Source organism: Pelobates fuscus, chromosome 6, assembly GCF_036172605.1.
Source record: "Pelobates fuscus isolate aPelFus1 chromosome 6, aPelFus1.pri, whole genome shotgun sequence".
Lineage (NCBI taxonomy): Eukaryota > Metazoa > Chordata > Amphibia > Anura > Pelobatidae > Pelobates > Pelobates fuscus.
The window spans coordinates 295,991,661-296,135,839 of NC_086322.1; the positions used below are offsets into that span (position 1 = coordinate 295,991,661).

Sequence of the window (144,179 nt, forward strand, 5' to 3'; positions counted from 1 at the left end):
GGCTTTTGTGCTTAGAATCTTCATTTAAAACCAAGCAGTTCTAGAGCCACCGTTTTGATCAAACTGCTCAGACCCTTTTTGTTTTGTTTTTACAGAAAATGGAGGGAACAGCACTAAAAGACTTCTTGCATCAAACCACAAAAATAACCAGTATGCTCCTATCCAGCTGTTTCAGAATGCTCACATTGAAGATTTTTTTTCTATTTTTTATGGTACCTGACCAAAATAGAATTACAGGTAGACAAAGTTGACAAAGCTCAAAAATCATCTCACTGGGTCATGTGACACATGACACACTGCTTTGCCTTTCCAGGAAACTAAGAAATGATGTCATATTGAAAGAACTTTCACAACCAGTAAATCTCTCTCGCTGGAATTTAACAGTTAATGTTCTAAAGAACAAACACAAATATACAAGAGTGTTGCATGTAAGATGTTGTAAGATCTTGTCAACAGATTGCCTACATACTCATTGAATCCGTGTACTCTGCTTAATTACTCTCTTGTTAACACACAGCGTCATCCCCTTCCCAAAAGGTGGTACTTCCTATGTTTCTTTTGAAACTGCAAGACATTTTTCTTCAAAATATAATAATTGGAGACTTCTTAAGAACAGAAAAAAAAAATGAGTTATGCATAAATATCATCCTCACTGTTTGAACGATGGTTTTCTTTTATGTGATCCAGCTTTTCACCTTGTATAATTGTAATATTTGTCTCACAATGTACTGGCAAATGAGGGGAAAATTGCCCATTTTAGGCCAAAATAGCCAAGTTTGGAATTTTGATTTCCCAGTTTGCCCATTTTGGCTTAGATTGGAAAATCTTTCTTCAAGTCTCCACCATTCCAGGTATAGAAATCGTTACTGGGCTGCAGAGATAAGATTTGAAAGACTAAATATTTAGCGGTGGCTAAAAACAGAGGGGGAAATGACCAAAAGGATTAGATGTGCAATGTGTCCATTTATGACTCAAACTGGGAAATTCTGCATGATTGTATTTGTAAAATGAAATGTTTCCCAGTGGGGCCCAAGGAGGCTCGCTGAAAATAAAGTTCATCATAATGAAGCAAATATAATGGTTCTGTACTCATGGGAACATAGTCACATGACAACGCCATTCACAAAAGAGGGATAAGCATGGTTATAATTTGGGCTTATACAGGTTTAGGGCCCCCCTTACCCAACAATTAGTATCCATTGCTTAGAGAAAATATCTACATTGGAAGGAGGTATACCTGCACTGATGATGTTAGATTACTATCCACATTACCAGAGTCCATGTTAGCTTATGGAACTCTGCTGGGGTTAAATATACACCAGGCCTGGGGATAAGGTAGTTCACCCGAAGTTGTAGTTTGCCAGGCTTTAGAATGTAGGAAGTTGCAGTTCTACAACATCTGAGAATCTAACTTTTGTCCACCCCTGGGATACACCTTTTTATCCAAAGAGATAGATGCATTGATGCTGAGCTCTAATGTATGTAGTTCTGTTGCAATGTATCTGGGTGGTATTTTAAAGTAACCAGATCCCTAGCCTGCTTGTGGGATAAAAGGCTACATGTCTTAAAATGCTCATGACATTTCCCAGAAAGCACATTTAAAAAATGTCACTTGCATATACGAAGCAGAATACGAAGAAACAAAAAAACAGAAAAAAAACCCCATGTAGAAAAATATGTGTACCCATCGAACATTTATTTAGAACATGAGTAGAAGTCACTTCAGTTAGGATAGCTGCCATAGCCTAAGGGCAGGCAATATGTCGGCCCCAGGGCCGGTTTATCAGGTCATATGCTTTATGTTGTTGCCATTTTTGTTGTTTTTTTTTTTTTAGGAGAGATCGTTATCATGCTAATCACTCTCTGAATGGAAGAGGATGGACCAACAAATGTAGGACAAACACACCATTTGATTACAGATAAGAAAATCTTACAGCACCGAGTGCGGACTTTCCAATTTATTGAAAACTTCAGGTCAAGTAACAAACCGAATATGATCACCTTGTGTTACCGCTGAATACTTTCTGGTTAAATATGATGCAATTGGGCATTTAACCCTAGTTAGAACATTAACTGTTAAATTCCAGTCCAATGCTACCACTTGATGGCTAGGTCTCCACATCGCTGAGTCATCGTTAAAGTGAGTGGAAACTTAAGCATAGAGAGCGGACTAACCATTTCAGAATTCAACACTCACACATAAACTCAATTTACTAAGCTGGGAATCAGAAACAAATAACATTGTGCAATATAATTATAATATATAGTAGCGTATATATTAATCCATGTGACAGTGCACAGTTTTTATTTCCAGATCCATATTTTGTAAAGGATATTGGGATTTTTGGTTAATTGCCCAATCCACCAGTGTGAGCAGCATTAAAAGACAGCAGTTGGGATACAAACATGTTTTCCTAACACTATAGTTTCCTGTGTCCTATCTCAATGTGTACATGTGTCCGTGTGAGGGTCTGAAAGGTGAAATTTATGTATCTTTCAGCCCTCGCCATGCCGGTCTCCCCAAAGCAGTTCTGTCACTCAGGTTGAAATCATCAAGATTGATCTCACCAATCCAATGCTTCCCAGTAGTGCATATACATAGGAAAACAACGCACTGCACCATCCAAATGTGTTTACGCTGTAATGTCCACATCGCTTTACTTTAAATCTAATGTGGTTTTGGTTAACCCCCCCCCCCAGCCCTCCAGTGTGAGCTGCTGTGAAAGAGCTTAGAAAATGGACACGTATGTACATATATAGTGTAGATTGGATTAGCCGTATTAGTCCAGTAGACAAGATGCCAAAATACCTCCACGTCTCCTTATGTACTGGCCTGTCTCCTGGTAGCGCCTCCATGCTCTGGACACTGCGCTGACAGACACAGCAAACCTTCTTGCCACAGCTCGCATTGATGTGCCATCCTGGATGAGCTGCACTAACTGAGCCACTTGTGTGGGTTGTAGACTTCGTCTCATGCTACCACTAGAGTGAAAGCACCGCCAGCATTCAAAAGTGACCAAAACATCAGCCAGGAAGCATAGGAACTGAGAAGTGGTCTGTCGTCACCACCTGCAGAACCACTCCTTTATTGGGGGTGTCTTGCTAATTGCCTATAATTTCCACCTGTTGTCTATCCCATTTGCACAACAGCATGTGAAATTGATTGTCACTCAGTGTTGCTTCCTAAGTGGACAGTTTGATTTCACAGAAGTGTGATTGACTTGGAGTTACATTGTGTTGTTTAAGTGTTCCCTTTATTTTTTTGAGCTGTGTATATCAGAGTATTGCAGTATGCAATAATACCTTTTTTATTGGACAAACATAATATTTCAAAGACAAGCTTTCGAAAGTTTTCCTCTCTTTCTCAGATCTGAAGCAATACTATATTAGTCCAATAAAAAAGGTATTATTGCATACTGCAAAACTCTGATATACACAGCTCAAAAAAATAAAGGGAACACTTAAACAACACAATGTAACTCCAAGTCAATCACACTTCTGTGAAATCAAACTGTCCACTTAGGAAGCAACACTGAGTGACAATCAATTTCACATGCTGTTGTGCAAATGGGATAGACAACAGGTGGAAATTATAGGCAATTAGCAAGACACCCCCAATAAAGGAGTGGTTCTGCAGGTGGTGACGACAGACCACTTCTCAGTTCCTATGCTTCCTGGCTGATGTTTTGGTCACTTTTGAATGCTGGCGGTGCTTTCACTCTAGTGGTAGCATGAGACGAAGTCTACAACCCACACAAGTGGCTCAGTTAGTGCAGCTCATCCAGGATGGCACATCAATGCGAGCTGTGGCAAGAAGGTTTGCTGTGTCTGTCAGCGCAGTGTCCAGAGCATGGAGGCGCTACCAGGAGACAGGCCAGTACATAAGGAGACGTGGAGGAGGCCGTAGGAGGGCAACAACCCAGCAGCAGGACTGCTACCTCCGCCTTTGTGCAAGGAGGAACTTGTGGAGCACTGCCAGAGCCCTGCAAAATGACCTCCAACAGGCCACAAATGTGCATGTGTCTGCTCAAACCGTCAGAAACAAACTCCATGAGGGTGGTATGAGGGCCCGACGTCCACAGGTGGGGGTTGTGCTTACAGCCCAACACCGTGCAGGACGTTTGGCATTTGCCAGAGAACACCAAGATTGGCAAATTCGCCACTGGCACCCTGTGCTCTTCACAGATGAAAGCAGGTTCACACTGAGCACATGTGACAGACGTGACAGAGTCTGGAGACGCCGTGGAGAACGTTCTGCTGCCTGCAACATCCTCCAGCATGACCGGTTTGGCAGTGGGTCAGTAATGGTGTGGGGTGGCATTTCTTTGGGGGCCGCACAGCCCTCCATGTGCTCGCCAGAGGTAGCCTGACTGCCATTAGATACCGAGATGAGGTCCTCAGACCCCTTGTGAGACCATATGCTGGTGCGGTTGGCCCGGGGTTCCTCCTAATGCAAGACCTCATGTGGCTGGAGTGTGTCAGCAGTTCCTGCAAGACGAAGGCATTGATGCTATGGACTGGCCCGCCCGTTCCCCAGACCTGAATCCAATTGAGCACATCTGGGACATCATGTCTCGCTCCATCCACCAACGTCACGTTGCACCACAGACTGTACAGGAGTTGGCAAATGATTTAGTCCAGGCCTGGGAGGAGATCGCTCAGGAGACCATCCACCACCTCATCAGGAACATGCACAGGTGTTGTAGGGAGGTCATACAGGCACGTGGAGGCCACACACACTACTGAGCCTCATTTTGACTTGTTTTAAGGACATTACATCAAAGTTGGATCAGCCTGTAGTGTGTTTTTCCACTTTAATTTTGAGTGTGACTCCAAATCCAGACCTCCATGGGTTGAAAAAATTGATTTCCATTTTTTTTTTAATTTTGTGTGATTTTGTTGTCAGCACATTCAACTATGTAAAGAACAAAGTATTTCAGAATTATTTTAATTCATTCAGATCTAGGATGTGTTATTTTTGTGTTCCCTTTATTTTTTTGAGCAGTGTACACATACACACACACATATTTCTACTACACTAAATGGCTAAGAACATTACACGTCTGCAAAGTCGTTTGTATGAACTGATGTTACTGAAACTATCTGCCGTGAGAGAATGCTTCCAATTTACAGCTCTACTGCCAACTCCATGTTTAGTGGATAACAAGCTCAGCCGTTTGGCATTTCGGCATTGTATTTAATCGTAGAGTCCCAAATATATGCTTTACAATTCCTCCTGGGTGTTCATTAGATATTCTGTTATTTAATTATTAATATTATGAGGCCCCTGGGAGCTAATATTTGTCTTCATACCATAGAATCTTTGGATAATTTCCATTCATCTGTCAAATAAATGTGTTTCAAAGATTTAATCCCCCAAATCTGTACATCCCATGCATCTGTGCTCCTCTGTTCTTGGTGTCTGTCTTTAATTTTAATTTCCTGAATTGTAATCAGTTCCATTTTATTCCAAGTTTCTGATCACAGACCTTGAAAGTGTCTTATTTTCTACGATATAAATTATGCATTCTGAAATAGTTTCACAGTCAACGTTCATGTTAGTATATTTACTGTAGATGAAAGTGGTTGCATACAGATATAAAGTAAAGGACTATTGCATATTTCTTTAATGCTCTTTATAGACTTGAGATAGGGAAATGCTCATCCCTTGTTCCAAGATTCTGTTAGTACAGAAACGAAAGGTGTTAGCAGCTACTGCAAAGCTCTGTTATTTAGCATATACTTTGACTAAAGTTGCATTTGTCAAGAAGTCCCCAGCTGAATTCTCGGTGTTCCACATCCAACAAGTGTAGGTTACAGACACAGGTTATTTCTCGGACCAGACAAAGATTCTTTTGAAACACAAATCTTTTTAAAGCAATGTATACATCCTCATCCCTACTAGGGGCTCTCTGTTATAGACCCAGGATATTACTCGGACCAGAGACAGATTCTTGCTGGAACACCAATCCTTGATGTGATCTCTACATACTGTTCCCTACCTGTACTTTATTATATCTTATTTTCCGGTACAATTTCAACGTGTTTTAATAGAAGGGGGGCTTATTGTTGATTTAAGTGGGTTGCCATCGAAGGCACATTAGGACTATTAATATACTGATATCTCTCTCTGTGCTTTCTGTAGTTTCTATCAGGGGCTAATTGTTACTATATTCACCTTAGTATATGTCTTTGCAGTCATTATAGCCGTTCCAGCTTTTTAGTAACTATTTTTACTGCTTTCCATTTTTAGAAACTACCCTTAGCCACAGAGAGTATTGACACTTTAGTAGATTACATCATCTTAGACGGGTTATCACGATTTGCTCTATATAGAATATCTTACTGATATATATTAGGTCCTAAAGATTGTTTCTATGTACTCAGCACACCAGCATTAAGTAGGGTGTACATCACACTGTCAACGTTCATGTTCGTATATTTACTGTAAATGAGAGTAGTTGCATACAGATATAAAGTAAAAGACTATAGCATTATTTTTAATGCTTATTTAAAAAGTTAAGTTTTAATTATTTGGAAATCATCCTTACATGAATATCTTGCACTCACAAAAGGAGTTATTTTCTGTCTTGGAAACCCACATTAAGTTTCTGAGGAAAATGTATTTAAATCATCATATAGCTGGAAAAAAAGAAAGGCAAAGTGAACAACAGCTCGGTTTGCCATCTTTAATATTAGATATTGTGTTTAAGGTTTCAATGGTCGAGCAAGTCAGAAAAGACCAATTTAGATAAATTGAATTTGATTTGAGACAAATGGGAGTATCACCCTGTAAAAATAATTTATAGACATCAGAGGAAGAAAAATGTGGATGAGCTAGAGATTAAAGTTTTTGATTTGTTGTTTGTTTTTGACGATCTCTTTTTTAATGATGTATCTAAAGTGATACGCAGGCTATGAATTATCTATGTGCATAAGAAAATCTTTGTTAGTGATACAGTAACACTAAGCACATCAGAGTGCATTAAAGGCACAGCAGTCTGGACACAATCACTATTCACTTCAGACATTCATTGACTGTTCTCTGGTTGGGTCATACGCTTTTTATGTGCCTTGTAACAATAAAACAGATCTCAATAGGTCTACACAGAATAAACAACCAGGGTTACTTCTAGTGATGTCTGTTCCTTGTAGAGAGAAAAACAAAAATGCTAATGACAGACAGTCCTTAATCTGTTTACTTTAAATTAAGCACTGGAGAATAGCCCACCCTTTCTATAGACTAACAAACATTTAGGAAAGCAACCTGATGGGATTTGATGTGAACTAAAGTTATTTCTCCCTTTATACTCCCTCCTCCTTTATTGTCTGCCCCTCCCACCGCATTCAGACTCCTGCTAGCTCTGTCTGCCTTCAGTAACCACCACTTTAGACTTTGCTAGTGAGAGAGAGAAGACAGAACAGATACTAAAGGAACAAAACCACAGGATTTAGACTCCTCTCCCCCCATCAGAGTCTACAGACCAACAATGACTGGGTTTAGCTGATACCCTGAAAGCCCTAGATCATCTCCAGTCGGGGCGAACTTCTACAGAGAGGTCCATGCACTGTTTTTTTTTCATGCTAACTTATTTAAGCTCTCCCACTTGGATAGACGTGCAGGTGTTATAGCTTTTTGCCATAGACATCTGGGGGAAATGAATGTTCCCTTGAAGAACAAGACGTGTTCCATACTCCTTTGGGGCTACTTGTTGCTGAGGTCCATACAGGCCGACTTTACCTTTGACAATGAGGTCCACTCCAGCTTCATCCAAAGGCGATTACGGAGCCAGGAGCGTAGGGAAATGCAGAGGGAAATCTTGTCTATTTTGGGACTTCCGAACCGACCGAGACCTCACTTGTATGGGAAACAAAACTCTGCTCCAATGTTCATGCTGGATTTGTACAATGCGATGACAGTGGAAGAAGAGGAGGCAGAAGGCTTTTCATATCCCTACAAAGCCATCTTCACCACACAGGGGCCACCCTTGGCTAGTCAACAGGACAGCAATTTCCTCAATGACGCCGACATGGTCATGAGTTTTGTCAACTTAGGTGAGTGCTAAGATTTGTACACACCATGTGTTGCTGCTTACCTGCCAGAGAGACAGCAGCCTAACTCCTAAAGATGAATATTAGGTTGTTCTGGCAGCACAGGGGTTACATCCATACATTAAGGCTACAAATCCTTGCTGTTATTTTTGTGATGTGGTTTAATAAAAAAAATTCTCATTACCTTTTTTAAACCCTTTGTTTAAGAGGGTTAAAATGGGTAGGTGCCGAAACAGCAATCTGCATAACATACCACCAATAACAACACTTTGTGTATCAGGTAAACATTTGATGGTCAGTTTTTGTTGACCAATATTTGAGTTCATCGCTAGCTTGGCTACACGTCAGATTCCGGTAATAAGATTGTTTTTTTTTTTTTTTTTTTAACTGTTCTTATCTAGAATTCCTATCCACAGGCTTTACAGATTAAACAAAAAGAAAAGACGGGATACACTACTAGACATACTGATACAAATGTAGAAGAGGGGCTTGTAAGAAAGCCCATGAGCTTACAGTCTAGAGGATTTCTCCAGTTGCAGTCTTCTGACTGTCTCAGTACACATTGCCAAGAAATGTCTGTTTCAGGTGGAAATGTCTTCAGCGAGCATCATCCCACTAATTTCTTGGGGTTGTACATGATCGAACAGGTCTCTGCGCTTCCTTTGAAGTAGCAATTACAGAGCAGGATGAGAGGGCAGCAGGAAAGTCTGATCCCAGCAAAGTTCAAAGCAGAAAGCTGCTCCGTGATTCACACTGAGGCACAAATGGACACAGTCCCATTAGGTTACATAATAAAACCCTGTACTCTGCTTGTTAGACCCCTTCCTTGCTGGAATCACAACTAAAGCTGGTTTTGCATAAAAATTGCCCTCTAGTCATTGTTCCTGGTACATACAGGAGACATTTGTTTACAGCAAAACAATGTTATAGAATAATAGGTCTCATTCTTGATTTTAGTTTGTCAGATTAGCCTTTGTATTTAATCCTACCACCTCTACTGAAAGGCTATTCTCTGTTAGCTCCTACCACCTCTGCTGGGAGTCAATACTGCATTAGCTCCTACCACCTCTGCTAGAAAATTAACCTGCATTGGCTACTTCCACCTCTTCTGGAAAGGTAACCTTTATTACTATCTACTACCTCTGCTAGGAGGCTATCCTCTATTAGCTACTACCAGCTCTACTGAAAGATTAACCTGCATTAGTGACTACTACAAATGTTGGAAGGCTCTCCTCTATTAGTAATTACCACCTCTGCTGGAAGGCTATTCTGTGTTAGCTCCTACTACCTCTGCTTAGAGGCTATTATTGATTAGTTACTTCCACTGCAGCTGGAAAGCTACTACAACCTCTGCTGGGAGACAATCCTTTATTAGCTCCTACCTCCTATGCTGGGAGGCTGTTCTGTTTATAAACCAGGAACTCACATTTTCCCATGATTCTACCGAGTACACTGACATGCGCATGGAAAGTGCCGTAAAAGAGCTCACACTCCTAGGCATTCCTTCCATAGTACATAAGCTTGCACACACTTTACAGTACTAGTGCACACAGTACCATTATTTTTTTTTATTTATTACTAGTATTTATAAAGCGCCAACATATTCCACAGCGCTGTACAATTGGGAAAAAGAAAATACAATAAGAATAGACTGATACAACAGGGAAAGCATGGAGGTTAAAAGGGACACTATAGGCACCAAGACCACTTCAGCTCATTGAAGTGGTCTGGGTGCAGTGTCCCTATTACACTTAGTGCTGCAATGTAAAACATTGCAGTTTAATAGAAACTACAATGTTTACATTGCAGCACTAAAACAGCCTTTAGTGGATGTCTAGCAGAAGTCAATGAAGGCATTGGCGCTGGGATCAGTTTTAAAAAAACAAAACTTGTTTTAACCCTATATTCACCGTAGCACGGGTGTGGGATGGAGGGGGGCGGCAGAAGGTAGCTATAGTGACAGGAATACAGCTATATATTCCTGGCACTACAGTGTCCCTTTAGGAAGAGTTCATACACAACAACCGATGGCAAGAGGAAGGCAGATAGAAGGCATTTAAATATCGTGTAGCATATAAATAATTGTAATCCCCTGTTATAAATGTAAAGCAAGAATGGAATAGGTGGCTTAGTTTAGAAAAGGTAGACTTGATGGCAGAGAGGAATGAAACTGCCAAATCTCTAAGTGTAACACTCAGCCAGACTTTGCAATGTAGATAACAGAAACTTTAGATACTGTGTATCTTGAAACAACTTCCTGATACACTTACTAACAAAGTTCAAATGACTTGGTTTTAGAAAGTGATAGTTTGGCATGTCATTTTTTATCTTAAGGTGAATAGAGAAATTCCACATATACATATTGTTCATCACAGAAGGCAGTTGTGATGCCAGAGTCATGTTTTTTTTTAACTAAACTATACATTAACTATAGCACACATTAAAAAAAATTCACTATCCCGATTAATAGTTCAATAATTTGAATTACTAATACTCTGATATTAACCAGACTATTTCTCTAAAGAATTGATTCATAAAACATAAAATGTGATTGTTTTGACTGTGAAAGGAAAAAGGTGGTTATTTACTAAAAAATAAAGTTGAAATGTTATCAATAATATACCTTTCAAAAACAACCTCATAGATTGTAAACTTGTCTGAAATATTGGCAGCGCTTTTATTTCAGAGGGTGGTATCAATGGGGATAGTAATTCCTAACAACTATCTGTATACGTGGGCATCAGACATTTGCCAAAATAAAGGTCAAAAAGGGACAGGGTTGAAGACTAGAAGGGCTTTGGACACACAGGAGATATTTCCAGGCTGCAATAGCAACCCTCACTATTGTTTGCCTGGTTTTAAACAGACAACTGTATTTACTGTATGAGGTATGGTAGTTAGCTACAGAGGATTTTTACTGAACTATTTAAAACTCGAATATGTCTAAAAAGTTTTTTTTTTGTTTTTCAGCAATTATTTCATGTGCTGACATTGAATCTTATGTTTAAAATATATTTTACTCCTTGATTTTTTTCATATAACAATAAGACATACATTCTATTTTTGGGTGGGTGCTGTGCTTGGCAATGTAGGGGTTAACACCAAATAACATTTTATGAATCCATTTCATGGCAGTGCTGCTTGAACACTACACGTTTAGGAAATCACTTTGATGCTAAAAAATAACCATATTCTAAAATAAATTCCGCAATTCGCACAAACCCAAGATTTGGAAAGCAGTGAAAGGTAACCTCTGTCCTTCAGGTTTAATCAACGGGACATAGAAGAATAGAACTGTCTAGCTCGCCCGTAGGTTGAGAAGTTACATGTGATTTTTTTTTGTAAATCATTATGGTTTTAAATGTTACATGACACGTAGAAGTTTAAGCGTGCCACTATGACAGAATACGGCAGCCGTTTAAACTAATCTCAACCTATGGGTCTCATTGATTGTCTGGCGATCTTGCTGTTGCCAGACTTCTTGCCTGTGAAAGTATCAGAAACAGTCCCTGTGAATCGCACAAGGAATACGAATGTCATGGCAGCATGTCATAGCGATATAATGCCTGTTCCTAGTTGGTGGCTTGATTAATTCCCCGTACATGCCGATCATGGCAGGTTATCACACTAATGCTGGATGTTTTAAAGGGACACCGTAGGCACCCAGACCACTTCAGCTCATTTAAGTAGTCTGGGTGCTGTCACCCTTTTGCACTTAGTGCTGCAATGTTAAACATTGCAGTCCCAGAGAACTGCAATATTTACATTGCAGCACTAAGTCTACCTCCAGTGGCTGTCTACCAGGCACTTCCAGAATCCTAACGGAATTTAGGTCCGTTACCTGACGCTAGACGTCCTCACGGACCTCCAGCGTCAGATTTTCCCCGTAGGAAAGCATTGAATGATGCTTTCCTTTGAGGAGGTCTAATTAGGTCTCCCCCACCGGTTGACATCGGCAGGGGAGGAGCGTGGGCGGAGTCTGACCCAGCACCAAGGGACATCGGCGCTGGATTCAGGTAAGTGGCTGAAGGGGTTTTAACCCCTTCAGCCCCTCAGGAGGGAGGGGGAACCAATTAACCCTATAATGACAGAAAAATGGCTTTGTTTTATTGGCACTATAGGATCCCTTTAAGCATGAGACATCATGTAATAGGTTTGCAACAGGCTACCTTGGTATTAGGTTGCAGTGACAGGCTATTCCAGTGCTCTGTGACTGTCAAGACATGCCGCAGGGCTCAATATAGCCTTGGTACCCAGTACCCACTATGATTGACATGGCTGTTGCTGGCGACTTCACAAGTGAAGGCAGCCCAGCAATAGTGCTTGATTAGCCTCTAGGCTGTCTGATAACCAATGATACCAATACTAATGATGACATACCTTAACTGACAGCTTAGGCAATGTAATCATTGTCCCTCAGTGACATTACTATATAATAAATCACTACGGACAGTTAGAGTTAGCCAGCATTAGCTACGTTTAAAGTCAGATTGAGCTAGGGCTAGCTAGGACTAAGATTAGCAAGTGATAAAATTAGCATAAAGTTTACTGCTGGTCACAACGTACGTTGACACAGATAGTAAAACTTGATCAAATACGGTCTAAAAAACAAGTAAACAGGAATGTCAAAAATAGGGCAAATGTATACATGTGGGTTATTGCTGTACTTGGAAGATGCAGAAGAATGCAAAATGAGGATGTTGTCAGTATTAGGACACACAGGGCCTGTGAAATGCACTATTAAATTGTAATTTGCATTTCTATAATTTGACTTTGTAACTTCTCAAACATACAGCAAAGGTCTGCATAGGGGAGTATTGCTGTACTCTAAACAGTAGCAGAATATAAACCTGGGCTCTTTACAATAGCAAGCAGCACACAGTGAGTAAAAAAAAAAATCCCATTAAAATAAACATGTGAGAACACTGAATATTAAATACAAACAGCAGTTTCGGCTAAACTAAGGGCCAGACGGCCAGGCAAAATTCAGAAACTGGATGTCGCCACAAGAGGAGTGGACATCGCCGCTGGATGCAATTTAGGGGTTAAACTGTTCAAGAACGGTTTAACCCCTTTAGATATGAGTGCCTCCAGAGGCCTCCTGGCATCATACAAATTCAATTTAGATGAGGTTGTTTTGGTGCCTGGAGTGTCCCTTTATTGCAAGGGTTCTGGTGTGTGGGGTCTGTCCTTGGAACCTGAGCACTGTAAATGCTATCAGAGAAAATGCAGTGTTTACATTGCAGTCTGAGTCCACCTCTAGTGACTCTCACTCTGGACGAGGTCCTGCAATCTTTGCAGAACTTATGTTCAGTGTCTCCACGAATTGTGTGGAGATGCTGAATGCTCCCCATAGAAATGCATTAGATTATGAGGAGATGCTGACTAGCAGAGCGCAGCGATTTACCACGCATGTACACTAGCCTCCCAGTGTCTCATACAGGGAAGCATTAGATTGGCTGAGATCATCATGATTGATGATCTAAGCCAGGGAGGCAGGGCAGCAGCACAGACATCAGTAAGTAAAACTCCTTTTTTTTTTACTGTCCACAAGAAGGAGGGGGCCTTAATCAGCATAGCAGAATATTATAGCATTAGGAATAGACGTTTGTATTCCTAACACTATAGTGCTCCTTAAAATAAAACAACTCTAAACACTACTTTTACAGCAAACATTTATGTATGAACCATTTATCATTGTGATCTGTTCCTTAAAGGAAAACTCTAAACACTATAACTACGGCAGCAAGCTGTAGTTGATATGATGCCAGGAGTGACCGGCTGCCATCGCACCATGTCCTGTCAATCTGGATAAAAATAGTTTTTCAAATCTAGCAATTTTTGCTAAAATTTGCAATTCCTTTTTTAGTTGTAAAGAATGACTTGTTTAAGTAAACAACCCTCACTATTTCTGAATTGTGCAAGTCCAATCCAATTAAACATTTCTACAACACATCACATGACAAACATTACTTACTATAGATTCTGCAGAGACACTACGGACTGCTGAACTTAATGGGATTTGCAGTTCCCAGGAATTGTCATTAGAAATTAAGCCTCTCATGGTTCAATCACCAAAGCTATAAAAAAATGTTTTTGTTTTTTTAAAAAGGACACTGAGCAACAACACAATGCTTATGAATTTTATTGCTTTTGACCTTTAATAAATCCCCATGTGTTTGAAACTTTTAAATTTGAATTAAAAAAAAAATGCTTTGCAGCATTCTGTATTTTTATCCCACCAATCTGAAATACTCTGCTTAAAAACAACTGTAACAGGAACCAGCAGGCATTTTTTGCATTAACGCTTTTCAAACTGGAGTCTTCCAATAACGTATACTGTTGGATGAAACCTACATCTCCCACAGGGCGTTTGCTATCTTCTTCCTGACCACCAACTCACTGACTGTTGATACCGCCAGGTAGAGATTTCACCTTCTATTCCAAAACATATTCTTGTATGCGGTGGAAAGCCTTTTAAAGGGACACTGTAGGAACTGCAATTGCTTCATCTCATTGAAGGGGTTATGGTGTCCAGAGTCCCCTGGCGCCATCCTTCCATTTGGCATTATACCATTTTGAATGTTTTAATGTTAAACGAGAGTCCCCAGCAGGCCATTCCCTCTGTGCTGCTTGGACTAATGCAACAGGCTAGAGTGATTGGCTGAGAGTGTCAGATGACCAATTTCAACCTATCATAGTGCTCAGTTCAGGCAGACCTCCAAACAGTACCGTTTTCCTGAAGCCTGGACGCTAGCCAGACAGCCCGTCATTGGGCAGGTCAGCTAATTTTCCAGGTGAGCCTGCCCATTATGGGCAGCACCAGTGAGGCAGGTCGCCTTACGTGTGAAGCCCACTCCATCCCTTTTCCTTACCTCCCAGTAATGAGAGTCATGAAAAAGGGAATCGGGTGGGCGGGGCCCTGAGTGGGCATCACATGCGATGCATCCTGCATCACTGGTGATGCCCATATTGGACAGGCTCACCTGGAAAATTAGCTGATCCCACCCAATGACTGGCTGTCTGAATTGGTATGGTTAGAAGGAACTGTGTAATCTCTGTTTAAGCTTACCTCCAGTGGGGGCAGAGCTATGGGAAGCCAGGGACCCTCATTCATTGTCAAACTGCAGACTAACACAACATATTATGAAACTGGAATTTATGTATGGCCTTTATTTAGCAATACTGATGAAAACAGCCACCCTCCAAGTGATCTATGGGATTTTCTTCACTAATCAAAATCCTTCATTCTAGCATTTAGCTTATTAAAGCAGTAAAGATAGGAATTACAACATTCTAACTGTATGAGACATAGAAACACAAAATAAGGAGGGCCCCCAAAACCAATTAATACCCACACTGTGCCAGTGGTCCCCACTGTTTCATAAGGACTAAGAAAATAAGAAACCCTATGCCAACTAAGCATGATGGGAATTACATTCCAGACCATACATATCACTTACATAACTAGCCCTGAAGGACGTTGGTCATCAGAGATGAATGGGGATCCCCTCCAGTGTTATTTTTGAGAAATCCACTGGAAATAATTCTGTGTTTACTAGTGTTTTTGAGACATACAAAATAACAGCTCTTCCACATAAAAATGACTCCCATCACACTCTGCCTGCCATTGGCCTATACAGTCTATGGCTAGCAAAGGGTTAATACGCAAGCAGAGATACAGCTTCTGTGGCTTGCACTAGTGAAACACGCTACATGAGATGCACACTTTCCCTCTCTTGTATGTCCTGCCAATAAAATGCTATTCAACACATTCTGACAGTGCCGGCCCTTTGCAGCTGCGCTATTTTACGGTACTCCACCCTGTACTTATATTATTAAAATTATCTCAGTCCCTGACTTCAATGCATTCAACACGAGGAAAATGTCGCTGCTTTACAACTAAAACAAAAATAACAGGATGGATTCAAATGTTGTTTTTCTTTCCGGGGTGTAATGTAATAAAATGGAACGTGTAAGGATTGAAAAGGAAATTGCAATTTTTCGGAGGTGGAAAAATTGTCAATTTTTTTTTCTAATTCTGTGATTTTTTTTGGAATAAAAGTTGCGATTCTCTCCTCAATTCCACCCAATCCTCCTAATAATGAATCAGCCCAAATGTGTTGCTCGGAGGTTTCATAATGAAATTCCACAACACATTTCTAACTGACCTAGATGTTCAGTGCTCTGCTGGGTTTACATGCTCTTAGCTGCCTTATCTTAAATCAGTAGTCATCAGTCAGGTTTTAAAACCTAAAATGCCACTTTGATAAAAAAATGACACCTAAAAATTGAACATTTCCAACCTCTGAACAGTGTGGACAGATGGATATAATACTAAGGAGGCAGAAAAATATGCACAGAAAACGAAAAAGAAAAGTTAAAACAACTACTCTTATAGTAACAATGTTAAAGTGACCCTTCCGATACCATAACAACTCCACTAAATATAAGTTGTTATGGTGTCAGGAGGTTCTTAGCACTGGCTTACCTTTACCTTTCATGAATGCTTTAACCCCAAAGACTTATCTACAGCGCTGAATCGCTCTGCCCCCTCCAAGAACCACTTCAAAATTGAGCCTAGGACTGGAGCACACAGGAGCGCCTCTGATTTAGAGTGGTTAGCTGATGTTCTTGGCCAATCAGTGGTTTTCCATTTACAAAAAGACTATGAGAAACATGCATAAAGAACACTAAGCATTATAACCACTACAGCACACTGCAGTGATTATGGTGCCAGTAGTACCCACCATTGTAAGTAGTCAAACTGTTTTAGAACAGTTTTACTTATTATCCATGGTCCGCTGTGCATTTCTCCCTGCTTCCGATACTTCCAACATAGAGCTGGACATTCTCTGCTCTGAGTTATGCCTGACAGGGCAGGGTTTAGCACGCTGACTTTCTCTTTGCCAATGAGCTAAGGGCTTTGCTTAGGAGAGCTAATGGAAACTCCTAAGCAGGGCTTACAGTTCTCTAGTGGAAGTAGCGAGGTGGGGGTGCCTGGAGGAATCTGGGGAATAAGTCAAACTGTTCTAAAGTGATCTGACAACCTAAAGTGGTTGGGGTGTGTCAGCGCACTGCTGCTACTAAGCGCTTTAGTGGTTATCGAGTTTTAACATTGCCTAAAACACACTTACCTATGTAGAGCATTCTGGCTTAGGATGGGAGAGCACCCAGACCACTTCAATGAGATAAAGTGGTCTGGGTGCTTATAGGGTCCCTTTAATACTTTGTATTCATAGCGGACTTAGAAATTACTTTCTAGCAGTCTCTTGATTAACACAGATTTCTTTTGGTAACATTGTTGCTGTGACCCATCACTGATGACGTAAATTTTGCAGGATCGATTGACTTAAATGAGTGTGGCTGGGATGCACTGAGAATTCTTTGTTGCTTCTAACAGTCACATGATCAGTTCACTCTATCCATGTAACAGGGAGCCAGCTATTTTCATACATAATTATATGTCCAATCCAATTCAGGCCATTTTAAGGGCTGGTGACACAGGCCATTACAACCGCCAGATATCTGACGCTGAAAACAAATGTTTCCGTCTCACAGTTGGGCTGCTGCATACGAAACTAAATACATGGGAGTCTGCTGTAAATGTATGGAACAATTTAACAAAACAATTTAGCTTTTTTTTTTTTAAGAAGAAAAAAAACGGATAAAACGGCTTATTGTTTTGATGGAATGATCATTGACTCTGTGTGCACACGTTTAGAGATGGAGTGCATAGAGTATTAAAAATATCTTTCTTTAAAATTGACTAATGAGGTGACCTCAGGAAAAAGCTCTAAGCTGGCATGAAAGAAACCTGATAAATCCATTTCGCTCACAGTAAATGAATATAGAGGAGACAAATTCGAAATAAGCGTCAACATGATTGAGATAGAGACTGTGTTTGTACATCAAGCAAGTGGTAAAAATAGGCAGCAATGGTAGGGCAGAGGCAGAAAGCGGGGATCAACAAGTTAGTTAAAAGTCACTCCAAAACAACTAGTGGATGAAAATAACGGACAAATAGATTTATTATTGTTCCTTGACGACCCAGCAGAGTTTACCTACTTCCAGCAACACACTTGTAACTGGGATTGCAGTGGGCTAGAGATGATTCCATGCTTGTCCCATTATTGAACACAATCCCAAGTAATAAAGTCAGAATGGCGAATCAACCCTGGGGAAACGTCTAATGATATGAATTGGCCATGATCCAACTAGCTGATGCTGGTGTGAATTCGTTGTAACTGATAGTGAAAGAGGATGTTTCTGATGTTTTGCTAACTGTATAAATCCATGCATGTTGTGTTCAGTACAGAAAAGATATGAGAATGTGAATACCAACATTTAGAAGGGAAATCTTAAAATGTGAATAAATGTTGCATTCAGTAGAGGAAGATATGAGAATGTTACATGCTGCATTCAGTAGAAGATGATCACTAGTATAGATATGGCAATATCACTAATATAGGCACTGCACTGTCATTAGGCACTATTACTAGTATTGACATGGCAATATCACGGAACCATTGCTAGCTTAGACATGGCATTATCACTTGTATAGACACGACAATATACAGGTGATACTCGAAAAATTAGAATATCGTGCAAAAGTTCTTTTATTTCAGTAATGCAATGTAAAAGAGGACACTAATATATGACATAGACGCATTACATGCAAAGCAAGATAGTTCAAGCCGTGATTTGTCATTAGTGCGATGATTATGGCATTTGCACAATATTCTAATTTTTTGAGTATCACCTGTAACTAGGCACTTTTACTTAGTGCACTTTGTAGCAATGACTTCCAGTCTGCAGATAAGTACTAATAATAGTGGGAGTTGTTTGATGGGAGATCCTATACCACTACCGCAAAATAATAAAGTTTCTGAGCCTATGCATTCTAAGACTGATCTGTAATCTAGACAATGCATAGTTTATTTAGCTGCATGTGGGAAGGTCTGCAGGCTGGAAAGTTAAACAAAAGCCATCAGTGCATTTAATCTGTAGATTACATCAGGATCTCGTTTGAGGACGGGAAACTGAGCGAGTGCTCTGATCAGTCTTAACATGTCTCCTACAAACAGGAGCCGAACAAATAGGAGACAAGCTGACAGTGTCTGTGTTTAAAGGATGAGCAGCTGCAATGAAAGTCCCCTGGCATTAAGAGGGTTATTATTATTATTATTATTATTATTATTGCCATTTATATAGCGCCAACAGATTCCGTAGCGCTTTACAATATTATGAGAGGGGATTTAACTATAAATAGGACAATTACAAATAAACTTACAGGAACAATAGGTTGAAGAAGACCCTGCTCAATCGAGCTTACATTCTAAAACGTCTCTATTACTTCTGAGAATTTCATAAAGATATTTTCTCGATAAAATATTTATTCTGATTGCGGTGAAATTTCATTGAAATTCCACGGCAATACAAAAATATAATAAGACAAAGTTGGCACTACTTTGTCTTATCGGAAAGTCTAAATTTAACAAAAGTTGACAAAAAGTACTGTTTCGCATTTAACTTTTGTCAAATACCAGCAGTCTTATGGAATCCTCCATAGATTTCGCAAACATGCGCAAGAATACAGCACTCACGTGGCTCCTGGCAGATGAAGTTCCACTAGCTAAATACAGAGCCCAAGCAAAAGATGGCAGCGGCGGCAAGGGTAAAATTCAGGTAAGTATATCTACCTTCCACTGCACCCTAAGTGGATATGTCACTTTTAGGGGTCTTCTTAAAGTAACTAAAGTAATAAATCCACTTAAACACGTAACAGCCATGAATGTCGCTGTATATCTGGTACCATGTGAGAGAAACTACATACAATTTGTATCAGCTGTCACAAAAGATCCTTAGATAGAAATGATAATAATAGAAAGAAAAAAAAGAAAAAGAAAAAAACTATTGGTTCGTTGAGTCTGTCCCTTATGAAACCAAAGACTGATTTTACAGAGTTGTTTTATAGGACAGCCTTATATATATCCTGAGCATTCTTCAATTCCTCTACTGTGGTACCCTTATACACATCGCGAGTGTTCAGCAACTGCTTAACTGCTTTAGCTTTATACACATCCCAAGCTTCAATTCAATTCCTTTACTGCGTTAGCCTTGTACACACCCCAAGGTTCAATTCAATTCCTTTACTGCATTAGCCTTATACACAACCTGAGCATTATTTATTTATTACTGGTATTTATAAAGTGCCAACATATTCCGCATGGCTGTACAATTAGGGGAGAACGTACACTATACAAAGACAAATAAAAAACGTAGAGAGGGCCCTGCCTGTAATATTCTTCAATTCCTTTACTCCTTTAGCCTTATGCATATCCCAAGCATTCAATTCCTTTACTGCGTTAGCCTTATACACATCTTGAGCATTCTTCAATTCCTGTACTGCGTTAGCCTTATACACATCCCGAGCATTCTTCAATTCCTTTACTGTGTTAGCCTTATACACATCCCTAGCATTCTTCAATTCCTTTACTGTGTTAGCCTTATACACATCCTGAGCATTCTTCAATTCCTTTACTGCATTAGCCTTATACAAATCCTGAGCATTCTTCGATTCCTTTACTGTGTTAGCCGTACACACATCCTGAGCATTCTTCAATTCCTGTACTGCGTTAGCCTTATACACATCCTGAGCATTTTTCAATTCCTTTACTGTGTTAGCCTTATACACATCCCTAGCATTCTTCAATTCCTTTACTGTGTTAGCCTTATACACATCCTGAGCATTCTTCGATTCCTTTACTGCATTAGCCTTATACACATCCTGAACATTCTTCGATTCCTTTACTGCGTTAGCCGTATACACATCCTGAGCATTCTTCGATTCCTTTACTGCGTTAGCCTTATACACATCCTGAGCATTCTTCAATTCCTTTTCTGCATTAGCCTTATACACATCCCAAGCATTCTTAAATTCCTTTACTGCATTAGGCTGTACTACTTCCACTAGTATGCAATTCTGGTGTTCTAGTAACGATTTAGCAATGTAGAATTTTCTCTCAACATTCCTCCCTCTTTAAACTTTAAACTTTCAACTTTAAATCATGCCTTACATTTCCTACTTCATCTTTAACTACCTATCAGGCAATACCAAAAGACAATTTTTGTCTAGGCCAATAACAAGTCTTTGTGTACACCTTGGGAAGATGCCCAAACATCCTCATTAAACTGTAAATATTTAGGCAATCAGTCCCACGCAGAGAAGCAAGAGGAAGTGGTACACTCAATAAAAAATTTATCAGACCCAAATGACACAAGCTATGGCCTAAACAAATCACTTTTATCCTGTGCTGCAGGAGCCAAAATTAGACCAGTGGGAGACGATATGCTGACATTTAACAAGCAAACACAGCATCTAGTCAGGGTGCAAAGGAACTGCTTTACTGCAACAGTCAAACGGCATCCTAGCTGTGTGCGAATGATGGGACGTGGATTCTAGTATCTATCTGGAATTAATAGAGAATTTACACAGTTATAGGAGGGTTACAATTAACCAAATTTTTATCACCATACATTTTCATGGATGTTGAGATGTACATCTCTGGCAAGTTAACTATTTGAGCCATTTTTAAGTCTGCTTTTAAAAAGCCATAATTGGTCTTAGAGCATCAAAATTATTCCCTAGTGCCCCTCTATTAAAAAAGGGCAGTCCGTTTGCATTCTAAACCCTTTTTAATCTCTTTCTATTTTTCTATTCTTTTCCAGGAACTCTCGAGTTTTGTAGAAGATTTCTTAAAGTATTTTAAAACATCGAGTAGCTTAGAAATATTAAATTGCATGCTCCTAAGAACAGGGCTCTCTGACATTATATACCAGTGTGTAGTTTTGCGTATGTGAAACTATGCATTATTGCTTTTAAAGGAACACTATAGTCACCTACTTTAGCTAAATAAAGCAGTTTTAGTGTATAGATCATTTCCCTGCAATTTCACTGCTCATTTCACTGTCATTTAGGAGTTAAATCACTTTGTTTCTGTTTATGCAGCCCTAGCCACACCTCCCCTGGCTATGATTGACAGAGCCAGCATGAAAAAAATAACTGGTTTCACTTTCAAACAGATGTAAATTACCTTAAATAATTATATCTCAATCTCTAAATTGAACTTTAATCACATACAGGAGGCTCTTGCAGGGTCTAGCAAGCTATTAACATAGCAGTGGATAAGAAAATCTTAATTAAACAGAACTTGCAATAAAGAAAGCCTAAATAGGGCTCTCTTTACAGGAAGTGTTTATGGAAGGCTGTGAAAGTCACATGCAGAGAGGTGTGACTAGAATTCATAAACAAAGGGATTTAACTCCTAAATGGCAGAGGATTGAGCAGTGAGGCTGCAGGGGCATGTTCTATACACCAAAACTGCTTCATTAAGCTAAAGTTGTTCAGGTGACAATAGTGTCCCTTTAAACATCAACTTGTCTGTAATATGCAAAAGCTGTTGGTACTATATAAAACATAAATAATAGTATTGATAACACATTGAATGTAGAAGAGAAAAAAATATGCCCCCACCTGCCAAGCCTAAAAACTCTACAACGTACAAAATCTCCTGTTCATTCCTGGCCCACTAGATTTCCCAACCATGCTCTCCTCTTATAAACTGGTGATTGAATTTATCATTTCAAAGATAGTGTTTTCTTTCCCAAAAGCCCTGGGGCTTTGCAGGCCTGCTAAACATACCCTGGTGTTGATTAAAGTAATCAGCCTTGCTTACAAATTCCATGAAAACGAAGGGGGGGGGAAAAGAGGAGATTGTTTTTGAAGTAAGGTCTGAATTCTGAATCCTAATGTCTTTTTGCTGAGCTATAGAACAAGTGGAGTGAAGATTGCTAGGGGTTTTTCAGATACATATTGTACACCTGGAAACCTAACTTCCCGTCTGAATTAATTGCACTTTAACTCATATGTATTTACATCCCCCCAATTCCTCTTTTACTGTAAGGTCATTTGAGCATAACCACCTTTTTGTTCACTTTTCACTATATCAGCTCCGTTTATTTGCATGTTCTGTTTAAAAACTGAAAACAATAAGACACTAATTCCCATCAGGCTCAGATGCCGTAGAACGATGCCAACAAGATTATCCAGTACAATGCAGGACTTCTCTGCATGTTTCACAATGTCTTTCTCCTGAAATTAGAGAGAACCTATATAGATGCGGATACCATGAGAGGCATTAAAGGGATCCTACAGTGCCAGGAAAACAAAGCAGTTTTACTGGCACTTTAAGGTTAACAGGTCCGTCCGTCCCCACCCTCCAGCGGGGCTGAAGGGGTTAAAACCCCTTCAGCCACTTACATGAATCCAGCGCCGATGTCCCTCGTGCTGGGTCAGGCTCAGCCCCCGCTCCTCCATCGCCGATGTCAACTGGTCGGGGAGACCTAATTAGACCTCCTCAAAGGAAAGCATTATTAAATGCTTTCCTATGGAGAAAATCTTTTGCTGGAGGTCCGTGAGGACATCTAGCGTCAGATAACGGACCAAAATGCCGTTAGGGTTCCAGAAGTGCCCCCGGTGGCTGTGTGGCAGACAGCCACTTGAGGCAGACTTAGTGCTGCAATGTAAATATTATAGTGTTAAAACCCTTTCAGCCACTTACCTGAATCCAGCGCTGATGTCCCGGCCCTGGGTCAAGCTCCGCCCATGCTCCTCCTCCACCGACAGCCCGCGGGGGGAGACCTAATGCGCATAAGCGACAATGGCCGCGCGTGCATTAGACCTCCCCATAGGAAAGCATTATTCAATTCTTTCCTATGGGGAAAATTTGACTCTGGAGGTCCGTGAGGACGTCTTGCATCAGATAACGGACCAAAAGTCCATTAGGATTCCGGAAGCGGCAGACTTAGAGCTGCAATGTAAACATTGTAGTTTCATGGAACATGCGTTATATTGCAGCACTAAGTGCAAAAGGGTCACAGCACCCAGACTACTTCAATTAGCTGAAGTGGTCTGGGTGCCTACAGTGTCCCTTTAAGGAATGAGCACCGAGCAGCCCCCCCAAACCCCACCCATTCATACAAACACAAGAACACTCCAAAGTTATATTGTAAGAAATTTCCACCCATGCACAAACAAGTGGCTGGCAGAGAAACTGTCTGGGGATGGTTTTGTGCTGGTGTGGCGGGAGCATGGCCACGTAGCCTGGCATGTTGCAGCATATCTATCGTTCCTTTAAAACACGAGCACCCCTAGGCAGCTGCTTTCACAGCCTTTGAGGAATCTGACAAAAAAAAACAAGCGATCTACATAAGGCACACATTTTTGGGAGGCATCTTTTTTTGCCAAATTTTTGACACCAAGAGGATTATTTACTAGATTGAGAATTGCCAGGGATTTAAAACAAATTCGATATAGCTAAGCTGAAAACAGAATTGACTTGGAAAATTTTTCAAAATTAAAAATGTTGGCCTAAAGTTTGAAATTCACTTTTCAATTTTGGTCAATTATCACTTTAATAAATAACCATGCAACAGAACCAAATAAAAAGATATAACCCTCTCGATGTTTCTCTGTGTCTACGTGTGCACTAATCATCAATATGTATTAAATGTAATAACATTACTAGACATATAATACTCTCAGTACTTTTACTGAAGTGGGTAACTGTGCCTTACTGTACTCATGCAGATGTGGGCAACAATTGCAACAGTGTTTCTCTCCATCAGGGCCACTATCAGAGGTACACAGCCTATACAATTGTTTGAGGCCTGGCCCCCCTAGGGAGGGCGGGCAGGGTTGCAGAGGGCTACCACCAGAAATTTCTGATGGCAGGCCAGCGGTCCATAAACACAGAAACATAGAATGTGACGGCACATAAGAACCATTCGGCCTATCTAGTCTGCCCAATTTTTCTAAAAACTTTCATTAGTCCTTGGCCTTATCTTATAGCTTGGATAGCCATATACCTATTCCACGCATGCTTAAACTCCTTCACTGTGTTAAACACTACCACTTCAGCTGGAAGGCTATTCCATGCATGCACTACCCTCTCAGTAAAGTAATACTTTCTGGTATTATTTTTAAACCTTTGCCCCTCTAATTTAAGGTCCTCTTGTTGTGGTAGGTTTTCTTCTTTTAAAGGACCACTATAGGCACCCAGACCACTTCAGCTCAATGAAGTGGTATGGATGCCAGGTCTATCTAGTGTTAACCCTGCAGCTGTAAACAAAGCAGTTTTAGAGAAACTGCTATGTTTACACTAGGGTTAATCCAGCCTCTAGTGGCTGTCTCAGTGACAGCCGCTAGAGGCTCTTTTGCGCTTCTCACTGTGAAAATCACAGTGAGAAGACGCTGGACGTCCATAGGAAAGCATGGAGAAATGCTTTGCTATGAACTGCCTGAATGCACGTGCGGCTCTTGCTGCGCATGCGCATTCAGCGCTGACGTCGGGAGGAGGAGGAGAGTTCCCCAGCGCCAAGGGAGCCCAGCGCTGGAGAAAGGTGTTTAACTCCTTAAGCCCCCTTGAGCCCAGCGGGAGTGGGACCCTGAGGGTGGGGGGATCTAAAGACCCTATAGTGCCAGGAAAACAAATGTTTTCCTGGCACTATAGTGGTCCTTTAAATATAATCTCCTCCTTTACTGTGTGGACTCTCTTTATGTATTTAAAAGTTTCTATCGGGGGGGCGGGGCCTGACTGCCAAGATGGCCGGACGTGCTCCATGAGGGCTCCCATGCCAACGAGCACAAATCGGGACACCCAGAGAGATCCGACCATGTTAACGGCTCAAAATGCCCAGAACCAGGTGCAGGACCTCACAGGGCACACAGCGATACCTGTCCCACGTCGACAAGCCACGGGAGCACCTTTACCGGCCATGCGGCCTACACTGGAGTGGAGCCTGGGGCGAAGGGGAGGCGGCCGATCCCTCAGCACAGGCCCTGCTCACACGTCCCACTCGGAGGTTGCCCCGCTGCCCCCCCCTCTGGACCGGCGGGGGATATCCCGGTCCTCGCTGGGGACGGCAACCCCCTCAACGCGAATCCACAAAGCGACAAAACTCCCGCAAGCACGGGAACACAGAGGCGCAGACAAGATGGCGGCGAGAAGAAACGCTCTCTCCACACCGCCCAAATGCACCCTAACATTCTTCTACCGACTCCGCAACAACCTTTGGCTCCACACAGAAGGTCGGCACCTTAAACGAGCACTGCAGAGTGTAGCGGCGTGGATCCGCCCGGCTACCCGGCGCCTCCTGAGTAGTGGCCCGTTCAGAGCCCCCAGACAACGCCTTCCCCAGAGCTCCTCACAGCGGGAAAAGCTGACAGGCCTCCCAAGCACCGGCCATCGCCCTCCTGAGCACCAGGATGGGACCAAGCCTGCACACCTAACCTGCCACTCGGCAACGCCGGATTCCTCCGGCCAAAGAGACAAAACCCAGCGCTCAAGTCTTCGAGAGAAAGACCGTGAGGCTTACCAGAAGGCAACACAGCTTCCAACTGGCGACGGACCCGGGCGGGATACCCCTCCAAGCCATGCTGGTGGCGACCTCCTGCTACAGTACCAACTCCGCAAATACCTAGGGCCTACCTGTCAAGCCTCCAGGGTAGGCGTCGGCTGACTGGGATATTAAGCACCAGGAGTGGACTGCACTCTTGAAGGGACAATACGGGGCCCCACAGTACTCCCAGGATCCCTAAGTGTAACGACCTGTTCACACTGATAAACTCACTGACGAACAACCTAGCCAAATTGATTCTGAACTGCACATCTGACTCTCTTTTCTCATTGCTTGGTACTCTTGTAAGCCTGTTTCACGAGATTGTTAAACACGCACGTACTACCATATGTCCAGGCTTTTTAGTGCACTAGGACGGAGGTGAGATTAATACCGCGCGTAGCATGAATACCTACCAGCCGCTTTTAGAACTAGATATTTGCTAATACAAGAAACATGGCACAGGGCTACATAGTTGATTAACTTTTACTGCTTTTAAGGCTCAGCGTTTTGATTTAACTTACTCGCTAAACTTACCTTTATACCTATCTTAACTCAGCCTGCGACCCTACGACCTTACGGTCTCCAGCGACAGCTAATACAATGTTCAATGTATTAATTCAATGTTCAAAAGTCCAACTCCCAGTTTTAGCGTTAGCGACCAGCTGAGTCCTCAACTAAGAGGTACACTGAATAACCTGCCTGCTTAATTTAAAATTAGAACACCTCTACAAGTTTCTACCTAGCGTCTGACACAGCATATTACCCTACTACGTAGAAAACAAAAGCATTGTTTTTTATATGTTATGTTTTTCAAACTCTCTAAGCGATGTACATCATTATTGTTCATGTTTTTACTTCAAAATTGTGTGCAAGATCTCATGTTTAACCCTATGTTCAAACTATGTCTAACGTGCTAGAGGACTGCCTTTGGGGTACCTCCTAAGCAACTGTTATTACTATGCGCACTTCAAAAATAAAGAATTAAAAAAAAAAAAAAAGTTTCTATCATATCCCCCCTGTCTCATCTTTACTCAAGCTATACATGTTAAGATCCTTTAACCTTTCCTGGTAAGTTTTATCCTGCAATCCATGGAGCAGTTTAGTAGCCCTTCTCTAAACTCTCTCTAAAGTATCAATATCCTTCTGGAGATACGGTCTCCAGTACTGCGTACAATACTCCAAGTGAGGTCTCACCAGTGTTCTGTACAATGGCATGAGCACTTCCCTCTTTCTACTGCTAATACCTCTCCCTATACAACCAAGCATTCTGCTAGCATTAATTTAAATTTTATCAAGAACAAAAATGAGATGAGAACCTAAATGGGTATTTCTCAAACTGGCATAGTCCTATTCCCTTTAAGATGAATGTACTATGATAGGGGTCTGTTCACTAAACTGGGAACTGGAAAACTGGCAAAATAACTGCAAACGTTAGGCCAAAACAAGCAATTTAGAAGTTAGAGATTTTGTATTTCCAATTCTGCTGTTTTGACCTGAACTTTGCGCTTCCCATTTCAGTACTTTACAATAACTATTATAATGAATAAACTCCAAAAGGTACATTTTGTGCATTACTGCTCTACCTGTACACCATGCTTGAAGAAGATAGATAAATGATTTTGAACGATCGAATGTGATTTATTTTAGCCTCCTACTTCGTGCTCTCTATAGAAAGATCTATATGCACACATGCAGTATACATATGAGGCCAGAGTGGTCCTTTGAAGTTAACGTTGGTGGCATGCTGTTTGAAAACTGCGGGACACCAGGAATAAAATTTCTGCAAGAGTTGAAACATTTCCTCCGGGAGAATGTTTTATAAAGCGAGAGCTAGTTGCAGGCATTCGCAGCTGTAACCTGGCTTGGGTTAAGACATTTTCCCTGGAAGGGGGTGCGCTACATTCCATCTCGCAACAGGCCCCCTGCTGGTGAGGAGCCAAAGGTTAACACAGATGTCACGTCTCTTTTTTATTTTTTTTTGCGGGGAAAGAGTTGTTAGATATAAAAAGAACGAGGCCAGCTGTGTTAACTGTAGCTCTTCCTTCTTTGATGCCTTCAAACAGTCTGTCTCCTCGGACTGCAGAAATCAAATATTTTTCTGGTTATTTGACCTGTATTTGAACCAATGTGGAAGCAGGCTTCACTACCTGGGATACGGCCGATTAACCCCTTTGTTGGAAAAGATGCAGTGGACGTTGAAGGCCAAAGCTTGTGGCTGGGGGTGGATCCACTCGGTGATGCTAGGACTTCATACTGCGTTAATCCCCAGTTTGAGGGGATTCTCAAAATGCAATCCGGCAGGTTTCCCCAACAAAAAGTTTTTTTTTTAAATTCTTATTTTCTTCTATGCACAACTGTGGCTTCCTTTTTGTTGCAAGGCAACATTTGTTACGGGATTTTTGATTTATAAAAATGTCAACATATGGACCAGGCTTAAATACTTTTCTTAAATAGTTTTCTGGGGGTAAAGCAAGCAACGGGGGCCCACACTCCATCCCTGTTACAGTTCAAACCTGGACAACTGTATCTGATCTGTTTTATTGTATACCATATAGAATGGCTGAACTTGATGGACGCAAGTTTTTATTCAGCCTTTACTAAGGAAAGCTCTGCTTTTCTTTTAGGCTGTGTATATAGTTGATGTTATTATTTCTGCCAAAGATTCTTTATCTCTTTAATTCACTGCCAATTCCTTTAGTAAACATGATCAATTTACAGAATAACATCTTCGCTTTTATTTGGGACAACAATAGATTGAGACATTCCCAAAACAACATGTACAGATTGAAGGAGACTGAAGGAGTGGTTGTGCCAAACCTATTATTACATCACTAAGCTCATAACTGACCCAAATGCTCCAAAAGAAAAAAGCCTCAGCATTGCAAGTTAAATTAGGCAACTTCGAAGCCTAGTTCTGCAACAGTATAACCTTATCAACCCTTCTATGTATCTCTGGACACAACACTGCTCCTACATAAACTCTGTAGAATTAGTTAATTAAAAGACTATCTTACTACAAGATCATCACTGTTGATACCAATAATTGGTAACTCCTATCTGGTAGGAGATTAGACTGTAAAAGATTTCCAAGGTCGGGAAGAAATAAGCTGACCACACTTATGGGAGAGTATGGTCTATTGTGAGTGTCAATATTACATCATTTAATTACTAAAAAGAACATTACTACGACTCAGGATTTGAGTTAGAAAATGCTACAGTCTTCACAGGGTTCCTAAAGAACATCATATAGTCTGTGATGCAAACTCCACTGGGTTATTTTATTTGAACAATCACACAAAGGGCCTAAGCTTCAGAATTTACTTGCTCCTCATAGAGGTAACTATACACAAATAGGCTCTGGCATTTTCACATTCCATGTAAAAAGGACATGGGATGTGAAAATGCCAGAGCATGGAGGGATAGTTTTGAATCACCATGGAAATTAATGACATGTACCACCATTAAATAAAATGTAAAACCATCATGCAATGGTAATTGAAAAATCTGTCGTCTTGTGTGGGGTCTGGATATTCACCAGGATCTATGTTTGGCCTAGCTGAAAAGGGAAGACAAGATCACTCAAACATAGTAGAACTTGTTTTAACCGCGTCTCCAGAATGTGTGCAGTATCTAGCCATTGGAAACATCTCGTCTGACCTTGTTTGCCTTTTCCTTTTAAAGCTATATGTAAAGCAATGTAACTTCCTATTTTATTCTAATTTCCAAAGGATACAATGGATAAACAGGTGAATTTTTAATAAATAATTTGTCTTTAAAACCCAAACATAGACATATTGCAGTTAGAGCGAGGACAGTAAAACTCTGCTATGTACACAATTGACTCCAGCAAAAAGGGAATATACTCTAAACAATAACAACTGTGGGAAAAAGTGACATTCACATACTGAAAAATAGAAAATATATAAGAAAAAGTGAAATTAAATTCACAAATGCCTCAGTCCATGTAAAACTACACCAAAAGAGTAATAGCCTACTGCAGAGGAAAGAGCTCAGTTTAATATTAGTTGTAGGTCACGAAAGTCTCCATTTGCCTACATTATTATTAATTTAGTAGCAGTTATGGGTGAAACATGGCGCAAAGTTTAGTGGTACTTCAAAAATATCATCACAAATACTTCACTATGATTTTCTCCCCAAAATTTTTTTTAATTAAAACATATATATATATCAGTATATATCAAGAACAATTTAACTTTCAGATAAGGATAGGTCCCTGCTATACTTCCAGAATATAAACCCCCCTTGTTTAAATGTGGGAGTTTCCCCCGAGATTGAATAATAACAAGAAAGCTAATTCTCAGAGTGAAAATTTGTGATTTTTCACAATGCAGCTAATAACACTGCCTTTAACTTTGTGCTTATTTGCGAAGAAAGCCTTGATAATCCATAAATGAACAAACAGAATAGTAAATTCCCCGTGCCCATGAAGTCCATGCTTATTGCATTTTGAGAAACTTTGGGAGGAAATGAAAAAGTTTTTTTATGTTGTTCGGGGTGTAGCGCTAGAAGGTGAGAGGCATCTTTGGCGTTAAGAAGAATGGGCGGGTCGAAGTGTTGCAACGAGCCATGATAGATGCTGCCAAGCATCTCTGACCTTTTAATATATTTCCTTTTATTTATGTATCTGACAAACTGCATTTATTTCTGGGTGGAATTTGGACTGAACATGTTTGCTACCAGTGCGGTATCCCTGTAATTGCTCCACGCTCTTACGTCTGGTGTTTGTCATGGCAGAACTCTGCAGGGCTGTCAAATAAAACATTCCCCCCTCCCATTCTGTCTGAAGAAACATCACATTAACAAAGCGTGCACATGAAATATTCAATATAACTAACAGCTTATTACATATAAACGCAGGTCCATTTCCAGATGATAACACAGTGGTTATCCCTTTGGGATCCAAGTGTTCATACAATAAGAGAACACATTTAACTTAATCCCTACATTCCTTTTGACAATAATATGACACAATGCACACATCCCTCCATTAACCACAAACCCCTGCCAAAATCTATTACCCTGAATGAAAACAGGTGGTCCTTAAATGAAGGCTGTCAGCGATTTCTGCTAAGGTAATAACTGGGAACCCTGGAGACAGTAATGGCAACCTAGAAAACAGAATAGAGAATATGGTTTAAAAAGTGGAAGAAAATAGATGAAATAGTGGAGATCATTCCCAAAAACAGGCAGTAATTAAACAGTAGAGTAACAGAGTAAAGAATAATAATTAAACGACCACTAAAGGCAACCAGACCACTCCATCTCAATGAAGTGATCTATGTGCAGTGGTCCTTTCGTTCAAACTCTGTAATGTAAAATATTGCTGTTCAGTAGATATGCAGTGGCTGTCTCTCTCAGGTAAACCCTTTAAAAAACAAATATATATATATGTCAAGGCAGGCTCTTTAATATTCCCAATTCAAAATATGGTAAACGTTAGTATAAATCAGCTTTGTTTGGAATCACATCATGAATTAATAGCCAACATTACAATATGCAGTCACACCTCAAGCATGCCATGTTAATCTTTATCCATGTGAAGCGATGTTGGGAGGTTTCACAGTTTATGCAGTCTTCACAAACACATTTAATAAGCGTGCAGGCTGTTTAGGGTACAATGCCACTCTAAACACAAACTCCAATAACTTTCAAACACTTGGTTCGTCTAATTTCTCACTCTCTTTGAAGGTTAATGGTACATTATCAGTGGTTAGGGATCCAGCTGCAGCATCTCTGTGCCAAAGGGTTGAATCCTATCAACTTCAAATATTTTCACCTTTCTAAGGTTAATAACATTTAGAAGGGTAATACCATCTAAAACCTCCAGGACATTACTTTGAACACTAAAACACTTAAATATTTTGAAATATGATTATTATACCATTATTAAAATAATAATTATTATTGTTACTACAGATAACAAAAAGCTATTAGTTGTGTTATAATTATAGAAACTTTTTTTTTTTTTAAATTTGGCTTTGTATTGCATTTACTGCTCAACTGGTTCAACCTTATAAATCTGTTAGTTTTAAAAGGTCCTATGTTTCCCTGGGTCCAGGGAATGATGTTAAGAAGCTTGCACCACAGTGCACACGTGTGCGGAGAGCATCTCGGGTAAATTGCTGAGCAAATCAACCTGGAGATGCAGAGAAGTTACGCCCATCTGCTGCATATCTCACCCAGTAGATTCTTATTCAATATTATTGTCTGGGAGAGTAATAGAACTGCCACCAACAAAACACTGACAGTTCAGTCCGTCTTTAAGTAGGTACGGGGGCACCAATTGACCAACGCAGAGTCCGCTTCCTGTTGTGTTCAACACCAGTCTCCAGCTCCTAACAACAACAAGTGCGAAGACAAATTGCTACCCCAGCTGAACAAACAGCAATGACATTTCAAATCTCTTAACTGCTGTCAAAGTATGGAAACTATTACATGCATTAGTTAATACTACAAAATGTGTGCTCGTCATGAGTGCAATTTGTGTTTTAAGCATAGTTTACCTTTAAAAAAAAAAAAAGACAGGACAATTTGAATTAAGGGAAACATGTTTATTAATGTTCTGATATTAATATTTCCTGTTCTCCAACAGCCAAGAGAGTATCCTTCTCTAGGGCAGGGTTGCAATCTCTGAGATCTGTATTTCTCTTGCCCCCTGCCCAGTGTCCCACAGTGAAAATCCTCCAGTCTCCCAAGCGTGGTGGATTGAATTAACAGCGAGCTGGAGACTACAAGATTTAGCGTAATTGCTTTATTGTTTTGGAACCCAAAATACTTCTAATCTACTGCTTGTGCAAACATGTTTAGCGTGTGTTAATGTGTTTTCCAAGCAGACCTTCTCAGCAAAATCCCAGTCTCATTAACTGACATCAGTAGCACTGTACAAGATTTCAAAGGTTTGGCCAAACCCAGTTGTGTTTCTAATTTCCCGAGTATCCTGTGTTTTGGAATGCCAATTTTAAGTTCTTCCCATGGAGGGACGAAGCCTGCCAAACAGGGATTTTTATATATAAATGGTTCCTCTCACTTGCCAGCATTAAATGATTCAGAGGAATGCTGTCTTGCTGTTTCATGACATACAGAATAGCCATTTCTGCTTGTTATTACAGAGGATGCGTCTCTTGGCTGACAGATAAATCTCTTGCGTAGTTTAAGTTCTCTTGAAGTTAAAGCAGTTATAATACAAAATGTGAAATCCGAGGTTATTATATAATTTGGAGATCTCAGAGCAGGGTTATTTTAAGCCCACTTGTTGAAACACTTAACAAATATAGTTGCTGATATTTCCACAAGCCAAATAGAAACATTTCATAAAGTGTTCATAATAAAAAGTGACTACCGGTAGATCAATCATTTTTATTTACAGTGAGTAAGAAATAAAAAAAAGATAAAATAGCCTGCTCCATGTTTATGTATTAAAGGGACAGTCAAAGTAACATAACCACAACTAGAGCTGAAATAAGCAGTCTCAGTACCATAAGCACTACCACACTGTAGTGGTTATGGTGTCAGGAGTGATTTGACAACTTAAAGGGACACTACAGGGTCAGGAACACAAATGTGTATTCCTGACCCTTTAGTGTGAACAAACCATGTAGGGCCCATGCCCCTCCCTTGCCCCCCTTAAATATAGTAAAAACTCCCCTTTTTTTTTCCAGAGATGCGCGGGTCTGCCAGCGCTGGCCCCGTCCCCTATCCGCCTGCATGGCTGACATAAATCAAAACTGACGATTTCACCCAATCACATAGCATAGCATCCAAAGAATTTGTCAATTCTGATGATCTCAGCCAAGGAGGCCGGCTGGGGGTGGGGCCCAATGCCACCCTGGCCAATCAGCATCTCCTCATAGAGGTGCATTGAATCAATGCATCTCTATGGGTATCATTCAGCATCTAGATGCAGTGAGGAGACACAGAACAGCAGTGCTGCACACTGTTCAGCACTGCCCCAGGAAGTACCTCTAGTGGCTGTCTGAGTGACTGTCACAAGAGGTGTTCCTAGGCTGCAATGTAAACACTGCCTTCTTCTTGAAAAGGCCTACAGGGGCTTTTTCTGGTGACTATAGTGTCCCTTTAACTGGGTATTACAGGGAAAATCCAGTTAGCTCCACTGATCTAAGCATGGCCTGTGTTAATTTGCTTAGAGCAGCAGCTGAGTCTCAGTGAAAGCAATCAAGGCACTGGCCTACTTGATTGTAGAGGTCCATCCAGCTTCTCCTGCAGGAGCACTGGTAAGGTCTCAAACTGTTCTAAAACATGGAACATTGAAACCAGCTCTTAAAATTAAAGGAACACTCCAGCTTTATAAATAAAAACATCAATCAAGCTGATGTCCTTCAGGGCTTTGGAGCTTTCCTATATCAATAAAATAAATATATAGAAAAAAAAACATGGTTTGTAAAGACCCGGGAACCTGAGCACCTTTGCATGCTGGCCAAATTGGCAAGACAGGTAAGGGAAATATAGTTACCTCAAGCTCTTCTTCCTCACGATACCATGTTCGGATACTCAGCCCCTGGCTCCATGAGCCTTGGATTGCATGCGTAAGATGTAGGTAACATTAGTAAAAACCATTTAGTGATGATCCCTCAAGAACCTTCATATACCATCTTGCACAATTTACTGACATACAATAAGCAAGAAACAGATAATGGGCGAATTAGAAATAATAAAATGGAGTAGAATTTTCTCAAAAATTGTCTCTTAAATAAGACATACTTCTTTCTTTGTGTCATAAAATCATTTGCTTGCATTGAAAAATCACAAAGATTTTATCCTTAAGTTTAAAACAAATAAACAAAGAAATTACAATGCCCATTTGGGGACTATAAACAAAGCACAGTATAGGGTTGGTGGTATACAAGAAGGATAGTATGGAAGATGTTGGTGTAAAAGGAGCACAGAATGAGGGATGGTGGTATAGAAGGAGCACAGTATGGGGATGGTGGTATAAAAGGAGCACAGTATGGGGATGGTGGTGTAAAAGGAGCACAGTATGGGGATGGTGGTATAGAAGGAGCACAGTATGGGGACGGTGGTATAGAAGGAGCACAGTATGGGGATGGTGGTGTAAAAGGAGCACAGTATGGGGATGATGGTATAGAAGGAGCACAGTATGGGGACGGTGGTATAGAAGGAGCACAGTATGGGGATGGTGGTATAAAAGGAGCACAGTATGGGGATGGTGGTGTAAAAGGAGCACAGTATGGGGATGGTGGTATAGAAGGAGCACAGTATGGGGATGGTGGTATAGAAGGAGCACAGTATGGGGATGGTGGTATAGAAGGAGCACAGTATGGGGATGGTGGTATAGAAGGAACACAGTATGTGGATGGTGGTATAGAAGGAGCACAGTATGGGGATGGTGGTATAGAAGGAGCACAGTATGGGGATAGTGGTATAGAAGGAGCACAGTATGGGGATGGTGGTGTAAAAGGAGCACAGTATGGGGATGGTGGTATAGAAGGAGCACAGTATGGGGACGGTGGTATAGAAGGAGCACAGTATGGGGATGGTGGTATAAAAGGAGCACAGTATGGGGATGGTGGTGTAAAAGGAGCACAGTATGGGGATGGTGGTATAGAAGGAGCACAGTATGGGGATGGTGGTATAGAAGGAGCACAGTATGGGGATGGTGGTATAGAAGGAGCACAGTATGGGGATGGTGGTATAGAAGGAGCACAGTATGTGGATGGTGGTATAGAAGGAGCACAGTATGGGGATGGTGGTATAGAAGGAGCACAGTATGGGGGCGGTGGTATAGAAGGAGCACAGTATGGGGACGGTGGTATAGAAGGAGCACAGTATGTGGATGGTGGTATAGAAGGAGCACAGTATGGGGATGGTGGAATAGAAGGAGCACAGTATGGGGATGGTGGAATAGAAGGAGCACAGTATGGGGATGGTGGTATAGAAGGAGCACAGTATGGAGCATGGTGGTATAGAAGGAGCACAGTATGGGGATGGTAGTATAGAAGGAGCACAGTATGGAGCATGGTGGTATAGAAGGAGCACAGTATGGGGATGGTGGTATAGAAGGAGCACAGTATGGAGCATGGTGGTATAGAAGGAGCACAGTATGGGGATGGTGGTATAGAAGGAGCACACTATGGGGATGGTGGTATAGAAGGAGCACACTATGGGGATGGTGGTATAGAAGGAGCACAGTATGGGGATGGTGGTATAGAAGGAGCACAGCATGGAGCATGGTGGTATAGAAGGAGCACAGTATGGGGATGGGGGTATAGAAGGAGCACATTATGGGGATGGTGGTATAGGAGGGGCACAGTATGGGGATGGTGGTATAGAAGGAGCACATTATGGGGATGGTGGTATAGAAGGAGCACAGTATGGGGATGGTGGTATAGGAGGGGCTCAGTGTGGGGGATGGTGTATATGGGGGTCTCAGTGTGGAGCCCCTCATATACACCATCCCCCACACTGAGCCCCCCATATACACCACCCCCCACACTGAGCCCCTCATATACACCCCCCCACACACACCTTCCCCCACACTGAGCCCCTCATATACACCATCCCCCACACTGAGCCCCTCATATACACCATCCCCCACACTGAGCCCCTCATATACACCATCCCCCACACTGAGCCCCTCATATACCACCATCCCCCACACTGAGCCCCTCATATACACCATCCCCCACACTGAGCGAACCATATACCACCATCCCCCACACTGAGCCCCCCATATACCACCACCCCCCACACTGAGCCCCCCATATACCACCATCCCCCCACACTGAGCCCCCCCATATATCACCATCCCCCACACTGAGCCCCCCATATACCACCATCCCCCACACTGAGCCCCCCATATACCACCATCCCCCACACTGAGCCCCTCATATGCCACCATCCCCCACACTGAGCCCCACATATACCACCATCCCCCATACTGGGACCCTCATATACACCATCCCCCACAGTGAGCCCCCCATATACCACCATCCCTCACACTGAACCCCTCATATACACCATCCCCCACACTGAGCCCCCATATACACCATCCCCCACACTGAGCCCCCATATACACCATATGGGGGCTCAGTGTGGGGGATGGTGTATATGGGGGCTCAGTGTGGGGGATGGTGTATATGAGGGGTTCAGTGTGAGGGATGGTGGTATATGGGGGGGCTCAGTGTGGGGGATGGTGGTATATGGGGGGCTCACTGTGGGGGATGGTGTATATGAGGGTCCCAGTATGGGGGATGGTGGTATATGTGGGGCTCAGTGTGGGGGATGGTGGCATATGAGGGGCTCAGTGTGGGGGATGGTGGTATATGAGGGGCTCAGTGTGGGGGATGGTGGTATATGGGGGGCTCAGTGTGGGGGATGGTGGTATATGGGGGCTCAGTGTGGGGGGTGGTGATATATGGGGGGGCTCAGTGTGGGGGGGATGGTGGTATATGGGGGGCTCAGTGTGGGGGGTGGTGGTATATGGGGGGCTCAGTGTGGGGGATGGTGGTATATGGTTCGCTCAGTGTGGGGGATGGTGTATATGAGGGGCTCAGTGTGGGGGATGGTGGTATATGAGGGGCTCAGTGTGGGGGATGGTGTATATGAGGGGCTCAGTGTGGGGGATGGTGTATATGAGGGGCTCAGTGTGGGGGATAGTGTATATGAGGGGCTCAGTGTGGGGGGTGGTGTATATGAGGGGCTCAGTGTGGGGGGTGGTGTATATGGGGGGCTCAGTGTGGGGGATGGTGTATATGAGGGGCTCAGTGTGGGGGATGGTGTATGAGGGGCTCAGTGTGGTGGGTGGTGTATATGAGGGGCTCAGTGTGGGGGATGGTGGTATATGGGGAGCGCAGTGTGGGGGATGGTGGTATATGGTTCGCTCAGTGTGGGGGATGGTGTATATGAGGGGCTCAGTGTGGGGGATGGTGTATATGAGGGGCTCAGTGTGGGGGATGGTGTATATGAGGGGCTCAGTGTGGGGGGTGGTGTATATGAGGGGCTCAGTGTGGGGGGTGGTGTATATGGGGGGCTCAGTGTGGGGGATGGTGTTTATGAGGGGCTCAGTGTGGGGGATGGTGTATGAGGGGCTCAGTGTGGGGGATGGTGTATATGAGGGGCTCAGTGTGGGGGATGGTGGTATATGGGGAGCGCAGTGTGGGGGATGGTGGTCTATGGGGGGCTCAGTGTGGGGGATGGTGGTATATGGGGGGCTCAGTGTGGGGGGTGGTGGTATATGGTTCACTCAGTGTGGGGGATGGTGTATATGAGGGGCTCAGTGTGGGGGATGGTGGTATATGAGGGGCTCAGTGTGGTGGATGGTGTATATGAGGGGCTCAGTGTGGGGGATGGTGTATATGAAGGGCTCAGTGTGGGGGGTGGTGTATATGAGGGGCTCAGTGTGGGGGGTGGTGTATATGGGGGGCTCAGTGTGGGGGATGGTAGTATATGGGGGGGCTCAGTGTGGGAGATGGTGGTATATGGGGGGCTCAGTGTGGGAGATGGTGGTATATGGGGGGCTTAGTGTGGGAGATGGTGGTATATGGGGGGCTCAGTGTGGGGGATGGTGGTATATGGGGGGCTTAGTGTGGGAGATGGTGTATATGGGGGGCTCAGTGTTGGGGATGGTGTATATGAGGGGCTCAGTGTGGGGTTTGGTGTATATGAGGGGCTCAGTTTGGTGGATGGTGTATATGAGGGGCTCAGTGTGGGGGATGGTGTATATGGGGGGATGGTGTATATGAGGGGCTCAGTGTGGGGGGATGGTGTATATGAGGGGCTCAGTGTGGGGGATGGTGGTATATGGGGGGCTCAGTGTGGGGGGGGTGGTATATGGGGGGCTCAGTGTGGGGGATGGTGGTATATGAGGGGCTCAGTGTGGGGGATGGTGGTATATGAGGGGCTCAGTGTGGGGGATGGTGGTATATGAGGGGCTCAGTGTGGGGGATGGTGGTATATGGGGGGCTCAGTGTGGGGGATGGTGGTATATGGGGGGGCTCAGTGTGGGAGATGGTGGTATATGGGGGGCTTAGTGTGGGGGATGGTGTATATGGGGGGCTCAGTGTGGGGGATGGTGGTATATGGGGGGCTCAGTGTGGGTGATGGTGGTATATGGGGGTTTCAGTGTGGGTGATGGGGTATATGAGGGGCTCAGTGTGGGTGATGGGGTATATGGGGGCTCAGTGTGGGGGATGGTGGTATATGGGGGGCTCAGTGTGGGGGATGGTGGTATATGGGGGGCTCAGTGTGGGGGATGGTAGTATATGGGGGGGCTCAGTGTGGGAGATGGTGGTACATGGGGGGCTTAGTGTGGGAGATGGTGTATATGGGGGGCTCAGTGTGGGGGATGGTGGTATATGGGGGGCTCAGTGTGGGGGATGGTGGTATATGGGGGTTTTAGTGTGGGGGATGGTGGTATATGGGGGGCTCATTGTGGGGATGGTGGTATATGGGGGGCTCAGTGTGGGGAATAGTGTATATGGGGGGCTCAGTGTGGGGGATGGTGGTATATGGGGGGCTCAGTGTGGGGGATGGTGGTATATGGGGGGCTCATTGTGGGGATGGTGGTATATGGGGGGCTCAGTGTGGGGAATAGTGTATATGGGGGGCTCAGTGTGGGGAATAGTGTATATGGGGGGCTCAGTGTGGGTGATGGGATATATGGGGGGCTCAGTGTGGGTGACGGGGTATATGAGGGGCTCAGTGTGGGGGATGGGGTATATGGGGGGCTCAGTGTGGGTGACGGGGTATATGAGGGGCTCAGTGTGGGGGATGGTGGTATAGGAGGGGCTCAGTGTGGGGGATGGTGTATATGAGGGGCCCAGTGTGGGAGGACTAGGTGTGTTTCCATTTCTGTTGTATTTAGTACAATGTGTGAAATCAGACCGACATTCTGCACAATCACCTCACTCTGCTTCTCTCTGCACTTCCGGTTCCCGCGGTTTCTCCTCACCAGGCACTTCCGGCTCGAGCTCCGCACATCCAGTGAGCGCTCTGAAGGGGCGGGAACCTGCACTGACAGAGAGCGGGCGGGGCACAGCTGGATCCTGTCATGTGATACTGTAGTCATGGTGATATTGCTGTAGTCATGGTGATATTGTTGTAGTCATGATGATATTGTTGTAGTCATGATGATATTCTTGTAGTCATGGTGATATTGTTGTAGCCATGGTGATATTCTTGTAGTCATGGTGATTTTGTGTTTTTGAATGTGGCTCCCTGACACCCTCAAATCATACACAATATCCTGGAAATCACACAAACAAGCTGATGTGTGTGTGCGATTTTTTTGTAAAAAAAAAAAACATTTAAAAAAAAAATTTAAATTCCAAAAATCCGCATCTTCTGAAGTGATGTTTGTAGAGGTCTGGAAATTGTGGTAGTTTTGGTTCTCCCGTTGTTTTTGTTAAGGGTGCTGTATTGTTCAACAGAGTAGAGATGGACAAAAATGTCTAATTCCATTAAATGTTTCCAATTCAACTATATTGGTACTATATAGAATTCAAATTTGAGGCCCGAGTAGCCAGACTGATAGCACAGCTGACTTAGCTGATACCGGAGAAACTGACGGAAGCCAAGCACAGAGAGATGGACACAGGTTTCTTCAGGAAGGAAGAGATTCTTTATTGGATCACCGATCGGGACTCAGAGGGACTAGCGTCACCAAAATACAGCAAAGTCTGAGTACTGAATACATAGAGTACATTCCTTATATAGCACTGTAGCTCCTCCCACAATTAACTACACCCACACATACCCTTAACCTATTTAATGAATAGAGTCTAAACTCATCCATCCGGTCTAACCACGTGGCTCATCTGATACAAAGGAGAGGGACGCGTAATTCCAGTTCTTACATTCCTGCACCTGGTCAGTACAGTGATGACAGTATCTTAGCTACGTGTAATTAACCAACTGATACTACAAACACATATACATACATATGCCTTGTGGCAATCTTAGCCTGCTAAACTTGTATTTTACTGGAATTACATCACATTCCCCCCTTTGATGCCTCTGATATTTCACAATTACTTGAGGCATCACTTAACCTTGGTTTGCATATACCTCAGGTTACCATGAACCAGACCAGACTTATCTTATGATGTGAATCTTCAACATTCATCTTCTTGCATTGGTTCTCCCTGATCTAGAGCCTTATACTTATATATCGCCATTATCTGTGCAGCAGCCTTCCTCTCTGCTATACTTCCTATCAGGCTTTGCACAGACCTAACTACTAAGGGTATAAGACACGGTAGGAGTAGACACAACAGTAAAATCAGTAGGACTCCACCTACCACTGCCTTAAGCCCTCCAAACCACTCATACCAGCTACCAAACCAACTACTTGGATTGTACCCTTTCCATACCTGAGTAGGCACATGCGCTAGTTTAACCATATGGCTAGTAAGCTCAGCTATTGCTTGCCCTTCGTCATCTATTTGAAGACAGCAATTACTTAGGTTAAACTTCCCACATACACCTCCCTCTACTGCCAAAAGGTAATCCAAGGCTAATCTATTTTGGTAGACTGCTGTCCTCATCCTGGTGTTATGCTTCGCTAGAAGATTGAGCGCTTGTGATGTCTCATTTGTGATAATCTCAACCACCGCCTGTAATCTTATAATACGGTTGAGCATATAAATAGGGGTTCTATAACCAAAGGTACCATCCTCAGCCCACGTGGCTGGCCCATAGTAATCTATAATACGCTGGGGAGGCCATTCATCATCTTCCCAGGCGCCTATCTCTATGGGTCCCCTTTTCTTCCTATGATTCACATCATACACTTTAACACCTAAAGTCTCACCTGTTTCAATCGGTAACAAGAAGAAGGATGGTTTGAGCATACCCAACACACATGCCCCTTCCCAGTCCTGTGGCAGCTCCGAATAGGCTTTCTTACCACAGATCCAGTACAAATTTGCTGGGGCTCTCCAAGTAGATGTGATGGATAGATCAAACCACACATCCTTTAAATTGGCATATCTAGCAAACGGGTTAGATGGTTCTGAGACATTTGAAGCCGACCACCAAGTTGTATTCTTTGTATCATCATCATAAGCTTTTTGCCCTAGACAAGTTAATTCTCCTACAGAAGTATTATACATTATTCCTTTCCTTGCTATGCAAACATAACCTATGATGGAGGTCTTTAATCTCCACTCAGATTTACCTCTAACACTCATATGATAATCGGCTTGTGTAGATATTAATTGGTCAACTGCCTCAGAACCGGACATTACCTCCTTTGCTTCCCAAGGCCATTGGTCTCCCATGTTAGTACCTCCACACACATAGCAGTTGGTAACATTAAGACTACCGGCAATACTTTCAGCTAAATCGATGAACAGGTTTTTAGCATTATGGGGGATCTTATTATCTATACTCATCTCTTCGTAAAAGGAATGGTATACTTGATGAGTCTGGGAGGATACCGTATCAGTCTCTATTCCTATAAACAATAATGTCCCAGGATCTAAACCCGTCCCGTATATTTGAAACCCAAATAAATTTCCATACTTATCTAAGAACTTGTCGGGGTTATTAATGAGTATATGGACTGGGTTGCATTCCATAGACTTACAATAAGGGCTAGTCGGCAACTTAGTCACTATCATGTCTTTGTCTACTGTCTGTCCCCAAGTTGCCCACCCCACACAAGACCAATATGGGCAAAAGTTATAATCTCTATTTGGGCATCTAGGACTTACATATTTATTTTTGCTACTGGGACAAATATATTTATCGTTAGACCCATACGTCCTCTCCCATCTAAGATCCCCACATACATTCCACGGCTTTCTACCACTCGATATCGCTTTACACGCATCAAATAGCAGAACACCCGAAGAATGTACGGATTCTAACACCGTTTTATTAATTAGGGTCCCCTGAGGATCTCCATTCCTGAGAGTCAACCAAATTGTACGAGGCTGATACTCCGGACTGAAGCACTTAGGTTCTCCTACTCCTAAATGGCACACACTATAATCTATATTTAAGTATCTACATCTCGATACATCTCCTTTACATTCGTATTGTGAATGCCAAATTAGGGTTTGGGAAATATGGTTACCTGTTCTCGTAGTCTTAATGCATACCTCACAGCTAGGAGTGTCGGTACCTCTACCTTCCTGAATATAAAAACACATATAAATAAACACTATCAAAAGCACATCTTTCGCCGTCATCCTCAGTCTTCGTCCGTGCGATGGCGCCTCAGCTTCCAGGATGTGAGGGGCTGCAGGGAATGGAGTTCTGCTCATCTTCACAGGTGTCCCTTCGAGACTTTCCTGGCTTATACACTATGTGATGGTAAGCGGACAGGCTTTATTATGGCCTTCTCACTCACACCTGTAACAATAAAATTTGTAATCCACAATAATTCCTCGTTACTCCGACTGAGTAGTGCGTTTTAACCGGATCTTGCAGGGATTCTCTGGATCTGCTGTAACTTGCCAAGAATCGACTGCTGCTGGTTTAACCCTGGAGTGATGTATCCACGGAGTCACTTCTGCTACTTTTATTGCTGTAGGGGTAGACAAAAGAACAACATAAGGACCTCTCCACTTGGGCCCTAACGGTACATTATTCCACTCTTTAATCCACACTTGATCTCCTGGATGATAACTATGAACAGGGGGATAAATATTCACAGGTAATCTATCTTGTACCCATTTCTGTACCTCCTCCATAGTCTTACCCAACTCTACAACCTGCTGCCGGGTAATTCCTTCTCCCAACTGACTCAAGTCCCCCCTTAAGTTACCAAGTACGGGAGGTGGTCGCCCATACATGATTTCAAAAGGAGAGAGGCCCATCCTTCTGGTAGGGGTACTGCGGATTCGCAATAAAGCTATGGGTAAGAGAACGTTCCACTTAAGTTGGGTTTCCTGACACATTTTAGCCAACTGGTTCTTTATAGTTCTATTCATTCTCTCTACCTTACCAGAACTCTGGGGTCTATATGCAGTATGAAGCCTCCACTTTATACCAAGCATATGAGTCAGTTGTTGTAGGCACTGGTGAACAAAAGCTGGACCATTGTCCGATCCTATAGAACAGGGTAGTCCATATCGGGGTATTATTTCTCGTAGCAGGAATCTCACAACTTCTCCTGCTTTCTCTGTACGAGTAGGACATGCTTCTACCCAGCCTGAATAGGTGCACACAATTACCAGCAGGTAACGATGTCCACCCGATTTAGGCATCACTGTAAAGTCTATTTGTAGATCGGACATGGGGAGTCCCCCCATAAACTGAACTCCTGGTGGCTTTACTGGTCCTTGTCTTGCATTATTCTTAGCACACGTTACACATCTGCGTACAATGGCCTGAGTCAAGTTGGACAATCTTGGTATGTAGAAATGTTTTCTAAGAGATTCTTCAGTACTGTCTCTCCCAGAATGTGTCCCGTTGTGATAATTTTGGACAATTTCTACCGCTAGCGATGCTGGTATAACTATTCTTCCATCTTCTAGCTGATACCACTTGTTCTCCAGATACTTTCCCGGTTCAGTCTTTAACCACTCCTCTTCTTGAGCTGTATAAACTGGAGTCCATTGGGACAGTGGAGTTGGTATAAGAGCAGCTATATGCCCTACATACTCCTGTCTTCCTGATTCAGCAGCACGCTTAGCTGCACATCTGCCATCCGATTTCCCTTGGTTACATCACCATCTCCTCTCAGATGCGCTCGACAATGTATGATACCGACTTCTTTCGGCTCCCACACTGCTTCCAATAGTTGTAGGATTTCAGCTGCGTACTTGATTTCTTTGCCTTCTGAATTCAGTAGTCCTCTTTCTTTATACAAAGCTCCGTGGGCATGAGTGGTTAAAAACGCATACTTAGAGTCCGTATAGATATTTACTCTTAAACCTTCAGCCAATTGTAACGCTCGTGTTAGTGCTATTAATTCTGCCTTTTGTGCTGATGTTCCTTTCGCCAGTGGCCGAGCTTCTATCACCTTGTCTATTGTTGTCACTGCATATCCTGCATAGCGGATCCCTTCTTTCACATAACTACTGCCGTCGGTGTAATATTGAACATCGGGGTTCTGGATGGGAAAATCACGAAGATCTGGTCTACTTGAGAATACTTCATCCGATACTTCCAAACAATCATGTTGACTTTCAGTAGGTTGTGGCAAAAGGGTAGCTGGATTTAAGGTGTTTACAGTCTCTAAATGCACTCTTGGGTTTTCACACAACATTGCTTGATACTTGGTCATACGGCTATTACTAAACCAATGATTTCCTTTGTAATCCAACAACGTCTGTACTGCATGTGGGACTCGTACATAAAGTTCTTGACCCAGAGTGAGTTTATCGGCTTCAGCTACTAGCAGGGCGGCTGCAGCTACGGCTCTTAGACAAGGTGGAAGTCCGCTGGCCACTGCATCCAGTTGCTTAGACATGTAGGCAACAGGTCTTTGCCATGATCCCAAGTACTGTGTCAATACTCCCACAGCCATTCTTCTTTGCTCGTGTACATATAAGTAGAATGGTCGTGTGTGATCAGGTAGACCTAATGCTGGGGCACTCATCAAAGCCTTCTTCACATCTTCAAATGCCGTTTGCTGTTCTTGGGTCCATAAGAAGGGGTCGTGCTCTGTACCTTTGATAGCTGCGTACAGAGGTTTTGCTAGTATCGCATAACTGGGAATCCATATCCTACAGAAGCCTGCTGCCCCCAAGAATTCTCGCACTTGTCTTCTATTCTTGGGTATTGGTATTTGGCAGACAGCTTCTTTTCTCTCTGGCCCCATAATTCTTTGACCTTCAGAGATATGGAATCCTAGATACTTGACAGTTGGCAAACACAACTGAGCCTTCTTTCTAGACACCTTGTATCCTGCCTTCCAGAGAATGTGTAGTAGATCGTGCGTTGCTTGCTGACAGATTTCTTTTGTAACTGCTGCTATCAACAAGTCATCTACATATTGTAACAATACACACTCTCCTGGGATGGACTCGAAATCCAATAGATCTTGACTTAGGGCTGAACCAAATAGGGTAGGTGAATTTTTAAACCCTTGGGGCAGTCTTGTCCAAGTCATTTGGCGTTTTGAGCCCGTTACAGCGTTCTCCCATTGGAAAGCGAAAATACATTGACTTTCTGCGGCAATTCGGAGGCAAAAGAAGGCATCTTTGAGATCTAAGACTGTGAAGTAAGTAGCCCCGCCCGGAATTAAAGCAAGCAGGTTATATGGATTGGGTACAACTGGATGTATGCTAACAACCGCATCATTGACTGCTCTTAAGTCCTGCACAGGTCGATACTCATCTGTGCCGGGCTTTTGAACAGGCAGCAATGGGGTGTTCCAGGGGGAAGTACAGAATTTTAGGATACCATACCGTATGAACTTATCCAGATAGGATTGGATGTTCTTCTTAGCCTTCTGCGGAATGTGATATTGTCTTAGGCTCACTGGATAAACCCCATGTTTCAGTTCAATTTTTATTGGTGGAATATTGCGGGCCAGTCCTGGTGGGTTGTTCTCTGCCCAAACTCCTGGTATGTTAAACAATGTCTCATCACTCCTAGGGTTTTGGCTAGTCAACACTGTATAAAGTCGCCACTCTTCTTCCTTTGGTACGGATAAAGTCATAATACCTGAAGGTCCATTAAACTTTAAAGATGTTGTTCCATCTGGTAGGAACGTAATCTGCGCTTGTAATTTGGATAGCATATCACGTCCCAGCAATTGGACTGGACATTCAGGCATATAAAGGAATTGGTGTTTTACTACGTGGCCTCCCAATGTACAGAGTCGACTTTTAAGAACCGGTCTTTCAGCACTTCTTCCAGTTGCTCCTATCACAGTAATAGTCCTTCCAGATGGAGGAGCAACTAGATTAGTCACCACTGAATGTTCAGCACCAGTGTCGATCATGAACGCACTCCTTTTCCCCCCTATTGATACATCGACCATAGGCTCCGCTCGACCAAGGGGGATGGAGCCCGGTCGGTATCAATAGTCCTCCATGACCGTGTCAGCCAATCCTACAAAGTCCCTACCTTCTCTATCGCGAGACCTTTGCGCTGCTGGAATATACCTGTCTTCCCTAACACTTCCTCTGTTCCCATTACTCCCTCTATAACCATTACTCCCTCCGGGACCTCCTCTACCTCTCGCTCTGCCTCTAAAGTTTCCGTAGCCTGCCCTGGGTTGGTCTCTCTCGTACTGCTCTCTTTGCGGACATTCGTTCCTCCAATGCCCTTCTTCCTTGCAATACGCACACTGATCCCTACTCAAAGGCTCCCTACTCCATCTATTATTGCCTCTATCTGGGCCCCGTTTATCTACGCCTGCGATCGCTACCGCTAGCATATCAGCCTTTTTACGCATCTTGCGCTCCTCCTCTTTCTTGCTTTCTGTTTCCCTATTCATATAGACCTTATTAGCTACCTCCATTAGTTGGGAGATTGACATACCTGCAAACCCTTCTAACTTTTGTAGCTTGCGCTTAATATCTCCGTAAGCTTGGCTGACAAAGGCGGAGTTAACCATTCGGGAATTGTCTGCGTCTTCCGGATTAAAGGGGGTGTACAAGCGGTACGCCTCCAATAATCGGTCATAAAAGACACTGGGCGCTTCATCGCTTTTCTGGATCACCTCAACTGTCTTCGACATGTTAATGGCTTTCTTTCCTCCGGCTTTCATGCCAGCAATTATAGCGTCTCTATAGGCTCTGAGTTGAACCATATCAGCACCATTTACGTTCCAATCGGGATCAGTGTTGGGATAATGTGTTGCGGCCCATGCTGCTGGATTAGCTTGGTTCAAAGCACGGGCTCTATCCTCTAATGCTTTAATGGCTGCTTGATTTATTCTTGTCCTTTCCTCATTGTTAAATAAAGTCATTAATAACTGCTGGCAATCAGCCCATGTCGGATTATGTGTCTGTACTATTGAGGTGAACAGATCAGTCATGGCTTGTGGTTTCTCAGTATACGAGGAATTATGGGTCTTCCAGTTTAAAAGGTCGGTAGTGGTGAAAGGGACATATACGAAGACAGGGTCAGCGTGTGCCATTTGACCTGCGGCATCGATATAAGCTGACCCGGGATTTAAGCGAAGAGGCATCTGATAGTGCTTTAATTGTTGGGCACCAGTCAACTGTCGGGTTTGGATGGGGCTACGTAGGGAAGCGTCAGTCATGGGTTCCGGTCGGGGAGATATAGGGTATGGGGATGTGGGAGGTTGGTTTTGGGAAAAGGTAGTGAATAGAACACTTCGGGCCGAGCTAGATGAAGCTTGACCGGAAGTCTGAAGTGGCGCCAAATCAGGATATTCGTTTCTAATGGGGGTGGGTTCTGGTTCCGGAAGGGGAGATTTAGTACGAGGGGGGGTGGATCCTGTACTGGAGGAGGAAGCGGAAGTGGATGAGGGTAATGAGGGAAGGGTTACAGGACTTCCTGTATTTGCGTCACTTCCTCTTACCGGAAAGTAAGGGGGCGGCAAAGGGATCTCGGACTCAGGGGGCGTGTCCAAAATGGGCCTAACACCAGCCCTAGTGGACGAACAAGTCCTAGCTACCATGAGGCGACACTGTTCCTCGTGGCATGTCCGGAGCCATTTTGGCGAGTCATTTACGGCCTGTCTCCAACAATCAATATAAGGAAACTGGCCGTAAAGTTCAGGCCTACCTGATACAGCCACGTGTAAGCGCTGTACCAGAGTTGGATCCAAACTGCCACGTGGCGGCCATGCCGCAACCAAAGTAGGCCACTCCCTAGTGCACAAAGTGACCAAACGTACAGGGGACATCTTAACCCCAAAATCACAAACTTTGAATCCCTTTTTAAAATTCTTAACCATACATCCTAAGGGATCCGGAATCGTTGACTGCGACGCACCCATATTTAACAGTGGAACGTCGTCGACAACGATTACTATACACGCGTACTATTCAACAGTCACACCCGTTTCCTCTGGCAACAGCACCACGTGGTACGGTTACCAAGTGAAACGTACACAATAACAATAAACACTCAGGGAATTCCCGTACACACACAGCTGCTACACCAGTCACTATATAATCAATATTATGCCCTTTGGCGTAACTACACAGTCACCCACGCTATAATTCTCTATATACGAATTACCCGTCTATAACACACCCCAGTAACATCGTCTTTTACAAATAGCGGTTACAGTACGGTTAGCATAGGTCAAAGCACAAGTTAAGGTCACAATACAATTATTAGTGGTTATGGTGTTAAACATGCAATGGACGACAATGATTAGTACTTATTATATAATGTCAGTAAATATACAGGGTTATGGTACCGTGCACTATAATACAGCAACACACTATTAACACTCTCGCTAGATGGCTGAGCTCGCGCTATCTAACAAGATATACACTTTACTAAAACAATCGTTAACACATTTACAATTCCCAACTAAACTATTGGCCAGTACCTTGAATGGACTACCTAAAACTATATACACCCGTTTTGGTTAGCCACACTGCCCAATCACCACATATATAGCGAGCTAGAGAACCGAATTTACACAGACGCCTCTTAGTCGCACTATACAACGAGCTAGAGAACCGAATTTACACAGGCGCCTCTTAGTCGTACTATCAAAAGTCTAGTGGGTTCCAAATTTACACGCCTTCCCACTTAGCCCAGATAGGATGAGAACTAGCGAACCGAATTTACACAGGCGCCGCTTAGTCTCCCGGTCCCTCCGACCTAGCGAACGTAATATACACCCTAGAACGCTAGTCTAGACAAGACACCGGTGTCCGGCTAGGGCTATTTACACCAGGACCCCGCCTGACTAACCAAATCAAACGGTCTGACTAAAGAGCGTTCGATCGAGCGGTGCGCCTTCGCTCCTTCCCTCCGACAGAGGGGGCAGATACAGATTCAAAAACCCCTTTGGGCCTACCGCACAATCGGTATACCCCTAGCGGGTCCTGCCGTCTAAAACAGCAGTTATCTTACCTCCTCGTTCCTGAACCTGAGTTCACACTCATCGACGGGGACACCCCAGCACTTCTCACGTAGAGGCCGATGATCTCCTGGACAACAGACCAGTGGCGCCGAGACGAAGGGAGGTCCACGCAGAAGTTCAGGGGTGCAGCCGTAGAGAACGTGGGCAAAGATAGACCGTCTCACGCCTCTGCCTCTCAGCTACCGTTGAACGATGAGTTTCCCGGCCAATGCACCAAATGATACCGGAGAAACTGACGGAAGCCAAGCACAGAGAGATGGACACAGGTTTCTTCAGGAAGGAAGAGATTCTTTATTGGATCACCGATCGGGACTCAGAGGGACTAGCGTCACCAAAATACAGCAAAGTCTGAGTACTGAATACATAGAGTACATTCCTTATATAGCACTGTAGCTCCTCCCACAATTAACTACACCCACACATACCCTTAACCTATTTAATGAATAGAGTCTAAACTCATCCATCCGGTCTAACCACGTGGCTCATCTGATACAAAGGAGAGGGACGCGTAATTCCAGTTCTTACATTCCTGCACCTGGTCAGTACAGTGATGACAGTATCTTAGCTACGTGTAATTAACCAACTGATACTACAAACACATATACATACATATGCCTTGTGGCAATCTTAGCCTGCTAAACTTGTATTTTACTGGAATTACATCACATAGCGAATTGTTCCATTTCGGTTATTTTGGCTATTTTGACCTTAAATATAAAATTTACTTTGAATTTACCTTGAATTCACTCTTTAGTAAATAGTTAATCGTGAATTAAAAAAAACGAATTAATCTCTCCAATGTTCCATTTCTTTTATCTCACCACCATCTGCTGACCTTTGATATCGGCATACACCGTACCGTCCAAAACAGAACTTCTGGTGTTTCCTCCCTCAAGTGTTGTTACTCCCGTGTCTGTCTCCCTCCAAGTCAATGGCGCCACCATCACTTCTACCTCGCAGGCTCGCTGCCTAGGTGTTCTCTTTGACTCCGACCTTTGCTTCACCCTTCATGTCCAGTCGATCACTAAATCCTGCCGCTTCCATCCCCAAAACATAGCTCGCATCCGCCCCTATTTAACACCAGACGCAGCTAAGGTGCTGGTCCGTCCCGTTGTTCTTTCTTGTCTTGACTACTGCAATCCCCTTCTCAGTGGTTTTATGTATTCCCAGATTGCACCGCTGCAATCTATAATGAATGCGGCGGCTGGGCTCATTTTCCTGTCCGCCCGCACCTACCATGCCTCACCCCTCTGTCAGTCCCTACATTGGCTTCCAGTTAGAGATAGGGCTCAATTTAAGATTCTGGTGCTTGTTTACAAGTCCCTACGTAATGCTCCTCCAATACACAAATATGTCCTATCGAGGCCCCTGCGCTCTGCCGAAGACCTACGTCTATCCTCTGTCCGTACTCCCACATCTGATGCTCGGCCTCCAAGACCTCCCCAGGGCTGCACCGTTCCTTCTCCGTTAGACTTTCACCCAGTCTCCACTCCTTCAAAAAATCTTTGAAAACACACTTCTTCAGGAAGGCATATCATTTAAACTGTTAGCGGGTTCTCATTCCCCCCTCCCCCCATGACTCCTCTCCTGCAACTGTCAAAAACCTATTAAGCTCTCAGTGAATACTTTTCTAGGGTCCTATTTTATTTCCCCTACTTAAACCCTTTGTGTCACTATACCCCACTTCCTCTAGCATGTAAGCTCATTGAGCAGTGCCCTCAACCCCTCTGTTCCTGTGCGTGTCTGTTACTCCACCCATTGTAACGCGCTACGGAATCTGCTGGCGCTATATAAATAATAATAATAGGCCAGAAACTGTCTCTAATTCAGCTGTTTCTTATTGTGACCTTTGCGTTTCTGACAAAAATACATTGTTTAGCGGAAAATCCGTTAGAAGTCTCTGTGCCAACGTAGAAAAAAAAAGTAGGACGGGGGGGATAAGTGGACAGGGTGGGGGGGATAAATGGACAGGGAGGGTGGGGGAATAAATGGACAGGCAGGGTGGGGGGAATAAATTGAAAGGGGGGGAAATAAATTGACAAGGTGGGGGGGGAAGTAATTGACAGGGAGTGGAATTGACGGGGTTAGGAGGGGGAATGAGAGTGGGGAGGGGAGAAGAGAGTGACAAGGGGGGGGGAGAAGAGAGGGACACGCAGGGGAGAAGAGAGGGAGGGGGAGAAGAGAGGGACAAGAGGGGGGAGAAGAGAGGGACAAGGGGGGAGAAGAGAGTGACAAGGGAGGAGGGAGAGATTGACATCCATCACACACACACAATGCACCCCTTGCACACAGAAAAACACACAATGCATTACACACACAGACACACAAACACAAGCAATTCAACCCTTACATACAATGCATCCCTTACACACACAGAAACACACAATGCACCCCTTACACACACTCAATGCACCCCTTACACACACTCAATGCACCCCTTACAGACGCACACACTGCATCCCGTACATACACAGAAACACACATTGCAGCCCTTACACATACAAACACAGATTCACACAATGCATTCCTTACACACATATCAGGACATCCCCTACTCCTGTGAACAAACTATTTGGTGGAACATGAAGGTGGACCCTGGGGCCCAGACCATGAGCTGTGTAAAGGGCCTTTAAAAAAAATGGAGCTGCTTTCCGTTATCTCCCAGAACACAAACAGCCTCCAGAGAGCCTGTTCTACACCAGACGAGTGGAGCCAGACTGCAGCTAGAGCCCATCACCATCCTCATCTGATTGTAAGTAGGCAATCTAGTTAACTAATCTCTAATTAACCTCACATTAAAGGGACACTTTAGTCCCCAGAACCACTGCAGCTTAATGTAGTGGTTCTGGTGTCTATAGCCTGTCCCTGCAGGCCTTTTAATGTAAACACGGCGGCACTGCAGCACTTGCGTTAGTTAACATGGGGCATTGTGATGTCATAGGGGGGGGGGGGGCGGCAAACTTTACTTTTGCCTAGGGCGGCAAAAATCCTTGCACCGGCCCTGGGTGTGTGTCTGTGACTTCAAAGGTCATTGCTGATGCATGGGGTAAAATGTGACCAAAAGGGGGAATATCACCTGCATGTGCTTTTTTTTTTATTTATTTTTCTTTTTTCTTTAGCATTTTCATCATTACATTATGCAGTTCAAACTTTTTTTTGTGTGAATTGTTGCAGTTCTGTCATTTTCCAGAGAATTCTAAAAAATGTAAAAAACATTTTCGAGCTTTTCTGCAAGAATGTGGCACGTTTCCCAGTACCTATAAGGTGAGCCACTGACAGTTGCATCAGGCGTTTGGTATGCAGCCTCAGAGAAACATGCGCTCTACCTTTTTGTATAATATATGACTAAAAACATGCTTCAGATTAAGGTCAATAGTGGACGGAAAGCATTTCTTCATTCCTCCACCTTTCATAAATTTGTTCTTTTTTTTTTTTTTTCTTCAATAAACTGAAATATTCCCATTGTGCTTTCCCTGTAACTTGTGTAACTATTGTTAGATTAAAGTGAATCCATATATGTGTCAGATCTCCTTTAAGTCAGTATAATCTTTAAAGGAACACTAAAGCATTTTGAAAAAAAAAACACAAATTGTTACGCTTTCGTTTCTCTGTCCCTTGCTAAATATACTCTCCCCCATCCCCCTTTTTGTGCCCTAAATAAAAAAAGCCTTTTGCTTACCTTTTTCAAGGGTCAAGGCTGCCCCAGCGCTGCTTACCTATCCTCCACCCCTGATGTCACAGAAGAGGCATGGCTTTCTCTGTGTTCTTCAACTCTAATTCTCCTCAAATTCTCCTCAAAACTGATTTGCACGCGCAGTGAGTGCCATGTGTACATCCAAGCTTGCCTATAGCAAAGTATTGAATCAATGCTTTCCTTCAGGGTATTCCGCATCAAGAGACCAAGTTTTGCTCGGTCAATGCAGCGCAAGCACAGCGCCTGTAGTGGATGTCAGGAAGACAGCTACTAGAGGTGGATTAACTCTGCAATTTATATATTTAAGTTTAAAAAAAAAAAAAAAAATACACTGTTTTGCATTGCAGGGTTAAAAGCACAGGACCACCTCATTGAGATGAAGTGGTCTGGGTGACTTTAACAGTCCTTTAAGACAGGGCTCAACAATGTACAGGTCGCTATGGCAATTAGGAATTTTGCCCTGGACCCTGGGTGTTTGTCGGCCCATTCAGCAACGGCAAGGGAGTTGTGCCCTGCTGTAATAGCGGGAGTATGATGTTACTCTGGCCCCGACATCACTAAATGGGGTGGATTTAGGAAGTGGCTTCTGTTTTTACATGTTACAAGTAAGGAGCCACAAGCCAGTAGCTCCCTCCATGTAATCAACTAAACCAGGGGTGGGGAACCTTCGGCCCTCCAGATGTTTTGGACTACATTTCCCATAATGCTCTTACAGCCATAATGCTTGCAAAGCATCAAGGGAGATGTAGTCCAAAACATCTGGAGGGCCGAAGGTTCCCCACCCCTGAACTAAACGAACGAAAACCGAATTGCAGTTTAGCCTTCTTTAGTTCTTTGTAATTTCTGTTTATTCATTCGTTCTTTTTCATTTCTGTTTGTTCATTCGTTTTCTGATTAATGAATAAATAGCCGAAATTCCTGTCCAAATTTTGGACAAAAGCAAATGCCCAAATCTGCAACTGGGCATGTGTGGGAATTTCATAGCGCAATCTAGTGTGGGCTGATGAACACCATGTGAGACACATCATCCGGGAACACTAAGATTGTGGCGCCTACAACAGAGATCTGGAGAAGAAATACAGAGGTTTAAAAAAAGGTGAAATGGGTGAACTAAAGGCATTTGAGGGTGACTGTGGGGACAATAAAATGTAGTGGAGTCGAGGGGAGGTAAAGAAAAAACAGGTGCGGCCATGACAGTACTGCTTTAAGACCACAGTAAGCAATATAATCATTAATGCTCAGTTTACTGAGTTTGTTATCAAGAGGCCTATATGTGCTATCCTGGGGACTTTTTGTGAGGCTCTCTGGGACACCTATAAACCACCCCTCTGCAGCCAACTTGGCACCTCTACATTTTCAATATCAACTCCATCAATTCCTGAATTACAGAGATAAGCTAAAGCACAAGTGCGTGGTTGCTTAGAGTGCCTCTTTAATTAGGGCTGAATTGACATTTCAAATCCCTGAACGTATAGAGTACTCAGGCACCCCTCAACTAGGTTCCCCCTCCTCCACAAAGAATAATCCTTTAAAACCATTGCCATGTATAAATATAAATATAAAATGTAGATTGCAGCCATAGAGAGAGCAATTTCTCTGTGCACTTAGACACTTGACATAGCTATCAAATATGAAACCAGCCTTATGTCTACATAGAACATCCATTAGCATACACTATGAGGGGACCATAAGCACAACCCCTTTTGCATACAATTATCAAAGTAAAATGGGTGTTATTCTAGGTCGAACAGCTGAATAAGTAGCAATCACCATGGAAACCAGTAGACTATACTGAAAATAAAATATATATGTTGAAAAGATGTATTGAGACAGGCATCCAACTTGGAATATGAACCAGAAAATATATATTTATTATAAATTTAAAATATAAAATAGAATAGCTCTGCAGTTTTATACATTCCAGCTTTTTGAAGTGTAAGAAAGCAGGGCTCCATGCCCTCTGCAGTAATGTCAAAACCCGTCTTCAAGAGCCATACGGAATATGGGCCTTTTTAGGAATTTTATAATTAATGTGTAATTTAACTTTGTGTATTTCTAAGCAATGTGCTAAGTACTACCTTGAAAAGCTGGCTTGTGTTTTGAGGACTGGTATTGGACATCGTCGCTGTAAAGACAGACACAAGTTTAAAACCAGTGACAATTACTGGGACTGGGAGCCATAATGACTGACTGTCTCTGCGCCTTGGGCAAGATCTGGCTTGGAATGTTATCTACACAGATGGGCTTATTCACTAAACCTTGCATTCACCCAGCCCAAAATCTGCAGCCAATAATTATCAGAAGGTGGTATACTAGCCATCAGCTCGGCATGTGACACCCCTATGCCCTGACAGAATGCATGGTGGGATTCAAAGTGATGCATCATGGAAGCAGCCACAAACCACTCATTTGCTCAAGAAAATTCCTCAAGAATAGATTTATTTTAACTGTAAATTTAAAAGAGGAGAGTTTAGAGCTCTCTCCTTGTAATTAAAATATCAAAAGAAAAGTGTAAAACATGAATTTTGTCCATGAATCAATTTGTTTTTGTTTTTTCAATTCATTCATTTGTTCTTCAAAATACACTGCTCAAAAAAATAAAGGGAACACTTAAACAACACAATGTAACTCCAAGTCAATCACACTTCTGTGAAATCAACTGTCCACTTAGGAAGCAACACTGAGTGACAATCAATTTCACATGCTGTTGTGCAAATGGGAAAGACAACAGGTGGAAATTATAGGCAATTAGCAAGACAATCCCAATAAAGGAGTGGTTCTGCAGGTGGTGACCACAGACCACTTCTCAGTTCCTATGCTTCCTGGCTGATGTTTTGGTCACTTTTGAATGCTGGCGGTGCTTTCACTCTAGTGGTAGCATGAGACGGAGTCTACAACCCACACAAGTGGCTCAGGTAGTGCAGCTCATCCAGGATGGCACATCAATGCGAGCTGTGGCAAGAAGGTTTGCTGTGTCTGTCAGCGTAGTGTTCAAAGCATGGAGGCGCTACCAGGAGATGGGCCAGTACATCAAGAGACATGGAGGAGGACGTAGGAAGGCAACAACCCAGCAGCAGGACCGCTACCTCCACCTTTGTGCAAGGAGGAATTTGCACTGCCAGAGCCCTGCAAAATGACCTCCAGCAGGCCACAAATGTGCATGTGTCTGCTCAAACAGTCCGAAACAGACTCCATGAGGGCCCGACGTCCACAGGTGGGGGTTGTGCTTACAGCCCAACACCGTGCAGGACGTTTGGCATTTTCCAGAGAACACCAAGATTGGCAAATTAGCCACTGGCGCCCTGTGCTCTTCACAGATGAAAGCAGGTTCACACTGAGCACATGTGACAGGCGTGACAGAGTCTGGAGACGCCGTGGAGAACGTTCTGCTGCCTGCAACATCCTACAGCATGACCGGTTTGGCAGTGGGACAGTAATGGTGTAGGGTGGCAGTTCTTTGGGGGGCCGCACAGCCCTCCATGTGCTCGCCAGAGGTAGCCTGACTGCCATTAGTAGCCAAGATGAGGTCCTCAGACCCCTTGTGAGACCATATGCTGGTGCGGTTGGCCCTGGGTTCCTCCTAATGCAAGACAATGCTAGACCTCATGTGGCTGGAGTGTGTCAGCAGTTCCTGCAAGACGAAGGCATTGATGCTATGGACTGGCCCGCCCGTTCCCCGGACCTGAATCCAATTGAGCACATCTGGGACATCATGTCTCACTCCATTCACCAACAGACTGTTGCACCACAGACTGTCCAGGAGTTGGCAGATGCTTTAGTCCAGGTCTGGGAGGAGATCCCTCAGGAGACCATCCACTACCTCATCAGGAGCATGCACAGGCATTATAGGGAGGTCATACAGGCACGTGGAGGCCACACACACTACTGAGCCTCATTTTGACTTGTTTTAAGGACATTACATCAAAGTTGGATCAGCCTGTAGTGTATTTTTCCACTTTAATTTTGAGTGTGACTCCAAATCCAGACCTCCATGGGTTTAAAAATTTGATTTACACATTTTAATTTTTGTGTGATTTTGTTGTCAGCACATTCAACTATGTAAAGAACAAAGTATTTCAGAAGAATATTTAATTCATTCAGATCTAGGATGTGTTCTTTTTGTGTTCCCTTTATTTTTTTGAGCAGTGTACAATGTCTAGTAACAAGTACAGAGAATTGAGAGCTGCTACCATATACCACAAGCAGGGCTAGTTAGCTGGCTTGTAATCCGACTGCAATAATGGGTACAGAATGGAGAGGATTATCTGACAAAAGCAGGACTGGTTATTAAATAGTTCTGATTTATTTGAGCCAACAGAGAATAGAAAGCAGGTGTTATATACCATGAGCAGGAATCCAGAGTTAGTAGTCTGACTGCTTTATTTAATTTTCATTCAGCCAGAAGTCTTGCCATACTTTCATTATCTTGACTACTTCAACCTGACCCTCATTGGCCTCATTGATCAATAGCCCGACTGCAACTTAAAATAAAAAATGAATGCCACAGCAACCAGGACGTTTTTGAGATCTGTCAGCCAATCCATAGTCACTTGTTTAGATTCAGTGATATCTGCTACAGCTGGTTCGGGGAAATACACATTTAATATAGCTCTCATCTTTGTGCAGTTGGTCCAAAATAAGTAACTATGGTCTCAATTTAATATGGTTTGATTAGCTTTTCAAATGATTCAATACTTTTGGATAACCATTTAAAATTATTTTTTCCCTCAAATATTAAAATATATATAAATAAAGAATATTTGCATGTATCAAAAATATATAAATATTACAAAATAAAATAATTTTCTTTATATCAGATAATTCGAAAAGTTTATTAACCCCATAGTGACCAGACCACTTTTACATTTTCTTACCGTTTGGGACCAGGGCTGTTTTTAAATTTCTGCTGTGTTACATAGAAACATAGAGACATTAGTGATGTACCGAACGGTTCGCAGGCGAATAGTTCCTGGGAACATAGAGTGTTCGCATTCGCCATGGTGGGCGAACATATGCGCGGTTCGATCCGCCCCCTGTTCGTCATCATTGAGTAAACTTTGACCCTGTACACAGTCAGCAGACACATTCCAGCCAATCAGCAGCAGACCCTCCCTTCCAGACCCTCCCACCTCCTGTACAGCATCCATTTTAGATTAATTCTGAAGCTGCATTCTTAGATAGAGGAGGGAAAGTGTAGCTGCTGCTCATTTGATAGGGAAATGGATAGCTAGGCTAGTGTATTCAGTGTCCACTACAGTCCTGAAGGACTGATCTGATCTCTGCTGTAAGGACAGCACCCCAAAAAGCCCTTTTTAGGTCTAGAACATCAGTCTGCTTTTTTTCCCTGTGTAATCTAATTGCAGTTGCCTGCCTGCCAGCTTCTGTGTCAGGCTCACAGTGGATACTGTGCCCACTTGCCCAGTGCCACCACTCATATCTGGTGTCACAATAGCTTGCATTTAAAAACAAAAAAAAATGTTTCACTGTAATAGATTGAATAGCAGTTAGTTGTCTGCAAGCGTCTGTGTGTCAGGCCTACAGGAATGCGCTGCTCTGCAGAGGAGTTGGTGACACCGCCACGACTTGCAGGCAGGCCTGCTGCCACCTCCTCTACTCCTCCTACTCCATCCTCTTCCATAACCTCCTCGGCTGAGTCCTCTTCTGCTGCTGCGTCTTGCTCCACATCAACGGCACCCCCCCCAGCTCCCCAGGTACTATTCCACATCCCGGATACAGCAGTGTCACGCCGTCTTGGGTTTGACTTGCTTGAAAGCAGAGAGTCACACCGGACAAGCACTCCTGTCCACCCTGAACGCACAGGTGGAAAAGTGGCTGACTCCGCAGCAAATGGAGATCAGCAAAGTGGTTTGTGACAACGGAACAAATTTGTTGGCGGCATTGAAGTTGGACAAGTTGACACATGTGCCGTGCATGGCACGTGTGCAATCTGATTGTACAACGCTTTGTGCATAAGTACACAGGCTTACAGGACGTCCTGAAGCAGGCCAGGAAGGTGTGTGGCCATTTCAGGCGTTCCTACACGGCCATGGCGCACTTTGCAGATATCCAGAGGCGAAACAACATGCCAGTGAGGCGCTTGATTTGCCACAGCCCGACACGTTGGAATTCAACACTCCGAATGTTCGACCGCCTGCTCCAACAAGAAAAAGCCGTTAATGAATATTTGTATGACCGGGGTGCTAGGACAGCCTCTGGGGAGCTGGGAATTTTTTTGCCACGTTACTGGACGCTCATGCGCAATGCCTGTAGGCTCATGCGTCCTTTTGAGGAGGTGATAAACCTAGTCAGTCGCACCGAAGGCACCATCAGCGGCATCATACCATTTGTTTTCTTCCTGGAGCGTGCCCTGCGAAGAGTGCTGGATCAGGCCGTAGATGAGCGTGAAGAGGAAGAGGAAGAGTTGTGGTCACCATCACCACCAGAAACAGCCTTATCAGCATCGCTTGCTGGACCTGCGGCAACGCTGGAAGAGGATTGTGAGGAAGAGGAGTCAGAGGAGGAATGTGGCTTTGAGGAGGAGGAGGAAGACCAACCACAACAGGCATCCCAGAGTGCTCGTTGTCACCTATCTGGTACCCACGGTGTTGTACGTGGCTGGGGGGAAGAACATACCTTCATTAAGATCACTGAGGAGGAGGAACTGGAAATGAGTAGCTTGGCATCCAATCTTGTGCAAATGGGGTCTTTCATGCTGTGGTGCCTCTTGAGGGGCCCTCGTATAAAAAGGCTGAAGGAGAACGACCTGTACTGGGTGTCCACGCTACTATACCCCTGGTATAAGCAGAAAGTGGCTGAAATGTTACCAAATTACAACAAGTCGGAAAGGATGCAGCATTTGCAAAATAAATTAAAAAGTATGCTTTACACAGCATATAAGGGTGATGTCACAGCACAACGGGAATCTAACAGGGGAAGAGGTGAAAGTAATCCTCCTCCTCCCACGACCACGCCAGCAAGGACAGGACGCTTTAAAGACGTGTTGTTGATGGAGGACATGCGGAGCTTTTTAAGTCCTACGCATCGCCACAGCCCTTTGGGATCCACCCTCAGAGAACGACTCGACCGACAGGTAGCAGACTACCTCGCCTTAACTGCAGACATCGACACTCTGAGGAGCGATGAACCCCTTGACTACTGGGTGTGCAGGCTTGACCTGTGGTCTGAGCTATCCCAATTTGCGATAGAACTTCTGGCCTGCCCTGCTTCAAGTGTCCTGTCAGAAAGGACCTTCAGTGCAGCAGGAGGTATTGTCACTGAGAAGAGAAGTCGCCTAGGTCAAAAAAGTCTAGATTACCTTACGTTTATTAAGATGAATGAGGGATGGATCCCGAAGGGACTTACAGTGGGCGATGCATTCGACTAAAAAGGCCTGATGAGATGAGCTGCCTTGGGCTAAAAATGGTCCACACGCTGCTGTATTTTAGCTCTGAATGCCGGTTGACTTGCGTGACTTATCCGCCACCAACTAGGGTTCAAGCCGCAATGTTTTAGGGCACTTTCTCCCTGGGAAACAAACAGGCTACAGCAGCGGCTGCAACAATACCTAAATTTTCAGGCATGTGTACATGCCTAATTTTTCGGGCCTCTGGTGCTGCACTGTGGCTTCAAAAACCAAACCAAAAAAAAGGCACATAACAGGGATTAAACTTATAGGAATAGTACTACTTAACACACCTCTCCCATCTGGTGGCACATTAGATTGCACGCGTAGTGCCCCAAGTTTGAAGTAGGAGGACCGACCAAGCATCTTTTTCCATCTCCCGGTTCCTAAAATCTATGCCATACACACGTCCCCTGATAGGGTGCCAGCTCGTTATTCTCTTGGGCACCAGCTCGTTATTCTCTTTTTCACTTCACTAGGGACACTTTACTGCACTATGGGCACAGACCCACTCTTTGTCTTGCACAGTGTTATTCCTAGCCAGCATCTGTGATGGGAAATCAGGCAGTCATCTAAACGTTTAGATTGAGCTTTAGCTTAGAACACCCTTGAAGGTGTCTTTATAACCCTTTATAAAGTCTTTATAACCCTTCTACCTATCCAGCATTTCTGGAAACTAGCTAAGAGAAAGGGTGGCTGTGTGTCTGTGATACATTTAACTTTATATCACCTTATTGACACTTTTTATGCCAGCATCACTCCAGTCTCCATACTCTCTGCCTATACCCATCTATTTAGAGGGAATTTCCTTGCCCCTGGCAATATTATATAATAGGTAATAGTATTACCATTATTACACAATTAGCCACTATAGGGGAATGAGTATAGTATCCCTTTGTTATTTATAAATGATACAATAAAGACTTTTGTCCATTACTCAATTTACTTTAACAAAGGGTACTAACCACGGTATTAGGAAGCATTACTCTGCTTTCCCTTTCTCCCTCTATTATACACCTATGCTCACTAGGATTTGTAGGTATCACTTTATTATAGTTGTCTAACCTTTTCCAATGCCAGTTTTAGATCTCCTTCTTGGGAGATTTTCTCTTTTTTCAGTTTATTAGCATACCTGGGTACAAGCCCTCGGTGGGGCTGGCACCACCACCTGACCACATTTCCTCGTTTCTTCCACTCATACCGCTTTTTCTATCTTTGAAGGGGTTTGGCGAAACAAGGAAATAGTCCTCTACTCGTAACAGGGAATTAACTGATAAGAATAGTACTACTTAACACACCTTATAATAACGCACAGAGAGGCAACGCAGAGAGAGGAGTCTGAAGAAGAGGAGTCAGAGGAGGAAAGTGGCTTTGAGGAGGTGGAAGACCAAACACAGCAGGCGTCCCAGGGGGCTTGTTGTCACCTTTCGGGGACCCTTGGTGTTGTACGTGACTGGGTGGAGGAACGGACATGGCTATCTTGGTATCCAACCTTGTGCAAATGGGGAGTTTGCGGTTGTGCAAATGGACTGTTTGCGGTTGTTTGCGGTGCGTTAAACGTGGAGTTTGGTCTGTCACTGTGAAGCGGGCGTAACCCTTACACTACCTGATCGATACAACATCATACAGTAGGTCCCCCCCCTCATTATTTTTATGGCCCCCACCCACCGCTCACGGGTGGAGGCGGGCGGGAGGACAGTAGGTCCCCCCCCATTGTGATTTATGGCCCCCACCCACCGCGCAGGGGTGGGGGCCGGGGGGGAGGACAGTAGGTCCCCCCCCTTATCCATGGAATTTTCCCACGTTGTGTAAAATGACAAAGAGCACTCTGATTGGTGGGCTTGGAATCTAACCAATCAGAGTGCTCTGTGTCATTTTACACAGCGTGGGAAAGTTCTTTGGAATATTCCCACGCTGTGTAAAATGACAAAGAGCACTGTGATTGGTGGGCTTGGAATCTAACCAATCAGAGTGTTCTTAGCCTAATTGCAGGGCGTTGTAAGGCTTTATAAGTCTGCGCGGAGCCCTCCATGGGTGAAGATGGATTATTTTTTTTGGCGCTAGTTTTTTTTTTTTTAGATTGCGTCGGTTCTTATGGCTTTATATTTGCCCTTTTTTGGGGCTGAAAAAAGAAGATTTTAGAAAAAAGAAGACGTCAAATGGTAAGTTGAATTTTTCTTTACAGGTTAGTTATTTTATTCCCCCCTCACTATTTTTTAGGGTGAGGGGGGTAGGTAGGTGCTAACTTCTTTTGGGGTGGGGGGGTGGGTGACTAGGGGCTTGGGGACCCCTAGTCACCTTTGATTGGGGGGGGGGATTTTTATTTAGGGCCCCCACGCACCACTCAGAGGTGGGGGCAGGGGGGGACAGTAGGTCCCCCCCCTTATTGTTTTTTTTAGGGCCCCTACCCACCGCTCAGGGGTGGGGGCCAGTGGGGGAGGACAGTAAGTCCCCCCCCTCATTATTTTGATGGCCCCCACCCACCGCGCAGGGGTGGGGTCCAAGGAGGGAGGACAGTAGGTCCCCCCCTCATTATTTTTATGGCCCCCACCCACCGCGCAGGGGTGGGGGCCGGGGGGAGGACAGTAGGTCCCCCCCTAATTATTTTCATGGCCCCCACCCACCGCGCAGGGGTGGGGGCCATGGGGGGAGGACAGTAGGTCCCCCCTCATTATTTTTATGGCCCCCACCCACCGAGCAGGGGTGGGGGCGGGGGAGGACAGTAGGTCCCCCCATTGTGATTTATGGCCCCCACCCACCGTGTAGGGGTGGGGGCCGGGGGGGAGGACAGTAGGTCCCCCCCCTCATTATTTTTATGGCCCCCACCCACCACGCAGGGGTGGGGGCGGGGGAGAGGACAGTAGGTCCCCCCCATTGTGATTTATGGCCCCCACCCACCGCGCAGGAGTGGGGGCGGGGGAGAGGACAGTAGGTTCCCCCAAGACCGTGTGTATCAGGTATCCTTAGGATAGGTGTCAATCCATATCTGCCAAGTGACCCTGTGTAGGGTAACAAGAGGACATAGTCTTAAATTAGAGGGACAAAGGTTTAAAAATAATATCAGGAAGTATTACTTTACTGAGAGGGTAGTGGATGCAAGGAATAGCCTTCCAACTGAAGTGGTAGAGTGAAGGAGTTTAAGCACGTGTGGGATAGGCAAAAGGCTATCCTAGACTTAAGATAAGGCCAGGGTCTAATAAAAGTATTTAGAAAATTGGGCAGACTAGATGGGCCGAATAGTTCTTATCTGCCGTCACATTCTATGTTTCTTTGTAAATACAAGTAGCACTTTGCTATTTCCAAACCATTTGGTTTAAAAATGAATGCAAGTTACATTGTAACACTGATATATATCTGTCAGGAATCCCTGAATAACCCTTCATATGTAAATATTTTATTAAAAGAAGACAACCGAAGGCAGGCTTCCCCAAACTCCGGCCCTCCAGATGTTGCTGATCTACAACTCCCATGATTCTCAGCCTATCTATTTAATTCATAGAATCATGGGAGTTCTAGTTCAGCAACATCTGGAGGGCCGGAGTTTGGGGAAGCCTGCCTTCGGTTGTCTTCTTTTAATAAAATATTTACATATGAAGGGTTATTCAGGGATTCCTGACAGATATCAGTGTTACAATGTAACTTGCATTCATTTTTAAACCAAATGGTTTGGAAATAGCAAAGTGCTACTTGTATTTACGGTCAGTTCAGGCAGTCAGTTTATGGTCAGTTCGGGCAGTCCCCCTGCTGGCAGCACTGTGGACACCTATTGCGGCCATGTGACCGCTCTTTTAGAGCGGTCCAATGGCCCCTAGGGGTCCTAAATAGCGGAGGGGGTGCTATCTGGGCTGAGCCTAGACAGTCCCCCTCAGAAGAAGACCAATCGCCGGAGGGGGAACTGTGGCAATCGGTAAGTACATGGGGAGGGAGAGGAGGGGTTATTTGTTTTAATGTAATTAATTTTATTTTTCTACATTTACTGAGTGCCTCGACCCCTCTAGGCACTCTGTACAGGCAGAGCATCAGAAGGCTGCCTATAGGCTTCCGATGCTCTGCACTAAACTGCCGGGCGCCATGTGGAGCAACCCGGAAGTGATCCCTCCGGGGGGGAACGATCACGTAGGTGCCTGGCAGTGAAGAGGGGTATTCCACGATGCCTCAATATCGATGCATCGTGCAATACCCTTAGAGCGGCTGGAAGCATTCACGATCGCTTCCAGCGCTCAAATTAGCCGCTGACGTATGACGTACGTCCACGGTCCTTAAGGACCATTTTTTGTCGGACGTACCTCATACGTACGCGGCCTTTAAATCTTTTATAAAGCTTATTCAACAAAATTAAATTGAGACCAGAGTTACTTATTTTGGACCAACTGTTCAAAGATGAGCGCTATATTGACTGTGTATTTTGGTGTGTGTTTTCCTCACCGTTTCTCATATGAATTTTGAAACGATGCACATAGGCTTAAAGGAAAAATCCGAGCATTGTAACAACTTCATCAAAATGCACTTTCTTACCTAAAGGGGTTAAAACGTTCTTAAAGGTTTTTCCCCAGCGGCATTCCAGCTTCTGAAATTGACTATTAGGAAGCGCAGAGTGCCGTCTGTCAAGGGCGCCACTTTTTGGCTTAGAGTGGTCATCTGACGGTGTAAACTAATCCGTAGCACCCACAACATAAAAAAGGTACAACATTAAAGGCAACATTAGGCTAATTTTGGAGTTTAGATAACGATTATTAAGATTGTTGCTGCTTTTTCATTTGATATGATGCCTGCATAGAATTGTGTACAAACTCTGAACCTTTTATTTTTCTTTCCTCATTGAATCATTGTAATATTCTTTATGGCGTTTCTGTAAAAGGGTTATTACTCCCTTCTGTCCTGTTCACTAACATCTAAACACAAGACACTCTTCTCTCAATAAATCCTTTTTGTAATGCACATTTATTTATGGTAACAAAGAGCCTTTCAAATTGTTGCATCCACTTCTTCTATGATTTGACTTTTGCTAGTGAATGTATACACATATTAAGAAAAACAAACCAAAGAAAAAAAATGTTTAATGCATGTTTAAGATACAAATCAGGAGGCTTATATAGAACAGAGCAATCCTTTATTCTTCTGCACCTGCCCTTTACTGCATAATGCCTTCAGTTTGATGGAATCCAGACCCCAGGAAAGATTATAAATTCTCATTTGATTTCATTTACTTTCAAAAAAAAAAAGTGCCTTAAACCAGCTGGTCCCCAAATAATAACACAATCCCTCTGGTCTGATTTGGAAATAAACGTTTTTGTAGTCAGGAAAAAGATGGGTATTTACGTACAAGTAGTAAGAGGTAGCTACATGCAAGATGAAAAACTGCCCCTGGCTAGATGCTAATTGAATCCATCCTCTGTTTTGCCTTAGTTTACATAGATAGAAATGTTTGCTTTGTAGCTACACATGTGCAGAAATTCAAGTGTTCAATTTACATTGAAGAATATTCTATGAAACTTTTCCTTTGACATCTGGTCATTATGGGAAATGGGAATTAAGTCATAATATAAATAATGCACGGCTGTGTCGTTTGGGATAACAGAGCATTTCGGACAAGGTGGCCACTTTAACCACTTCCTTAGAAGCCTAGACACAATCCATGTCAGACAGGATTTTGTCTGCTGATTAACTTTCTGTCTATCCTATAGTTTTCTTCTGTGTAACAAGAGATGCGATTCAGAATAAACAGAATGAAACCAAGAATTTTATTTTAAAAATATTGAATCAGAAAGTGAGAAATCAATTTGTATTCTCTTGCTAATTACCCGCTCATAAGACAATACATCTGTTTTACTCCTGTATGGCCCAAAGGCGATGGTTTAGACATATCTTCCCTAAGTGGTCTTCATGCAAGAGGCATTAATAATTGTATCACCACCACATAGATTGCTTAGATAGAAATTATTTCTTAATTTACCCAGTCAGATTGAATAAGGAACACTTAGATATACCATTTGTCATTTAATTTCCTGTAGTGCTTTGTTGGAACTGATTATTGGTGGAGGGATGATATTGATAACTTTGTTGCAAAGAAACTGCATATTAAAGGAACACTATAGTTTTAGCAGGGCCGGATTAACATAGGGCCTTATGGAGCTGCAACTCCAGGCCCAAGCCCATGGAATAGGCCCATTGATAAAAAAAAAAAAATCTATATTATTAATATTATTATTTTTTACACACTACTCTTAGGGTTTCCAGGTATTTCTCAGGTATTTGAGGCTGCCTAGCTGGTGCCGGTATTGCAGTAATACCAGCAATACAAATGTCAGTCTCAGTATAAACAGAAATTATTCTGCAATACCAGCGCCGGCCAGTAGGAGTGTGTGTGGAGAGAGGCAGGGATAAGAAGTTACAGCATCTCCCTCCCTGCCTCTCTCTACTCACTGATCCGCGGGGGATCCAGACAGCAGCTCCGAGCCTGCAGAGACAGCCAACAGCTCAGGTAAGTGTTGGATGGGGGGGAAGGCTGCAGGGAAATATGGGGACACAGACACTAGGCGACACTGGGAGACACTAGGATATACTGAGACACTAGGGGACACTGTGAGACATGGGGACACTGAGACACGAGGGGGCACTGAGACACTATGGGACACTGGGAGACATAGGGACACTTGGGAACACTGAGACACTAGGGGGCACTGGGAGACCTGGGAACACAGACACTAGGGGAAACTGTGAGAGATGGGGATAGTTAGAGACTTGGGGACACTGGGAGACATAGGGACACTTGGTGACACTGAGACACTAGGGGGAACTTGGAGGCCTCGGGACACTGAAACACAAGGGGAAACTGTGGGACATGGGGACGGTGAGAGACTTGGGGACACTGAGACATTGGGAAACTGGGAGACATGGGGACACTGGGGAACATGGGGACCCTGAGACACTAGGGACACAGTGGCCCCTAGTCTCGCAGTATCCACATGTCTCCCAGTGTCCCTGGTGTCTCTCAGTGTCCCTAGTATCTGTGTCCCTAGTCTCTCAGTGTCCCCTAGTCTCTCAGTGTCCACATGTATCTCAGTGTCCCCATGTCTCACAGTGTCCCCATGTCTCTAAGTGTCCCATAGTGTCCTAGTGACATGGGGACACTGGGAAGCATGGGAACACCGACTCTAAGGGACACTGGGCGGCATGGGGACACTGAGACACTAGGGAACACTGAGAGACATGGGGACACAGGGAGACATGGGGACACTGGGTGACTTTGAGACCTGGGAAGCATGGGGCACTCCTAGGGATCGACCGATATTGATTTTTAAGAGCCGATACCGATAATCTGTGAAATTTCAGACCAATAGTCGATAACATACCGATATTCTGTACATAACTCGTTTTGAAAGAATAAACAATTTCTACATAAATCTACTGTTAACTGAACATGTTTATTTAATTTTGTATTTTTTTTTATTAAGTGGTAAATGCACAAAATATACATGCCAGTCAGATTCAAGAATGCTTAGTGTACTTCTCCCTTCCCTGTCCCTTAGTGTTCCTCTCCCCTCACCTCCCCTCCCTGTCCCTTGGTGTTCCTTTCCCCTCCATTCTCTGTCCCTTAGTGTTCCTCTCCCTTCCCAAGCCCTTAGTGTTCTTCTCCCTTCCCTGTCCCTTAGTGTTCCTCTCCCCTCGCCTCCCCTCCCTGTCCCTTAGTGTTCCTCTCCCTTCCCTTCCCTGTCCCTTAGTGTTCTTCTCCCCTCCCTGTCCCTTAGTGTACCTCTCCCCTGACCTCACCTCCCCTTCCCTCCCTATCCCTTAGTGTACCTCTCCCCTCCCTTCCCTGTCCCTTAGTGTTCCTCTCCTCTCCCATCCCTGTCCCTTAGTATACCTCTCCCCTCCCTGTCCATTAGTGTTCCTCTCTCCTCCCCTTCCTTCCTTGTCCCTTAGAGGTCCTCTCCCAAAAACTTTATCTGCAGAACGGCAATGTTTTCACTTATAGGGTTAACACCAAAGGGACTTGACACTAGGGATCGAATGATATTGATTTTTGAGAGCCGATACCGATAGTCTGTGAAATTTCATGCCGATAGTCGATAACATACCGATATTCTGTAAATAACCTGTTTTGAAAGAAGAAACAATTTCTACACAAATCTACTGTTAACTGAACATGTTTATTTAATTTTGTAAATTTTTTTTGTGCTAATTTTTTTTAAGTGGTAAGTGCACAAAATATACATGCCAATCAGATTTTTTTTATGTTTTCAATAATATTTAGTGTACCTCTCCCTTCCCTGTCCCTTAGTGTTAGTCTCCCCTCACCTCCCCTCCCTGTCCCTTGGTGTTCCTCTTCCCTCACCTCCACTCCCTGTCCCTTGGTCTTCCTCTCCCCTCCATTCTCTGTCCCTTAGTGTTCCTCTCCCCTCCCTTCCCTGTCCCTTGGTCTTCCTCTCCCTTCACCTCCCCTCCCTGTCCCTTGGTGTTCCTCTCCCCTCCATTCTCTGTCCCTTAGTGTACCTCTCCCCTCCCTTCCCTGTCCCTTAGTGTTCCTCTCCCCTCACTTTCCCTCCCTGTCCCTTAGTGCACCTCCCCTGACCTCACCTCCCCTTCCCTACCTGTCCTTTAGTGTACCTCCCCCTCCCTTCCCTGTCCTTTAGTGTACCTCTCCCCTCCCTTCCCTGTCCCTTAGTGTACCTCTCCCCTCCCTTCCCTGTCCCTTAGTGTTCCTCTCCCTTCCCATCCCTGTCCCTTAGTATACCTCTCCCCTGACCTCATCTCCCCTTCCCTGCCTGTCCCTTAGTGTACCTCTCCCCTCCCTTCCCTGTGCCTTAGTGTACCTCTCCCCTGACCTCACCTCCCCTTCCCTACATGTCCCTTAGTGTACCTCTCCCCTCCCATCCCTGTCCCTTAGTATACCTCTCCCCTCCCTGTCCATTAGTGTTCCTTTCTCCTCCCCTTCCTTCCCTGGCCCTTAGTGGTCCTCTCCCATCCCTACTACCCCCCCCCCCCTTAGTGTTTCTCTTCCTTCCTGTACTTTAGTGTGTCCCCCACCCTTTTGTGCTCCTCTCCGCTCCCTTGTGTGCCTCATTATCTCTCTTGTAGTGTGGAGGAGCGGACCGCGGTACAGGATCTTCAGTTTCCTGTACCTGGCCAGAGGAAGTGCTTGCTATCAGTCCGGCTGGGTACAGGAAACTGAAGCTCCTGTACCATGGTCCACTCTGCTCGGCTCAACCACGCTAGACTAAGTGACTGGAAGGGGGAGCGCTGTGCACTTCCTTCCTGCTGGTCACTCGATTGTTGCACCCACATAGTCAGTGTGCCCTAAGGGGGCCGGCACTGTGCGTGCTGGGCCACCGCCCATATCGGCAATATCGGTATTAATAGTGGCCGATACCGATATTTGCCAAAATCCGGAATATTGATCAATAATATTGGCCAAACCGATACTCGGTCTATCCCCACTTGGCACCAAGATCATGTCATTTAATCAAGGTGGTCTGGGTGCCTATAGTGTCCCTTTAAGTACTGTGATGTATTCTGAGCAATCGAAAATAATTCACCTTTAAATAGGATGTTCTGAAAATATTCTCCATCACAGGACATGGCAGAAGGTGGTTAAGCATAAAGAGATCAAATAGAGACAGACAAACTCCGATGAGTATTCCCGATCGGGTCCAGAATGATAAATCTTTGGACTTAAACCATCAGGCCGTAATGGATTACAAATAGCGTCATTTGAGCCTTTTATTGTGTCATGAAGGGATCAAAGCCATTATGGTGGGAATGGTAAACCAACACACTGATTAAAGGCTGATTCATCTGAAGGTTTGGTTTCTTTTTTCTCTATGAGATACTTCTAAGCAGTTGGATCACAGTGCCCTGGATTTACCTTTATTGAAGCTAAGAAACTCTTAATCTTATATTCAGCTGTTTCACATTTATTCGGATACGCTAGCTTGGACTGGAGGTTACTAGGAGTGCCACAATCACGTGCTTTATCTTTACACGAAGTGTGGGAGAGCTTAAACATCTGGAATAAAGACAAACACTCCCACATCCATTTCAGATCAGTGATCAATAACTTCAAGCACGTTAGTTGCTTATGACTGCATTGCCTATTATCCTCCATTTGGAAAAAGTTACTAACCATAACTGTGAAAGTGAATGGGTTATGCAGCCTAGTATCTCCCCGTCATGATCGGTGCAGTGTTGTCTGTCCCCTTCTACTTCCTATTTATAGTGGATACATTGTTGAAATCTGTGTTAAATAAAACATTTGCTGTCACATGGGATTGCTGCAATTTTATATTTATCCCTGTTATTAGCACGCAGTTTGCCAGTGGATTTATGGATGGCTGGCATTTAATTCTCCGCCAGTCCTAAGGGGATTTTCTAATATTTTTTTAATAGCCATTCTTGACTATAAAGACATTTAAAGTGCTTTATAGTTCAGATAATGGGAAGTTTGTCTCTGATCAATTAGCCTAAAATAAAGAGGGAGTTTTCACTTAGAAGTAAGCTTTAATTATACAAAATCCACCTTGCAAGGCGATGTTTAATAATTAAAAGTGTCAAACAATGCCAAAACTTAGTTTTATAACTTCTGCTTCCCGTGAAGAAGGATGCTAGTGTTCAGGGTTATAGGAGGCTGGCCAGTGATACAAAATGCATCACTGGTAACACCCAAGAGGAGTGGGTTAGCGCACGGAGAGCGGACAGTGCAGAAATCGCTGTTTCAGTGCTCTATGCCGGGTCCCTAGTGCCCTGAATATTAGCGAGAGCATGTCTAATGATGCTCTCATGCTACAATTTGTAGGGACAGTTACATGGTCTCCCAAAAGCAGGACCAGGAAGCAAAGTCAGGACTGCGGGAGAGGACGCTACAATTGGGACTGTCACGCCAAAATCAGGATTATTGGGAGTCCTGCATTTGCAGTTTCTTTATTTTAGTTTTATTTACTTATATATTTATTTGTTTAGTTGATTACTAAGTTTGTGCAGAACTAGAGTAGAACAACTTACCTCTCTTACCTGATTGGTACTCTGTACTTATCAGGATTTTTTTGCTCTAGATAATTTGACCACATTAAACTCTATCACTGTATAGTTGAAAGGTCACGACCAATACCAACAACTTAAAATGGGCAACTGCTCTGCTTTAAGAAAAATTCAGGTTACAACAGCTGATGTGTTCAGTGTGTGACAAAGGTTGCTACACTGGAGAAACTAGCCTTAACTCCTTAAGCACACATGACGTGTGTGACATGTCATGATTCCCTTTTATTCCAGAAGTTTGGTCCTTAAGGGGTTAAAGGGACTCTCCGCTGCCATGAAAACAAACATGTTTTCCTGGCACTGCAGGAAACTCCTTCAGCTACTTACCTGAATCCAGCACCAAAGTCCCGCCCACGCTCCTCCCCGGCCTATGTCAGCCGGCGGGGGAAGCCTAATGCGCATCCACGGCATTGTCCGCGCACGCGCATTAGACCTCCCTATAGGAAAACATTATTCCATGCTTTCCTATGGGGAAGATCTGAAGCTGGAGGTCCGCAAGGACATCTAGCATCAGATAACGGACCAAAAGTCTGTTATGAATCCGGAAGCGCCCCCCAGTGGCTGTCTGATAGACAGCCACAGAGGGCAGACTTAGAGTTGCAATGTAAAAATGTAAACATGTAATGTCTTAGATTGCAGCTCTAAGTGCAATAGGGGCCGCAGCACCCAGACCACTTCAATTAGCTGACAGTGTCTTAAATTAGAGGGGCAAAGGTTTAAAAATAATATCACGAAGTGTTACTTTACAGAGAGGGTAGTGGAGGCATGGAATAGCCTTCCTGCTAAGGTGGTAGAGGTTAACATAATAAAGGAGTTTAAGCATGCGTGGGATAGGCATAAGTATTTAGAAAATTGGTCAGACTAGATGGGTCGAATGCTTCTTATCAGCCGTTACATTCTATGTTTCTATGATCTGGGTGCCTGGAGTGTCCCTTTAACCCCTTAAGGACACATGACATGTCTGGCATGTCATGATTCCATTTTATTCCAGAAGTTTGGTCCTTAAGGGGTTAAGATGCATCTCAGAATGAAACAACACAGACACTCAATCAAGAACCACAAGGAAAACAAATATTGTACACCTGTTGTTCATCACTTCACCCAGACTGATCACTCCATCTAAAACTTCAAGATTAAAGTTCTTAAAGGGAATTTTAAAGACTCTCATGAACAAAAGACATTTGAGATGAAAATGATCGCACATTTCAACACCATAAATGAAGGACTTAATGCAGATTCTGGCTTTCTGACAAACTACCAAAACTTTATATATGCATACATCTGAACGTCTTATATACCGGTAGTTCTTTTTCAATACTCCCACTTCACCTTTCTTCGATCAGTTTATATATATATACATATAGAATGTAAGCTCGATTGAGCAGGGTCCTCTTCAACCTCTTGTTCCTGTAAGTTTATTTGTAATTGTCCTATTTATAGTTAAATCCCCTCTCATAATATTGTAAAGCGCTACGGAATCTGTTGGCGCTATATAAATGGCAATAATAAATAAATAATAAATATGCAGCTGTATATCTGTATGCCCTGCTCTGCTGTTTTTTTCTTTTTAACTAGCTTATTGTCTCCCCTCTGTATATATAGGTGAATATAGGTCAAACAAGAAGGATAGGGGATATACATATATATATATATAGCTCCCCTATCCTTGTTTCACCTGCCCCGTGCTACGTTTAGAACACAAGATTGTGGTCTTCAGTATAACTTATCTTTCACCTGTTCCATACACCCTGTGTATTACAAGTCACAATCAGTTTCCTATACAAATTCGCAGAGTTATTTACTAACTTAAAAACGTATCTTTTCAACTCTTTTTTGTTTTAACTGTTGCTAGATCCACCGTGCTTTCCTGGATACATACTATTTCATTGTCCCGATGGGTGGGTCATCAAAGGTTCTGCATCGCCGTATGTCTAAATTGCAGAACCCAATTCACTTCCTAATCAGTAACTGATTGATGGATTAAATTAATTAATGAAGAAATGCGTTCCATTTGCTATGAACAAATAAAATCCCATTTAACCCAGACCCGAACAATTCGATCTAGTCCGGATTTACCTGCGGAGTTTTATTCAATAAATAAGTTTCTGCAGGTAAATCCTAGACCAGGCATAGGCAACCTTCGGCACTCCAGATGTTTTGGACTTCACCTCCCATGATGCTTTGCCAGCACTATGGATGTAAGAGCATTATGGGGGATGTAGTCCACAACTTCTGGAGTGACGAAGGTTGCCTATCCCTGTCCTAGACCGTTCGATTTGTCGGGGGCTCAGATGACAATTAATTTGATTTGTTCGTATCAACTGAAACACATTTGTAGCAAAGTGAAAGGTCTGGCATCGTGTCTTAGAGCAGTGGTTGTAACGTGTATTTTTTCAGCTAACCCCTTTATTAATAGCTCTGTTTGTATCGTTAGTTGATATTATCATAGTAAACAGCAGCAGAGACTTGGAGTAAATTGTAGATGAGTTTGCTTTTGCCGGAATATATACAGATATCTCTCCTAAATTAGGTTTAATGCTGTCTGAGTCCTGACGCCAGTCACACAAATACGCCATGCTTCCCTTTACCACATAAACAAATTAAGGAGATATGTCCGGGTAGGTTTATCACCTTTTTAGGCATTAAGGTTGAAACGTTGCATTTCTTTAAGTATTGCAAAAATTCATAATAATGAAAATAACTCTGCTGTATGTTACTTTGTTTGCAACATTGTTTCCTGGGATTTGATTTTCCTCCAGTAACATGTGCAGGAACCAGTGCAGACACGCAAAGTTTGGCAAGTCTGAAATAGGGTGGGCCTGTCTATGATGTAATTAGTTTTTCCTGGTCATAAAGGGGCGTGTTATTGACACACCTGTGCACAAGGATGACAGGCTGCCTGGACGAGCAGTCACCTAGGGGTCTCCACACACTAAGCCATGCTGAATTTTTTTGCGTTTGGGCTTAAAGGGATACTGCAAACACATAAAGCTCTTGAGCTTGTTGAAATACATTATGTGTGAAGAGTGTGTTTTTTTTCCATTTCACAAAAAGGGCAGGTTTCAATAGAAATTGGTACTTTTATAAATGAACCTTGTTACACCACCCTTGTCTGTGAATCAGACAGCCGATCCTGTTACTTTCTAATTCGTTTACCACAGTGGCGCTAAATTCAAGAGGCAGAAATTGCCCAGAGCACCTGCCCTGGAAGACCTCTCATTGAGCTGCATTGTGAAGTCTGTGATTGGACACCAACCGGATGTCTGGGCGGGGTTACAAGGGGAGGGCTTGCAAAGGCTGCAGACAGGAGCTCTACAATTTTTGCAAACAGTTATTCGAGATAACTCCAATGAACAAAAAATGCATAATTAAATGTATGTATATTTTCATTGTTGTATATCTCCAAAATAGTGATTTATTTCTTTTTAAATATTACATATCTGCATTCAATAGTGCTCCTCTGTAGGTACAGGCCTACTGACACTGGGTGACAGTCAGTGCTGGTCTCGAAGGACTGTTAGCGAAAATAGCGTTTAATATGAGATGTGTGACTTGACATGTCAGCCAGTGCCCTTCATGATAGTGCTTGAAAGGCTACTTACAGGGGTATGCACCTTCAAGTGGCAAGCAAATCATACAGTCCCTATGTAAAAAAAATAAAAAAATGATTGTCTTAAATGAATCACTAGAAACCTAGGAGATAATTCACTTATCTGGAAGCTGTGCAAAATTGACAAGCGGATTGCAATTTGTAGGCCAAGTACCAGACCTACAGAATGAGTTGAGACATTTTCCAATTTGGCCCTTGTTTCCCTAACATTTTCCATTTTCTAATCAAATCTCTAAGACTCCCAGTTTTGTAAAAAAAACAAAAAAAAAACCAACAACATAAGAATGTGATAGCAGATAAGAATTGCTTGGTCCAACAATTAATTCTGCACATTTTTCCTATTTTTGGAAAACTTTATATCTTATTTGGCCTTTGACCTTTCCTTAATGCGTAATTATTTAATCAATGCAATGCACATTTAAATTGTGTCTAGAGTGAAAATGTTCTACTTGTTTTTTTTTTCCAGTTGAGCACGACAAAGAATTCTATCATCAGCGTCGCCATCATCGAGAGTTTCGGTTTGATCTTGCCAAAATCCCAGAGGGGGAAACTGTAACTGCAGCCGAATTTCGGATATATAAGGATTATATCCGAGAGAGGTTTGAAAATGAAACATTCAAGATCAGTGTTTATCAGGTCCTACAGGAACACCCAGGGAGGTGAGTGGTCTCATTGAACACACAGTATTTCAGAAAACACTGGGTTATGTATAATAATCAGACATTTCGGAGAAACGTTCTAAAAGTGAAACAATGACCAGGAACATTCTATGGTGATTGCTCTACCTTCAAAGAGCTACTCAAGCATTTTCTCCAATATTATAATTGTTTGACTTTAGACAAACATACGGTATCCCAAAGCAATATACATGTGTATGATTAATTAAATTAACTACTGGAACATTCAGATCACATACAGAAGTTGCCAATGTTTAGTGTATGTATGTCAGTAATAAGCCAGTACAGGATAGGAGTGTGGCTGGACTGTGGGAAGACTGGTGAATCACAGTGGTAATGCTTATGGTTGTAAAAGAGGCTTGATGTAAAAACTGCGCAGTTGTGCAGGATAGTGGCCCAGCATCACTCTGACACAGTTCTCTTTTAATATTCCATCTTGAGAATTTTCTCTTCTTCTTATTTGTAGAAAATTATTTTTATGTCTCTACCATTTCCAAGCCACTGATAAATTGAAAATTCTTAAAAACATATATTCACATGACATCCTATTTTGTGCTCTGTAGATTGATGCCAATGTGGATGTTTTTTTTTTTAATTATAGCTCATCTTAAAATCTTTCCTTTCTTTGACATATAAAAATCAAGATGCACGTGTGAATCTTATCTTTGTAAAAGCTGCATCAAAATTCGACAAAATGCAAAATAGACAGAATGTTTTGCAACTGTTTCTCCAGAGTTCTTTTAGCATTAGTCTAACCCTTTGAGTGCCCGACGTGGCTCTGTCTCTCAAATGGTTAACGAAGCTAGCTCTTAGCGCACAAAAAGTTCCGACATTATCTAAAGCTATTGTTACATTAGTGTAATTTTAACTACATATGTTGAAAGTTCAGGTGAGGACAAGGCCTGTCTCTACAGAGAACTGTCATTATATATAATACATTGTCAGTCTGTGACACGGAAAATGTTTGTTGAGAAAGTCCATTTAAGGTTTTGGAGCAATTTGCCAGTCTGTAATCTTCCCAAATATATGGTATCCCAAACTGGACATTGTATTTAAATTATCACCATGGAAACTCCCTAAATTCTACTTTATTGTGCAAGATCCCTACCCGCCCTCTGCATTTAGGCAATGGTAATCTTATATCCTCACACTACTTCTCAAAGGCACTCAATCAAATATATTGAAAGTGTCAAGATGCTTAGAATTTCATACAGTCTCCATCGACCATACTTTACGAGTCCCATAGTTGCCTGAATCTGCAAGAATTTCAATAAATAACTTGACATGCACTTATTTTCGGTGACTTGCAGCCACAGTTATGGACCCACCTTCCTGTTTTAAGAGCTGATTTTATATATATGTCTCTGAGGCAGCATAAAGGTTGAAACATACAAGATATTTTTCCCTGATTTTTTTTTTCTTACTTGATGTCCTCCGTGAAGTCTATAAATACGATATATTACCCAGCAGAACACAAACAATGGTTAAAATGTTAAATGGAAAACAGGCGTTCCGAAGCAGAGGGATTTATTCACTCAAAACTAAGGTTATCACTAAAGTGTAAATTGCCGGAAGTCAGGAATTTGAATCTAATTTTCACATTTTACACCAGAATAGATGAACTCAAAACTATTTATCTGTATTTTGGTCTAAAATATAAAATTCACTTGAAATTCCTGGCAACTCATACTATAGTGAAAGTCATGTCACAAGCTGACATATGACATGTTAAATTTAGACCAAATTTTTTTATTTTTTTTATTTTGCCAAGGCAGCAAATTGTTCTTAAATTTGTCAAGTTGACTATCAGCCAGAGCTGTGAAGACATGTAGCCAAAATATTAGACTCTTAATTTATGGTATGGTTACGAATTCACAGCACTGTAATTATTTATAACATGAGAAGTCAGAGGTAACATAAATTGTGTCAGAGTCAAAGGTTTGTGTACAAACTCCACAGCCCTCCTGTCACATCCCCACAGCACATAACTTGGTGAATATACCACATCGTGTTTTATTAATGCAGAACACACTGAAAGACTTTAACCCCTTAAGGACACATGACATATGTGACATGTCATGATTCCCTTTTGTTCCAGAAGTTTGGTCCTTAAGGGGTTAAACATTTAAATATGAATAAAGCAGCAAATAAGCGAAAATCTATGTTTGCTTTTAGTTGCGAAGGGGGTAAACAATCTCATTTTGGATATATTCTTCAGCAACATTGTGATGTTGCAAATCATAATTACAAAGAGCACACAGATGATGTATACTAACAAAAACTTACATTTTTTTTACAATTAGTTCCTAGACTTGGACATTTATCAGATTTACCATGACGAATTGCACACATATTTCACAACATCGTAAATCCTAGGTGCGAGGCTATTCTGACGCATTTTGGGTGACTTCATGACATACTGAGAACAATTTGTGTAACTCAAAAATTCTTTTAAGTCATTCCCAAATTATCTTGTTTACACAGACAGATTTCAAAACACGTTTATTATAGCTTAAAGACACATTACTGGGAACTTTATTGCTTTGAAGCTGTGCTCTACCCCTAAAAACATCACAACTTTGGAGCTTCTAGCAAAGCTGGACATTTCAACAGAGAAAAAAAGAAATAAAGACAGGGATTAGAGACTGTTCTTTCTTAACGGAACACTTGGGAAGTACGCAATAAAAAAAAAAGTATTAAGTATATTAGAGATGAGATTGCAATTTTTAAAATGTACTTTTGTATCTGTACGTATTTCCCCAGAGACTCGGACCTGTTCCAGCTTGACACCAGAACGATTTGGGCAGCCGAGGAGGGATGGCTGGTGTTCGACATCACGGTGACCAGCAATCACTGGGTGGTGAATCCTCAGCATAACCTGGGACTTCAACTGTCTGTAGAAAGCTCAGACGGTAAGTTATGTGACGTTGGAGTAGTGGCGGGTGTATTATAGGAACTCTCCAAACACCTAAAACACTTTAGCTTGCTGATGGGCTTTACGTGTGAAGAGTGTGTCCTCATTTTTTTTTGTTTTTACAATTTTGTTTTACAAAAAGTGCAGATTTCAATAGTTATTGACACTTTTATAAACTAATCTTGGTTACATCCTCCTGTCTGTCAATCAGACAATCGGTTCTGTTACTTGGTTGGATAGCTTAGTGGAGCTAAACGCAAGAGCCAGCAATTACTCAGAGCACCTGCCTTGCAAAGACTTCTCATTGAGCTGCATCTGGAAGTCTGTGATGTCTGTGATCATTACCCCTTTTTTATGGTGGTGTGTGGTCATAGTAAATGAACACAGGGACGCCTTAAATTTGTACCTAGCACTTTGAGGTTTATTCACAAACCAACATATGTTGCTTCACTATTTGAGCCTGAATTTCGCAGTTTGGTTTTAAATTCAATACTATTTGTTTGCATAGAGTATAAACCCCCATATATAATTCCTATGTTATGTTAGTTACTATGATTACTGACTGCAAGGTACAAACATATAACTGGCTAGTTTAATTCTCAAGTTATCATTGACAAGTAGCTGAAACATAATAGTTTGATCCTGAATCAATACCTATACTAAGTAGCAGATTTAAAATGAGGGATAATCCTCTAGGTAGAATGTATGGTGTATGGTAACTGATTAGTAAATATGTATCCTTGGCATTATTGATATTGACTTTATTGAATATATATAGCTCTGTGCCCACAGGGACAGGATGTGTGTTAACGCTATGCATCTCTAACAATTAAATACAAGGGAAGGAGTTAAGCTTTCTTATTTAAAACATACACCAAATATACATTTATTTTGTATACAGGTAGCGTGTAGTATAACACTGCCCTAAAGCAGATTAAATAGTAATAGGTAACTGGTTTGTTGAAAAGAAAAGTGGGGCAGTTGGGAGCCCTGTGTTATGACCAGGTGGTTAAGTCACCACAACTGACAGCAGGTTTATTCTTTAAATCTGAATGATAGGTAATTATAATCACAATAGCAAAATCTATCCAAAAGTTACTAATCTGAAAATGTTTCTGCATCTCAGCCAAGGGTACAGCTTGTTTTTTTTAGCCTCAATTTTGTCATTTCTGTTCTAATCCATTACAATTCCAAAATTAAAAAAAAAAAAAAAAAGTAAAAAAACACCTGTTACTCTTTAGTGATAGATCAACTTCTGGGTAATTTTTATGAATTTCACATCCCATCAAACTTTTAGTGATCAATCGTTTGAGAAGCAGACTAACTGACAGTTCTTTTACACTTTGAAGAAATTACAACACTAGTATGAACTGACCTCAAGACTATCACATAATTAGTTTACTTACAATAGATTTGCCATTTGAGCCATGAAATAAGTAGTGTTCTATTCATACAACAGCCGTGACATTTGAGCTATGAAGAATTGGCAACATATTCTTAATCCGATACTTGTGTTATGGAGAAATTACAACATTCTTGGTTATTTCAACAAGCATATCACTAGATTAACCTTGCTCTGTCGCCAAGACACTCAGCTTCTTTACATTACTAAACAGGAAAAAAACTGTGGCTTTTAAAGTGCGCAAAATATTTTCAATTACATCAGTTTTTTTTAAAGATATTTTTATAAAAAAAATCCCAATCACACCTTTCTTGCAATGAATGATTTTAGATGATTAAAAACAACAGCCCTCTTGCAAATATATCACAGAAAACACAACACCGTGCAAAACTGTGGTATATGTTGTTACATAATAAATAATAATGATTTTAAGATAGAAAAATGTCTATTTATTGAAAGTTATAGGAGGATATTTTAATCAGTTGAGCCATCATTTTACCACAATGTGCACGTTCTCCACTACCGTCGACGAAGAGCCGAAATCTCCAAAGGGGGAACTTCCATTAGCTTTCTTGAGTTCATCCTCTAGCATGTAAGCTCATTGAGCAGGGCCCTTAACCCCTCTGTTCCTGTGCGTCCATTTGTCTGGTTACAATTACGTGTCTGTTAGTCCACCCATTGTACAGCGCTATGGAATTTGCAGGCGCTATATACATAATAAAATAATAATAATAATAATTGGCTGAGAAAGGGCCACATGCAGCATGCTGTAGTGTATATGGTATTTTAAGTGTTACCTTAAGATAGGAAATATATTCACTAAACTACAGGTTATAATATGATAAGATACCAATGGCAAACGTTAGTGTAGAATCACTAATCTGAAAAAAAAATCTGTAATTCAACTTTAGTGACTGCTTGAGTATTTGCACATAAATTCGGTGTGCAATTCAGAATTTACTGATGAACACTAACAGGGTTATTCTCTAAAGTAAGAATTCATAGTTAATTCAAAGTGAATTTCAAATTTAAGATTAAAACAGCCAAAGTGTAAAAAAATTAACTTTTAGCTACTATGGTCTTAAATTTGAAATGTAACCCTGTCGTTGTCACTAAAGTGGGCTATTTTGGCCTAAATTTGCAAATTCCTTCTAAATTCCCCCAAATTCCTGATTTTGCAAATAACCGTGGAAGCCTTTATGTACTATATTGCATCCACATATTGTAGCCGTGCACTTCAGCAAAGAAGTATTTAAATATCTGGTGCTTATTAGGTTGGGTTTAGGTGGAGCTGAGAAACGGTAAGAATCCACCCAGTAAAATTACATTTAATTAATTTAGGTCAACAGTCATTTTCCAGCATTCCTAGTTACTGCTAAAAGCCGGGATCGTGGCTGCCAGTTTAAACTTTGTGATTTAAATACATTTTTCTTCTTCTCTTTAAAGGGATACTCCAATGTTACAACATAAATAAATAAAATGAAATCACTACTTAAGATATACCCCGAGGAAAGTGTGCATTTAATTATGGATTTTTTATTTGGGATACATCTAAAAAAAAGCTTAGATCTCTGAAGTCTTGTCCATCCTTCCCCTTCTAACCCCGCCCAGACTTTCTGTGGCTGTCCACTCACAGACGTTCCAATGCAGCGCAATGAGAACTCTTTGCAAGGCAGGTGCTCTGGGCAATTGCTGCCTCTTCAGTTTAGCTCCACTGAGATAACCAAACCAGGAAGTAACAGGACGGGCTGTCTGACTGACAGCCAGGGGGAGTAACAAGGTTCATTTATAAAAGTGTCAGTTTCTATTAAAATCTGCTCCCGTTGAAAACTAAAGAGTACAGTCTTCCCACATAAAGAACTTCAGCAAGCCAAAGTGCTTCAAGTGTTTGGAGTGTTCCTTTAAACTTAAATTTCTTAACTTATTAACTGCCCCCCCCTCCCCCCTCCATAGAATTGCTAGGCCAACATAGCGTGAATTCTCAAACGGGCTGCCTACCAATCAATTAGGCAACGAAGCCCATGCTTCGTACTCTTTGAGAGTCTTATTGTCATAAGCATAGCATGAGGCTGTCACCATGGAAGAAAGTGGGACACATAGTAGCAAACTAAGGATGGCGGGACGGGACACGAAAATGGGGTACACGGATACAAGGACTGCGTAAGATCCTTTGGTATCTGGCACCAAAACATTAGCAGATCCTTTAAGTCCTGCTAGTTGTGAGGTGGGTCCGACATGGATCAGGTTTGTTGTTCCTGCACATCCCACAGATGTTCAATTGGATTGAGATCTAAGGAATTTTGAGGCCAAGGCAACACCTTGAACTCTTTGTCATGTTCGTCAAACCATTCCCGATCAACTTGTGCAGTGTAGTAGGGTGTTGAAAGAGGCCACCACGGAATACCATTACCATGAAGGGGTGTCCATGGTCTGCAATAATCTCTAGGTAGGTGGTACTTGTCATAGTAACATCCACATGAATGCCAGGACCCAAGGTTTCCCAGCAGAACATAGCCCAAAGCGTAACACTGCCCACGCCGGCCTGCCTTCTTACCATAATGCATTTTTCTCCATCTCTTCTCCAAGTAAACAACGCAAATGCACCCGGCAATCCACCTGATCTAATAGAAACGTGATTCATCAGAACAGTCAACCTTCTTCTACTGCTCCATTGTCCAGTTCTGATGCTCATGTCTAAATTGAAGGTTCTCTCGCTGGTGCATAGGGGTCGTCATAGACCCTCTGACCATCCCGCACTATGCAGCCCCATATGCAGCAAACTGTGATCCTTTGTGTGTTCTGACACCTTTCTATCATGGCCAGCATTACGTTTTTCAGCAGTTTGAGCTACAATAGCTCTTCTGTGTGATTGGACCAGACAGGCTAGCCTAAACTCCCCATGTGCTTTGGGACGCCCATGTCCCTGACATCGGTTCACTGGTTGTTCTTTATTGCACCACTTTTGGTAGGTACTAACCGCTAACCCAGTTGTCTAGCCATCACTATTTGACACTCAGATCTTTTCGCTGGCTTATTTTTCCTGCTTCCAACACGTGATATTCTAGAACTGACGGTTCACTTGCTGCCTAACATATCGCACCCCTTGACAGGTGCCATTGTAACGATATAATTATTATTATTTTATTTTTTATATAGCGCCAGCAAATTCCGTAGCGCTGTACAATGGAATCAATGTTATTCACTTCACCTGTCAGTGGTTTTTAAGTTGTGGATAATCAGTGTATATAGAGCTCCAAGCCAGCAAGTAAATTGGATGAGCAGAGAGCTAAGCACATTGTATATAGAGCTCCAATGCTGTAAGTAAATGGGATGAGCAGAGAGCTAAGCACATTGTATTTAGAGCTTTATTGCTCAGGCCTTCCAATAGTCCCACTTTTGGCAAGACCATTCTGATTTCAAGGCCCTGCCCGCTTTAGTTCCCTTTGTAGGACAGAACGAGCAGTGTGTACTAAGAACATACTGGGGCGCATCAGCAGAGCTACCTGCATTGTCCTGAAGACTGTGGATGAGCCAGGCAGACTGTCAGCAATTATGGGCATCACTAATAATGCAGTCTTCACTGGAGAAAGCCCCTCAGGGACCCTCTCACCCCGTCTAGATTCCGCAGGCCGATTGTTGGGAGGTATGAATCCTGTAAGTAAACAGGATGAGGAGAGAGAGCTAAGCACATTGTATATAGAATGCCAAGGTTGTATGTAAATGGGATGATATCCTTCTTTATACAATGTAATTACAGTAATAAAGCCTGGAATCGTCAGGTCCATCAATTTAACCCCTTAAGGACCAAACTTCTGGAATGAAATGGAATCATGACATTCCAGACATGTCATGTGTCCTTAAGGGGTTAAGCGGTTCACACATCTGCTTCTCTGTTAATCCAAAACTAGGAGAAAAACACAATTTGTAGTAACGTCCACAAAACGGGGGGGGGGGGGATAAAATACCTTATCATTCGAAAATGGCAATCAGAATTCTCCCTGGAAATCATGAAAAGGTTAAAAGAAATGGTTTTGTCTACAATCTTGTCTACAGTACATGTGTTCTGTTCAAACCGCATTAGATAAGCATCAGTTAATAGCAGGCGGAAAACAGATTTTGTTTATCTCTTTAAAAAAAAATTAAAAAGACAAAAAAAATAAAAAAAACAAAACAAAAAACATCTTGGAAAAAATGTCAAACTAGAAAACCACTTGAGAGACCTCTTGATAATTATCCAGGCATGTCAGATATATCTCTTTAACCTTTCCAGGATCAGAGAAAATCCTGTACTGTAGCATCCTGCCTTCTCTGGGCTGCAGATGTCCGTTTGAGAGAGAGCTGGACCCAATTGAATCTAATCAAATATAATAAGTCGTGCATAAATCAGGGACACTTTAAAAGGTATATATATATAGCAGACCCCTTTACAACCGCAGAACAAACACTTTTTAGAATGTGAAATTAACAAGGACGATAGGAATGATTTCTTAATATAATACAGGACTAGTGCATACATTGCGTGGTGACCAAGCAGAGAGGGCAGTAAAATACTACAAATATCAAACAATCCTCCACCAAGTGAGGTTAGGCATCCCAGCTTCCGTCATGTACTCTGTACACGAAGAATTGTGTGGTTTATAATGTTATTTTTTGGGGGGGAGAGGAGGAATAAGTGAATTTCAGGTAAGTATATCTTTTGATCTGTCCATTCGTTAACAAAAGCGCAATCTATATATTATATCTATAACCTATCTTGAGGTGATCTTTAATACACTCCATTTGTTTAATTTATCCCCCCTGTACAGACATCTAGTTACATTTTATAGCCAGCATTTTGCTATCCTGCTTGAACCACCAACAAAATGTAGAATCATCTAGAGAAAAAAAAATGTAATGCTTTCTTTTTTTATATTTAATATATATTTTGTATCATTTTTTCTTTATTTCTTTCTTTTTTTTTTAATTCTTTTTTTTTTTTTGTGCATATAGGCTTAACAGACATGTTTGTGGTACCCCAAAGGCATTCCACTCGATTATATCAATGACATTTGTTACAGTGGAGTATACAGAGACACGTGCACGGTTTATATGTAAAATGAGAATAAGTAGTGATAAAACATGAGTAATAGTAAGACATGCGTATAGTAGGTGCATTAAGCATAACATTGCTGTGATTGCAAAACATGTGTTAATCGTCTGTACCCATCTCAGATATGCAGTACAAGACCTGAGCTATCGTTATTGCAGTTAGTCTGTGAGGTTACATGTCGTGTCTATTTATGTCGCTTTATGAGAATGGTTGCCGGGTCAGCCCACATGTTTACTTTAGGCTATCAGGTAGAAGGCATTTTGTACCTCTGTCTAGAAGCAATTAAAGTGCCACCCGTTAGCATACAGGGGGTTACTATGTACTGTAGAGAAAAAAAAAGTAAAGGAAACAAGCCAGATTAAGCATAATGTAGGTTTTAAACAGGCTTGGGCTGCCCCATTAGTTTGGTCTAGCTGGTAATATATTGCATAGGCTGTTAGGATAAACACAGATAAGAATTAAAGGCACAAACTCAGCAAAAATTAAAAGAAAGTCAGGTTAAGGTCTGTTACTGTGCGTTATGCTAGTGTGCATAGTGCAGTTCTTATATTAGGAGGCATGGTGAGGAAGTCCAGCTATGGTGGAGTATGCCTGACAGGCTCCGGTCTTATGCCTCCGCTCATCCAATCCCACCTGGGGTGTCAGAGGCATGGAGATGGTTAAGCACCAGACGTCCAGCGGGTGCTGGCGGAGGTTTGCATGGTTGGGGGGTCGGCGATGTCCCGGAGGGCAGGGTGCTTCTGATCCGGTTTGGAGACGCGGCATTGTGAGGTGATTAGGGTTGATCGTTGGGGTCCTGCTCGTTTTTCTCCCCCGTTGTCCTTGTGTGGTGATGGTGGTTTGTGCCTTGAGCTACTCAGAGTTGTCCGCCGTCATCGCCCTGGAGCTTGTTAGAGTGATGGGCAGTTGGTGCTGGCTGGACTTTGCTGCGTGCATGCCTTTCATGCCAGTGGGTCGTGCACATGGCTGGCGTGTGGCGGCCATCTTGAGGGGCAGGGCGGCTGTTGGAGCCCAGGTTGTCACTGCAGTAGCTGCCCATGGAGACCGAGATGACCCCCCCGGTCCAGAGGGGGGGTGGCGGTAAGCGAGACGCCGGTTGGAGACCCGGGAGGGCAGCCGTCCCTTCCCAGCTCAAGCTCCGGCGAGCTTCAGGCCCTGTCGGGTTACAATGGATGCCATGCAGGGTCTTGTGAGGTATCTCCGTGTACCCAAGCAGCTGGAGGTCACTGTGGGCACCGATATGGGTCAGTGGTAGCTTTTGGCTCCTAGTTAGCGCCGATTATCAGGCCTTGAAGCGGGAGCTCAGACAGAGCACGTCTGATCCCATCGCCGGTCAGGCCCCACCCCCCTTTATTTCTTTTTTTAAGTTAAAGTTAATTTGCTGAAAGTTTACAGATTAGAAGTGGAGGAGTTTTGATGATTTATTGCTAAGCATTTTTTTCGACTAAGCTTTTTTGGTCTAATTTTTAAAGGAACACTCCTCATTGCAAATACCTATAAAAATATATGCAAATCACTGTTTAGTGAGACCTGGGGAGGTACAATAGGTAATGTTAAAAGTGACAATTTCATAAAGTGCCTTTTATTTTTATTTTTAATTCTTTATTTTTGTAGTGCATAAGCTTCGAACAGTCTGTTGTGAGGTACCCCAAAGGCAATCCTCCAACGCATTATAAACAGTTGAACAGAGAGGTACATGAGATAGCTAGCACAAATTTAATATTTAAAGGTGAGTATTAACATGGTATGAAGCAAGCTTAGGTAACACTATACTGAGTAACGTTGTGCAGACATTTGAGTGTATGCCTACTGAGTGTACGAGTAAGGTTAAACGATGTGCTCTGCTGGGGCACAAGATGTGTAAGCATGTTAGGTCTGAACAATATTCTATAAAAGTAATTTAAGTAAAGTAAAAACAAAAACAAACAATAAAGGGTCTCATAGCTAAGTCTTGTTCGTTACAGTGATTAGCCTCGCGGTGCTATCTAGCCATTAGTGTTCGGTTGTGTAAAAGCCAACTAGGCATTGAGTTGTGAACCAATTAACGCTAGAGTAATTTGCCTTCATTGGCTGGTATTAATAGGGGAATTTGCATAACACAGGTTAGTACTTGCTTAGGTTTATGGCAAGATGGGCCAAACTGCGAGTTATGCGTGAGGGAGAAGCCATAGTTAAATTAAATATGCCTGAAACGGCAAGGTGTGTGTGGTTAAACAGGATGGACTTAAATGAGTAGCTGACTTGTTAACTTAGGTTTGCGCATCAGAGCAACCAACATTAGGTAATAGTCCCCAGAAGGTCCCCACTGGGTATGAAACAATCTCGAGTAAATAGAGGATTTTTAAGGTTAACCTGCAGTTCTGCGGTCGCTGTGTGCAGGAGGAGCTGGGAAGGGTGAGTTCCCCAAGTGCTCAGTCCAAGAGTTTGTTTAGCCGATGCCTTCCAAAGGGGCTTTACAGTCCCGCAGCTCAGAGGGGCACAGTGAGCCTCTGATTCCGTCAGCTGACAGGTGGGGCCGTTCCGCCACTGGAGTATTAAGCAGGCAGATAGCGGGGTTCGTCAGTCCTCTGGGCACAGGGTTCAGGAATCCGGAGGGGCCGCTGCAGGGCCTCAGGTGTCTTGAGCGTAAGTTCGTCGCGGCCCGTGTCGGGTCTAGAACTGGAGGGTTGTGTGTTCGGCTCCTGATGGCGTGCCCTTCATATTGCAGCCGTGTCTTTCCGTCGCAGTAGGAGGTGAGGGGAGAGTGCATCATATTGGCGTGGTCCGTTAACCGGCTTCCGGCAGTTGTGCCCCGAGGGGTGAGTCTCTGTTGTGGTCTCAAGCGACCCACTAGTGGGCGAGGATTGGGGTGTCGCTGCTTGCGCCACGATCTTTGTTTCGCTGCGTAGGGACCCACTCTGGGTGGCCTTGTGATGCCTTGTCTAGGCCGTGTATAAGGGTGGCCAGATGGCGGGTTAAGTTTTCGCTTGGACTGCGTTGTTTGCCTGTGTCGGGCCCTTGGTGTCTCTAGGGGCCTCTTCTTCCTCTGCGGTGCCGGTCGGCCATCAGGGTGTTGGGTCGCCGGTCGGCTGTTAAATCGTAGTTTCTGCTCTGGGGAGTTATCCCCTTGTGAGGGGGCTGATTGACATAGTCTACGTTTCAGCTCCTTCCAAAGTTTCACAAAGTGCCTAGTTAGCCTTGCTTGGAAGTCATATACAGCCTTGTTGTGGTGCTCAGCTTCTGCAGCCTCGGCCATTTTGGAGGAGACCCTGTGCTTTCTCTTCACCCCCGAGGCAGCCAGCACTGCGGCAGCATGACTGGGGTAGCCTCCACTGTGTGGACCGGGATCTCCCCCACCGGTCCAAAGGGGGGGGTAGCGGGGCTCGCTCTCTTTGAGTGTGTTGTTCGCTTGTCTCTGGGTCGGGAGAGCGGCCGCCTCACCCGCCCGTCGTGTGCTAGGCCGCAATGTCGGTCCTGGTGTCAGCGTGGCTCCAGCGAGCCTCCCAGCCTCCCACTTCACGCCCTCTGTTGCGGGGTGTTTATAAGTATGTGGTGCCGCTGTTCGTCTCTTTAGATGCCGCCTAATGTCGCTTGTATTGTCAGAGGTGAGCAGGAGCTCCTGAGACACACGTCTGGTCGCCATGATGGTTAGGCCCCGCCCCCTCATAAAGTGCCTTTTAAATGGGATTCTCCTTACCCATAATGCCAGGGCCATCTATAATATGAATAGGACCCTGGGCAAAGCTTTTTCTTGGGCCCCCTAGGCCCTGCCCTCCCCCCCAATTACGCCCAACCCCCAATCACACTGACAGACCTTCTGACACATACACACACAGAACGAATAGATTAAAACATTCGCACATACATACTGACACACATACACTGATACACAAATATATACTTATATCCATTCAGACACACTGACACACACACATACATACATACAAACACACACAGACACATACACTGACAGATGTATTGACACACACAGACATTCTGACACACACACAGGGATACTGACACACACAGACATACTGACACACACAGGCATACTAACATGCACACCGACAGGCATGCTGACACACACACACACAGACATACACACACACACAAACATACTGACACACACACACGCACACAGACATACTGACATACATACACACACTGACATACACACACACACAGACATACTGACATACACACACACACAAACATACTGACATACATACACACACACACACACACACACAAACATACTGACACACACACACAGACATACTGACATACACACACACACACACTGACACACACACAGACATACTGACACACACACACACACATACTGACATACACACACAGACATACTAACACACACACACACACATACTGACATACACACACAGACATACTGACATACACACACAGACATACTGACACACACACACACAGACATACTGACACACACACACAGACATACTGACACACACACACACACACAGACATACTGACATACACACACAGACATACTGACACACACACACAGACATACTCACACACACACACACACACACACACAGACATACTGACACACACAGACACATTTAGCCACCCTCCAGGTTCTTACCTTTTCCTGGAGGGTGGTTTCCCTGGGGTCTCCGGTGGGAGGAAGTGACGCGCGGCACTCACTTCCTCCCAGCTGGTACAGGAAGGGGCCCGGTCGCACTGTTTAAGCGTCACAGCGCCTGACCGGGCCCCTGCTCACACATGCTCCCCGGGTGGCCCTTAGTGCATGGGCCACCCGGGGGGGCCTCCTTAGTTGGGGGGCCGGTGCGGCTCTGTACAGCTGCACCGCCGTGTACATGGGGGCTGCGCAAATCGCGGGGCCCATGGGGCAGCTGCCCCGTTTGCCCCGCGCTAAAGACTGCCCTGCATAATGCACTGAAACAAGTTGAAGTGCTTTAAGAGTTTGGAGTGGTCCTTAACGGCTTTGGGATTTATTCCCTAAATGATAAATCATATTGAATTCAAAGCTGAATGTGAACATTTTTGGCAAAGGTAATTGATCTGGAAAAGATTTTCAAATAAGCTGTAGTCACAGATCAGTTATTTTAGCCTACATTCAGCCATTCAGATTTCAGGCCCCTACAGTTGCCATTCGGAGCCGATCAGCATTTAATTAGAAAGCGCTTTAGTCAATAGACACTTATCAGAATTAAAAGAAAATCCTGATTCTCTTATAATGTTAAAGGGACACTATAGTCACCTGAACAACTTTAGCTTAATGAAGTCGTTTTGGTGTATAGAACATGCCCCTGCAGCCTCACTGTTCAATCCTCTGCCATTTAGGAGTTAAATCCCTTTCCTAGTCACACCTCCCTGCATGTGACTTGCACAGCCTTCCATAAACACTTCCTGTAAAGAGAGCCCTATTTAGGCTTTCTTTATTGCAAGTTCTGTTTAATTAAGATTTTCTTATCCCCTGCTATGTTAATAGCTTGCTAGACCCTGCAAGAGCCTCCTGGATGTGATTAAAGTTCAATTTAGAGATTGAGATACAATTATTTAAGGTAAATTACATCTGTTTGAAAGTGAAACCAGTTTTTTTTTTCATGCAGGCTCTGTCCGTCACATCCAGGGGAGGTGTGGCTAGGGCTGCATAAACAGAAACAAAGTGATTTAACTCCTAAATGACAGTGAATTGAGCAGTGAAATTGCAGGGGAATGATCTATACACTAGAACTGCTTTATTTAGCTAAAGACATTTAGGTGACTATAGTTTTCCTTAAGTGACAGTTTCTATATTTGTTATTTCCTATAAAGTGCTGATATTCAGGTGCTTTGCATGCAGTCTGCCTCAGACAGTGCTGTAGGAGATGTTAATAATATTTAGCTGATGCTTGTGACTCCCCATCTGAGTCAAGCACAGATTGGTTAGTTTGTATTGTAAATTGCATGATTTTTAACTGTTTAATGTTTCTTTATTATTTTTTGTTTGATAGGACAAAGTATTAACCCAAAACTAGCTGGCTTGATAGGGACAAACGGGCCCCACAACAAACAGCCATTCATGGTGGCGTTCTTCAAAGCTACAGAGATCCACTTACGCAGCATTAGATCGACAGGCGGAAAGCAGAGAAACCAGAACCGTTCCAAAGCTCCAAAGAGCCAAGAGGCACTACGAGTGTCAAACATTGCAGGTTAGAATTGATCCAGCTTCTACAGTTCATTTACTTCGCACTGTGTAAGGGTTAGCGGGGCTTGAGAATTCCGAAAGGTTGTAAAACACGAACGCCTTCTTTGTTTAGTTCTACATAATTGTGTCTGTTATCCATAGAACAGACGCATGTAGTAGATAGCAGTTTGTGAAACACAGTTAATGGTGAGTCCAAGAATGGAACAGAGAATAATAGTTTGTGACGCTATATTGATGGTGTGAACTGCGTCGGTTCACCAGGGGTTGCAGCATGCCACGATATATCAGGTCCTTGAAACAGTAGCAAATAATGTTTCAACCCTGAAAGAGTCTTTGTCAAACCTAGCTTACCCAGTTGTTACCCACTTCAATATAAAGTTCAAATTTCAAATTTAAGTCCAAAATAGCTGAGCTGGAAAAAATCTCTATATTAGCTATACTTCCAGGTCGGCTACTTGGCCTTAAATTTAAAATTCACTTTGAATTCCCAACAATTCTCACTTTTGTAAATAACCCTGTATAAGTCCATAGCTCCAATTATTTGCTGGTTTGTAAGACATGTACCTTCTACACAATAATGCTAAGTACTGGTGGTTTAATATCCTTTGGAAAATCAGTTCCACTCATTGTGTCTGCATTATGTGCTATATGTGCTAGACTCTGCATTGCCTTTCTTAACATTTTGTCTTACTGTTATCCCATCCTGAGCCTAAATCTGTACCTTTACATCGATCGCTTGAAAGCCACATTTTGCCCCTCTTCCCTAAGAACCCTGCTGCTACAAAACTTGCAATGCTGACACCTACATTTTCAATGTGGCTTTAGCAGATTTGTTCAAAATTGTCACAGACTGAAAGCAAAGCTAGATTATGAGTTAAAATTCCAAAACAGTTTACACTTTAGAGGATAAACCCTGGCAATTATAACATAAATGTCAAGCACTTAGAGACTGGTGTAACTAAATATAAAAAAACAAACAAACATGGAATTATTACCGTAATACTTTATTTTTTTACTTTATTTTTTTAACATGGGACTTAACTGTCTCACAACTCAAATAAATAATCGGAGTTTCTGTCAGCGATTCTTCTGAGTGTGACAACTTCAACTACAGCTTATTATTATTTTATTTTTTTATTTTAGAAAACAGCAGTGCTGATCAGAAACAAGCCTGCAAGAAACACGAGTTGTACGTCAGTTTCCGTGATCTTGGCTGGCAAGTAGGTATCTGGATGTGTGCAATACCCATTTATATATTTCAGGGTCCCTGACAGCTAGTTTGGAGAGATTAAGATAGGGATCCAGGGGCTGCTAATCCTGGTATATTAATACGTATTATTGTTATTAAATTGACTTTAAATATTTGTCATTTCTTTGAGGACATTGGAATACAATGACCCCTTTTCTCCCAATTCCATGTGTATATAGGTACATAGGCTTGCTTTCCGTCTGCATTGCAAAGCAATGCAAATTAACCAAAGATAAAAAAAACAAACACCACAAAATAATGTTACCGTACTTCCTCTCAGCTCCAACTGTTGTCTTCATTCCAGATAGTTAAAAAGTAAAAATAAGTGGAGCGCCGAATTGGCTGAGGAAATGTGTAAGAATGAGAAAAGGGTATGACAATAGGAATCCTAACAACCTATTAAATAAGATACATAACAGCACTATGGGATACCCTTATTCTCCTCTAAACATGTTACTGGTGATAAAGTAACCAGGTCACAGAATCAAGGCTATGCAAGTTTCAATTTTTTGGTTTAAATTTTGTTGTTGTATTTTTTACCTTTAGAACCAGAGTGTACTATATTCATAGCCTTGATTCTGTGACCCAGTTACGTTATCACCAGTAACATGTTTAGAGAATAAGGGTAACCCATATTGCTGTTATGTTGTCTTCATTCGGGAGAGAAAGTAATATTGCTGATGTTCCCGTCAGTCCCTCTGGCACATAAGGATAGCAAATATCGATAAACCCGCTAAACCCTCCTCTTACTGTAGAAGAACTATTATGGCACAAAATACATTGTATTCCTGCGAATAGTGAGTGGGGAACAGAGAAGAGGAACTATACCCCACTGCATGGCTTCTATCAAGTCTGCAATAAATAGTCTATCTATCTATCTATCTGCAATGACCTAAATTGTACATATACTTGGTTTTATCCAAGTAACTGTATGTAGTTGTGTATGGTTGTTATTCTCATATACAAACATTATTTAAACATACTGATGTGTTTTTTGGAAAGTTACGTCTTCAACTATGGTGTGTTTGTTTTTTTTAAATTCTAATTAATAGGGTATTCGGCCATTTGTATTTTTGTTCTCTCGCTATATCTGTGCTTCCACATTAACACTGACACATGTTTCTTGATAACAGATACCATATAATCACTTAAACGTTTACCTTCTCAATAATTCTGTTAAGGCTCAAGCAAAAAAATGAACTTTTATATGGTAAACATGAACATTATTTTTATTTATTAATTGATTTAATTGTTTGTTATCCCTAAACAACAATCTGCACATGTTTCTTTTTGCTTAAGTTAATTGGCTGCAGGCTTCAAAAAAGTTTGTACTATTTTTAAAATCTTTTTCTAGCAAATGCGATAAAAGGTGTATCAAGGATTCTTTAAACGTCTGTGCAATCTTCTAGTGGAGTATTCCTATTTATCTCTTATAGGACTGGATTATTGCTCCAGAGGGATACGCAGCATATTATTGTGAAGGAGAATGTGCTTTCCCTTTAAATTCTTACATGAATGCAACAAATCACGCCATAGTACAAACTCTGGTAAGTTTGAAACTTGGGTGTAAGATGGCAACTCCATCACTTTTCTGGAAATTACTCCATTGAATAAAACTTTGAAAAACATATATAACTCATGCTATCTTTTTTTTTTTTTTTCATGTTCAATTTTCTCTTCTTTGATGTTCAATTTTATCTTAAATTCATGTTACATATTCATAAATGATATCACAATCCCGGTCAGTGTAGGCACGGCCATGGGCACACAATGCAAACGATGGGGAAAAAACGTACATTTTGCTTCTCCTCTTCCACTAAATATTTTCAGTGGCAGCAAAAGGAAACATTTCAGTCGATGACTGACAGGGAGTGAAGATGATGGTACACATGATGTACCAGGACAGAGCTAAATCCAGTGGTGTGGATATTGTATAAGTCACTCACAGATCTTTCTTCCCCCTGATGCCCCACATAGTGATTCAAGGAACCATATGATACATCATATCTTTTTCTTGTGTTTCAAAGTAGTTCTGTTCCCTCACACTGAACCTCCTCTGGATTAAGGTGACTAAGAGTGTCTGTAGCATGCGCAAGGGTTGTACTGCAGGGGTGTACCTGGTTGGCTGGGACCTTGTGTTTGTTGGTTTGGCATGCTTGCCCACCAATTGACTTTTACTTGTAACATTACCATCACTTCAATAGAACATTACTGACTCGCATGATTGACATAACTCAAGCCCTAGCTATGCCTTCTCCAATCCTGGATTTTTTAGGCTAAAGGTGGGAGGGATACGTCTAAGCTGCTCAAATTCTGTTTTTTGTTTCCAGTCCCGGTTTCATTTCTACCAAGTGTTCTCAGATAAAATAACAATTAATATTTTACTTTATATTTAATAACATAAAAGTACTGTTAACGTTATTCATACAAACTCAGGTTTTATTTGTCTGCACATCTACACCTACATTGTCCACCGCACAATGACTACAATAAGTAACTTTTTGTTTATCTACACAGGTTCATTTTATCAACCCAGACACTGTCCCGAAGCCATGCTGTGCACCTACTCAACTCAACCCAATCTCTGTCCTGTATTTTGATGACAGTTCCAACGTAATACTGAAGAAATACAGAAACATGGTCGTCAGAACGTGCGGTTGCCATTAGTTTTGAGAATGATCTTTCCCACTCCCAACACATTGCTTTGGCCAAACTGTTTATGGTGCACTCCCATGTAGGATCAAACTATGCTGATTACATCAACCAGTTTCCATAAGTGTAATTGATCTTTCTTCATACGAGTATTTATGCATATTTTTGTAGTTTTAGCATCACAGTGTGTGGAGTCTAACAAGAATCGTCCTTTGCCATATAAACATTGAAAGGTGCAAGGATAGGATGTCCTGCTTCCCCCACTTTGTCTGCTGAAAATGTAGAGACAGAAGAGGACTGCAGTCTTATGATATCGTGGTAATCAATTCAAGAAAAAAACAAACAGAGAGACAAAGAATTCCAGGAAAAAACAAAACAAAAAATTGCCTCTGAATTTTATGTTATCTTTATGGATTCTGCTGGGTGACACCATTATTCAGTGACATTGATATTCACCCTGCTAAATGTAGCAAAAAGGTCATTGGAGTCCAATTATAGGCCCCCAGGAAATCAGATGTATTCTTCTTCTTGTGAGACCTAACAATACATTGCAACTTAGACCAAAACTAGTTGTGAATAATGTTGTTCCACTTTAGTGTACAAATCATACAGTTTGGTGTATACACTAAACTTCGTTAGCCCTAATTATGGACAGATTACACATAGTGATCTGGGCACCAATTTGGTAAGTTAACATGTAATATAGCGATGTCGGAATGGGGTGGTGGTAGAGAGGACTCTTTTATAAAATGTTTTTACTCCCCTAATATGCTGTTGACCATAGAATTAGTGAATTATTTTTAAATACAATTTTGTACACAAGATGATGTTTCAATTGCAGTCACATTTGCATCACTTTTACTTCAAGACAAATATGACACCACCTCGATCCTGGGATTTAACTGCATATAATGAAGCATTAATGAACGCTTGTTGGATGAGACTACTTGCGATGTGCAATGTCAATGTGGATTTGAAAAAAACAAAAACTTGGTGTTTTATATAGAAAGGGGGAAATACACACAAAGTGTAACTTTTTACATTTTTTTAAAATAATTCAATGAAAGTGTAACATTTTAACTTTCGATGAGGCTGCTTGCAATTCCCCTACCTGTTTGGCCGTGTGACTACTTTGGGGAGAAATCCAACAGAAATTACAATGACCACTATTTAATGTGTTGGAGATTTAAGATTTTGTAAGGTGCACAATTACTATAAGGTGGGTGTGAGAATATCCTGAGTTGTAAAAGAAGAATAAGATAATAGCAAAGACATTGCAGGTGGGTCAGAGCTAGGAATTGGTTTGGCTGCAGTTTAGCTGTGTCTAGTTTTCTAGCTCCCCCCAAAATTTAGGGGTTTTGCCTTTCACTTCCAACTAATTTTACCCCTTAATTTGATCCTACATGGAATGTTTACTAGCTGCTATCTTTTTCCATCACCTAAGGTGTTAAATAACTCGAAAGACCTTTGGACATAAAAAAAAATATTGGAAAGTAAAACAAATTAGACTTTCACGTGTAATACATTTGTTTTTTTAAGAACTGACATTTTGTTTTTCATTCCAAAGATTGAAAAGATATTTTCTGTGTACAGACGAAAAATAATTAAAAACAAAACAAAAAATGTTGTCTTTCATTGCATTTTTGTTCTTTGCGTTTTTAATTAACTTATTTTAGAGAGACAATCTAAGGTGCTAACATCGGGATAGATTTCTATCGTTCTAAGACAGCCAAAAAGAAGATTAGAGTATTATACACTTAACAGGAAGTGATGGTGCTTTGACAAATGCCTTTCAAAATTTAAGCGAATTTACCGAATATTAAGATATTTTCCACCAACTCGACTACATTTTTCAAGTTGTTGCAATTCAGCAAATAAATGTCAAAGTTGAACAAAATTGATTTCTCTACGTCTGTACTGTGTTATAAGCCTACCAGCCATGTTTTTTTGCTTTACAATTCACAGAGGAGCGTGCTTTCAATCCAGACAACCGTAACCTGATTATATTTGGTTAATTAACTTGCAGTAAAGTCATAAAAAATAACATTTTTCCACTTGCAGCTCAGGACTTGAGTTATTGGCTAGTTAGATGGTCTCTGTGACCTGGCCTGGTCCCTCCTGGCTCCGTCTGCTGTACCTCTAGCCCAAATCATACCACCCCAGAGGATAATAATGATTGATGATGGAAGGAAGGTGACTGTGAGAATGCTATTGCCCTTCAACCTTCTAAATTCAGGCCAGATGTTTTAGTAAATTGAATGGTTTAAATAATTTTTGTAAGGTGACCTTTGAATTGGACAAACCTGTATGAAATGGCATATATTGGAGTTAAAGTGTGGTAAAGGAGAGAGAGAGAGAGAGAGAGAGTGTGTGTGTGTATTCCAGGTATCTACTACATTTTCTGTTAATATGCTATACTTTATTGAAATCGTTGCTTTCTTTATCTTAATGTGTTTGAACGTTTCCATCATGTGTCATCTCTCCTGCACGGTGGACATGTTACGGCCTCCCTTGATGTGTTTTCTGTTAGAATTGTATTGAATGGCACAGCTGATGTAGTGATAAGGTTTGTAACTGAGCAACATGACGAAGCTGACAGACTGAGTTTAGAGTTAAAGCTAGTTTCAGATTTGAAGGAATTGTGTTTCCACTTCCCCCCCTGACCTTTCTCTGCTAGGTAACTGGAACAAATTGAAAGTGACTTCATTCACAGGCAGGTTACATGGACCACTAAACATGTCTCATGACTTGAGAAGAGCTAACGTGTCATGAATTAACACCTTCACTGCTGCCTGAACTCCCGCGCTCTGTAGATGGGCCGTATTAAAGGTTGATGATTTTAGCTACTGAGTTGGATCAGCAATGAACTCAGCCAATTCTCTTAACATGACTCATACATCAATTTGTCTGTGAGTAAAATAGAAGGACGAAACGAACCATGGCAAACTGAAGTTTGACACCGACTTCGATGGTGCTTGGAAAAAATATTAGAATGCTCGTTTGTACAGTTTCTTAATCTGTCGGAAACCGAATTAAAGGAACACTATAGCGTTAGGAAAACAAATCTGTGTTTTTAATGTTATATTGCTCTTGTCCCTGCTTGTATTCAGGTTCCCACCATGTGCAATAAAATGTAAAAAAATAAAAAAAATTTACTCACCCTTTACCACCTTTCAATGCTGCTCACTTCACCGCCTCTTGCGACTTCATGGAGGAGGCAATGTCCAATCCAATGTTTCTCAGTTTTTTTTTCCCATAGGAAAGGATTGAGATTAAGTGTTCTTGGTGACTATTGTGTATCCCTTTAAAATTTGAGTCTTACAAAAAGTGTATAGGTATGTTGTGCAGCAGTGAAGTTCAGTTCAGGGAGTCACATGGTGATCGCCAACTCCTGACTTAAGTCCTAATAAAGTAATTCAGAGACTCTGTAAGTTTTTTTTTTTTTTTTTTTAGGTTTCAGTCGCCATTAAATAATATAAATGGAAAAAATCACAGGCACTCACTGCGATTGTTTCCAGGCAGATATATTGCAACGTTTCGACCTGTTACGGTCTTTATCAAGCCATTAAATAATATGACATTATTTCTCCCCAAAACACCTGTTTATTGCTGAGGTCTATCGGTATCGGTGGAAGTGTAAAGATCTGTCAACATGCGCTCACTATGCAAAGTAGTTGTCATCAACATGGTCACTTAAATGAAAACTAAGTATTGTTATTATAACTAAAAATTGAAGATTTTTGTATTTTTTTGTGTGTATAATTTTGTAATGTTAGTAAATACCACTGTACGATCCATATCCTGGCATTTGTTGCATGGGGCGGACATCGTTAAGTCCTCTTTGTTGAGGAACAATGCTTATCCAAGTGAGTACCATATGAAATACATATAGTATAGAATACATATATGTACACACTTGAAGATGATTTAGAGATATTTTTTTAGATATACAGCGCGCTATTTCGTATTCATGAACACAAAGTAAGTGTTTCCAAACAAAGAGGACATTAAGATGCCCGTCCCCTAAGGACCAACTGCAAACCAAGATAAATACTGAAAAGAGGTATTTTCTTATCCGTACATGTTAAAATAATACATTCAGAGGCTACAATGTATGCAATCTTTTATTGTAAATAATAAAATGTGATGACCAGCATCAATCATTGGTAGCTGACCACGATATTCACTGACAAAGTAACAGAATATTACTGGCCATCAACTGTCACAACATTACAATTTGACATTTTTCTTTCACTTTTAGATTGCCAGCTCCATCGGTGCTGCAACCTTCCAGAAACATCTTCGGCTTGAGCCTAAATCAAACCCTTCCCCCCCAGAAAAGCGGCATAGAAACACAGAATGTGATGGCAGATAAGAACCATTTGGCCCATCTAGTCTGCCCAATAATTGCCTGGTGTTCAATGTCATCCTACTTAACCAATGAATAAGGAATCTAGCACAACCCCTCTGCCCAGCTCCCCTTCCTTGAATTCACCTGGGGACCCTGCTCCATAGTAGCCCGAAGGAGGACTATGGTAGGATCAGTATTGCAGTATCAGGCGACTTTTTAGAATCAGGTACTTGCTATAGAAAGCAATGGCTAAATAACCCCACATCTAACTCTCCAGCCTCTAAAAGCCCCCATTAGCGCCACCTCTGGTCAAACCATGTGACCAACTTCTCCTGCCACAGGCTTAAATACATATTGTATATTTCATATTGTACAACTTCCTGCAGCCTCTTTACAAAGTAAAATAATACAATGTAGTTCTTTTATCAATTATCCAAAAATTGGCAGCTCATTACGATTCTTTAATAAGCACATACGGATTCGCTCATTGTTTGAACCCTCCTTGAGCGGCTGACCCATTCACACCGCCTTGCCCTGGAAGCTCAGGAGTTAATTGCATGGATGGCAGGAGTACGAAGATCTGGGCTTTTTTCACCTTGAGCAGACTGTACGTTTTCCTTCAGTGTTTACGCAGCGGATACGCAGTCTAACAGATCGTAGCAGCGCTACAGATGTCAGCAGCTGTTTGAAAGAACTAGGGGTAAATTGGTTTTGTTTACTGCAAAAATAGTTCTGTGATAGAGTCATCTCAATAAAATCAGAGGCACGGCAGAGGAAATTGTTCTGATAAGGCCCACACACAAGTGCATTTAAAGTTAGAGCCAGGCCAGATTTTTTTTTATAGAAATATGAAGGAAAAATTAAACTTCCATTCCATTTCTATAGAAAAAAACAACCCATTCTAGAGCTCTCTCTTTCTGTCTGTCTGTTTCTCTGTCTGTCTATAAGGAAGACATATCTCTTCACTGTCCTGGGCTCGGTGGGACTCCTTTTCCCCATTCTGATTTAGTTTTATGGTGTCTTGCATCTAGAAACACAAGGAATTGTCCCCAATCAGTGCCGTGGGAGAGCATTGTAAAACTAGCTTATGCTGAGTTGAGTACCGCTGTCAGTCTCGGCACCAAGCACTCCTGGAACGCCCTTTCTTTGAGCAGTCATGAATGAGTCCAGCCTTTTCATACTGGTCAACCAACTTGATGTATGCCTAACCATTGTCTGCACCTGTCCCGCGTCTATATCTCCCATAGTTGGGGAGGTATGGGTAGATCATTTCGCCATTAATAACGTGAGAGTGGGGAGCTGAAAGTACCCAAAAGGATTGCCCGCTTGTATACTACCAGCGGCACCACAATGCTAGAATTGGATCTCTGCTACTGACTGCACCACACCTCTAGGTGGCAGTGTTTTGTGGGGATTTGAATCTCGGACCCACCAATCACTGTGTCTGAAGTCATAAAGCTAAAACAAAACAAAAACAAACAAACTGACAGATAGAACCCAGAACTTTATTTTAGGCTTAAGAGAACGGGCGAGTTGCGCTGGAGTGAGATAAAATGAATGTTCAAACGTTGACAAGTTGACCACTGAGTGATGATTAAAAGGTCCCATTTCCGTTCCCCAAGAGAAATGCCTAAAATAATACAATCGGTACCGCAAAGTGCGTTATCTTTAATGGTATTTAAGGTATGAGATTCTTTCAACATGAAATGTTACGGCTCAGATCCCATAGTAAATAAGGAATGTGCACTCACAGAGCTCCAAACAGACAGAAGATTTCCGGCAATTAAGTTAACTATTTCACTGCTGCTATGCTGTATAAATGTAGCAAGCAATTTATGATCAACGTTAACTCTTAAACCTCACTGAAGTGCGAACTGTCAAAGTTCATTTCACATTTGGGGGTAAATTACCCAAACTAAAAACAACTGGCTTTTCTGAATTCACATTGAATTCACGCATTAGTAAAAATACATGTGAGTATATAAACTTCCCATTATCCCTTCCAGGCCAAGATAGCACTAGCCACGCCGCCTTCTCCTGACATGCTACCCCTCTCCTCCCTGCCACTCTGAGGCCGTGGCATTGGTGGCCTTTTGTGAAGTCTGGCCCTGTCACCACTACAAGCCATAGCATGCTTAGCAGGGGTGAACTTCTACTCACTAGGGCTACATTTTAGCTAGACAATGGCCGGTGGCTAGTGGAAATTTTGACTCCTTTCTTAATCTATGTAAAAAGATTGCAAGCTCTTTTGGTTATAGATAAAAACATAGAACGTGTTCTGGCATCTGTTTTATATTGGAGACTGTGTTTTTAAAAAATGTTGCAGAAAATGGGTATCTGTGTTAAAATGCTTACAATCAGATTTATATGGGAGGTTCTGTTTTAATATGCACACATCATTTTTGTACATGGGAGAGTTTGTCTCAAATAGCTGCATTCTGTTTTACATGGGAGAGTTTGTATCAAAAAGTTGCAGTTTATCCCTGGATGATACATTTAAAGGGACACTATAGTCACCAGAACAACTACAGCTTATTGAATTTGTTCTGGTGAGTAGAATCATTACCTTCAGGCTTTTTGCTGTAAACACTGTCTTTTCAGAGAAAATGCAGTGTTTACATTACAGCCTAGTGATAACTTCACTGGCTGTTAGAGATCCTTTCTGGGTCATGGCTGCCTAAAATGCATCCAAACATTCAGTGTCTCCTCCCTCTGCATGCAGACACTGAACTTTCCTCATAGAGATACATTGATTCAATCCATCTCTATGAGGAGATGCTGATTGGTCAGGGCTTTGTTTGAATCATGCTGGCTCTGCCCCTGATCTGACTCTTTGTCAGTCTCAGCCAATCCTATGGGGAAGCACTGTGATTGGATCAGGCTGCCACTTCTGATGATGTCAGCAGACTGTTTGTGTTTCTGAGTGTAACAGCATGCAGAGTTACAGCTTCAGGCTTGAATACAGTAAGATTTTTACTATATTTATGGAGGCATGAGGGGCCCAGGGGGGCTAGTTGGTGGATTTAACACTATAGGGTCCTGACCCTATAGTGATCCTTTAACGTCTATTCCTACCAAGTTGTAAAGCATACATAGAAGACAGATCTTGAGTTACTTCACATTTCCTACAAGGTTTTGTTAGCCTTTGAACTTTCACCTGCATGTCGCCTACAGGAGACATTATCGTTACACTTTACTGAAATTATGGAGCTCATCTTACGTTATTGTTACCAAAATGTATTACCATAACAGTGAAGAGGTAACTCATATTAACACCAATTAAATAATTAGCAAATCATTCTCACTGTCATTGTTTTTATAAGACACTGTCACTTCCCAAGATTGTCTAATATTAAATTTACTTAAGTTATCCCCTATATTTAACAAATATATGTTTGTGAGTTTGGAAAGTACAATTAAATGTAGACATTCTCTGTGTTTAGCTCTGTCTTGGAAATGTGCAGTGTACTGTGGTGGAATCTCGGTAAAAATAAATTTAGTAGGCCGAGATTACCACGTGGCATGTGTACGTGCATATGCTGACGTATCGATCAGTTGGTTGCACGAGGCAAGATACGATCAGTAGTGTACGGAGCATGTGCAAGAATACAGGATGTAGTATTCCCCCTCCTCCATTGTGCTGGACAAGCCATGCGGTCAAACAGGAAGTTAATTCTTATTTGTGTTGATTGGTTAAGAGAATGTGCGGGTGGAGCTTAATATGGGAGGAGTTATGTGCCTATATAAGGAGCCTGCACTATTGTCCAGGGCTCAGAACTTGCTGTATTTTGGTGACGTTAGTCCCTCTGAGTCCCGATCGGTGATCCAATAAAGAATCTCTTCCTTCCTGAAGAAACCTGTGTCCATCTCTCTGTGCTTGGCTTCCGTCAGTTTCTCCGGTATCATTTGGTGCATTGGCCGGGAAGCTCATCGTTCAACGGTAGCTGAGAGGCAGAGGCGTGAGACGGTCTATCTTTGCCCACGTTCTCTACGGCTGCACCCCTGAACTTCTGCGTGGACCTCCCTTCGTCTCGGCGCCACTGGTCTGTTGTCCAGGAGATCATCGGCCTCTACGTGAGAAGTGCTGGGGTGTCCCCGTCGATGAGTGTGAACTCAGGTTCAGGAACGAGGAGGTAAGACAACTGCTGTTTTAGACGGCAGGACCCACTAGGGGTATACCGATTGTGCGGTAGGCCCAAAGGGGTTTTGAATCTGTGTATCTGCCCCCTCTGTCGGAGGGAAGGAGCGAAGGCGCACCGCTCGATCGAACGCTCTTTAGTCAGACCGTTTGATTTTGTTAGTCAGGCGGGGTCCTGGTGTAAATAGCCCTAGCCGGACACCGGTGTCTTGTCTAGACTAGCGTTCTAGGGTGTATATTACGTTCGCTAGGTCGGAGGGACCGGGAGACTAAGCGGCGCCTGTGTAAATTCGGTTCGCTAGCTCTCAACCTATCTGGGCTAAGTGGGAAGGCGTGTAAATTTGGAACCCACTAGACTTTTGATAGTGCGACTAAGAGGCGCCTGTGTAAATTCGGTTCTCTAGCTCGCTATATGTGGTGATTGGGCAGTGTGGCTAACCAAAACGGGTGTATATAGTTTTAGGTAGTCCATCAAGGTACTGGCCAATAGTTTAGTTGGGAATTGTAAATGTGTTAACGATTGTTTAGTAAAGTGTATATCTTGTTAGATAGCGCAAGCTCAGCCGTCTAGCGAGAGTGTTAATAGTGTGTTGCTGTATCATAGTGCACGGTACCATAACCCTGTATATTTACTGACACTGTATATAAGTACTAATCATTGTCGTCCAGTGCATGTTTAACACCATAACCACTAATAATTGTATTGTGACCTTAACTTGTGCTTTGACCTATGCTAACCGTACTGTAACCGCTATTTGTAAAAGACGATGTTACTGGGGTGTGTTATAGACGGGTAATTCGTATATAGAGAATTATAGCGTGGGTGACTGTATAGTTACGCCAAAGGGCATAATATTGATTATATAGTGACTGGTGTAACAGCTGTGTGTGTACGGGAATTCCCTGAGTGTTTATTGTGTTATTGTGTACGTTTCACTTGGTAACCGTACCACGTGGTGCTGTTGCCAGAGGAAACGGGTGTGACTGTTGAATAGTACGCGTGTATAGTATTCGTTGTCGACGACGTTCCATTGTTAAGTATGGGTGCGTCGCAGTCAACGATCCCGGATCCCTTAGGTTGTATGGTGAAGAATTTTAAAAAGGGATTTAAAACTTGATTTTGGGGTTAAAATGTCTCCTGTACGTTTGGTCACTTTGTGTACTAGGGAGTGGCCTACTTTGGTTGCGGCATGGCCGCCACGTGGCAGTTTGGATCCAACTCTGGTACAGCGCTTACACGTGGCTGTATCAGGTAGGCCTGAACTTTACGGCCAGTTTCCTTATGTTGATTGTTGGAGACAGGCCGTAAATGACTCGCCAAAATGGCTCCGGACATGCCACGAGGAGCAATGTCGCCTTATGGTAGCTAGGACTTGTTCGTCCACTAGGACTGGTGTTAGGCCCATTTTGGACACGCCCCCTGAGTCCGAGATCCCTTTGCCGCCCCCTTACTTTCCGTTAAGAGGAAGTGACGCAAACGCAGGAAGTCCTGCAGCCCTCCCCTCATTACCCCCATCCACTTCCGCTTCCTCCTCCAGTACAGGATCCACCCCCCCTCGTACTAAATCTCCCCTTCCGGAATCAGAACCAACCCCCATTAAAAACGAATATCCTGATTTGGCGCCACTTCAGACTTCCGGTCAAGCTTCATCTAGCTTGACTCGAAGTGTTCTATTTACAACCTTTTCCCAAAACCAAGCTCCCACATCCCCATACCCTATTTCTCCCCGACTGGAACCTATGACTGACGCCCCTCCACGTAGCCCCATACAGACCCGACAGTTGACCGGTGCCCAACAATTAAGACACTATCAGATGCCTCTTCGTCTGAATCCTGGGCCAGCCTATATCGATGCCGCAGGCCAAATGGCACATGCTGACCCAGTCTTTGTATACGTCCCATTCACGACAACCGATCTTTTAAACTGGAAGACCCACAATTCCTCGTATACTGAGAAACCACAAGCTATGACTGATCTGTTCACCTCAATAGTACAGACACATAACCCGACATGGGCTGATTGCCAGCAGTTATTAATGACTTTATTTAACAATGAGGAAAGGACAAGAATAAATCAAGCAGCCATTAAAGCACTAGAGGATAAAGCCCGTACTTTAAACCAAGCCAATCCATCAGCATGGGCCGCAACACATTATCCCAACACCGATCCCGATTGGAACGTAAATGGTGCTGATATGGCTCAACTCAGAGCCTATAGAGACGCTATAATTGCTGGCATGAAAGCCGGAGGAAAGAAAGCTATTAACATGTCGAAGACAGTTGAGGTGATTCAGAAAAGCGATGAAGCGCCCAGTGTCTTTTATGACCGATTATTGGAGGCATACCGCTTGTATACCCCCTTTAATCCGGAAGACGCAGATAATTCCCGAATGGTGAACTCCGCCTTTGTCAGCCAAGCTTACGGAGATATTAAGCGCAAGCTACAAAAGTTAGAAGGGTTTGCAGGTATGTCAATCACCCAACTAATGGAGGTAGCGAATAAGGTTTATATGAATAGGGAAACAGAAAGCAAGAAGGAGGAAGAGCGCAAGATGCGTAAAAAGGCTGATATGCTAGCGGTAGCGATCGCAGGCGTAGATAGACGGGGCCCAGATAGAGGCGATAGTAGATGGAGTAGGGAGCCTTTGAGTAGGAATCAGTGCGCGTATTGCAAGGAAGAAGGGCATTGGAGGAACGAATGTCCGCAAAGAGAGCAGTACGAGAGAGACCTACCCAGGGCAGGCTACGGAAACTTTAGAGACAGAGCGAGAGGTAGAGGAGGCCCCGGAGGGAGTAATGGTTATAGAGGGAGTAATGGGAACAGAGGAAGTGTTAGGGAAGACAGGTATATTCCAGCAGCGCAAAGGTCCCGCGATAGAGAAGGTAGGGACTTCGTAGGATTGGCTGACACGGTCATGGAGGACTATTGATACCGACCGGGCTCCATCCCCCTTGGTCGAGCGGAGCCTATGGTCGATGTATCAATAGGGGGGAAAAGGAGTGCGTTCATGATCGACACTGGTGCTGAACATTCAGTGGTGACTAATCTAGTTGCTCCTCCATCTGGAAGGACTATTACTGTGATAGGAGCAACTGGAAGAAGTGCTGAAAAACCGGTTCTTAAAAGTCGACTCATTGGGAGGCCACGTAATAAAACATCAATTCCTTTATATGCCTGAATGTCCAGTCCAATTGCTGGGACGTGATATGCTATCAAAATTACAAGCGCAGATTACGTTCCTACCAAATGGAACAACATCTTTAAAGTTTAATGGACCTTCAGGTATCATGACATTATCTGTACCAAAGGAAGAAGAGTGGCGACTTTATACAGCGTTGACTAGCCAAAACCCTAGGAGTGATGAGACATTATTTAACATACCAGGAGTTTGGGCAGAGAACAACCCACCAGGACTGGCCCGCAATATTCCACCTATAAAAATTGAACTGAAACTTGGGGTTTATCCAGTGAGCCTAAGACAATACCACATCCCGCAGAAGGCTAAGAAGAACATCCAATCCTATCTGGATAAGTTCATACGGTATGGTATCCTAAAATTCTGTACTTCCCCCTGGAACACCCCATTGCTGCCTGTTCAAAAGCCCGGTACAGATGAGTATCGACCTGTGCAGGACTTGAGAGCAGTCAATGATGCGGTTGTTAGTATACATCCAGTTGTACCCAATCCATATAACCTGCTTGCTTTAATTCCGGGCGGGGCTACTTACTTCACAGTCTTAGATCTCAAAGATGCCTTCTTTTGCCTCCGAATTGCCGCAGAAAGTCAATGTATTTTCGCTTTCCAATGGGAGAACGCTGTAACGGGCTCAAAACGCCAAATGACTTGGACAAGACTGCCCCAAGGGTTTAAAAATTCACCTACCCTATTTGGTTCAGCCCTAAGTCAAGATCTACTGGATTTCGAGTCCATCCCAGGAGAGTGTGTATTGTTACAATATGTAGATGACTTGTTGATAGCAGCAGTTACAAAAGAAATCTGTCAGCAAGCAACGCACGATCTACTGCACATTCTCTGGAAGGCAGGATACAAGGTGTCTAGAAAGAAGGCTCAGTTGTGTTTGCCAACTGTCAAATATCTGGGATTCCATATCTCTGAAGGTCAAAGAATTATGGGGCCAGAGAGAAAAGAAGCTGTCTGCCAAATACCAATACCCAAGAATAGAAGACAAGTGCGAGAATTCTAGGGGGCAGCAGGCTTCTGTAGGATATGGATTCCCAGCTATGCGATACTGGCAAAACCCCTGTACGCAGCTATCAAAGGTACAGAGCACGACCCCTTCTTATGGACCCAAGAACAGCAAACGGCATTTGAAGATGTGAAGAAGGCTTTGATGAGTGCCCCAGCATTAGGTCTACCTGATCACACACGACCATTCTACTTATATGTACACGAGCAAAGAAGAATGGCTGTGGGAGTATTGACACAGTACTTGGGATCATGGCAAAGACCTGTTGCCTACATGTCTAAGCAATTGGATGCAGTGGCCAGCGGACTTCCACCTTGTCTAAGAGCAGTAGCTGCAGCCGCCCTGCTAGTAGCTGAAGCCGATAAACTCACTCTGGGTCAAGAACTTTATGTACGAGTCCCACATGCAGTACAGACGTTGTTGGATTACAAAGGAAATCATTGGTTTAGTAACAGCCGTATGACCAAGTATCAAGCAATGTTGTGTGAAAACCCAAGAGTGCATTTAGAGACTGTAAACACCTTAAATCCAGCTACCCTTTTGCCACAACCTACTGAAAGTCAACATGATTGTTTGGAAGTAATGGATGAAGTATTCTCAAGTAGACCAGATCTTCGTGATTTTCCCATCCAGAACCCCGATGTTCAATATTATACCGACGGCAGTAGTTATGTGAAAGAAGGGATCCGCTATGCAGGATATGCAGTAACAACAATAGACAAGGTGATAGAAGCTCGGCCACTGGCGAAAGGAACATCAGCACAAAAGGCAGAATTAATAGCACTAACACGAGCGTTACAATTGGCTGAAGGTTTAAGAGTGAACATCTACACGGACTCCAAATATGCGTTTTTAACCACTCATGCCCACGGAGCTTTGTATAAAGAAAGGGGACTACTGAATTCAGAAGGAAAAGAAATCAAGTACGCAGCTGAAATCCTACAACTATTGGAAGCAGTGTGGGAGCCGAAAGAAGTCGGTATCATACATTGTCGAGCGCATCTGAGAGGAGATGGTGATGTAACCAAGGGAAATCGGATGGCAGATAGTGCAGCTAAGCGTGCTGCTGAATCAGGAAGACAGGAGTATGTGGGGCATATAGCTGCTCTTATACCAACTCCACTGTCCCAATGGACTCCAGTTTATACAGCTCAAGAAGAGGAGTGGTTAAAGACTGAACCAGGAAAGTATTTGGAGAACAAGTGGTATCAGCTAGAAGATGGAAGAATAGTCATACCAGCATCACTAGCGGTAGAAATTGTCCAAAATTATCATAACGGGACACATTCTGGGAGAGACAGTACTGAAGAATCTCTTAGAAAACATTTCTACATACCAAGATTGTCCAACTTGACTCAGGCCATTGTACGCAGATGTGTAACATGTGCTAAAAATAATGCAAGACAAGGACCAGTAAAGCCACCAGGAGTCCAGTTTATGGGGGGACTCCCCATGTCCGATCTACAAATAGACTTTACAGTGATGCCTAAATCGGGTGGACATCGTTACCTGCTGGTAATTGTGTGCACCTATTCAGGCTGGGTAGAAGCATGTCCTACTCGTACAGAGAAAGCAGGAGAAGTTGTAAGATTCCTGCTACGAGAAATAATACCCCGATATGGACTACCCTGTTCTATAGGATCGGACAATGGTCCAGCTTTTGTTCATCAGTGCCTACAACAACTGACTCATATGCTTGGTATAAAGTGGAGGCTTCATACTGCATATAGACCCCAGAGTTCTGGTAAGGTAGAGAGAATGAATAGAACTATAAAGAACCAGTTGGCTAAAATGTGTCAGGAAACCCAACTTAAGTGGAACGTTCTCTTACCCATAGCTCTATTGCGAATCCGCAGTACCCCTACCAGAAGGATGGGCCTCTCTCCTTTTGAAATTATGTATGGGCGACCACCTCCCGTACTTGGTAACTTAAGGGGGGATTTGAGTCAGTTGGGAGAAGGAATTACCCGGCAGCAGGTTGTAGAGTTGGGTAAGACTATGGAGGAGGTACAGAAATGGGTACAAGATAGATTACCTGTGAATATTTATCCCCCTGTTCATAGTTATCATCCAGGAGATCAAGTGTGGATTAAAGAGTGGAATAATGTACCGTTAGGGCCCAAGTGGAGAGGTCCTTATGTTGTTCTTTTGTCTACCCCTACAGCGATAAAAGTAGCCGAAGTGACTCCGTGGATACATCACTCCAGGGTTAAGCCAGCAGCAGTCGATTCTTGGCAAGTTACAGCAGATCCAGAGAATCCCTGCAAGATCCGGTTAAAACGCACTACTCAGTCGGAGTAACGAGGAACTATTGTGGATTACAAATTTTATTATTTTTGGGATTTGGTGCGTGAGTGAGAAGGCCATAATAAAGCCTGTCCGCTTACCAACACATAGTATATAAGCCAGGAAAGTCTCGAAGGGACACCTGTGAAGACGAGCAGAACTCCATTCCCTGCAGCCCTCACATCCTGGAAGCTGAGGCGCCTTCGCACGGACGAAGACTGAGGATGACGGCGAAAGATGTGCTTTTGATAGTGTTTATTTATATGTGTTTTTATATTCAGGAAGGTAGAGGTACCGACACTCCTAGCTGTGAGGTATGCATTAAGACTACGAGAACAGGTAACCATATTTCCCAAACCCTAATTTGGCATTCACAATACGAGTGTAAAGGAGATGTATCGAGATGTAGATACCTAAATATAGACTATAGTGTGTGCCATTTAGGAGTAGGAGAACCTAAGTGCTTCAGTCCGGAGTATCAACCTCGTACAATTTGGTTGACTCTCAGGAATGGAGATCCTCAGGGGACCCTAATTAATAAAACGGTGTTAGAATCCGTACATTCTTCGGGTGTCCTACTATTTGATGCGTGTAAAGCGATATCGAGTGGTAGAAAGCCGTGGAATGTATGTGGGGATCTTAGATGGGAGAGGACGTATGGGTCTAATGATAAATATATTTGTCCCAGTAGTAAAAATAAATATGTAAGTCCTAGATGCCCAAATAAAGACTATAACTTTTGTCCATATTGGTCTTGTGTGGGGTGGGCGACTTGGGGACAGACAGTAGATAAAGACATGATAGTGACTAAGTTGCCGACTAAAGACATGATAGTGACTAAGTTATCCTCCCAAACTCATCAAGTATACCATTCCTTTTATGAAGAGATGAGTATAGATAATAAGATCCCCCATAATGCTAAAAACCTGTTCATCGATTTAGCCGAAAGTATTGCCGGTAGTCTTAATGTTACCAACTGCTATGTGTGTGGAGGTACTAACATGGGAGACCAATGGCCTTGGGAAGCAAAGGAGGTAATGTCCGGTTCTGAGGCAGTTGACCAATTGATATCTACACAAGCCGATTATCATATGAGTGTTAGAGGTAAATCTGAGTGGAGATTAAAGACCTCCATCATAGGTTATGTTTGCATAGCAAGGAAAGGAATAATGTATAACACTTCTGTAGGAGAATTAACTTGTCTAGGGCAAAAAGCTTATGATGATGATACAAAGAATACAACTTGGTGGTCGGCTTCAAATGTCTCAGAACCATCTAACCCGTTTGCTAGATACGCCAATTTAAAGGATGTGTGGTTTGATTTATCCATCACATCTACCTGGAGAGCCCCAGCAAATTTGTACTGGATCTGTGGTAAGAAAGCCTATTCGGAGTTGCCACAGGACTGGGAAGGGGCATGTGTGTTGGGTATGCTCAAACCATCCTTCTTCTTGTTACCGATTGAAACAGGTGAGACTTTAGGTGTTAAAGTGTATGATGTGAATCATAGGAAGAAAAGGGGACCCATAGAGATAGGCACCTGGGAAGATAATGAATGGCCTCCCCAGCGTATTATAGATTATTATGGGCCAGCCACGTGGGCTGAGGATGGTACCTTTGGTTACAGAACCCCTATTTATATGCTCAACCGTATTATAAGATTACAGGCGGTGGTTGAGATTATCACTAATGAGACATCACAAGCGCTCAATCTTCTAGCGAAGCATAACACCAGGATGAGGACAGCAGTCTACCAAAATAGATTAGCCTTGGATTACCTTTTGGCAGTAGAGGGAGGTGTATGTGGGAAGTTTAACCTGAGCAATTGCTGTCTTCAAATAGATGACGAAGGGCAAGCAATAGCTGAGCTTACTAGCCATATGGTTAAACTAGCGCATGTGCCTACTCAGGTATGGAAAGGGTACAATCCAAGTAGTTGGTTTGGTAGCTGGTATGAGTGGTTTGGAGGGCTTAAGGCAGTGGTAGGTGGAGTCCTACTGATTTTAATGTTGTGTCTACTCCTGCCGTGTCTTATACCCTTAGTAATCAGGTCTGTGCAAAGCCTGATAGGAAATATAGCAGAGAGGAAGGCTGCTGCACAGATAATGGCGATTTATAAGTATAAGGCTTTAGATCAGGGAGAACCAATGCAGGAAGATGAGTGTTAAAAGATTCACATCATAAGATAAGTCTGGTCTGGTTCAAGGTAACTTGCGGTGTATGCAAACCAAGGTTAAGTGATGCCTCAAGTAATTGTAAAATATCAAGAGGCATCAAAGGGGGGAATGTGGTGGAATCTCGGTAAAAATAAATTTAGTAGGCCGAGATTACCACGTGGCATGTGTACGTGCATATGCTGACGTATCGATCAGTTGGTTGCACGAGGCAAGATACGATCAGTAGTGTACGGAGCATGTGCAAGAATACAGGATGTAGTATTCCCCCTCCTCCATTGTGCTGGACAAGCCATGCGGTCAAACAGGAAGTTAATTCTTATTTGTGTTGATTGGTTAAGAGAATGTGCGGGTGGAGCTTAATATGGGAGGAGTTATGTGCCTATATAAGGAGCCTGCACTATTGTCCGGGGCTCAGAACTTGCTGTATTTTGGTGACGTTAGTCCCTCTGAGTCCCGATCGGTGATCCAATAAAGAATCTCTTCCTTCCTGAAGAAACCTGTGTCCATCTCTCTGTGCTTGGCTTCCGTCAGTTTCTCCGGTATCAGTACCTCCATCTTGTACCTCTCACCGGATCAGTGTACCTCTATCTTTTAACTCTAATTTGAGCAGTGTACCTCCATCTTGCATCATTAACCAGAGCAGTGTACCTCCATCTTGTACCTCTCACCGGAGCAGTGTTCCTCCATCTTATACTGCTAACTGGAGCAGTGGACCTCCATCTTGTGCCTCTAACTGGAGCAGTGCACCTCCATTTTGCAGATCTGCAGCTTTTGCACACATTTTTTTAAAATTTACCACCCAAAGAAAAGATGCAGAAAAAAAAACACATTTTTTTGTGGGGAGGGGTATATCTACTAAATTGTAAAAAAAAAATTGTCAAGGAAGTGCCCATTTAAACGGACACTCTGAAATAGCAAATAGCACATCCAAAATAGCAAATGGAGACGTTTTTGTCTAAATATTCAGAATCGGTTGGAAACTCCCAACATTTTACGCTTTAGTGAATATCCTAAATAGCGGGGATGTGTTATAGATTTATTTCCCACACCATGCCATCATGTTTCAAATATTTCAGTGGGTTTAGGAAGAGTGCTCTTGAGCACCGAGGAGTAAACATGTCCTCGCTCAGAGTTCATTGTGGTTCCTCTGTCTTTTTACATATTAAAATGTTTCTTTTTCTGTGGGTTGTGCGGCTGGTCAAGGCCTGCTGTGGTAGGGGGAAGTCTGGGCTGTACGTGTAGTCTTTGGCCAAAGAAATATGACCCGTTCACTAGACCGACTTTAGTTATTCTTGGTAAAAAACCACGTAACCTCTTGTGGAATGAAAAAACAAACATCAGTAGTAAGGGTTTATTTGGGAATGCCAGGGGATCATCCTGGACAGCTCACACACCTATCACATGGGTGCTGGAAGAAGTGCATCATGGGAACTGTAGTTTTTGAATGTCAAGAGTGCTAAGGTTAGCTCTCACTGTTCTAGAAGCTTATTCTGTTACAATGTAACCAAATAAAAATAATCACTAACCAAAACTTTTTATTGGCAGTAACAAACAGCGCCACTGTGAATATGATGGCCGTAAGGAGTACTGCAGCCATAATTATGCCGTAAAGAATATTGTAGGACATTTTTATCTAATTGTAATTTTTTTTCCTTTAAATTGCTTTGAGAACAAGAACACTGCAATCTTGATATTGCCCTTTTCATATCTAGGAAACTCTGGCGATATTTAATGCTTTACAGCGCTACGGAATTTGTTGGCGCTATATAAATAATAAAATAATAATAATAATACAACATCTGCAAGAGGTGTTTTTTTTGGTTTTTTTAACTTGGAGCTTTTCCCAAACATTGTATGAATGGGAAAGGCAGAGGATGTAATCTAAGGTCTGTAATGATTGATAAAAATGACAAGTTAAACAAAGGAAGTAAATTGAAACATTGATGCTGCGGAGTTTGCTTGGCAGGATCCCGAGCCTACCACTGACATTACATATTACATAAGGTTTCCAATCTCCAATCTCTGCCAGGTCAAACAGACTGAATCTGACATTACCCAGCAGGTCCCAGAGCTGTGGATTAATCACTGACGTAGAAGACGTATTGGTTACTCATAGAGAATATGGCACGGTTGGGGGGGGGGGTGCAGTATTATTTGGGGCTTTGTCATGAGACATGAACTGGTGGTGAAAGGTCATAGCGGTTGATGTATGTTGAGCTATCGGTAACCTTTTCACGACAGGAAAGCAAGCAATTCATTATCTGGCACTGATACAGTTAACCCAACAATTGGTTATTAACAGTCTTTACATCAGCCCTCTGGCATACTGTAGGTTGTTGCCTCCAGAGAGAAATTATACTGCTCTCACCTCTCTCTCCATGGTGCTCAAAGGGTTAACTTCACATCAGGAGAGCAGCACCTCTATTCTTCTGGCACTTAGAGAGTTAAAGGACCACTATAGTGCCAGGAAAACAAACTCGTTTTCCTGGCACTATAGTGTTAAAAGGTCCCCCCCACCCTCATGGCCCCCCTCCCGCCGGGCTCTAGGGGGAGGAAGGGGTTAAAGGCTTACCTTTCTTCAACGCCGGGCTCCCTCGGCGCTGGGGACTCTCCTCCCTCTTTCACCGAATGCGCATGCGCGGCAAGAGCCGCGCGCGCATTCAGTCAGTCCATAGGCAAGCATTCTCAATGCTTTCCTATGGACGCTGGCGTCTTCTCACTGTGAAAATCACAGTGAGAAGCGCCTCTAGCGGCTGTCAATGAGACAGCCACTAGAGGCTGGATTAACCCATAGGTAAACATAGCAGTTTCTCTGAAACTATGTTTACAGCTGCAGGGTTAACCCTAGATGGACCTGGCACCCAGACCACTTCATTAAGCTGAAGTGGTCTGTGTGCCTATAGTGGTCCTTTAACTCCGCCAGTGAGATCCAACTCCTTCCTCAACCCTTTGGCACTCAAAGGGCTAAAACCTTTAATGTGTCCCTCACCTCACCGACACTAAGATGGACAACACAGCAGCTTGCGTCTTTTTAAAAACACCAGAAAACTGAACATGCTGCACATTCCGAAAGATGCCAAGATGTATACAGTCAAATAAACTGTGGACAGATATCTGTATGAATTCACATGATAAACTGTCCGCTATCAACCCTATTTTGGCTTGAGCATGATGCATTTAAGTGTCCAGAGCCAACATTGAATGTATGCGATTGTATCCGATTGTATCCGATTGTATCCGATTGTATCAGAGTGTATCCGATTGTATCTGATTGTATCCGATTGTATCGATTGTATCCGAGTGTATCTGATTGTATCTGAGTGTATCCGATTGTATCTGATTGTATCCGATTGTATCCGGTTGTATCCGATTGTATCCGATTGTATCCGATTGTATCTGATTGTATCTGAGTGTATCCGATTGTATCCGATTGTATCTGATTGTATCTGAGTGTATCCGATTGTATCTGATTGTATCCGATTGTATCCGGTTGTATCCGATTGTATCCGATTGTATCCGATTGTATCTGATTGTATCTGAGTGTATCCGATTGTATCCGATTGTATCTGATTGTATCTGAGTGTATCCGATTGTATCTGATTGTATCCGATTGTATCCGATTGTATCCGATTGTATCAGATTGTATCCGATTGTATCCGATTGTATCCTGTTCTATCCGATTGTATCCGATTGTATCCGATTGTATCTGATTGTATCCGATTGTATCGATTGTATCCGAGTGTATCTGATTGTATCTGAGTGTATCCGATTGTATCTGATTGTATCCGATTGTATCCGGTTGTATCCGATTGTATCCGATTGTATCCGATTGTATCCGATTGTATCTGATTGTATCTGAGTGTATCCGATTGTATCCGATTGTATCTGATTGTATCTGAGTGTATCCGATTGTATCTGATTGTATCTGATTGTATCCGATTGTATCCGATGGTATGCAAATGTTTGGACACCGCTGGCAAAATGACAGGGGTTGTTTATTTTCTAAGTAAAAAGAAGTTCACATACCCCCTACAATGAAAATACCTAATACCTATACATATTTCTGCATGCTTCAATGCATCGTTACTTTTTATTTCCTAAATGTAAACGACTGAAATAGTAAAGCAGTCATTGTGGCAGGTGCACATTTTGTGTAACACAGTCTGGCATAAAGCAGCCTCCAAAGTGTCTTCAAATACGTCTCTTTTTTTTCTTCAAATATACATTTTTTGCTCGTAGCCGAATAGCTTGTAGTTCAACAAACCAACAAAAAATGGCTCTGACTGATCTATACGTTGTGTTGAATATTGCAGACTTTTCACGTTTGTTAAAACCTTTGCTGCTCAGGGTATCAATGCACAACCACTCGAGAACAAGCTAAATCCACCTGCAGATCCTTTGGACTATTTGCCAAAAATGTTGAGGAAGGGTGAGGTTCTATTTCTTACTCCTGAATTAGCATTTGGCTGAGCCAAACCAACATCCGACTGAATTTCAGTAAAAAATTAATTTGTAGAACCAAAATTTCTTGCCATGCAAAAGCCTATTGTAGACCGTTGTGAGAAATTTGAGGAGTACATGAAACTTGGTGGGGATATATGTATCGACATTGGTGATGTCACTGCCATAGAACAGGGAATTACAGGTTCTAATCCCAGTCAGACCACCTCACCAGTAAGTGTCCCAGGCCAAGTCACCTTAAGATATGTACTTCTGCCTAACCTCCAAAATATGAGCAACAAATACCAAGAGAGTCAACAGGTAGTTACACAAAATGAAGCTAGTGCCATAACTGGAATTAGATGGACTACAGAAAACATCATATATGAGCCATAAGGAGGAACAAATTCCCACAACTATACCTGCAGAGGGTTGTCAACCTGAATCTCTGCCCCAAGATGGCATAACATTCGATATAAGAAATCCTTGAAGAAGACTACCAAAGATTACTGCTCCCAGTATGCTAGTTAATGAGGCACTGTGAACAATCCCAACCAGCAGGATCCTCCAAATGCTTGACTACAAGATCCGGCTGAAATCTCACCATAAAGATAAGATTGAAAGCCAAGATAAAGACAACACTTAAGGCTGGATCAACTTCACAGAGGTATAATGATCAAGGATATGTCCTGCCTACTAAGGCACTAGAAACAGCTAAGCACTGGCAACCAGACTGAGCAGATACACAAGAGAAGCAGAGACCAAGAGAATAAATACCTTGTTTACCAGAGAACCACCAACATTGATGGGCTAAGAATCAATACATGAGCAATACCCAAAGGATTTGGAAAGGATCAAAACACCAATTACTGGTAGACCAAGCAGTCACACTGGATTCTAGACAGACCAATCTGTGCACTGCCTGGATTGCCTACAAGAAAGCCTGTGACACAATGCAACACATGGATTCTGGAATGCTTGGCTTTATACAAGGTCAATAAGACCTTCCTTAAGAACCCGATGGGCAAGTGGGAAACAACTCTAGAAGCCAATAACACAAGTGAACTTAGCCAGATCCTAATGAAGAGTGGATACGGATACAGGTTCAAGAGTGGAACTACAATCGGTCACCTACTCTACATGGAAGACATCAAGCTGTATGCCAAAGAGTGAGTGGGACAAATACTCACTGATCCACCTAACAGCAAGGACATCAGAATGTTGCTCAGATTAAATAGGTGTGGGCAGATGATAGGAAAAAGAAGAAAGATGATCAGGACAGAAGGAGTTCAAATACAAAGAAGGCAAATCTGAGATGTAGAGAACAGCTACAAGTACCTAGGGGTGCCCTAAACACATGGCAACTATAAGGAAGAGGAAAGGGGAATAGCAACATGCAAGAATCTCCAGAGATTCAGACAAGTCCTGAAGTCCCAGGTCAACGACAAGAACAAGATCCAAACCGACACATATGCCCTACTAGTTATCAGCTACCCATAATCAAAACCTGTCCAAGAGTAGAGCTGGTCACCACGAATGTCAAAAACTGGAAAATACTAACTATGAACGGAGGATCCCACCCAAAATCCAGCATCCAGAAACAGTATAGAGAGACAGTTGCTGGGATTGTGTACCAAAACATCTGCACAGATTATGGGCTGGACCGTAAGTCCAGATGAGAGATACCTCAAAGGGAAGTTGTGAATAACAGAGCTAAGATCCTGTGGGGCTATTGGTCAACCAACCTGACATCGTGGTGGTAAAAAGGAATGGAAGACTGCAGTGGTGGTGGATGTGGCAATAGCCAGTGACAATAACATCAGGAAGAAGGACCATGAAAAAGGAGAAGGTGGACAAATACCAAGGACTGAAAGAGGAGCTAGAAAGATTGTTGAAAGTGAAGACAGCAGTAGTCTCAGTTGTGATGAGAGCGCTCGGGGCTGAGACTCCCAAGTTGAGGGAGTGGCTTCAACAGAATCCAGGTGGGACATCTGAGATCGCTGTCCAGAAGATACACACAGAACCCTCAGACTCTCAGGCCTCTGGTAGAGGACCCGAGAATGAGGAATAAATATACCACCCAGGACGGGTGAGAACATAATTTATATATATATACATATTTGTTTTCTTGGTTACATCAACGTGTCTGTGTGGCACAGGTCATGTAGCATAAAGTAAATACAAAAATATAGCTTTTAATTTCTAAATCCATGGAAAGCAAATCAACAAACACTGGCGTTAGTTTGCTGTGTAAAAAAGGTGAATTTGATAAATCACCATCATATTACAGAGAAACATCCAGGATCCGCGATCGACATGTTAATTCAAACGTTAATTCAAACTTTTATTATAATTAAAGCCATTTCTACAAAATAATTGCAGAAACATTAAGAATAAACTCTTGGCGTTTTATTACTACTAAAATACTTCTCTAAGTGGCTTGTTAACTACGACTCCCATAATCTCCCAGGCTCAGAATGATGGGAGTTATTGTTCACAATAGGTTCTAATTATGCCAAATATTGCTGACAGCAGTAACTCATAAAAATGCTCTGCTTAGTGCCAAGGCAGCATTTTCAGACCCGAGAACCATCCGTTCCTTTAAACTTTTCACTAGAAACACATTTTTTGTTTCATGCGATTATTTATTAGCAAGTGTGGCGTCAGCATCCGGCAATAGCGACCCCCTCTCTCTATAAGGTCTTTCCTATAAAAGTCTTATTTGCCCTCTAGGACCAATTAAAGAAACGTTCTCCGCATCGCTGGTCTTCTACCGACTGATCATAAAGTGAAATGGTTGAAAATATTACGTTATAATTAGAATAATCTCATTTTAATGGAGCTAATCTAAATCTTGCAATGGGTCCCTGTCTGCGTATCTTTTATTGATTTTTTTTTTAACATCTTTATATTTTCATTGGGGATAGACCAGTTATCGACTTCGTCATCCTGCAATTAACTTGGAGGAGGTCTTCAGAAATGGCTATTAAAATACTCCTGTGTTTTCTGTTTTTGTCTTTTTTTTTTGGTTAATGCTCGCTTTTGATAGTACGTGTAATAGCTTTGAACATCTGCTCTCATGATGTCATTGTGCGCTGTACACAGATGCTAATTACAGGCAGGGCTGGAAGGGATGGCATGGGGGTGGTTGTGGGTTTAGGGGGAGATCTGGATCTAAGCCTGTTTGCGAACTTATAAAACGGGCCCCAAAATATAAATTCCCATCCCCCCTACACTCATTTTATAGCTGGCAAAAGTGGAAATCACTCCACCAACAGCGAATGGGTTAAGCCTATAATTATTCTCAATTCTAAATACTCTTTCAATCAACTGGCAAAGTGATAATAATCATCAACATACCCAAGGATTATTAAAAGACCCTTACTCTCCCCCCCTATTATTTAACAGAGCGTGGCGGAGTCCTATGCTTGCTTTCGGTCCCCCTCTTGTCCTGCAAAATCTGTTTTATATTACAGCTTTTTGCCACCCGCAGACTGTCAAATTTACAACAGCTGTTTTGCAGGAAATCACCTTTGATTCAACCCTGATACTGTTAAAGGAGGATGTCGTTTGTTAGCTTAAATAGGCTTTTAACATTCATCTCTGGTCAGAATGGCTGTCATTAATTCTGACTTGGTACATCAAAGCTTTAACAACCTGTTGATCTCAGCTTGCTTCCAAATGATGTACAGCTTGATTTGTAACACTTATAGAGGGATGGGAGTATTCAAACCCACCCCTAGCTAAAATATCATAGACAACGCCAATGTAATACATAACAGATCATGTTCTTAAGTACATACGATACTTGCCTGTTAAATACAGCCGAATTGAATCACCAACTACTGTCATCATGACAGACGAAGCACAGCGGTGAGGATTTACCAGAGAAGTAGCCACGAGGAAATACCACTCTGTGGTGATATTGTAACTCTGTGATGTGTTGGGTTTTAGGGTTCTACGTGAGACCTTTGTGGGTTGTTTGTTTTGGATCCTGAGTGGTCAGTAGAAAGAAGGTGGCGGGCGAGGAGTGTAAAACATTAAGGAATATTTTGGGATCCAAGGATCGGCTGTGAGTAGCCGATTACAGTTAGAATCTTTTACATGACACATATATTATACCTCAATATTGAACAGTAGTGTTGCCAACTGGCGAAATATTTGTGATATGGTTAACAGATATAAAATTACTGCTAAAAGTCACATCCACCAGGACCAGAAATGTCTGGGATTGAGCAATACGAGCTGTGGAGTACATATTCATCTCACTGACCGGTGTAGTGGTAGTTTATACCTCTGTTATTACTCAGAAACATTTATATTAAATGCTGGAGCAGTTTTCAGACTTGGTCGTCAAACTTCTATTGGAATATCATAAATGACAACTGTCTCGACGCCATCTGGACAGACCTGGTTATGAGTTCCTCACCAGTTCATGGTACCAAGCTAACTCAAGGTGTATCTGCCCATTCAAAAACCAAAAAGAATCAATTGTGCCCATACCACTCACCTCCTGAATATACAGTTGGGGGGGAACGATGACCCAGTCCTCTTGCCACTCTTACCGACAATAAACCCCCCCCATCATGCTACAACCAAGGTGTGCGATTTGGTGCTGATAAGGCCCATGCCTCTCCTCTGTCCAACATACAATGCTGGGGGAATTTAATTAGTCCTCTTCCGATTGGCTGTTGCCAGACACCCATCATTTTTGCGAGCATGTGTGATATTAAGGAATTTTTCCAATCTGGTCTATCAGGGTCTGAGAAAGACTTTATTTTTCCCAAACCAGCTTTGCAGTTTGGTTTCGACCCCTAATCAGCTGGTAGAGAGCAGAAATATTTATCATGTTGAAGCAGGTGTTTCAATAAACCACAATCTCAAACAATTATTTTACCTGATATGCCTTCCGTTGATAGTTTTCAAGTCTGTTGAAAAGACAGATGCCAGTAGATGGAACCCCGACCATCTTGCGGTTTTTACAATTTTAACAGAGAACCAGAGAACACAACCTAAACCTTTGACCTTTTTCTCGTGGAAATTAAACTGGGCCAACAATTCCTGGGTTAAGCTAACGAAAAGAAAGAATTATAAGTACTCATAAACACCTTTCAGCTCACAGCTTGCAAACATTTAGACATTTGTCATGCTAATTAATGGCTGGCTCAGGCCCTCCAGAGGCATAGAGTAGTTCTAAAACCTCTGTGAGACAAACTAGACACTTGGCCTCATTCTTTGCAGTAAATATGCCCCTGAGGACAAAAGACCAAGTAAAAAAAAATTAAAAAAACTTAGTCGGGGGCGGTGGAGGGGGAGGGGGAGAGGTAACCAGGACAAAATATTTATTATATAAAAAGAACTGTAATATTCTTTTGACCCAAAAATAAAGGTTTTAGCATTTGTGGATTTGTAGCAAATTGGCAATGGCACTGCAAATGTTTGGCCAAAAAAAGCGAAATCTGAAATATTTTCAGCATTTTTTATTTTTCTGGCCGATTTATTACGGCATAAAATTTACCTCATCCATTCGTCACAATTCCCATTATAGCAAATAAGCCCCCTTGTTAATATTTAATATAAGACAATACAAACAAAGGAAACCCAATGAATTTTAAAAAGTAAACACTTGGTTAAAGGACCACTATAGTGCCAGGAAAACATACTCGAGTTGGGTTCTGGGGAGAGGAAAGGGGTTAAAACTTACCTTTCTCCAGCGCCGGGCGGGAAGCTCTTCTCCTCCTCTCCTCCTCCTCTCCTCCCATTCGGCTGAATGCGCACGCGCGGCAAGAGCTGCGCGCGCATTCAGCCGATCTCATAGGAAAGCATTATCAATGCTTTCCTATGGACGCTTGCGTGCTCTCACTGTGATTTTCACAGTGAGAATCACACAAGGGCCTCTAGCGGCTGTCAGTGAGACAGCCACTAGAGGCTTTGAGGGCTGGATTAACCCATTTATAAACATAGCAGTTTCTCTGAAACTGCTATGTTTATAAAAAAAAATGGGTTAACCCTAGCTGGACATGGCACCCAGACCACTTCATTAAGCTGAAGTGGTCTGGGTGCCTAGAGTGGTCCTTTAAGTTTGCAAAGCCACTAATACACGCACAATAATAGTTTTATATAGATGTCACGGTTATTTTAATTAGCTTGTTAGTTCTGAACGGCTTATGAGCCTGTACTTGGCTTAATAAATAAGAGCTTTGTTGTAGCAGCTGTCTATATCACAGGAATTCCATTGAATACAATAGGTATACTTCAGAAACCGTAAAATCCCTTTCACAGTCAGACAATTGTCCCGGACATTTCCCAGAAGAGGTGTCATTGCTCAACACTGTGCGTTTTCTTCCTATAGCAAAATGTAATGAGCGTGATTTAAATATCACTGCGTAAAAACAATGCGAAGATTAAACCTTTCAATACATTAACCTTTAAAACCCTCAAAGTGAATTTTGTTACCTTAAATCGCCCCAAAAAATTTGAATACATCATATATCATAAAGATACAAAATGCGTTCAGTGTAAAATATCGAGATATACTCACCTCCATCCCAGTGCTATCATCTTCTGAGCTTCGTGGGTGTTACTCTTCGTGCAACATCCATCCCTAGTCCATTCTTGGTTCCTCCTGATGTCTTCTGTGATACTTACCCAAGCAGGGCAAACCTTCTCAGTAATGCCGAAACGCTGGCTTTGTTGCCAACATACCAGCATCTGAACAGAGAGTCTGATAATCGTGTCCTAGGCCCAAAGAAAGACTAGTGATGGCTAATTTTTCTATGCCAGAATTTTGGTCAATGGCGTTGGATAGCATCTAATAAACTCCTGTTCTGAAGGGATTTAGGGGCTACAAGTTAATCCTTAGGAGCATTAATGTTGGATCTTTAAGATGAGCAAGCCGGACTCCTGGTATTCTTCATCTTAAAAGCATGAGAGCATTGAGTGAAGATCTAAGTGTAGATCTTGCTGTTCCTTGCAATAACAGAAGGTTCTGAGTGTTGGTGGTTGTAGAGTTGACAGTGCTTTGTATTGTTATATAATATCACAAAACGCTCTGGGCTTATGTAATAAGGTGTGATAGATGATGTTACATAACAAAATGTAACTTTTATTCGGTAATAACAGTTCAAATTAATATTATAAAAACAAAAGCATATCGAACGTATATACAGCACAATAGTTATGAAAATGATATTTTTAGATGAGGACTATCACTAACACATGTGATTAACACAAACTTGTCTTTTTTAAGATGGTGTAACGGACCGTTTCAGCATAAAAGGGAATAAAATCCGTTTAGGCGATAATCCCCTTTCTGAGAGACAGGCACAGCTACATCAGAACACCAAACTCCCGATCTGGATACGAAATAACACTCCGAACTGGAACAGCTGAACAAGAAAAGCATACAATCCGCTTACACTCCTGGCAGTCAGCTTACAATCCAATTCCCCCCAAGAACGAGACGACACTTCATTTTGAGGGTTAAACAGGAACTGAGGACTGGCTCATCCAGCCTGGCTTTTATTTCCAACTCACACATACAGGCCACACCCAGGGGGAGGCATAAAAGAACCAATGACATAGATGTTACCTCCCACACATCCCCTCCCCTTAGTGTGACACATAATCCCATTATGCATACAGTTTAAAATATACTTTGACACAACTTTCCTAACTCTAAAACCATACATCACATTCACATAAAAATACACATCCACAATCAATCCATTCAGGGGAACAACATATTAAAAAATGGCATGGATCAGACCAGGGGTTCAAAAGTTAGTAAAGTATCTTTTAAAACCTCTAGCTTCCCAGCTCAGACTGTTTTTTACAGAGCCTTCTCTGTGCTGGAGAAGTAATCTAATTATCTCCAGCACATAGACAGACTCCATTAACCACATGGTTACAGAAAGACATAAAACACTTTAAAATACAGAAAGTTACTTTTTAACCATAACACACAGACATTTCACATATCCCCAGATAGCTGGGATCTGAGCGCACAAAACTACCGAATAGCGCGCAGATCCTATTCACACAGTACAATTGCCATGGAGCTAAAGTCTTTCCCATAGTCTTTCATTATATGAATAGGCTCCATGGTATGGCTATCTGGGGTATCACATTCCCATAAAGTCTGGTCCATAGTCCAAAGGCAAGAGGCGGGCAATCAGCCCCCTCCAAGGACACGTGGCGAGGTCAGTTTCGCCACACTTCTCCCCTTTACCCCCCAGACTAACAGGGTACTTGACCTCCTGCCGGTCAGTGCCCTTGTTAGTCCAGCAGCCCACCCACAAGACAGAAACAGCAGTACAGCCCACCCACAATAAACCATTACTACACCTGGGTGAGGGAGAATCTTGTCCAGCTTCAGGTGCCTCACCACTGCTGTGTGGGAGACTGGTAGGCTGCCTTGGTGGATTGCTGAGGGGGCAGAGACCAGCGGTACTCTGTCCTGTTGCCAGCACTACCACGGGAGTAGTCTGGTTGGAGCCTGGTTGCTGGAGACTGACTGTCTCCCCTTTAGGTGCACAGCTCGGCTGCCGGAGGGAGAGACCGACTGTCTCCCCTTTGGATACACCGCTCTGTGGCTGGCGGACAGGACCGACCATCCCTATCCCTGGTGCTGTAAGTGCAGAGACTACGGTCCCATCTGCACAGATGTGGGGCTTAACATCTCCCCTTGGTGGGTTAGGCTGCCGCTGGAGAGAGGGTGTAACAAGCTCCTCCCTCTGGACGGTAAACTGCCGCTGGGGAGAGAGGTTAGCAGGCTCCTCTCCCTGCCATTCTTTCTGCTGGTGGAAAGGGAGACCAGCTGTCTCCCCTTTCCTTCTCTTGTCCTGCTGCTGGGGTGCGAGACTGACTGTCTCTGCTCCCTGGGACACACACTGCCGCTGGGGAGGAAGGACGACACCTTCTGCTCCCTGGGTTACACACTGCCGCTGGGGAGGATGGACAACACCATCAGCTCCCTGGGGTACACACTGCCGCTGGGGAGGAAGGACTATACCTTCTGCTCCCTGAGACACACACTGCCGCTGGAGAGGGAGGACGCTGCTCTCCTCTCCCTTCACTTCACACTGCCTTCCTGGCATATCACTTTGCTGCTGGGGGGCAGGAACAACTACCTCTGCCCCCTGTAACTCAGCCTGCCGCTGGGGAGGACCGACGACACCATCAGCTCCCTGGGGTACACACTGTCGCTGGGGAGGAAGGACTGCACCTTCTGCTCCCTGGGACACACACTGCCGCTGGGGAGGACGGACGACACCATCTGCTCCCTGGGGTACACACTGCCGCTGGGGAGGACGGACGACACCATCAGCTCCCTGAGGTACACACTGCCGCTGGGGAGGAAGGACAACACGCTTCTCTCCCTGCAACTTGCTCGGCCACTGGGGTCTCTCCCAACCTGCCAACTTCCGTGCCCGCCCTGCTCCGACCTGAAGGTACTCTTCTACCTGTCTACTCACGAGCTGCACGTATTTCTCCGGGGGGTTGGGTCCGAGGAAAATCAGCCGTGATCTCAGCTCTTTGTCAAACTCCACCTGCGTGTAGCTGGGTGCCATGCTTGCTCTGCTGCAGTTGGTTCCTTGTAGATAGGGGCGCTGTACGGGCACTGGCGTTGCCCTCACTTTGTAATCCGGGAATGGTGTTGTCTGTAGCTGTCCCTCTGGTTGTAGGAACGATCCCACCGCTGCCACCAATTGTAACGGACCGTTTCAGCATAAAAGGGAATAAAATCCGTTTAGGCGATAATCCCCTTTCTGAGAGACAGGCACAGCTACTGCAGAACACCAAACTCCCGATCTGGATACGAAATAACACTCCGAACTGGAACAGCTGAACAAGAAAAGCATACAATCCGCTTACACTCCTGGCAGTCAGCTTACAATCCAATTCCCCCCAAGAACGAGACGACACTTCATTTTGAGGGTTAAACAGGAACTGAGGACTGGCTCATCCAGCCTGGCTTTTATTTCCAACTCACACATACAGGCCACACCCAGGGGGAGGCATAAAAGAACCAATGACATAGATGTTACCTCCCACACATCCCCTCCCCTTAGTGTGACACATAATCCCATTATGCATACAGTTTAAAATATACTTTTACACAACTTTCCTAACTCTAAAACCATACATCACATTCACATAAAAATACATATCCACAATCAATCCATTCAGGGGAACAACATATTAAAAAATGGCATGGATCAGACCAGGGGTTCAAAAGTTAGTAAAGTATCTTTTAAAACCCCTAGCTTCCCAGCTCAGACTGTTTTTTACAGAGCCTTCTCTGTGCTGGAGAAGTAATCTAATTATCTCCAGCACATAGACAGACTCCATTAACCACATGGTTACAGAAAGACATAAAACACTTTAAAATACAGAAAGTTACTTTTTAACCATAACACACAGACATTTCACATATCCCCAGATAGCTGGGATCTGAGCGCACAAAACTACCGAATAGCGCGCAGATCCTATTCACACAGTACAATTGCCATGGAGCTAAAGTCTTTCCCATAGTCTTTCATTATATGAATAGGCTCCATGGTATGGCTATCTGGGGTATCACATTCCCATAAAGTCTGGTCCATAGTCCAAAGGCAAGAGGCGGGCAATCAGCCCCCTCCAAGGACACGTGGCGAGGTCGGTTTCGCCACCGATGGTAACATTGAAACTACTTTCCATCGTAAACCCAGAGCGAAGAACAGCTTGATGCATTGAGACAGTCACATTGAAGGCAGTAATACTTTACGGTATTGAAGAAACTGCTCAAATGATGACAACTTTTGGAATGAAGCAATAGATCTAAAAACACAATGTTAGGCGACCCTAACAAAGTCCTTAAATGGGCAACCAAAGTTTGCTCCCATGAGAGATCACGATCATGATTACACAATTCTAACAATATGAATAAAGATCAGAAAAAATGTGCTGCATCGGAACCTTTGATTAAAAGTGGAACACTCCACCCCCAAGCTAGCAAACGAATCTTGCGTGATCTCATGTGCTTGGGTACTCGCATCCCGTAATTTACGACAAGTCTGGTTTACAAAAAAGTACCCACAAATGTGGAGCTCACCTGACAGAGGAAACCCTATAACACACCAGCGTCCTCCCCTGTTACTCTATACTGTATTGTTACACTGCGGTACAGCATGCCCTTTTAGCTAAAGATGATGCATGTATTCGCTAACTTTATAACAAAAACCCTTGACAAGTGGTACGAAGAAGGTCACTCGTATGAATGATACATGTGGTACAAGAATATCCATTATGTAACATTGTTTATGCGTATTGCATACCATATGGCTTTTGCATTAGCCCGAACCCTCCTGTTATATTGGCAACTTTGTCAAGATGAAAAAATAAAGAATAAAAAAAAAAGTGGAACACTCGCCGACACATTGTGAGAAGGTGTTGCCAAATTCTGAAACATGATAAGGATCTTAGTGAGTTAATGACACCTTACCACGTTTTGTAAACTAGAACATCTAAGAATTGGAGGGACTTAATGGTTCATAGCCATCTTGAACCACCAAAATCTACACCTACCTCACCAAAGCCCACCCAGAGAGATCAGTGCTGCGGATATTGTAAGGTCTGTCAATTCATTAAACTGTCCCATAAATAAATGTGTTTAGAAATCAGTCTGTGAAAATAAGATACATTGTTCTTGTTATAAATTACAGTATAGTTGGATAAATTGTTATTAGTAAGTCTCCTAAAATTTCTTAGGACAGCCCCGTCCCTGGCCACGCCCCCACTCACACCCTTACAATTAAAGTGTCCGTCTCTGTCTGTGTGTAATATTGGGAGGTATGTGGATGAGTCAGTGAGAATGGAATCATAGAAATGACTGCAATCCGGACTAAGCCCCGACCCTGCATGCTAATTCTGCCTCCCTACTCCCAGAATGCACTGCGGCTGTATACTTCCCCTCCCAGCACTTCCAATACACAAAATGCGAGTCGTGTTTTTATGTCGGGGTGTGGCAGTTGGCGTGGTACCACCGGCTATTGTGGCGTGGCTCCATGAGCTATTCACAGTTACTAAACTCATAGTGAATTTATATACACCGACTGATTAATAAAAAAGATTTACTGGCAGGTGTACACACATTACTGGGAGTATTATTGCTGTGGAGCTCTGTTATACACTCAGACACATTACTGGGAGTATTATTGCTGTGGAGCTCTGTTATACACTCAGACACATTACTGGGAGTATTATTGCTGTGGAGCTCTGTTATACACTCAGACACATTACTGGGAGTATTATTTCTGTGGAGCTCTGTTATACACTCAGACACATTACTTGGAGTATTATTGCTGTGGAGCTCTGTTATACACTCAGACACATTACTGGGAGTATTATTGCTGTGGAGTTCCGTTATACACTCAGACACATTACTGGGAGTATTATTGCTGTGGAGCTCTGTTATACACTCAGACACATTACTGGGAGTATTATTGCTGTGGAGCTCCATTAAACACAGACACATTACTGGGAGTATTATTGCTGTGGAGCTCTGTTATACACTCAGACACATTACTGGGAGTATTATTACTGTGGAGCTCTGTTATACACAGACACATTACTGGGAGTATTATTGCTGTGGAGCTCTGTTATACACCCAGACACATTACTGGGAGTATTATTGCTGTGGAGCTCTGTTATACACCCAGACACATTACTGGGAGTGTTATTGCTGTGGAGCTCTGTTATACTCTCAGACACATTACTGGGAGTATTATTACTGTGGAGCTCCGTTATACACAGACACATTACTGGGAGTATTATTGCCGTGGAGCTCTGTTATACACCCAGACACATTACTGGGAGTATTATTGCTGTGGGGCTCTGTTATAAACTCAGTCACAGTACTGGGAGTGTTATTACTGTGGAGCTCTGTTATACACTCAGACACATTACTGGGAGTGTTAATGCTGTGGAGCTCTGTTATACACTCAGATACATTACTGGGAGTATTATTGCTGTGGAGCTCTGTTATACACTCAGACACATTACTGGGAGTATTATTGCTGTGGAGCTCTGTTATACACTGATACACATTAATGAGAGTATTATTGCTGTTGAGCTCTGTTATACACTCAGACACATTAATGGGAGTATTACCACTGTGGAGCTCTGTTATACACTCAGATACATTACTGGGAGTTGTATTGCTGTGGAGCCCTGTTATACACTCAGATATATTACTGGGAGTTTTATTGCTGTGGAGCTCTGTTATACACTAAGACACATTACTGGGCGTAGTATTACTGTGGAGCTCTGTTATACACTCGGACAGATTACTGGGAGTATTATTGCTGTGGAGCTCTGTGATGCACTCAGACACATTACTGGGAGTATTATTGCTGTGTGGCTCTGTTATACAGTCAGACACATTACTGGGAGTATTATTGCTGTGGAGCTCTGTTATACACTCAGACACATTACTGGGAGTATTATTGCTGTGGAGCTCTGTTATGCACTCAGACACATTACTGGGAGTATTATTGCTGTGGAGCTCTGTCATACACTCAGTCACATTACTGGGAGTATTATTGCTGTGGAGCTCTGTGATGCACTCAGCTGTGTAGCTCGGTTATACACTCAGACACATTACTGGGAGTATTATTGCTGTGGAGCTCTGTTGTACTCTCAGACACATTACTGGGAGTATTATTACTGTGGAGTTCTGTTATACACTCAGACATTACTGGGAGTATTATTACTGTGGAGCTCCGTTATACACAGACACATTACTGGGAGTATTATTGCCGTGGAGCTCTGTTATACACCCAGACACATTACTGGGTGTATTATTGCTGTGGGGCTCTGTTATAAACTCAATCACAGTACTGGGAGTGTTATTACTGTGGAGCTCTGTTATACACTCAGACACATTACTGGGAGTGTTAATGCTGTGGAGCTCTGTTATACACTCAGATACATTACTGGGAGTATTATTGCTGTGGAGCTCTGTTATACACTCAGACATTACTGGGAGTATTATTGATTTGGAGCTCTGTTATATAGTCAGACACATTACTGGGAGTATTATTGCTGTGGAGCACTGTTATACACTCACACACATTACTGGGAGTATTATTACCGTGGAGCTCTGTTATACACTCAGACACATTACTGGGAGTATTATTGCCGTGGAGCACTGTTATACACTCACCCACATTACTGGGAGTATTATTACTGTGGAGCTCTGTTATACACTCAGACACATTACTGGGAGTATTATTACTGTGGAGCTCTGTTATACACTCAGACACATTACTGGGAGTATTATTGCTGTGGAGCTCTGTTATACACTCAGACACATTACTGGGAGTATTATTGCTGTGGAGCTCTGTTATACACTCAGACACATTACTGGGAGTATTATTGCTATTGAGCTCTGTTATACACTGAGACACATTAATGAGAGTATTATTGCTGTTGAGCTCTGTTATACACTCAGACACATTAATGGGAGTATTACCACTGTGGAGCTCTGTTATACACTCAGATACATTACTGGGAGTTGTATTGCTGTGGAGCCCTGTTATACACTCAGATACATTACTGGGAGTTTTATTGCTGTGGAGCTCTGTTATACACTAAGACACATTACTGGGCGTAGTATTACTGTGGAGCTCTGTTATACACTCGGACAGATTACTGGGAGTATTATTGCTGTGGAGCTCTGTGATGCACTCAGACACATTACTGGGAGTATTATTGCTGTGTGGCTCTGTTATACAGTCAGACACATTACTGGGAGTATCATTGCTGTGGAGCTCTGTTATACACTCAGACACATTACTGGGAGTATTATTGCTGTGGAGCTCTGTTATGCACTCAGACACATTACTGGGAGTATTATTGCTGTGGAGCTCTGTCATACACTCAGTCACATTACTGGGAGTATTATTGCTGTGGAGCTCTGTGATGCACTCAGCTGTGGAGCTCGGTTATACACTCAGACACATTACTGGGAGTATTATTGCTGTGGAGCTCTGTTGTACTCTCAGACACATTACTGGGAGTATTATTACTGTGGAGTTCTGTTATACACTCAGACATTACTGGGAGTATATTGCTGTGGAGCTCTGTTATACACTCAGACATTACTGGGAGTATTATTGATTTGGAGCTCTGTTATATAGTCAGACACATTACTGGGAGTATTATTGCTGTGGAGCACTGTTATACACTCACACACATTACTGGGAGTATTATTACCGTGGAGCTCTGTTATACACTCAGACACATTACTGGGAGTATTATTGCCGTGGAGCTCTGTTATACACTCAGACACATTACTGGGAGTATTATTACTGTTGAGCTCTGTTATACACTCAGACACATTACTGGGAGTATTATTACTGTGGAGCTCTGTTATACGCTCAGACACATTACTGGGAGTATTATTACTGTGGAGCTCTGTTATACACTCAGACACATTACTGGGAGTATTATTGCTGTGGAGCTCTGTTATACACTCAGACACATTACTGGGAGTATTATTGCTGTGGAGCTCTGTTATACACGCAGACACATTACTGGGAGTATTATTGCTGTGGAGCTCTGTTATACAATCAGACATTACTGGGAGTTTTCTTACTGTGGACATTGTGATACGCTCATACACACTGCACGTTACCGTGAGTTTTATTGTTGTGGAGCTCTGTGATACATTCATACACATAGCACATTACTGTGAGTTGTATTACTATGGAGCTCTGTGACACTTTCATACACACTGCATATTACTGTGAGTTTTATTTTAATGGAGCTCTGTGATACGCTCATACACTGCTCATTACTAGAAGTTTTATTGCTTTGGAGCTCTATGATACACTCATACTCTCACTACACATCACTGTGAGTTTTATTGCCATGATGCTTTTTTAATAACACGCATAAACAGCGCTGTGGAACCTTCTGGCGCTTTATAAATAATAAAAAACACGGCATATTAGGGTGAGCTTTATTGCCGTGGAGCTCTGTGATACACTCATAAACACTTCACATTACTGGACATTTGATTGCTGTATAGTTCTGGGATGCGTTCATATTTCTCTTTTATTTCTGCGGAGCTCTGTGATTCTGTGGAGTTCTGTGGTCCCCGCACAACAATAAACCATAACTCACGTACTTCCTTTGGTCCAGCAAATTCCGTGTTGCCTGGTGGTTCCGGGCCTAGCAAGAGTAATAAAACCAGATCACACAGCTCTGTGAGATACAGCTGGGAGTTACCAGGAAAATATTGTTAAAACGCTAAACATCGCGTCCAGCGGGTTCATAGCTGAGTTGCTGTTGATACGTCCTTGGAATTCGTTTGAGTGTTTTGCAAAAAAATTCTGATGTCATCTCAGATGAAGGGAACATTTCAAAGGCTGACATAATTCCATTTTACAAAGCAAACGCTCACTTTTTTTCTAAATTCAGATTAACAGAAAAAAAAAAAGCTTGAACGGCTTTCTGACACCTGCTTAGCAGCACTTTCCAAAAAATTCGACATGTACTCGAAACACGACCAACATTCCCCGACAGGAGAGAGACTCGAATGTGCTCCCCCGATTCCTTACTCTGGCATTTTCGTCTGTTTATCATTTGTTTATAGCGTGCGACAGATTACATTGCGGGCCTCGGTGCCAGGACTATAAATGTTACCATAGAGAAACCATGTATTTACAATCTACGACAAGTGACACAACACATACAGCCTTGTAAATAACGAAAAAAAAGAATCTAGTTTTTTTTTATAGATATACTATATTTATCTTTGAACACATTTTTCAAAGCTTTGCAGCAGAACCAGGTTTGTTTTATGTCAACTCATCTGTCATTTCTTTGTTGTTTTTTTATATTCTCATTGCACGGCTCTGCAGAACATGTTGGCTCTATAGAAATAATAATTACCGTTTTTGGGTGTTTCTGGTCCCTTTCCTGATATTTCTGAGTTCATTGATAAAACACGTGTCCTTACAGACACAGCTAAGCTTCATAAGTGATGCAGCGATTATGTAGCTCCGCCTACTACGCCATAAGACCCTTCACCTCCCCGCCTCCTTTTAGTAACTCCAGTCCCTTGATTCCAGCCCTGTGCATTGAATTCCACCTTACACCTTATGGTGCTAAAATTGAAGTGTAGTTTTATGTTTACCTCTGGGGGTATATTTATTAAACAAAGAATTGTGGTGATTGATAAGGTAGCTTCGAAATGTAGGTTAAAATAGTAATAGATTTTTCAGTTTATGTTTGGCAGATCTGATGAATTTCTCTTACATTCGCTGCCGTTTACTGTTTGCAAATAATCCCCACTGTTAAAAAAAAGTTGTTCTTAATGTGTGTTAGTGTGTGTGGTGAGTTTATGTGTGCAGATGCCAAATTATTTGCCAGCACGTGCCCAGTGGATCTGATTTATATGCCTTAACAGATTACTTAAGCAGGCAAAAATGTTTGTCTCACACAAGAATTTGTTTAGTCATAGGAAAACAATGTTATGTATTATTATTTTTTAGTTTTTTTTTGTAAATATCTGTTTATTTCGACAAGAGGTCCTCCGGTATTTATTTATTTTTTTATGTATGAGTAGAACAGCATAGTACACGACACGCAGTTCTGTATCAATTAAGTGTGAAACCATGAAAACTCGCAGGTTCCGTGAACATTTAAGCAACATGTTAGGCACGCAGGTCTCAATTGTTATTGGGTTAGTTATAGGCAAGTTGATTACTAGTTAGTGGACAATTGCAATTACTGTCTAACATCAGAAAAACAACGTTTCAATAACTGTGCTTGTTCGAGGTCGCTACCTCGGTGACCAGTTGGACGTCCGTCTATGTAGTATCGGCATGTGTGTCTTAGTCATCAGTGGCTACTACCAAGAGGTGCGTCCCTTAAGGGGGCTCTCTGCGTGGAGGCCTAAGGGGGTGACGCTTATCCGAAGAAAAGGGGTGAAGAAGGGTAGTAAGGAAAGTAAAAGGAAAGTTTTGCTCTCAGTAAGTTGTGTCGTGCCCAGATTATCACCTCTCTTCGTCTCTACTGGTGGTGTTGGAAGTGTGTAGTGCAATAGCGTCTTGAAGTCAGCAGAGTCTGTTGACAGAATCCACTGAGTCCAGATATTCAGGTAAGTTCACTGCTCTCACTGCTACGGAATATCAGGTGTTCCATAGTTCTTCCATTCGTTGAAACCACAGTTCTATCGGTGGAGCTATGTCTTTCTTCCAGAATAAGGGCACCAGTCCCTTGGCAACATTTAAGATTCGTATTGTCAGTGAGGATAGGCCGGGTTGTAAACCAGCGGGTACAAGGGCATTGAGAATGACAAAAATGCCAGATTTGGGGCCTGGGTGTGACATACCGTGATGGTTGCCTTAATGAGTGGGTGTCTAGCTACTAGTTTGCCACTGAGTGTTGGTTCCAGCCAGGACATAAACGCCATAGGCCTGCCTACCTGTGTGGCTTCTATTTCTTTCCATAGTTTAGTCATGCCCCGTTTGGACAACTCAACTATCCTTTGCAGATGAGTGGCTTGATAGTATAGCTTAAAGTCCGGGAGAGCCAGACCTCCCTCTGACTTCGGCAGTGCGAGGATGTTGTGTCGTATGCAGGCATTGGATTTGCGCCAAATGAACCTCAGGATCAGCGTGCACAATGTGAAAAAAAACATTTTTGGAATGGTTCTCGGTATGGTTTGAAACAGGTAGAGCACACGTAGTAGGAGGTTCATTATGACTATCCCCCACCCTGCCGAACCACGAGAGGTGTGGCAATGACCATTTCTCCAGGTCCTTCCCCAGCTGCTATCAAGAGCAGCTGGAAGTTGGCCCGGTAGAGCTGGGCGCATTCCCTTGTGACCCAGATTCCTAGGTATTTCAAGGCTGATTCTGTTCATTTAAAGGCAAAGAGGCGTTGAATGTGTATGACCTTTTCTTTTGGGAAAGACACGTTAAGTATCGTAGATTTTGAGTAATTAATTTTGAAATGTGATAGTGAGCCATATGTGTCAAATTCTGTCATTATGTGTCTTAGTGAGCAGTCTGGGTTTGTCACGAAAAATAGTAAGTCATCTGCATAGGCCGCTACGGTATGGACTGTGCTGCCTATTTTCATGCCCTGTATGTTTGGGTTCTGTCTGATCGCTTAGAGGAAGGGTTCGAGGGTAAGGACGAAGAGCAAGGGAGACAGCGGGCAACCCTGTCTAGTTCCGTTACTGATTGGGAAAGGGTCTTTGAGTGCTCCCAGGGCCGGATTAAGAGCACACTGGTGTAGCGGTACTTACCTTATCCAGGGGCCGGCCGCGGTCCTCTCTTCAAGCCGCGCGCGGTCCTGCGGCTGCACGAGCCGCGCGCGGCTCGTCCGACTGTTCAGACAGGAAGGCGGGCAGTGACCGCGAGAAGCGGTCACGTGTCCCGCCTGCAGCTAAGAGCGCGCCGCGAATCTCGGGCGCGCTCTTAAAGAGACAGTGGGAGCCTAAATTGCAAAAAGGCTCCCATTGGCTCCTGTCATGCCAATCACCCCATACACTTACCTGTTGGGGGAGTGGAAGTGACAGGAGCCAATCACATTAGTTTGAAGGCTACTTATACTTACCCTTTTCCCTTAGTTCCTTGCCCTATCGTGGTTTCTGCTACAGTTCCCTTTAGTGCTTGTTGTGTTCAGTTGTGTTTCTCCGTATTTGACCTTGGCTTTGTATTCTGACTTCGTTTTCGCTTTATCCTATTCTGTACTGTTTGCCGGCTTGCTGATTCCTGTGTACCAGACCCCGGCTAGTTTTCGTTTACGCTGTCTCTTTGTGCCCTTGACCTCGGATCGTTCCTGACTCTGTCTTATCCTATTACGTCGAGTCCGGCCACTCTAAGGTCCGGTAGACGTATCTCTCCTCTGTACTGTCTTCTGTTAGGCTGGATCCTGCGTGTAGGGGTATATACTCGTTACATTACGATAGGGCCATGGACCCCGCAGATTTAGCTCAACAGATGGCGACCCATGAGGCTAGATTTGTAGAGCAGGATCACCGTATGGATCAAATAGCTCAGGCTCTCCAGACGCTCTTAGCTAGAACCATTCCAGCAACCGCACCTAACCCTCCTACACCCCTGCTTCCTGAAGTATCGACTATGCCTAACGCTACAGCACATTTAACGCCTCCTCCTAGGTATGGAGGGGATTCTAAGACATGCAGAGGGTTCATTAACCAAATAGAGTTTCATTTTGAAATGTATCCACGTTCATTTCCCACAGAGAGGTCTAAAGTTGGGTTCTTTATGCACCAACTTACCGACAAAGCACTTGAATGGGCAAACCCTATTTGGGAGGCTAATGGACCTATGGTGCATAACTTTCACAGTTTCCTAACAGCTTTTCGCAGAACTTTTGATACTATGAAAAGGTCTAAGAATGCCGCTAGAGCATTAATGAGGGTTAAACAGGGTTCTAGGTCTGTGGCTGATTACGCTATACAGTTTCGTACCCTTGCCTCACAGGTCGATTGGACCAATAATGGGTTAACTACGGCCTTCATGGAAGGTTTATCAGACTCTATATTGGATGAGGTAGCAGCTAAGGAGCTTCCTATTGCCTTAGAGGACCTTATTGACTACCTCATCGATATAGATAATAGGATTCGTGACAGGCTCTATACTAAGAACAGGAATAGACGTTTTGTTACACCTATTCAACCCAGAGTTAATATACCGGAGAGTGTTAAAGTATCTGAAGAGGAACCTATGCAATTAGGGGTTGCCAAACTCTCAGATACTGAGAAATTACATAGGAGAAGGGAGGGACTCTGCCTATATTGTGGTAAGAGAGACCATATGGTAAAGGAGTGTCCTCTGCTCCCGGAAAACTCTCGCACCTAAGACCTTATAGGGGACTGGCCTTGGGTGTGATTTCTAAGTCTCCTACATTGCCTCCTAACCGACTGCTTCTCCCTGTTTCTTTACATATGGGAGAGAATTGTATAGTTGAAAACATAGACGCCCTGGTTGATTCTGGGGCAGCCGAGAACTTTATAGACTCTGGTTTTGTAAAGAGAAACAATATTCCCATCAGAGAGAAGGAGATACCCTTGGCCGTTGAGGCCATAGATGGTAGACCATTGATATCTCCTGTTGTTACTCACGAGACTGCACCGCTACACATGTACACAGGGGTTCTACACTATGAAACCATTCGGTTCCAGGTCATCACCTCTCCCTCTTCACAGTTGGTGTTAGGGTATTCATGGTTACGTGCCCACAATCCCATTTTTGACTGGGAGACAGGGCAGATAAAATCATGGAGTGAAGCCTGCCATGAGTCATGTACTATTGAAGTCACGCCTGTGAATTCTATTAACGTTCCTACTGTTCCTCCTTTATCTACGGCTATACCCTCTCAGTATTTAACTTTAAAGACTGTCTTTGATAAAAGAGAGGCTGACAAATTACCGCCTCACAGACCCTACGATTGTGCTATTGATTTGTTGCCTGGTGCTATACCTCCTAAGGGCAGGGTGTACCCCCTATCGGTTCAAGAAAACCGTGTCATGGAGGAGTACATTAAAGAGTCATTAGACAAGGGATTTATTAGAAGATCCTCTTCTCCGGCTGGAGCGGGGTTCTTCTTTGTATCAAAGAAAGAAGGTGATTTAAGACCTTGCATTGATTATAGAGGTCTTAACAAGATCACCATCAAAAATGCTTACCCTATACCTTTAATAACAGAATTGTTTGACAGGCTCAAACATGCTACGGTATTCACCAAATTAGATCTTAGAGGAGCATACAATTTGATACGTATTAAAAAGGACCACGAATGGAAGACAGCCTTTAACACTCGGTCAGGTCATTATGAGTATACCGTCATGCCATTTGGGCTTTGCAATGCCCCAGCAGTGTTCCAAGAATTTATTAATGATGTCTTAAGGGACTTTATTCACTCATTTGTTATTGTGTACTTGGATGACATTTTAATATATTCTACAGACATTCACACTCATCACAGACATGTTACAACAGTTCTGAAGACCCTTCTTGCGAATGGTCTTTATTGCAAATTAGAAAAATGTCTATTCGACCAGTCCGAGGTTCAGTTTTTAGGGTATTTGATTTCCGCTGAGGGTTTTCGGATGGATCCCCAGAAGCTCGCTGCAGTCATAGAATGGCCTCTGCCGCAAGGTCTGAAAGCCATCCAGCGTTTTCTGGGTTTCTCTAATTATTATAGACGTTTTATCAAAGGTTTTTCGTCTATAGTAGCGCCTATTACTCGTATGACTAAAAAGGATGGCAATACACGTGTCTGGTCTACTGAGGCACTTCGGGCCTCGTCCCTCTTGCAGGCCATACAAGCGAAACAAAGCATGGCACCCAGCGAGAGGCCTAATGATAAATTGTTCGTTGACGTTCCCGAGAGACGGGATATTCTGTCACTTTATCACGATACTAAGACTGCTGGACATCCTGGTATTTCCAAAACAGTGTCAGCCGTTTCTCGGTATTTCTGGTGGGATACCTTACGTAAGGATGTTACTGACTATATAAGTGCTTGTACTACTTGTGCATGTATGAAAACCTCTCGTAGAGTTCCTTGTGGGCTGTTGCATCCGTTACCCGTTCCCGAGAGACCTTGGTCTAATCTATCAATGGATTTTATTGTTGAATTACCCCCTTTGAATGGTAACACAGTCATCCTAATGATAGTAGATTGGTTTTCCAAAATGGCTCACTTTGTGTCTCTTCGCAAGTTGCCCACTTCCAAGGAATTGGCTCTTATCTTCGCTAGAGAAGTGTTTCGATTACATGGTATTCCCTTATCTATTGTATCCGATAGGGGTAGCCAATTTATTTCCAGGTTCTGGAAAGCCTTTTGTTCGGAGATGGGTATTTCCCTCTCATTTTCTTCCGCTTACCATCCCCAGTCTAATGGAGCTGCTGAACGTGCCAACCAGTCTCTAGAGCAGTACCTCCGTTGTTTTGTGTCTCACCATCAGGACAATTGGTCTGACCTGCTTCCTTGGGCTGAATTTGCTCGGAATAATGCCACTCATGATTCTTCCGGCAGAAGCCCTTTTTACGTTGTCTATGGCCAGCATCCCGTTGTTCTTCCGGCTGCATTCTCCTCTCAGGGCATGCCAGTTCTGGATGAGCATTTGGCTGGTTTGCGTAATACTTGGGAGCAGGTTCAGCGTTCTTTGGTGGACTCTGCTGCCCGCCAGAAGGCTCAGGCTGACAAGCATCGCAGAGCGGCTCCTTCCTATGTTGTGGGGGACAGGGTTTTGCTTTCCACACGGAATATTCGCCTCCGGGTGCCTTCTATGAAATTGGCTCCCCGCTTCATTGGTCCTTATCGCATTCTACATAAGGTTAATCCCGTTTCTTATGCCTTGGGTCTGCCTAAGAATCTGCGTATACCCAATGTATTTCACACCTCTTTGTTGAAGCCTTACGTACGCAACCGCTATACCCGGCATACTCCCCCTCCCCCTCCTGTCTCTGTGGAGGGTCATGAGGAGTTCGAAGTATCTGCTGTTATTGACTCTCGTTTTCTTAGGGGTCGGCTTCAGTACTTGGTACATTGGAAGGGTTATGGGCCTGAGGAGCGTAGTTGGATTTCTGCGGATGCTGTTCATGCTCCCCGCCTTGTACGTTCTTTCCATTCGCGTTTTCCTGCCAGGCCTGGTCCTGCCCGCCCGGAGGGCGTGTCCTCAGGGGGGGGTACTGTAGCGGTACTTACCTTATCCGGGGGCCGGCCGCGGTCCTCTCTTCAAGCCGCGCGCGGTCCTGCGGCTGCACGAGCCGCGCGCGGCTCGTCCGACTGTTCAGACAGGAAGGCGGGCAGTGACCGCGAGAAGCGGTCACGTGTCCCGCCTGCAGCTAAGAGCGCGCCGCGAATCTCGGGCGCGCTCTTAAAGAGACAGTGGGAGCCTAAATTGCAAAAAGGCTCCCATTGGCTCCTGTCATGCCAATCACCCCATACACTTACCTGTTGGGGGAGTGGAAGTGACAGGAGCCAATCACATTAGTTTGAAGGCTACTTATACTTACCCTTTTCCCTTAGTTCCTTGCCCTATCGTGGTTTCTGCTACAGTTCCCTTTAGTGCTTGTTGTGTTCAGTTGTGTTTCTCCGTATTTGACCTTGGCTTTGTATTCTGACTTCGTTTTCGCTTTATCCTATTCTGTACTGTTTGCCGGCTTGCTGATTCCTGTGTACCAGACCCCGGCTAGTTTTCGTTTACGCTGTCTCTTTGTGCCCTTGACCTCGGATCGTTCCTGACTCTGTCTTATCCTATTACGTCGAGTCCGGCCACTCTAAGGTCCGGTAGACGTATCTCTCCTCTGTACTGTCTTCTGTTAGGCTGGATCCTGCGTGTAGGGGTATATACTCGTTACAACTGGGCCTGGTGCTGACAATTATGATGGGCCTAATTACGGAATCTTATCGACCAAAAACGCTAAAACAACCATACCTCCCAAGCGTCATGTATCTGATGGAGATGCAGCTATAAGAAAACACATGCTCTATGCTAATCTCTCTCTAATTTATGCTTTCATCTTTCAAGTAAATCCATACCAACTAACAGCAGTGTCCAGTGAAGCAGGAAGTCAATGGGCAGGGTAAAAGGGTGGGCCACTGGTGCGAATCACGTGACCAGACCTGCCAAAAGGGGAGAACATGCCCAAAAAGGGGACATGCCTGTCCAAAGAATTTGAAGGACAGCCTGGCATGAATGCATGCCAGGCTGCCTGCCAATCATGCAGGCTGTCCAACTAAGGGCAAACTATGCAGGCAACACCCTGATCTTGACATAAATGCGTCTAATGATGCGCTCACTCCATGCTTTCTAAGGACTGTCCCCTAGCACTCACTGGTCCACTTGTCTCCTTACCTTCTTACTAGCAGGCAGAAGTTCCTGGTATATAGTCTGAGACAGATAAAGGGTGTATGTAGTGAGTGTAGAAGAATGGGGACATGCCACAGTGTTAGAGAGACCAACGTCTGGATTACCTAAACTAATTTTATTGTAAGTCAGTCTACACAAGTTTTGTTCCCATACATCCCTCTTAAGCTTCCAAACTTAAAGGGACACTATAGTCACCAGAACAACTACAGCCTATTTTATTTGTTCTGGTAAGTAGAATCATTCCATTCAGGGCTTTTGCTGTAAACACTGTCTTTTCAGAGAAAATAACTCCACTGGCCACTCCTTAGATGGCTGCTAGAGGTGCTTCCTGGGGCAGTACTGCCTAGTGTGCAGCACTGCCATTCAGTGTCTCCACCCTCGGCATGCAGACACTGAACTTTCCTCATAGAGATACATTGATTCAATTTATCTTTATGAGGAGATGCTGATTGGCCAGGGCTATGACTTGTGCTGGCTCTGCCCCTGATCTGCCTAGTTGTTAGTCTCAGCCAATCCTATGGAGAAGTATTGTAATTTGCTCAGACCAACACTTCTGATGATGTTAGCAGACAGTCAGTTCAGAGGCAGAGCCAGCAGCTGCAGACTTGAATACAAATTATATTTTACTAGAAGGGGCCAGGGTGGTGGTTTTAACATAATAGGGTCGGAAATATATTATTGTGTTCCTGACCCTATAGTGCTACTTTAAGCAAGAGTATGTGAAGAGTAGTTAGGGTTGCCACCTTTCTTGGAAAAAAATACCAGCCTTAATCATTTGTATAATCACAAGGAGTGACATCAGAGAAAATTCTGTAAAGTCACCAACAAACTACTCACAGTTTGATTCTGCTGTATAGATGGATTGCTCCCAGTGTCTCAGTCTCGCAAGTCACCCAGTGTCTCAGTGTCCCTATGTATCACAGTGTCAGTGTCCCCATGTCGCCCAGTCCCCTAGTCTCCCAGTGTCTCAGTGTCCCCATTTCTCCCAGTGTCTCAGTGTGTCCCCATGTCACTAGAATACTGGGGACACTGAGAGACATGGGGACACTGAGACAAGGGGACACTGGGAGACATGGGGACACTGAGACATTTAAGGAAACTGGGATGAAATGGGGACACAGACACTAGGGACACAGACACTGGGAGACATGGGGACATTGAAACATTTGGGGACACTAAGACACTAGGGACACAGAGACATGGGAACACAGACACTGGGAGACTAGGAGACACTGGGGATACTGGCTGGGAGACAGACACTTGGGGACACTGGGAGACATGGGG

General features: G+C 43.0%; 1 protein-coding gene across 1 annotated transcript; it reads left to right on the top strand.

Moving 5' to 3' along the window:
• The first annotated feature begins 7,358 nt into the window (after positions 1–7,358).
• BMP7 (bone morphogenetic protein 7) lies at positions 7,359–98,233 on the top strand. Its single transcript, XM_063459547.1, has 7 exons — positions 7,359–8,055; positions 76,695–76,887; positions 79,669–79,817; positions 92,289–92,486; positions 93,626–93,702; positions 95,168–95,278; positions 96,249–98,233. Exons 1-7 carry the CDS (start codon positions 7,659–7,661, stop codon positions 96,396–96,398), a joined length of 1,275 nt encoding a protein of 424 aa, XP_063315617.1. The 5' UTR covers positions 7,359–7,658; the 3' UTR covers positions 96,399–98,233.
• Positions 98,234–144,179: the final 45,946 nt, after the last annotated feature.

Coding starts and splice junctions, on each gene's coding strand:
- BMP7 (XM_063459547.1), top strand. CDS start 7,659: ATGAATGTTCCCTTGAAGAACAAGACGTGTTCCATACTCCTTTGGGGC. Junction 76,888..79,668: donor CTACAGGAACACCCAGGGAG/GTGAGTGGTCTC, acceptor GTATTTCCCCAG/AGACTCGGACCTGTTCCAGC. Junction 79,818..92,288: donor GTCTGTAGAAAGCTCAGACG/GTAAGTTATGTG, acceptor TTTGTTTGATAG/GACAAAGTATTAACCCAAAA.